The sequence below is a fragment of the Bos javanicus genome, chromosome X (assembly GCF_032452875.1).
Source record: "Bos javanicus breed banteng chromosome X, ARS-OSU_banteng_1.0, whole genome shotgun sequence".
NCBI classification, from domain to species: Eukaryota; Metazoa; Chordata; class Mammalia; order Artiodactyla; family Bovidae; genus Bos; species Bos javanicus.
In genome coordinates this window covers 35,856,127-35,999,077 of record NC_083897.1, presented here as the reverse complement: position 1 = coordinate 35,999,077, position 142,951 = coordinate 35,856,127, and the positions used below count along the sequence as shown (strand labels likewise).

At 49.8% G+C, this 142,951-nt stretch overlaps 3 protein-coding genes across 14 annotated transcripts; 1 reads left to right on the top strand and 2 right to left on the bottom strand.

The window, feature by feature from the left end:
- Positions 1-28,037: 28,037 nt before the first annotated feature.
- On the top strand, positions 28,038-40,196 carry LOC133242731 (protein EOLA1-like). 2 transcript variants are annotated; one of them, XM_061408880.1, is made up of 3 exons: positions 28,038-28,127; positions 31,606-31,886; positions 32,586-40,196. In XM_061408880.1, the coding sequence occupies exons 2-3, from the start codon at positions 31,634-31,636 to the stop codon at positions 32,831-32,833; spliced, it is 501 nt and encodes a 166-aa protein (XP_061264864.1). In that variant the 5' UTR covers positions 28,038-28,127; positions 31,606-31,633; the 3' UTR covers positions 32,834-40,196. The 2 variants fall into 2 exon arrangements, with proteins under 2 accessions (XP_061264864.1, XP_061264865.1); XM_061408881.1 differs by lacking the exon at positions 28,038-28,127 and adding an exon at positions 28,356-28,445.
- A 7,581-nt stretch (positions 40,197-47,777) lies between these two features.
- Positions 47,778-48,849, bottom strand: PNMA5 (PNMA family member 5; the record flags this gene model as incomplete). The annotated part of the gene is given in 1 exon segment (XM_061408745.1): positions 47,778-48,849. A coding segment is annotated over 1 exon segment (1,017 nt), but the record flags the coding sequence as incomplete, so codon positions are not given.
- Positions 48,850-57,907: 9,058 nt separating this feature from the next.
- ZNF185 (zinc finger protein 185 with LIM domain) lies at positions 57,908-116,906 on the bottom strand. 11 transcript variants are annotated; one of them, XM_061408873.1, is made up of 24 exons: positions 116,629-116,888; positions 110,860-111,017; positions 104,626-104,704; positions 104,361-104,484; positions 104,081-104,146; positions 102,302-102,343; positions 102,122-102,199; positions 101,523-101,612; positions 100,603-100,689; positions 99,824-99,907; positions 99,543-99,581; positions 92,977-93,063; positions 89,727-89,831; positions 87,932-88,030; positions 85,471-85,566; positions 84,593-84,682; positions 78,227-78,421; positions 72,937-73,131; positions 70,460-70,570; positions 69,369-69,449; positions 67,292-67,363; positions 66,171-66,273; positions 61,378-61,476; positions 57,908-60,448 (listed from the first exon to the last, which is right to left on the bottom strand). In XM_061408873.1, exons 3-23 carry the CDS (start codon positions 104,666-104,668, stop codon positions 61,378-61,380), a joined length of 1,986 nt encoding a protein of 661 aa, XP_061264857.1. In that variant the 5' UTR covers positions 104,669-104,704; positions 110,860-111,017; positions 116,629-116,888; the 3' UTR covers positions 57,908-60,448. The 11 variants fall into 11 exon arrangements, with proteins under 11 accessions (XP_061264857.1, XP_061264856.1, XP_061264853.1 ...); XM_061408872.1 differs by having other exon boundaries at positions 99,543-99,584; positions 102,302-102,340; XM_061408869.1 differs by having other exon boundaries at positions 99,543-99,584; positions 116,629-116,879.
- Between the last annotated feature and the right edge of the window lie 26,045 nt (positions 116,907-142,951).

The window sequence follows — 142,951 nt, the reverse complement described above, 5'->3', positions numbered from 1 at the left end:
GGAATAAACTTACCTAAGAAGGCCTCAAAAGAACTGTACACAGACAATTATAAGACACAAATGAAAGAAATCAAAGATGACATAAACAGATGGAGAGATATTCCATGTTCCTGGGTAGGAAGAATCAATATTTTGAAAATGACTATACTACCAAATGCAATCTACAGATTTAATGCAATCCCTATCAAATTACCAATGGAATTGTCCACAGAATTAGCACAAAAAATTTCACAATTCATATGGAAACACAAAAGACCCTGAATAGCCAAAGCAGTCTTGAGAAAGAAGAATGGAGCTGGAGGAATCAACCTTCCTGACTTCAGGTTATACTACAAAACTACAGTCATCAAGAGAGTATGATACTGGCACAAAAACAGAAATATAGAACAATGGAACAAGACAGAAAGCCCAGAAATAAACCCATGCACCTATGGGTACCTTATTTTTGACAAAGGAGGCAAGAATATACAATGGGGAAAAGACAGCCTCTTCAATAAATGATGCTGGGAAAACTGGACAGCTACATGTAAACGAATGAAATTAAAACATTTCCTAATACCATACACAAAGATAAACTCAAAATGGATTAAAGATCTAAATGTAAGACCAGACACTATAAAACTCTTAGAGGAAAACATGGGCAGAACACTCGATGACATAAATCAAAGCAAGATCCTCTATGACCCACCTCCTAGAGTAATAGAAATAAAAATGAAAGTAAACAAGTGGGACCTGATTAAACTTCAAAGCTTTTGCACAGAAAAGGAAACTATAATCACAGTGAAAAGACAACCCTCAGAATGGGAGAAAATAATAGCAAATGAAACCACTGACAAAGGATTAATTTCCAAAATATACAAGCAGCTCATGCAACTCAATATCAGAAAAACAAACAACCCAATCAAAAAGTGGGAAAAAGAACTAAACAGACATTTCTCCAAAGAATACATACAGATGGCTAACAAACACATAGAAAGATGCTCAACATCACTCAGTATTAGAGAAATGCAAATCAAAGCTACAATGTGATATCACCTCACACCTGTCAGAATGTCCCTCATCAAAAACTCTACAAACAATAAATCCTGGGAAGGGTGTGGAGAATAGGGAACACTCTTGCACTATTGGTGGGAATGTAAGTTGATACAGCCACTATGGAAGATGCTATAGAGCTTCCTTTAAAAACTAGGAATAAAACCACCACATGATCCAGCAATCCCACTCCTAGACATTTACCCTGAGGAAACCAAAATTGAAAGAGACACATGTATCCCATTGTTCACTGCAGCAGTATTTACAATAGCTAGAACATTAATAGATGTCCATCTACAGATGAATGGATAAAGAAGTTGTGGTATATATAAACAATGGAATATTACTCAGCCATAAAATGGAACACATTTGAGTCCATTCTAATGAGATAGATGTACCTAGAACCTATTATACAGAGTGAAGTGAGTCAGAAAGAGAAAGTTAAATACCGTATTCTAACACATATATACGGAATCCAGAAAAATGGTACTGAAGAGTTTATTTACAGGGCAACAATGGAGAAACAGACATAGAGAATACACTTGTGGGCATGGGGAGAGGAGAGGAGAGGGTGAGAGGTATGGAAAGAGTAACATGGAAACTTATATTACCATATGTAAAATAGATAGCCAAAAGGAATTTGCCATATGTCTCAGGAAACTCAAATAGGGGCTCTGTATCAACCTAGAGGGGTGGGATGGGGAGGGAGATGTGAGGGAGTTTCAAAAGGGAGGGGATATATGTATACCTCTGGCTGATTCATGTTGATATTTGACACAAAAGAGACAAATTCTATAAAGAAAATATCCTGCAATAAAAAAATTAATTTAAAAAATAACCTTGAATAGCTACTCAGTATAGCATCACTACGAACAAAGCTAGTGGAGGTGATGGAATTCCAGTTGAGCTATTTCAAGTCCCGAAAGATGGTGCTGTGAAAGTTCTGCACTCAATATGCCAGCAAATTTGGAAAACTCAGCAGTGGCCACAGGACTGGAAAAGGTCAGTTTTTATTCCAATTCCAAAGAAAGGCAATGCCAAAGAATGCTCAAACTACCACACAATTGTACTCATCTCACACGGTGGTAAAGTAATGCTCAAAATTCTCCAAGCCAGGCTTCAGCAATATATGAACCGTGAACTTCCAGATGTTCAAGCTGGTTTTAGAAAAGGCAGAGGAACCAGAGATTAAATTGCCAACATCTGCTGGATCATCAAAAAGCAAGAGAGTTCCAGAAAAACATCTATTTCTGCTTTATTGACTATGCCAAAGCCTTTGACTGTGTGGATCACAATAAACTGTGGAAAATTCTGAAAGAGATGGGAATACCAGACCACCTGACCTGCCACTTGAAAAACCTATATGCAGGTCAGGAAGGAACAGTTACAACTGGACATGGAACAACAGACTGGTTCCAAATAGGAAAAGGAGTACATCAAGGCTGTAAATTTCACCTTGCTTATTTAACTTATATGCAGAGTACATCATGAGAAACGCTGGGCTGCAAGAAGCAGAAGCTGAAATCAAGATTTCTGGGAGAAATATCAATAACTTCATATATGCATATGACACCATCCTTAAGGCAGAAAGTGAAGAGGAACTAAAAAGCCTCTTGATGAAAGTGAAAGTGGAGAGTGAAAAAGTTGGCTTAAAGCTCAACATTCAGAAAACGAAGATCATGGCATCTGGTCCCACCACTGCATGGGAAATAGATGGGGAAACAGTGGAAACAGTGTCAGACTTTATTTTTCTGGGCTCCAAAATCACTGCAGATGGTGACTGCAGCCATAAAATTAAAAGACGCTTACTCCTTGGAAGAAAAGCTATGACCAACCTAGATAGCATATTGAAAAGCAAAGACATTACTTTGCCAACAAATGTCTGTCTAGTCAAGGCTATGGTTTTCCAGTGGTCATGTATGGATGTGAGAGTTGGACTGTGAAGAAAGCTGAGCACCGAAGAATTGATGCTTTTGAACTGTGGTGTTGGAGAAGACTCTTGAGAGTCCCTTGGACTGCAAGGAGATCCAAACAGTCCATTCTGAAGGAGATCAGCCCTGGGATTTCTTTGGAAGGAATGATGATAAAGCTGAAACTCCAGTACTTTGGCCACATCATGCGAAGAGTTGACTCATTAGAAAAGACTCTGATGCTGGCAGGGATTGGGGGCAGGAGGAGAAGGGGACGACAGAGGATGAGATGGCTGGATGGCATCACTGACTGGATGGATGTGAGTCTGAGTGAACTCTGGGAGATGGTGATGGACAGAGAGGCCTGGTGTGCTGCGATTCATGGGGTCGCAAAGAGTCAGACATGACTGAGCGACTGAACTGAACTGATTCTAAGTAATTGAAGCTGCCTTGCTTGAAATCAATTATATTGTCAGCAGTGAAAAATAATTCATCCTTTCTTGTATCGGAACAATGTGGACAACTTTCTGGAACAGGCCTTATTACTTGAAAATCACACACCTTTGGGTCACATTACATATCTCTGAGCTCAGACTAAGAATGATGCTGATTTTCCCTAACAAGCATATCAACATGTGATGTTCTTCCTCCTTTCTGTCTTAATTATAGTTCATTCTTAGGAATCAAAGTGCCAATATTTATAGAACACCAATCCTGTGCTTAGCACTATGTGAGCTACAAATGTGAATGGGAGCCTTCATTCCCTCCAGGAACACAGAAAGTAGTTGGGAGAGTTAAAATAGTCACATTTGAAACGAGAAAACTCTTCAATAGTCACTAAACCCTACTGTGTTCTGTTGTTGAGATGGAAGATAAGTTGCGGTACATGCCCTCAGGAATCAGCCTACAGTGCAGGAGATGGGGCAGCCATGGGTTCAATCCTTGGGTCAGGAAGATCTCCTAGAGAAGAAATGGCAGCCCACTCCAGTATTTTTGCCTGGGAAATTCCATGGACAGAGGAGCCTGATGGGCTACAGTCCATGGAGTCACAAAAGAGCTGGACACAATTTAGAAACTAAATAACAAAAACAATGTGCCCTCCATAACAGAGGCGTTTTCTTATTGCAGGGTAGGGGAAGAGCTTCTAAGACTTGTTGAACTTCAAAGGAAGAGGAAGCTAATGAAACTTGGCACAACTAAGGAAGACATTGTGGCTAAGGGATGTTTTGAAGGATGAGAAGAATTCATACAGGCAAGCATTTGGAAAAAAGATCATGGAGGTAGAAATGACCAGCTTTGCATGATGCCCAGGGCCATGGGCAGTACACAAGCTGGACACCCATACCCACTGGCCCTGGAAATGGTCCTGACTTGCTCATGGTAAGAGGAAAAAGCAAAGAGCATTGAGTAATGGAGAATGAGAGCATGCTGGGCTGTGTGGGACAGGCTAGATTGTGGAGGGCCTCGAAAGTGCAGTAGAGAAAAATGGAAGGTGCGTGGTAATCCATAGAGAACACAGTATGTTTCTTAGTTGGGGACGGACATGGTGGAAGCATGTTTGGGGATAATTAGCAGAGAAACAGGAGGCAAAGTTGCCTGGAATATGTAGAATTAAGATCAAGGAGGCAGACTTGGAGGTAACCACAGGGACCCCCAGTTGAGGTGATGACACCGGCCTCAGGTGTGAAGAAGCAAAGAAGAGATGAGCATCTGGAAGGAAAACCCTACCAGATAGGAACGGAAGATGAGACAGGATTCAGGCAGGGATTAAACTCGATGGCGGTAGACTCCTGGCTGACTCACATAAATCCTTTAAGCCATCAATACTTCTTAGGATTAATGTGCTAATAGCAAAAGATTCACAAAAGATGTGGCAGAGAAATAGCTTCTGTGACAAAACCTTTCCTCTTGGGGCAAAGACAAGTGATCCTGTCAGGAAACCAGCTGCAGAGGCTACATGCACAGTCAGGTGAGGCATGGCTAATGCATTCAACCACAGACTTGTCCCAGGGCTCCTCATTCCAGAAATGTGGGCCTGGCTGTAAACAGATTCAGGGGGTTAAGGGAGCCTAGAAGGTTGAACGTTACTCAATTTAGAACATCCTTAGCGTTGTTCTGAGTAGTCACTGAGAGGACCTCAACCTCTGACATGCTCAACAGCAGGCTGAAAGTAATGAGAAAGGGCTTAGGGTCAGCGGGCTTAGCAGAAGCTTTACTGCACACCGAGGGCAGCTTGCCTTGTTCCTCAGAAAGCTGTCTCTCTCATAGTCGCTTGGACTCCTATTCAGAAGTAACCCCCAACTGCACCCCCATGGACCATGAAAACTTCACAGCAGGTATTAGAGCAGCCCCATAAGGAAACATGCGGCTCAGGCACAAGACAACTTATTAAAACCGCTCCACCCTGATGCAAACACACCTACCCATCATGGAGATGTGATGCAAGAGTGCAGGCTAAGCAAAACCAATAATGACATGGTGGGAGGAGAGGAGGGAAAAGGTGAGATGCATGGAGAGAGTAACAAAGAAATTTACAATACCACATGTAAAACAGATAGCCAATGGGAATTTGCTGTATGACTCAGGGAACTCAAACAGGGGCTTTGCAGCAGACTGAAGGATGAAATGAGGAAGGAGATGGGAGGGAGGTCTGGGAGTGAGGGGACATGGGTGTACCTATGGCTGATTCTTGTTGATGTATGACAGAAAACCACAAAATTCTATAAAGCAATTATCCTTCATTTTTAAGTTTTTTCCAAAAAGCCAATAAGTACTGAAAAGATTGGGCTTTGGTGTTTATAGAAGAAAAAATGCAGCATAGTTGATTTGATGCCAAGGCATTTCCACAAGGTAGGACTTTAGAATACCCTTTCCTGCAGTGAGAGGCTCCAGGGTTCACCAGTCGATGAACCATTTACCATCTTACCACAGAAAGAATTGGATGCAGTGTTGTTGTTTAGTCACTAAGTCATGTCTGACTCTTTTGCAACCCCATCGACTGTAGCCAACCAGGCTCCTCTATCCATGGAATTCTCCAGGCAAGAATAATGGAGTGGGTTGCTATTACATTTTCCAGGTGATCTTCCTGACCTAGGGACTGAACCCGAGTCTCCTGCATTGGCAGTCAGATTCTTTACCATTGAGCCATAGAGAAAGCCCCAATGCAGTATATCATCTTGTTAAATTAGAAACCACAGCAGCATCTTGAAATATGGACATTTCACATCCACACCGAGGTGGCTAAAAGGCAGGTGGGCCTAGTTTTGTTTCCCCAAGAATCACACCCTAAAATAAGAATTCTATAGCAAGTAGTTTCCTTGGGAGATGTGCTTTGCAGAGGAAGGATGGAGACCTTCCATAGAGATAGGAAGGGAGCCAAGAAAAGGTGCATTTCAAGAAAGATTAGGGGAGCTTAATCCTGCTGGAGAACTCTGCAAGCCTCTGGAGAGTTATCTGAGTTATCATGTTTGAGGATGAGGGAGCTGGGTTATTTATACTCCAGTTCATATGGGTCATGAAGCATCAATTCAGTGACATTTTCAATCTGCCCGAAGCACTGACAAAGTAGGTTTCAGGCATGAGGAAATAACCTCCACAGCACTGACGAGATGCTGGCAGTTTAATGTCTGGCTGGTGTGTGTCACAGTCATGAGGCAGAGGGGACATGGGCAGGATCTGCCACACAGGTCTTCCTCAGAAAATCTCCCAAATATTAGGCCATGAGACAGAGTTTTTAGGCAAACATGCTGTTTCTCCCAAAGTTTATTTTTCTCCCATTTCCTTCAAGCAGATCCCCATTTCCCTTTTTCTATAGTTACATCAGTAGGAAGAGACAAAGGTCCAAAAGAAGAAGCAGGTATTAGATTGCCAGGGCTGCCAGAACAATGTGTCACAGACTGGGTACCATGCACAAGAGAAATTCATTTTCTTTTTTAAAAAATAATTTCATTTTATTTTTTTCTTACTGTTCTGGGTCTTTGTTGCTGCACAGGCTTTTCTGTAGTTGTGGTGAGCAGCGGTTACTCTCTAGCTGTGGTGCACAAGCTTCTCATTGTGGTGGCTTCTCTTGCTGCAGAGTATTGGTTCTAGGGCACACAACTTACAACAGTTTTGCCTCCCAGGTTCTACAGCACAGGCTCAACAGTTGTGGTGCAGAGGGTAGTTGCTTCGTGGCATGTAGGATCTTCTTAGATCAGGGATTGAACCTTTGTCTTCTGCATTAGCAGGCAGGTTTTGTACTACTGAGCTACCAGGAAAGCCCCAGAAATTCATTTTCTGACAGTTCTGAAGCTGGAAGTCCAAGATTAAGGTGTCAGCAGGTCAGGTTTATCCTGAAGCCTCTCTCCTTGGCTTGTAGATGGTGGTCTCCATCCTGAATCTTCAGATGGCACCTTCTCAGTGCATGCCTAACCCTGTGTGACTTTATGTCTCCAAACTTCCTCTTCTTATAAGAACCACATTCAGAATGAATTAGGGCCTACTCATATGACCTCATAACAAACACCCTCTTCCAACAACACAAGAGAAGACTCTATACATGGACATCAACAGATGGTCAACACCGAATCAGACTGATTATATTTTTTGCAGCCAAAGATGGAGAAGCTCTATACAGTCAGCAAAAACAAGACCAGGAGCTAACTGTGGCTCAGACCATGAACTCCTTATTGCCAAATTCAGACTTAATTTGAAGAAAGTAGGGAAAACCATTAGACCATTCAGGTATGACCTAAATCAAATCCCTTATGATTATACAGTGGAAGTGAGAAATAGATTTAAGGGCCTAGATCTGATAGATATAGTGCCTGATGAACTATGGAATGAGGTTCGTGACATTGTACAGGAGACAGGGACCAAGACCGTTCCCATAGAAAAAAAATGCAAAAAAGCAAAATGGCTGTCTGGGGAGGCCTTACAAATAGCTGTGAAAAGAAGAGAAGCAAAAAGCAAAGGAGAAAAGGAAAGATATAAACGTCAAGAAGAGATGGCAAGAATACACAGAAGAACTGTACAAAAGATCTTCACGACCCAGATAATCACGATGGTGTGATCACTGACCTAGAGCCAGACATCGTGGAATGTGAAGTCAATGGGGCCTTAGAAAGCATCACTATGAACAAAGCTAGTGGAGGTGACGGAATTCCAGTTGAGCTATTCCAAATCCTGAAAGATGATGCTGTGAAAGTGCTGCACTCAATATGCCAGCAAATTTGGAAAACTCAGCAGTGGCCACAGGACTGGAAAAGGTCAGTTTTCATTCCAATCCCAAAGAAAGGCAATGCCAAAGAATGCTCAAACTACTGCACAATTGCACTCATCTCACACGCTAGTGAAGTAATGCTCAAAATTCTCCAAGCCAGGCTTCAGCAATATGTGAACCGTGAAATTCCTGAAGTTCAAGCTGGTTTTAGAAAAGGCAGAGGAACCAGAGATCAAATTGCCAACATCCGCTGGATCATAGAAAAAGCAAGAGAGTTCCAGAAAAACATCTATTTCTGCTTTATTGACTATGCCAAAGCCTTTGACTGTGTGGATCACAATAAACTGTGGAAAATTCTGAAAGAGATGGGAATACCAGACCACCTGATCTGCCTCTTGAGAAACTTGTATGCAGGTCAGGAAGGAACAGTTAGAACTGGACATGGAACAACAGACTAGTTACAAATAGGAAAAGGTCTTTGTCAAGGCTGTATATTGTCACCCTGTTTATTTAACTTATATGCAGAGTACATCATGAGAAATGCTGGACTGGAAGAAACACAAGCTGGAATCAAGATTGCCGGGAGAAATATCAATAACCTCAGATATGCAGATGACACCACCCTTATGGCAGAAAGTGAAGAGGAACTCAAAAGCCTCTTGATGAAAGTGAAAGTGGAGAGTGAAAAAGTTGGCTTAAAGCTCAACATTCAGAAAATGAAGATCATGGCATCCAGTCCCACCACTTCATGGGAAATAGATGGGGAAACAGTGGAAACAGTGTCAGACTTTATTTTTCTGGGTTCCAAAATCACTGCAGATGGTGACTGCAGCCATGAAATTAAAAGATGCTTACACCTTGGAAGGAAAGTTATGACCAACCTAGATAGCATGTTCAAAAGCAGAGACATTACTTTGCCAACAAAAGTCCATCTAGTCAAGGCTATGGTTTTTCCTGTGGTCATGTATGGATGTGAGAGTTGGACTGTGAAGAAGGCTGAGCGCTGAAGAATTGATGCTTTTGAACTGTGATGTTGGAGAAGACTCTTGAGAGTCCCTTGGACTGCAAGGAGGTCCAACCAGTCCATTCCAAAGGAGATCAGCCCTGGGATTTCTTTGGAAGGAATGATGCTAAAGCTGAAACTCCAATACTTTGGCCACCTCATGTGAAGAGTTGACTCAATGGAAAAGACTCTGATGCTGGGAGGGATTGAGGGCAAGAGGAGAAGGGGACGACAGAGGATGAGATGGCTGGATGGCATCACTGACTCAATGGATGTGAGTCTCAGTGAACTCCAGGAGTTGGTGATGGACAGGGAGGCCTGGCATGCTGCGGTTTATGGGGTCGCAAAGAGTCGGACACGACTGAGTGACTTATCTGATCTGATCTGATCCCTGATTACCTTTTAAAGACCCTATCTTCAAGCAGAAGCACATTCTGAAATGCTGCAGTTAAGGCCTCAGCATGTGAATTTGGAGAGGTGCAGAAAATTCAGCCTATGACAGAGAGTAATGAGTATATTCATCACTTAGATTTGTAAAATTTCTGTTAAGAAGGAAAGCAGTGTTTTAACCATACTCAAGCAAATCATTACAGGCAAAAAATGAATAGGTGGAACGTTAACCGCTGTTTTAATTTGGAAGAGACATTTCATGAGTTCCTTGGGATCTCAATTCAGGATGTGAGGATCACCTGCAGTAAGATCAGCCTTGACTTTCAGTATATCTTAGCTCTATTGTATTAAATCCTGAAATGCAGAAATGGCAAGGACCTAACAGAAGCAGAAGAGATTAAGAAGAGTTGGCAAGAATACACAGAAGAACTATACAAAAAGGGTCTTCATGACCCAGATAATCACGATGGTGTGATCACTCACCTAAAGTCAGACATCGTGGAATTTGAAGTGAAGTGGGCCTTAGGAAGCATCACTACAAACAAAGCTAGTGGAGGTGACGGAATTCCAGCGGAGTTATTTCAATCTTAAAAAATAATGCTTTGAAAGTGCTGCACTCAATATGCCAGCAGATGTGAGAAACTCAGCAGTGGCTACAAGACTGGAAAAGGTCAGTTTTCATTCCAATCCCAAAGAAGGGCAATGCCAAAGAATGTTCAAACTACTGCACAATTGCACTCATCTCACAGGCTAGCAAAGTAATGCTCAAAATTCTCAGAATCCTTCAAGCTAGGCTTCAACAGTATGTGAACTGAGAACTTCCATATGTTCAAGCTGGATTCAGAAAAGTCCGGAATCAGAGATCAAATGGCCAACACTTGCTGGATCATAGAAAAAGCAAGAGAATTCCAGACAAAAACATTTACTTCTGCTTCACAGACCATGTTATAAAGCCTTTGACTGTGTGGATCACAACAACTGTGGAAAATTCTTAAAGAGATGGGACTACCTGACCACCTTCTTTGCTTCCTGAGAAACCTGGATGCAGGTCAAGAAGCAACAGTTAGAATTCAACATTGAACAAGACTGGTTCAAAATTGGGAAAGGAGTATATCAAGGCTGTATATTGTCACCCTGCTTATTTAACTTCTGTGGAGTGTACATCATGTGAAATACTGGGCTGGATGAAGCAAGAGCTTAAATCAAGATTGCCAGGGGAAATATCAATAACCTCAGATATGCAGATGATACCACCCTTGTGGCAGAATTCGGGGCAAGACCAATCGAGGGAGGGAGCAAAATGAAAGGGAGAGGGCTGGTGCTTGAGGAACCCACAGGCCATGGTAAGCTCTAAGTCTTTGCACTGCAGGCCACAGGGACAGAGCAGAGGGCCCCAGCAGGGAGCCTGTGGGCATTAGGTCTACAAGTGATTCACCAGCAGTGAGGTGCTGCTGTGGGGCCTCACCCCTGGGACTCAGGCGACTTGCTCAGGCCCGGCTGCAGGCAGTGGGGATGGGGAACCCAGGTTGGATGCTTTCCTGCCTCTCATGGTCTCTGCCAGGCACACACACATACGTACACACACAGAGACAAGTGCCACGTGCAGGCCTGGACCCGCCTCTGCCTCTCAGAGCACAAATGGAGACTGAGGCCCAGAGTGATGGTCAGGCACCTTGGGCCACAATCTCCCAGCCCAGGGACCCTCACTGTCCCTCTGAAGAAACCTCAGCATCACCCCCCCTCCAACCCCTGCAGCAACTGGTTCAACAGAAAACAAAGGAGCACAACCCAGCTAAATTCCAGGGCAGCACGAGGGGCCATGCAGGCAACACGGGGCAGGACGTCATTTGCACAAGATCACTCCGTGGCCGAAATTTTCCCCATCCTGCAGCCAAACCTGGATCTGGGTGGGGCTCAACTGCAGCCTCTGCTCCAGCAGCTCCCATCAGGCCACGTCCTCCCAGTTCCAGTGCCTGATGTGGACAGCTAGGGTACAGTGCCAGGTCCGCATATCACTGGCAGCCACAGCATCTCCAGGGTCTTGACACCATTTAAGACGAAACCCGTGTAAGGCTGTGGTAAGGACAGACAGCCTAACTTCATCTCCCAGGGCTCCTTGGGCCTCACGTGGCTGCAGAAACACAGAACCACAAAGATCAGGAGCCTGACACAGAGGCCTCCAAGCTCACAGTCCTGTGCCAGAGCTCAGCACAAAATGCCTGAGCATCTTCCAAGCCTGCTGACACAGAATGATGGGTGGTCACAGAGGCCTGGCTCTTTCCATCCGTCTCCATGCAGTCCACTGACAGGGGGGTGGTGACCCAGAGGACCCGTCCATCACATGGAGTTTGTGGGGAGGTCAGCAAGGAGGGCAGGACAGCAGGAGGCAGGAGGTGAGATGCAAGACAGAGGGCACTGAAACCCGGGGTGCACTGAGGAGGGAGAGTGGGTCCCCTGGCTTCACAGTGCAGTGGCCAGGTTCTGGTCCTCTCCAAGCACACACAGGCATAGTCCTGGGCTTGGCTTCCCCCACCCCTGGCCCCCACTCCACCCCTCAACTCCCGGGCATCTTCCCTGCCCATGCTCTGCAGATCCCCAGTCTTAGCCCTGGGCTGCTGAGGGCAGATCCATGCTAACCAATCTGGCCTCGGCCCTGGGGCTGCCCTAGACCTCACACGGCCCTGCCAGGTGTCTTCTCCACGCCGTTGGGAGCCCCCTTCCTCCCAGCCCTTCCCACACCATGGCCTCCACTGTCAGCAGATGCCCCGCCTCTGCCCAGAGCCTAGAGAAAGAACAAAGGAGAGCAGGAAACTCTAGGATGGGCATGCTCCTGTCTTCACCAGGGTCTGGGACAGCACCATGCCGGGATCCCAGAATTCAAACCTCAAATAACCCGCTAAGTTATTGTCACCTCGTTCAATTGCCAAGGAGGCGCCGAGGCATAGAGAGATAGCCCATGACTGCAGGGAACCTGACCACAACCACCCCATCCTCACTTCTTTCCTTGTACCTAGAGGGGGGTCCCTGTTCACTGGAGGGGGTTGGAGGTGGAGGAGCAGAACCACGGGCCTGAACCTCAGCAGGGTCTCAGCACCTCGCAGGGAGCCTCCGTTTCCACATGGCTGTGAGGACAGGGACACGGTCCCAGAGGTGCCCAGCACAGAGCTTCTCGGGCCTTCCCTTCCCCGAGCACAGTAAAGCCATGGTTCTCACAGGCGCACAAGGCTCCATGTTATCTCACTCCTACCCTGGAGGCCTGCTCTCCTTGCCCGTGGATTCACCTCCAGTAGCCATGACGGCCATCCTTCCATCCTTGGAACATTCCAGTCTGTTCCTACCTCAGAGCCTTTGTAGGGTGTGAGGAGGCACATCACATCCCCTCGGATTCAGGTGCTGGAGACTCAATCCCAAGTAACCTTACAGTCAATGGAAGGGTCTTCACAGAGCTGATGGAGGTCAAGTGAGCTCATTAGGATGGACCCTCCTCTAACAGGATGGCTGTCCCCATACAAAGGACACAGTTAGAGACAGACAGGGACATAGGAGAACTCAGGTGAAGAGGAAGACAGAGCTCTCTCCAAGCCCAGGCATGCCCACCATGGCCAGCAACGCCCTGAAAGTGAGGGGGAAGAGATGGGACAGACTCTCCCCACAGCCCTCACGAGAGGCAACGTCAGCTGACACCTTGACCTCAGCTACCGGGCTCCTGAACCAACACGGTTCATAGGTTGAGTCACCCAGCCTGTGGGGCCCTGACACGACTGCTGGAAAATGAAGACAGAGGGTCAGCCCTGTCTGGACATCTCTCCGCAGGGGCAAGGGGGTGTGGGGGGATGACTTCTCCATTCCCAGCACCTGGGCACTCTCCTCCACGTCTTCACATCTTCATGCGTCTGTTTATACCCTTATATGGTGTCTGTTTACACCTCCCAGTGTCGGGGGTCCCACAAGTTACTGAGGCTTCACTCCTGATGGAAAGGAAAGGAAAGGAAAACTCATTCTGCCAATACAGCCACTCAACGTGACCAGAACTCACTGACTGAAGAACCATGCAGGAGGAGGCCTGGGGCACAGGGCACACACTCGAAGTGCTGACACACACCAGCAAACAGCGTTCTGCAAAGGCTCCCCTGTGTCCACTCCCCCAACCACAGGCAAGGGCGCCATTTTCGCACACACTGGCTGCCCCCAAACACCATCATCCAACTGAACTTCTGTTCACCTGCTGGGTGACAAAGGGTCACCCTCTTCACTGGGTGAACACAGCACTATGTTCACTTCAGCCTCTCACCTCTTGTCTTCATACCGCGCAGAGGCATGGTAAATTTGAGTATTCCTGGAAGCTATTGCAATACAGGATGGCTAGGAATAACTTGAATGTATATAGAATTGGTTGGGAGCCCCTAAAATATGTTTCCCCAAATCCAAACTACCTTATCCTGATTTAATCTCCCCTTAGCCAGATTCCCAATATGCCCATGGTCACTGTATAGCCACCCAATACAAGAGCAAGAGGGATGGAGGCACCAAAATGGACACAGAGATGCCCTGAGCCAACTGTGGCTAAACCACCTTTCAATGATTTTACAAACCAGACGACTGACATATACCATAATGCTAGGGCCGCTTCCAGACCTGGGAATGCCAATGACTCTGAAGCTTAAACTTAAACTTCATTAGCTTTGCTGTTCATCTCTGTCTTATCCAGAGACTTGCAGAAGGGAAACAAAACACTGAGAAAACCCTTGGGACTCAGATAACAAGGCAGAAGGCAGGAAGGTACCTAACCAGAAGCAAGGATAAGGCAATCAGGACAAATTCCATATAACCAGAATGCAAAAGTAAGTGGGAGTGTGGGTCTTCTCTGGTGGTCTAGTGGTTAAGACTCCTCGCTTCCACTGCAGTGGACATGGGTTCAATTTCTGGCCAGGGAACTAAGTTTCCACATGTCTCACAGAAGGGCCAAAAGAAATAAGTAAAAATTGAAAAGACATCTACATTTACTGAGGGCTCAAAAAATAAAAAAATAAAAAGTACCTGGGAGTGAGTGACTAGCATGTGACCTAAGGAATGGAAAGACAGCCTGAGCTGGGACAACACACAAGGACCCAATGTATGGAGCTGTTTTTCTTCCATGGCTGAGGTGTGAAACCTGGCATGACGTTGGATCAACACTGAGTGGTAGGAAGAGGAAGCAGTTCAGGGGAGGCGGGTTTTTTGAACCAGCATCAGAGAAGAACCATGCCAGGCCAGCACAGCATCGAGTCAAGTAAGGCAGAAACCAAAGACAACCCTCTGAGTCTGTCAACACTGAATTCCCGGGTGGTACAGTCATAGAAACTAATGTGTGCTGAGCTTGAAAGGACCTCCTATGTCCCATGTTCCAGGCCCCACCATCTATGGGGACAGGGAGCAGGTCACAAGTGCTAGAGTCAGGACTGGCCCCTTGGGGGTGGACTCCTATCTCGCTACCATCCACACCCCACCCACTCTGCAGTGTGCCACTCAGAGCCCGCCTCCCTCTTCTCACAGGGAGAGGCATCCTAGAACTTCAGATGTTTCTACAGAGAGTGGTCCTGCATCCAATGAGATTACTGACATACTTGCCTTGCTTACCTGCCTCACACGCACTGATGCCTGGGCAGGGCCCATCTCATCACCTGCCGAATCCACAGTGGTACAGCAGAGTTGATGAGTGTTAAGTGACTCGAAGCCAACAGCCAGCACCTAGTAAGTGCCTGCTCTGCAGAGGCAGCTCTGGAGAAAGTACCAAGGTAAACTGGATGGGGTCTTTATCCTCAGAGGGTTTGTGGTGTAGCTGGGGTAAAAGTTCATGGACACACGTGTGTGCATGCACACACACACACACACACAGAAACCACCCAAGGTAAACTTTCACAAAAAGAATACTGTAGAGAGGGTTCTGGAAGGTTGTGGGGAGGAAGGAATGGTCCTGAAGTCAGCCTCGGAGGCTTCAGGAGGACACAGGAAGTGAGCAGGGAGGGATCTTCTGTGAGCAGCAGTGTGGAGTGCTGGGTACCTGGAGAGTCAGGCTGTGGGAGTGGAGGCATAGCCATGACCATTGAGGAGGCAGGGGGAAGTGCTGCTGCAAGAAAGGGAGGAAGGCCTGCAGTGGGGGTCAGAGCCCCAAGAAGCATGGAGGGCAAAGGCTGATCCTGGGCCCAGAACTGTTTTCATTGACCTCATTTGACAGACAGGCAAGATGATGCCAGAGAGTTGCAGGCACTCAAACACGAAGTTGTGGGAGTCAGGGGTCGGTTCCGGGAAACCTGTGTTTTAGGATTTATGGTTATGCTACTAGGGTGGCCTGGGTGGCAGGGGCTTGAGAGGGATTAGAAATCTGCCTGTGTCATGCCACCAAGGGCTCTGGGTTTAAGAGAGCTCAAGAAGCACTGGGCAAGCAGGATATTCTTCCAGAAACTTCTTAAGGATTCTATCTGAGACTCCTCTACTCCTAACTGAAGATTTTAAGCCAGGGGGAACTAAGTGGGAGAGGGGTGGCTGGGAAAAGAGACTCTCATGCTTCATTGAAGGCGTACAAGGAAGGTTCAGGCACAGGCCCTCCACATGTACCTGAGGTGACCCAAACGCTCTGGGGATGTCATTGGAAGGCAAAGCACTCTAGATTGGTACCATAGACACACACTGAGCTCCATGGCCCCCACGCCACCATCCCTGGCATCCCTCCTCAGAGATTCCAGATTCTAGGAGTTGAGCCTTTCTTAAGGCCCCTTGTGTGGTCTGCCTGTCTGGGGCTTGTCAAAAAGTTCCCCATATTCTCCACCCTTGTAGACCCAATGCCAGGCACCAAGGAGGTGCTCACACACCAGACAATGAGGGGATTAATGAAGGAAAGAAGGTGACCGGTGGCCACTGACAGAGCTATTGATGGACCAGTCGCCATACTGTCAGCGTCTGGAGGAGGGGGTGGTTGGGCACACTCCGTCTGGGCTTCCCAGGTGCCTGATGCTAAAGAAGCCCATTGACAAGTCCTGGGAACACACATCCCCTAGACTGTTCTCTTCACTGACTGACCACCAAAAGAACACCTCTGTGTTTAGATCCAGCCTCCCTGGTGTTCAGTCTCACCTTGCTTCCTCAGATGGTGCACATGCCACCTCCACCCTCATGGGAAAGTGGTCATCCTTCTTAATCAAGGGCTCAGGCAAAGCCACTGAGCACACACTGTTCTCCTGCCATATTCCACAAAGGATACCTGACATTTCAACACACTGGCTACTCTAGCAACTGGGCTTTTGTCTCCTTGCTAAAGTGAGTTCTCCACCTTAGCCATGAAGTTACTGAATTGAAACAAAGATTGACAAGCTAAGCGTGATGGTCTGTCAAAGCAGCCGGTCTTCTGGATACACACCAGAGGAGTCCCAACAGAGTGCAGAAGACAGAACACTCTACCAACTCTGAACCTGGAGCACTCAACTAAGCAATGGACAGAAAGAATGAAGGCCACTTACATGAAGGTATCTTTCTAGATGCCACATCATTAAGATTATCAAGAAAGCAGATGCCAGACACACCAACAGCTATCCACAATTCTGAACCTTCACTTAGACATACAGTGTGGAGACAGGCCTCAGCCAGAGTCTGAAAGCAAGTCACATGTTTCTGTCAGAAATTCCCTTAGAAGTGTCCATTAGCTTACCTTGTGGCTCAGATGGTAAAGAATCTGCCTGCAATGCAGAAGACCCAGGTTCTGTCCCTGGGTCAGGAAGATCCCCTGGAGAAAGGAATGGCTACCCACTCCAGTATTCTTGCCTGGGAAATTCCATGGACAGAGAAGCCTGGCAGATTGCACTCCATGGGGTTGCAGAGAGTGGACACGACTCATCAACTAACACTTTTGCTATGATCCAGACTACAACCAAACCAAAGTGCAACTCTTCTTAACAAAGTGCAACAGCTTCTTAACCCAAACTGTGTTCTTCAGAAAATATTTTACAGATATTTCAGACACTCACAGATCAGATCAGATCAGATAAGTCACTCAGTCGTGTCCGACTCTTTGCGACCCCATGAATCGCAGCACGTCAGGCCTCCCTGTCCATCACCAACTCCCGGAGTTCACTCAGACTCACGTCCATCGAGTCAGAGATGCCATCCAGCCATCTCATCCTCTGTCGTCCCCTTCTCCTCCTGCCCTAAATCCCTCCCAGCATCAGAGTCTTTTCCAATGAGTCAACTCTTCGCATGAGCTGGCCAAAGTATTGGAGTTTCAGCTTTAGCATCATTCCTTCCAAAGAAATCCCAGGGCTGATCTCCTTTGGAATGGACTGGCTGGACCTCCTTGCAGTCCAAGGGGCTCTCAAGAGTCTTCTCCAACACCACAGTTCAAAAGCATCAATTCTTCAGCGCTCAGCCTTCTTCACAGTCCAACTCTCACATCCATACATGACCACTGGAAAAACCATAGCCTTGACTAGACGAACTTTTGTTGGCAAAGTAATGGCTCTGTTTTTGAATATGCTGTCTAGGTTGGTCATAACTTTCCTTCCAAGGAGTAAGCATCTTTTAATTTCATGGCTGCAGTCACCATCTGCAGTGATTTTGGAGCCCAGAAAAATAAAGTCTGACACTGTTTCCACTGTTTCCCCATCTATTTCCCATGAAGTGGTGGGACCAGATGCCATGATCTTCGTTTTCTGAATGTTGAGCTTTAAGCCAACTTTTTCACTCTCCTCTTTCACTTTCATCAAGAGGCTTTTGAGTTCCTCTTCACTTTCTGCCATAAGGGTGGTGTCATCTGCATATCTGAGGTTATTGATATTTCTCCTGGCAATCTTGATTCCAGCTTGTGTTTCTTCCAGTCCAGCATTTCTCATGATGTACTCTGCATATAAGTTAAATAAACAGGGTGACAATATACAGACACTCACAGTTGAGAAACAAATACTTTCTGTCTCTTTCCTATCCCAGGTCAATTTTCACATCTGTATAGTTGAGGATTTTGCCCTTAATAGAAACATTCCTGCAACAGATTTTTTTTTTAAGACACAATCAGAATAACAGTAAGAACTCCAAATCAAAGGATGTGAAAGGTCAAAGGCAGTCTGTGATCAGACCCTTGCTTTTCAAAATGCTATCCCTGGACCAGACACTTAGGCATCAATTGGGATCTGATCAGAAGCACAGAATCTCAGGTCCACCTCAGAACATGTGAATCATAAGCCACATTTGACAAGATCACTGAGGGATCTGAATGCACACTGAAATCTGAGATCTAGGTCACTGGTTTTCAAACTGTGTTCTGTGGAACACTTTGGGGGGCCTCTATGAGGAGTGGGCCAGGAAGAGATTAGGAAGAAGGGGGACAGACCCTGAGCCCCAGTGGTAGACATCATGATGTCCAAGGTTGTGCCCTGGAAAAGCCCTGTGACATGAGTGGCATTTTGTGCTACCTGGTTTTCAACAGAGGAGAGACACACCCAGAGATAGCAAGTGCCAAGGCTATGCAATAAAAGAAGAACTGACATCCAAACCCAGGTCCCTGGATCCCAAAGCCCAGGCTCTGGATCATGTCATTCGCATCATGAGCACAAACAGGCAGCCCCTCTGTGTGCCCTATGCACTGGCCCAGCCTATGAGCTACATGGACACACATCCACTCACAAAAGGAGCAATCCACCCTCACAGACCTGTGAGATACAAATAATTGGCTTCTGTGCCAATGCCTGAGCTCGTCCTATAAGCTCAAGGCATGGAACTTGCAAATTCGGTTGCTATATCTTTATGGTAATGACACTTAAGAATTCATTTTAATATCCATTGCAATGTATCTGACATCTCCATGCCTTGGGAAAGTTAGAAAGATTAAGAAGGCAGAAATGGTCAGAGGAGGAACAGGAAAAGATACACTTTATAATATATTGACACATTAGGTTTGGCACCTCATTTTTATATTCATACCCTCCAAGCACTGCCTGGAGCTTTCTGCCATGGAAACTCTTATTACTAACGACCTTTAATTAAAACTGGAGCTTAAAAAAAAAAAAAAGAAAGAAAAGACAATCCAATCAAAAAATGGTCAGAACACCTGAATAGACATTTCTTCAAAGAAGACACAGATGGCCAAAAGGTACATGAAAGATGCTCAACATTCTTAATTATTAGACAAATACAAATCAAAACTCCAATGAAGTATCACCTTACACTGGAAAGAATGGCCACCATCACAAAATCTATGAAGAATAAATTCTGGAGATGATACAGAGAAAAGGGAACCCTTGTACACTGTTGATGGAAAAGTAAATTGGTACACTCAATATGAAGAACAGTATGGAGGGTCCTAAAACAACTACAAACAACTACCATATCACCCAGCAATCCCACTCCTGAATATATACCTGGAAAAGACAAAAACTCTAGTTTGAAAAGATACATGCATCCCAGTGTTCATTGCAGCACTATTTACAATAGCCAATATATGGAAGCAATGTAAATGTCCCTCAACAGATAAATGGATAAAGAAGATGTGGTATACACACACACACAAGAATACTACTCAGCTACGAAATATAATGAAGTAATACCATTTGTGGAACATGGGTGGACCGAGAGATTATCATACTAAATGGAGTATGTCAGAAAGAGAAAGACAGATATTCTATGACATCACTTATCGATGGAATCTAAGAAGATGATACAAATGAAATTAGTTGCAAGGCAGTAACAGACTCTTTGGAGAAGGCAATGGCACCCCACTCTAGTACTCTCGCCTGGAAAATACCATGGGTGGAGGAGCCTGGTAGGCTGCAGTCCATGTGGTCGCTAAGAGTCGGACATGACTGAGCGACTTCACTTTCACTTTTCACTTTCATGCATTGGAGAAGGAAATGGCAACCCACTCCAGTGCTCTTGCTTGGAGAATCTCAGGGATGGGGGAGCCTTGTGGGCTGCCATCTATGGGGTTGCACAGAGTCGGACACGACTGAAGCGATTTAGCAGTAGCAGCAGCAGCAGCAACAGACTCATAAAATAAACTTTTGGTTACCAGAGGGAAAAAGAAGGGGAAGGGATAAATTAGGAGTTTGGAATTAATAGATACACACTACTGTGTATAAAATAGTACTACTGTCATGCTGGAGAAGACTCTTGAGAGTCCCGTGGACAGCAAGGAGACCAAGCCAGTCAATTCTACAGAAATCAAGCCTGAATATTCATTGGAAGGACTGATGCTAAAGCTGAGCTCCAATATTTTGACCACCTGATGTGAAGAGGCAACTTACTGGAAAAGACCCTGATGCTGGGAAAGACTGAAGACAGAAGAGGGTGCTAGAGAATGAGAGGATTGGATGGCATCACCAACACAATGGACGTGAGTTTGAGCAAACTCTGGGGGAGAGTGAAAGACAGGGAAACCTGGTGTGCTGCAGTCCATGGGGTCACAAAGTTGGACACGACTGAGCAACTGAACAACAATGTATAAAATGCATAAATAAGGTCCTACTGTATAGAACAGGGAACTATACTCAATATCTGCAATAATCTATAATGGAAAAGAACCCAGAAGTGTTATGTATATCAGAAACAGACACTACATTGTTAATCCACTATGTGAAAGTGAAGTCACTCAGTCATGTCCAATTCTTTGCGACCCCATGAGCTATGCAGTATACAGTTCATGGAATTCTCCAGGCCAGAATACTGGAGTGGGTAGCCCTTCCCTTCTCCAGGGGAAGATCTCCAGGGGATCTTCCCCACCAAGGAAGTGAACTTGGGTCTCCTGCATTGCAGGCAGATTCTTAACTGAGCTATGACGAAAGCCCTAACTATACATCAATTAAAAACAAAAAAAAAAGTAAAGTTGGAAAGTGGGCCAGCAGATAGCACAACGAGCAAGCAGCACATTACTGTCAAGCCCTATTGTCATTTCAGACACAAAGCTGGCCCCTTTCCTAAAGCCTCCTCCAAGTGCCATTTGGGAACACTAGTTGGGTAATACAACAAACCAAGGTCAGCTTCCCATCTCATCTTGTCTTCACTGCCTGCACTACTTCTTCAAAGGCAGTAAGCGAGGGGCCCACATGGCTAAACTCCCCCCACCCCCGGTGGTTGAAGCTGCCACAGCTCAGGACATTAGGGAGTTGGTCTGGGCAAACCTGCACCACGTCTTCCTTCTCTGAACAATGCATCAGCAGCAGCCACTCTGCTCAGCCTGGGGGACACTAGGTGCCACAGGGGGTAAATCAACCTTCTGCTGGGGGCCAGGAATATCTGGGCCCAACACCCTCACCTCTGTGTGTGTTCATTTGCTAAGTCGTGTCCGACTCTGTGTCCCCATGGACCGCAGCATGCTAGGCTTCCCTGTCCTTCACCATCTCCCAGAGTTTGCTCAAATTCACATTCATTGAGTTGGTGATGATATCTAACCATCTCATCCTGTATTTGAGCAATAACTCTCAGAACATAAAGACCTAATGTCATCTCTCTCAATCTCTTTCTGGAGTCAGGAACAAGATTTGGAAACCTCCACACAAGCCAGGAGGTCAGCCTGCAGAAGACGGTGCCTGTGTCCAGTTCAGAGAGGACAGGTAGCAGCTGCCAGAGCCACTCATCCTGGAAAGAGCCATGCTGGTCATTGCCTGACTCACCTGTATGTCCCTCTTGTCTACCTGCTGCCTGACCCTGTCTGTGGGAGGCACACAAAGTTTTGTCCAATCACTGACTAACCAAATGACTGAATCAATGGATTCTTCTCAGGGAGAGAAGCGATGGCTTGCCTTTTAAACTACAAGTGAGAGCACTGATTAACTGTACGCAGGGTACAGGCCAGATGCCTTAGAGTTGCCTCTGAGTTGGACCCAGTCCAGCATCCCAGCCCCTTTCCCATGACCTTGATCCAGCTACAGACCTGAGCTCAGTTCCCTCCATGGGTCTGACCCTTCTGGGGGCCCTTCCACCATTTCCCAGCCAAGGAGACCCTCTTCATTACAAGACCCAGTCCAGATGGCCCTCCCAACTAAAAAGCCCTCCCTGGTCCCTTGCTGTGAGTCAGTGGTTGCTTGGGAACACTTCACGCTCCCCAATCTCTGCCTCATTGCAGGTTCTGTTCTTTACAGGTCTGTCTAGAAGATGCACTCTAGCCTCCCCACCCCCAGCCCTGAGTGATGCAGGGGTGAGTGGACACCTGATTTCCTGCACGGTGGAGGAGTTTCTTGAAGAATGGGTATCCTTGGATTTGAATGCACTTTGCCTTGTGAGGTCAGGCACCCAGACCTGCCCTCTCCCATCAGGCTGTGCTAGCAGATGTCCGGGTGGCCAGCGCACTGGAAGCAGTTCTCCTCTCCAACCCAGCAGCTGTCTGATGCAAAAGACACCAAGAGCCCCTCCCACCAAGCTGTGTGCAGGGCAGAGTATGCTGCCACCCAAGCAGAGTCACTTGGCGTCCTGTGTGTACACACAGCCACCACTCAGGCACCAATTCCTGGTGTCAATTCTCCCATTTTGTCAACAGCAATCATGAGGCCTCAGGCACTGTGAGGGCCTGACAACTGGGGCCCACTGTGGACACCTCCAATGCCTGTCTGTGCTCTGCACCTCCCAACGGGCTGGCAGGAACTGTCAGATCAGCATCACATGTGAAGGGATGCCCTGCCCGACCCTGCCTGCCCCGTCCCCCGGTGGCCCTGGAGATGTCTGAGGAGAGGTGGCGACATGGGGCCTTGGTACAGGGTTCACATCCCCTGCCCCACTGGTTATGAGGACCCATCCTAGGGGTAGTCTGTGCGCACTCAGCCCTGAGCTCAAGGCCACAGCTCAGCTCCTAGAACTTTTGCTGGGCTGGCAGGGGGAGCGGAATTCCCTGGCAAGTGAGAAGATCCAGGCGTGTGGAACGTGGGAGGAATAGAGTGAAGTAACTTCTTTGCTTTGCTCTCTACAGGCAGATGACCAGCTCAGGGTGAAGAACAGTGAGAGCCAAGGGGGGTGGCAGGGTCTCCCCAGTAGCTGACAAAGCTTTAGGCAGTGGACAAACATCAGCCCAGGATTCGACAGGAGTGGCTGAACCTCAAAGAGACTGAATGTTCCGCCAAGGCAGGCCTGAACCGCTGGCATTGGAGGTCCTCTTGGGAAAACCTGCATCCCTGACACGAGGGCCAGGGAGACCAGGAGGCAGGGTGCAGAAGACTGGGACATCCCAGATTTCTGAACTTCTGAGGCTGCAGCAGCAGCCCACCTCCTACACTCCATTAAGAGCTGGTGGCCCCCCCGCCACCCCCAAGGGAACAAACAGGACCAGAGTCCTCCCCCACATGTGCCCTCCGTCCCAGGAAGCACAGGAGCTGGCCACTCCAATCTGCGGCAGGACCCAGAGCACTACCAGCATGAGAACCAAGGAACCATGGGAATAGCTAGTCACCTACTGCCTGGCCACCAAGCAGAGCGAAGTCACTGTGCAACACAGGCCAGGCTCAACGGGCCTCGTGGTGGAGGAGACGGACGACACCCTCCACCCCCCCGTCACCACTACCCAGGGGCTGCAGCAGAGGTCACGCAGTCACTCTGAGCAGCCAGGACCCAGGGACCATGACAAGGTCTGCCACCACCCAGGAGGCCGGACCCACAGAGCAGGGCAGGTGGTTAGTAAAATGCGGCCTCCCGGAGGTTCAAGAGGTGGGCAACTGACCAAGGTACAGTCCAAAACTACACTGAGGCCAAGGGCAGCTGCCCCAGTAAACAGGTCAAGATCCCTCGTCCAGGTTCAGGCCCTGAGCCAGTTCTCAGGTCGCACTGAGGAACAGGGACAGGGTAGGCCCCTGGTGTATGGATGCTGCTGCACCACAGCAAACAGACACAGGGATGACCCCAGCCCCTTCCAAAGGGACGTCGGGCTCTGTGTCGGTGACCCCACGTGGGGTGGTGGAACCACCAGAGGGGTGGAGGTTGCTAGACAGGGTCAACTTGACACTGACGTGACAGACACGGTTAACTCTGACTCTGCAACCACTTTGGAAGGACCCATTGTGCTGGGGTTTCTGGGCACAGGGGCTCAAGCGGTAAGGGACACAGGGCCAGTCCCAAGGATTTGTCAGTCAGTCTTGAGCTGGGAGAGCCTGGAATGCAGTATCCCCAGAGCCAGGTGCAGGGCTTAGTGAGACGTCTGTCGAGCACTCCTTCAGAACCTGGGGGAACATGTGATGTGAGGAAAAGATGGTAACGCTGAACAGAACTCCATTGACTGAACTCCATTAAGTAAAATAGAAACGCACAGAAAATGGGCAGGGGGGTGGGGTGGGTGGGATACATGCCCCACTCATGAACTGGAAAACCTTCTCACTTCTGGTGGCACCTCACGGGTGTTCTCTGCTCCTAACTCCTCACACCCTCTCTGTGCTTGGCCAAGTTGCCACGGTGGGCACATAAGTACTCAAAGGGTAGCCAGACGGGGCTCCCACCCAGAGCTCAAGAAGTCCTCATGGACTTCTCATGGAAGTCCTCTCACCATGGGTATGGGATGGCAATGCACACTCCAGTCTTACCTTCCTACTCCTTGATCTCACAAACTAAACAGTTGGATCCATTCAGTGCACTGCAGCCTGCTGTCTGGAAGCCTCTTCCAGTGCTGGGCAGTCCAGCATTTGGGTTGTGGCCAACCTGCCCAGACAGAGGACAGTGAAGAGCACATAGACCCCAGAACTCAGGAATGATGGACACGCATAAACCAGCATCTCCCACCCGTGTGTCAAACGTGATATAAAGGCCTGTGATGTGAATGTGAGTGGGGCAGTGCCAGAGGCTCACAGAAGGTCCCCCTGGGCAGTGCCCCAGCCCTTTGGCATACAGCACCCTGAGTACCGGCAGCAGAGTGGCCACCCGTGTCCACAGGTCCCATGTGTGCCGTGTCCTCTCAAAGAACTGCAGCAGAACTGAGATGAAATCAGAAACACATCCAGTTCTCAGGCTGGCCCCTCCATTTGGGTGGTATAGAGAGGGGTGCGGACAACAGGACCTGCCCTGGGAACAGAGAGGAAATAGGTCTGGCTGACCTCCCAGAGCTACATGGCTGCCCCTGGGCTTGTCCCACGTGCAGGAGTCCAAGGCCCAGGACTAAAGCCAGGCAGGGACCAAGGGACTGACACGAATGTGAAGGAGCCCTCTCTCATGGGCAGAGTGCTGGATGCCAGGGCAGCATCACCTTGGGGACTGCTCGGCCCAGGTATGAGGGGGTGGATGGTGGCCCCCAGCAGGAGGGCCTGACAGACAAGCACTGACCTGTGGGGCACTTACGGCTCCAAGAGACCAGGTGAATACTGAGTTCATTGCTAGCCTGAAAACAGAAGAGAACGAATCTACAATACAAACACCAGGGCGGGATGAGTGCCCAGACCCCGAAAAAAGTGCCCACAACTTGGCACAGAAAGGACACATGGCTCAGCAGAGAGATGAGCAACATGCATTTCAGAGAAGAAAACACATCGGCCAAGGAGGACATGAGGAAAACCGAGAATCTAGGTCGAGCCTGTCCCAGGTCAGGGTCAGTGTTGCCTGTAAACGCACAGCAGGAGGAAAGTGGAACCCTCACCAAGCCTCAGAGACCCAGGTGGGGTGGGAGGCAGCACTCCCCGTGGCTCAGTCCTCACATGTGGGCATGTGAGGAGAGCTGGGGCCAGCAGCAGGGAAGGGACAGGTGTGGAGAAACGCCACGGAGCAGGGCCTCACAGCTGCCCCCATCAGCAGCCACACTTCATAGGTGTCCAGTTCACTGGGCAAGGTCTAGTTCAAAACCAGGATTCGGGAGGATCAGCAGGATCCCACCCACCATTCACAGGACCCTCCCTAACAATCTGAAACCACTACCAGGAGGTTCTGGGGTTTCTGGAGGCAGCTGGTAACCACTTTCAGGGCGAGGAGCAGGGCACCAGCATGAGGGAGGTGGATGTGGTGATCACTCAGGTACCTGCAGTGCTGAGGCCTCAAATCCAGGAGGCAGCCTCTGCCCCTCAACTCGTGGCTGGCAGGCTTCTGTGAGGAGAGAGCAGGCTGCACACTGGAAGAGAAAGCACTGTTCCAACTCAACATTCCCATGACAGCAGTTGTGTGGGTGCCCGGCTAATGGGAACCAGGTAGACACCAACCATACCTTCCTGGGACTTGGCGACGCTCAGGGGTCCAGACTCGTGCCCAGCAGCCACAGCCTGGGAAGAAGAGGGGGGCAAAGGTGGGCAGCAGGAAGATGTAGGGCGCCCAAAAACTCCCAGATGAGAGCGGCTGACACTCGGGCAGACAGAGAAAGGAATGTTACAGTCATGCCTGGAAGGAGGACAATTGGTTGTCAGGACAAGAGGAGCCAGTAGTCAGTCAAGGGGCAGAACTGCATGAGAAAGTGTGGGGTCCCAGATGAGCTCTGCACAGAGTGTAGGACCAGCACAGCCACCCAGAGTGCTGGGTGAGGAGGAAGGAGACCTCAGACCACCGGAAGTCCCCCAGGGCACCATGGACGGGTTGAAGCTTAAACAGGAGAGGGCTCAGCTGCACTTTCAACCCGGGACTGACAAGGATAGATGTGTGTGCTCTGTGACACAGAACCGATAGTGTGTGCAACTCCAGCTGGAGGAGGAGAGACAGCAGGGGTCCAGGAGAGTGCGGGGGCGGGGGTGAGGGGGGGGGGTTAGGCTGACAGAACTGGCCCCAGGCCGTGAAGCCTGAACTCAGCTAGTAGCAGTGGGGACAGGAAGAGGATCCTTTACTCTGATCAGGCACCTGGGAGGCTGGGGCACAGCAGGGAGAGCGGCGGTCAGGAGCAGAGTCAGGGGGCTGCCCTGGGTGGGCTGAGCCCTCAGACAAGAGGAAGAGGACAGGAAACTGTTTTGAAAGCGAAGCTTCTTTTCTATGGGACATCTCAGGTCCCAGGGGCAGCAGGAAACTGAGGATTTTCCTTCGCATCTGCAAAAAGACAGACTGTTGCTCAGCACTGGGCCAGCAGCCCCAGGGTCACTTGGAGGGGAGCCAGCCTGGGCTTTCAACCCAGAGTTGGGGAATTCCGCCCATAGGCTGCGCCTCTTCCCGCTTCCCTGGCCCCTGGGGTCCACCCTGAAGCTCGGATGCAGTCGCTGAGGACACTGGGTCGCGGTCACTTTGACTCTCGCCGAATCTCGCGGACTGGACGCTTATGGTACGGACTCAAAAGGGCACAGTCTGGGCTCCGCCATGGAGCTGGACAAGCCCAACCTCCGTGGGCTCCCCAGGCCCACAGCTCCATTACTGTACGCTCCGCTCTCCCGGTGGCTCCACCCCGCTCCGCTCCGCCTCGCCCCGCCCCGCCTCGTTCTCCAGAAGCGCCTCCTTCTCCAGAAGCGCCTCCTCACCCAGGTGAGGAGGAGCTTCAGCCCCAGACTCCTCTCCCTGCTCCTCCCATCTCCCCTCCTCTTTTCCGCCCGACCGCTCACTTCCTGGTCCTCCCTCGGGTCCCGCTCCAGGACGCAAGTCTCGAGGCTCCTCTCGGCCTGACCTTCCAGGCACCTCAGAGCGTGGCGGCTCCTATTCTGTCTCCTAGCAGACAAGGCCAGCGAGGGAAAGCGCCTTTGTTCGTACGTGCGTGTCTACGTAACTGCGTGCTTACGTGAGTACGGAAGCCATACACACCGGAAATCAGGGGCTTCAGTGTTTGTTGGCGCGACGGGACTAAGGCCAACTGGCGCCGTCCCCTGACAGCGGTCCTGGTGGCGGACTACTGTCCTGCCTGGTGGCCGCTGCCCGGCCATCCCAAAAAAGCGCCCGCGACTCGCTCTACTTGCAGGAAGGTGGGACCTGCCTCGTGTGCAGACGGTACCTCCGGGCGGGGGTTTCCAGACTCTGGGACCAGGAGCCCCTGCCAGGGGGCCGAACCGGACCTTCCGGTCCCCTCCACGGCCACAGTCCCCGCCTGCTTTCCTTCCACGTACGTGTCCTGGCGATGCCCCGGGACTCCTGCGAAGATGCCAGCAGACCTGTCCTCCAGCCTCCTGCTCCTCCCCCCGGACTGTGACCTCACACGAGCCCCCCCACCCCGCCCACTGTGAGCTCCCCACACCGGGCCCTGACCTGAATAGCTCAGCTGCTTGTACGCGTTCCCCTCCTGGTGGGGCCCAACCAGGAGTCCATGTAGGGCGGCCGACTGACTGTGCCGGCCTCCGGATCCTTCCAGAGTGGCAGTGTTAGGGGAGGAATCATTTTCTCTTCGTAGTTGCCCCAGTCTCCTGAGCTGTAAATCACCGTCACTGCTGGGGGATGGATTTCTGTGCTGACCCTTGAGGCACTGTGGGGTCTCTGTCCCAGTCACATGACAGGCCAGCTGCTGTGATGAGCAGAACCTACCCTGAGGGAACCTGCATGTGTGTTTCTCATCAGTTGGGCCTTCCTGGATCCCTGTGGTCTGAGGCCCCTGCCAAGGAGAAGAACATAGTGGCTTGTTGTCCAACATTGCTGTCTTCTCACTGGTGATTTTTTCCCTGTTCCTCTGGTCCTTGCGCAGGTGAAGACACACAGACAAGCAGGCGGAAGAGTGTTTTCACCTCTGGCCACCAAGCGGGCACCCTTTGCGTCGAGTGGTGGGAAAGCTTGAGCCCCTTCTTGCTCAGGGATTCCACCCACACAGATGAGATTCAGAGGTGCCCAGGAGGAAGGGGGTGGGTTGGCTGAGACACTGAGTGGCGGAAACTGGGCAAGCCTGGGATCCAATCATATACCCCAGTACAAGACATAGCAATGGCCATGCCCCAGGGGCCAGCCAGGCTCCCTGGTAACCAAGCCAGACCCAGTGAAGAGGGTGACCCTCTGTCACCCAGCACGTCAACAGAAGTTCAGCGGGATGATGATGCTCAGTGCTAGCCAATGGGTGAGGACATGGCACCCTTGCCTGTGGTTGGTGAAGTGGACACAGGGGAGCCTTTGTGAAAGACCATTTGCTAGTGTGTGTCAGCACTTCAGGTGTGTGCCCTGTTCCCTGGGCCACCTCCTGCATGACTCTTCAGTCAGTGTGTGGTCATGTTGAGTGGCTGTATTGGCAGAATGAGTTTTCCCTACCCTTCCGTCAGGAGGGAAGCATCAGTAACTTGTGGGACCCCCAACACTGGGAGGTGTAAACAGACACCATATAAGGGTGAAAACAAACGCATGAAAATAGATGTGCAGACGTGGAGGAGTGTGCCCAAGGTGCTGGGAGTGGAGAAGCCATCCCCCTTGCCTCTGCGGAGAGATTCCAGACAACTGACCCTCTGGCTTAATTTGCTGGCAGTTATGTTAGGGTCACACAGGCCAGCTGGCTCAAATACGAACCGTGTTGGTTCAGGAGGCCAGCAGCCGAGGTCGAGGTGTCAGCGGAGGTTGGCTCTTGTGAGGGCTGTAGAGAGAGTCTGTCCCATCCACCCCCTCACTTCTGGGCATTGCTGGCCATGGTGGGTGTGTCTGGCCTTGAAGATCTCCGCCTTCCTCTTCACCCCAGTTCTCCTGTGTGCCTGTCTGCCTCTAAATGTGCCCTTTGTATGGGGACAGCCATCCTGTTAGAGGAGGGTCCATCCTAATGAGCTCACTTGACCTCCATCAGCTCTGTGAAGACCTTTCCTTTGTCTGTAAGGTCCTGCCAAGGTACTTGGGATTGGGACTCCAGCACCTGAATTTGAGGGGACACAATGTGACACCTCACACCCTACAAAGTCTCTGAGGTAGGAACTGACTGGAGTGTTCCAAGGATGGAAGGATGGCCTTCATGGCTACCGGGGGTGAATCCAGGGGCAAGGAGAGCAGGCCATCAGGCTACGAACCAGATCACATGGTTCCTCATGGGCCTGGGAGAACTGTGGCTCTCCTATGCTAGGGGAAGGAAAGGCCCAGAATGCCCTGGGCTGGGTGCCTCTAGGACCTTGTCCCCATCCTCATACTACTACTACTACCACTACTACTAAGTTGCTTCAGTCGTGTCTGACTCTGTGTGACCCCACAGATGGCAGCCCACCAGGCTCCACCGTCCCTGGGATTCTCCAGGCAAGAACACTGGAGTGGGTTGCCATTGCCTTCTCCAATGCATGAAAGTGAAAAGTGAAAGGGAAGTTGCTCATAGCCATGTGGAAACGGAAGCTCCCTCGGAGGTGCTGAGACTACTGAGGTTCAGGCCCATGGCTCTGATCCTCCACCTCCACTCCCCTACAGTGAACAGGGACCCCCCGCCAGGTACAAGGAAAGAAGTGAGGTTGGAGGTACGTGTAGTCAGGTCCCCTGCAGTCATGGGCTGTGACTCTGTGCCTCGGCTCCTCCTCAGGTGTCGAACAAGGTGACAGTAACATAGCAGGTAATTTGGGGTTTGAATTCTGTGATCCCTGCATGATGCCATCCCAGGCCCTGGCAAGGACAGGAAGCATGCCATTCCCAGTAGTTTCTGCTCTCCGTTCTTTCTCTAGGCTCTGGGCAAGGGCTCGGGCATCTGATGACAGTGGAGGCAGTGATGTGGGAAGGACTGGGAGGAATGTGGCTGCCAAAGGTGTGGGGAAGATACCTGGCAGGGCTGTCTGAGCTCCAGGGCACCCTAGGGCCGAGGCCAGATTGGCTAGCATGGATCTGCCCTCAGCAGCCCTGGGCTAAGATGGAGATCTCCAGAGCATGGGCAGGGATGGGGCCGGGAGCTAAGGGGTGGGGTGGTGGCTGGGGGTAGGGGAAGCTAAGCCCAAGACAGTGCCTGTCCGTGCTTTGAGAAGATTAGAGCCCAGCCACTGGGCTGTGAAACCAGGGGGCTTGCCCTCCCTCCTCGGTGCTCCCAGGGTTTCCAGTCCCTCTGTCTTGGAACTTACCACGTGCCTTTCACCATGTACCTCTCTTCCACTGCCCTGCCCTCCTTCCTGACCGCCCCACAAACTCCATGTGATAGACGGGTCCTCTGGGTCACCACCCCCCTATCTGTGGACCATGTGGAGATGGATGGAAAGAGCCAGCCCTCTCTAACCCCCCAGATTCTGTGTCAGCAGGCTTGGAGGATGCTCGGACACATGGGGCTGAGGTCCAGCCCAGGGCTGTGAGATTGCAGGCCACTGTGTCAGGCTCCTGACCTTGGTGGTTCTGTGTTTCCACAGCCACATGAGGCCCTAGGAGCCCTGGGAGATGAAGTTCGGCTGTCTGTCCTTCAGACAGCCTTATGCAGGTTTCATCTTAAACGGTGTCAAGACCCTGGAGACGCGGTGGCGGCCCGTGCTACGCGGCCACCAGCACTGTACCCTGGCAGTCCACATCGCTCGCCGGGACTGGGAAGATGCAGCTTGGCGGGAGCTGCTGGAGCAGAGGCTGGGAATGAGCCCCGCCCAGATCCAGGCCTTGCTGCGGGATGGGGACAAGTTCGGCCGCGGAGTGATTGCGGGCAAGTGACACCCTGCCCCACGCTGTCTGCATGGCCCCAATGCTGCCCTACATTGTTTTCTGTTGAACCAGCTGGTAAGCGGGGAGGGGGGAGCTGAGGTTTCTTCAGAGGAGCAGCAAGGGTCCCTTGGCTGGGAGACGATGGCCCAAGGTCCCTGACCACCAGTCTGGGCCTCAATGCCCATTTGTGCTCTGAGGCAAAGGCGGGTCCAGGTCTGTGTGTGGCACTTGTCTGTGTGTGTGTGTCCCCACGTGTGTGTCCCCAGCAGAGACCATGAGAGGCAGGAAAGCACCCAGCCTGGGTTCCCCACTGCCACTGCCTGCAGCCAGGCCTGAGCAAGTCCCCTGACTCCCCAGGGGTGAGGCCCCACAGCAATAACTCTGGTGGTGAATCGCTTCAGGACCTGATATCCACAGGTTCCTTGTCAGGGTCCTCCTGCTATGTCCCTGTGGCCTGCAGTGGGCAGACTGAGAGCTGCCTGTGGCCTGGTGGGTTTGTGGAGCACCAGACCTCTCCCTTTCATTTCGCTCCTTCCCTCGCTTGCCCTTGCCCCAAATTCCCTTTGCCAAGGTGAGCCCATCTGAAATGCTCAGCCAGAGGATTCAGTTCACTGGTTCCCTGCCGTGATACGTTTTAGTCTCTAGCAGGCGAGACTTTGAATGACCTTGTTCTCATTCTGTGTCCTGTCTTTGCACACAGGTCTCGTGGACATTGGGGACACTTTGCTGTGCCCAGAAAACCTAGATCCCGAAGAGGTGGAGGAGCTGGAGAATCAAGCCCTGTTGCCTGACCTGCAACAGAAGTACCTGACTGTGCTCACCAACCCCCGCTGGCTGCTGCAGCCCATCCCTGGAAGAGGTGGGAAGGACATCTTCCTGGTGGACATCCCCCAGCACCTGATCCCCTTTGGGCAGGAAGCCTGTCCAATCTGGGCTTTCAAAAGGTGACCAAGAGACCAGCACATGGTGACACTGTCCCGTCACCATTGCACCCTGGACATGCCTGTCTGGTTCAGTCTGAATTGGCCCCACCCTGGGGTGTTCTGCCAACTTGATGTGGGTCAGGGTGCCAGGACACCCCTCATGCGGTGTTGCTCTGGACTCAGCAAGAGTCTGCAGGAATTTGACCTTTACGATAAGATGGCATTGCCACTCGTTTTGGCCCTGCTGTGTCTGGGTGGTTGAGAGAAACGTGTTGTTGGGAAAATGCTTAGTGTTTTTCCTCTCTGTTCTGGTCCAAACTCCCCGATGTTGGAACAGTGACCAGGGGCTGATGGGGGAAGGCTGGGGACTGGGCTGTGCGTCGGCAGGTAGAGAGGCATCCAGCACGCGGAGAGGCCCACAGGCCCAGAAACAGGCCCCCAGATCGGGAGCTAGAGATGCTCAGCTGCTGATCAGAAACTTGTGGAATCGTTGGGGGACCCTTGAGGAGCCCCTTCTGCTTCAGGGTGCAAGAATCAGGGAAAGTGACACCCCCAAGGTCAGGAGCCCGGCTGGGCCATCTGCTGAGTGGCAGGCAAGGCCAAGGGACCAGCCTGTCCTGAGCTCGGCTTGGGGGTCAGACCCTTGGCCGAGCGTGTGAAATGATGCTGCTTCAGTTGAAAAGGAACCATGGGGACCGGACTGAAGCCTGCCTGGGGTGTGGGCTTCCAACCTCATCTGGCTCACCCTGTGCCATGTGTGAATAGCATGGACAGACAGAAAGAACACAGACTCGAAGTTGTCATTCAATTTTTATTTACTGCCATGGAGTTTTGCTCTACTTTATTACAGCCAGAAATCTATTTGATTACAAGAGAGTACTTTTGAGTGTCCCTAAGAAAGGCAATGCCCAAGAATGCTCAAAAGTGAAAGTGAAGTCACTCAGCCGTGTCCGACTCTTTGCGACCCCATGGGCTGTAGCCTACCGGGCTTCTCTGTCCATGGGATTTTCCAGGCAATAGTCCTGGAGTGGATTGCCATTTCCTTCTCCAGGGGATCTTCCCAACCCAGGGACTGAACTCCGGTCTCCCTCGTTGTAGACAGACGCTTTACCATCTGAGCAAACTACTGCACAATTGCACTCATCTCACATGCTAGTAAAGTAATGCTCAAAATTCTCCAAGCCAGGCTTCAGCAATATGTGAACCATGAACTTCCAGATGTTCAAGCTGGTTTTAGAAAAGGCAGAGGAACCAGAGATCAAATTGCCAACATCTGCTGGATCATCGAAAAAGCAAGAGAGCTCCAGAAAAATATCTATTTCTGCTTTATTGACTATGCCAAAGCCTTTGACTGTGTGGATCACAATAAACTGTGGAAAATTCTGAAAGAGATGGGAATACCAGACCACCTGACTGCCTCTTGAGAAATCTATATGCAGGTCAGGAAGCAACAGTTAGAACTGGACATGGAACAACAGACTGGTCCCAAATAGGAAAAGGAGTACATCAAGGCTGTATATTGTCACCCTGCTTATTTAACTTATATGCAGAGCACATCATGAGAAATGCTTGGCTGGAAGAAGCACAAGCTGGAATCAAGATTGCTGGGAGAAATATCAATAACCTCAGATATGCAGATGACACCACCCTTATGGCAGAAAGTGAAGAGGAACTAAAAAGCCTCTTGATGAAAGTGAAAGAGGAGAGTGAAAAAGTTGGCTTAAAGCTCAACATTCAGAAAACTAAGATCATGGCATCTGGTCCCATCACTTCATGGGAAATAGATGGGGAAACAGTGTCAGACTTTATATTTTGGGGCTCCAAAATCACTGCAGATGGTGATTGCAGCCATGAAATTAAAAGACACTTACTGCTTAGAAGGAAAATTATGACCAACCTAGATAGCATATTAAAAAGCAGAGATACTACTTTGCCAACAAAGGTCCGTCTAGTCAAGGCTATGGTTTTTCCAGTGGTCATATATGGATGTGAGAGACTGTAAAGAAAGCTGAGCGCCGAAGAATTGATGCTTTTGAACTGTGGTATTGGAGAAGACTCTTGAGAGTCCCTTGGACTGCAAGGAGATCCAACCAGTCCATCCTAAAGGAGACCAGTCCTGGGTGTTCATTGGAAGGACTGATGCTGAGGTTGAAACTCCAATACTTTGGCCACCTCATGTGAAGAGTTGACTCACTGGAAAAGACCCTGATGCTCGGAGGGATTGGGGGCAGGAGGAGAAGGGGATGACAGAAGATGAGATGGCTGGATGGCATCACCGACTCAATGCACATGAGTTTGGGTGAACTCCGGGAGTTGGTGATGGACAGGGAGGCATGACGTGCTGTGACTCATGGCATCACAAAGAGTCGGACACGACTGAGCAACTGAACTGAACTAAGGGACCTAGCAGTTCAGGGATTGGGCTTGTCCTTGAAGTGCACACAGAGGACACACTTGTAATCTGAGGACTCTCCCTGCTCCTCCTCCGCCTCAGGGGCTTCATTTGGGACCATGACTGAAAGGGCCACCATTGGGATGTAGTAGCAGATCTTGTGCAAAGCCATCACCAAATCATAATCTGGGTACTCTGGGGGGCTCTTGGGCAGTTCCCCTGTTCAATCACTTCCAGAAGTAGCTGGGGACACAGACGTGGCATTGCTGGATGTGCCCTCTCCACTGGGACCACCCTGCTCGCTGTGGAGATGGTTTCTCCCAGCCCACCTGGCTACACTGCCCATAGACCAAAGGCCAGAGAACACAAATGAGCACCAGCTGGGCATTCTGCGAGCAGGTGGCATTCCCTTCTGGACTTTCTTGCCCGCCTCTTGGGTGCACTGGTTGTGGTGGAGTCGAGGAGACTGTCTGGTTGCCACCGCTAGCTTCTTTGTCTTTGTGGTCGCTGTTGCACTGGCAGTAGGCTGAGCAGTTGTTCTGGGGTCACCTTTCCTCCAGATGTTCTGCAGGAGGAGAGGCTTGTCTCTCTGAAAATTGCAGTTGGGATAGATCTGAAAGAAATGAATCACTTTAACCATCAGGTGGGAGAAGAGCCCTTCCTTGCTGCCCTCCTCCCCACCACTATCCCAGCCTTGCCTAACTGTGGAGACGTTTCTTCATTCCTGGCAGGTTGTGAGGCCCTAGCATGTCACTCCCTAGAGCTCCCCCCAGGCCATCTTCACTTGAGGTGTTACTGGCCCTCCCTGACATCAAGTGGCCCCTCAAGGTTTGGGATCACCCCTGTCTAAGAGGGGTGGTGGAACACAACACATCCTGCTTTCTCCTCTTTCCTTAACCACCCTCTCACGAGAAAAATTTTTCCTGGAAAATGAAACCCATCCAGCACTCAGCTCGTCTAGCCTAGTCTTCTCGGAAGGGCTCTACGTTACCATCATCATCTTCTTCCCTGCAGAGCAGCCCAAAGGGTGGATTTTCCTGAACTCATACAGGTTCAGTTCACTGATGAAACTCTTGATGCTGTCTGTCTCGAAGATCTGGTCCATGCCTCTGCGCTGGAGGATCTCCATCCGGAAGAGATCTTCTTCGATGACCACCATGTTTTCCTCATCGTTCCAGCACGCAGAAGTGAAGGCCGCATCCTCCACGATCCTCCAGAGCTTCCTGGGAAAGGACAGCCCGAGGATGTCTTCCTCCTTGGCCATTTTTGGGTTCAGGCCCTGTGGGGGCAGATTGTCTTGGAGGCGTCGATCTTGGCTCTCAGGTTGCTCACCCTGCTTCTCCAAAACCTCCCCTCAATCTACGTTTCAATCTGGGGAGGAATCACGGGAGTCCCCTGCTGCAGGTTCCCCATCAGTTGATAGGGCCAGCTGGGCTGCCTGTGCCTCATGGGAACTCTGACTAGCCATGGAGCCAGTCTAGCTCAGGAGGATTCTGTACCCAAGCAGTGAATGCTCAGGGCAGAAGAGCCTCAGACCAGGGTCAGGATGCCCAATAAATACTGTCTGGAGATTCTAGAATCTGGATTGTGGGACAGGCAGCCAATTAAGGGATCTGCTTCCTTAAACGATAACAGTATTTATTTTTGAGGATGAAAGTGAGGTTCAGGAAGGGGGTCAAATATGGACTTTTGCTTTTTACTCAATTGTATCATTTAATATTATAAATATTAGATAAATGTTTGTCCAAGTAAATAAAAGGATAAATATATGTGACTTACCATTCAAGAGGGCAAACAAGACACAATACCTGTAGAATGATCCTATTTAAATAAACCATATTGTATATGCATATATTTATATGTATGAGTGTTAAAGGAATAGGCAGAGTTCTGAAAGGATGTTCACTGAGAGGTTGAAGTGTTCTTCTTTGTGAAGGGAAGGGGACAGAGGTGAGAGTGTGACACTATTTCTTCTCTATTCTTTCCATTGTTTGAACTGTTGAAAATACAGTTAGGGAGCATGGTAGCTGTTTTTATGTGTCAACTTGGCTAGGCTATACTGCCCAGTTGCTTGGTTAAACATGTCTCTAGATGTTGCTGTTAAGTTATTTTTACATGTGATCAACATTTAAATCAGTGGACTATAAATAGATTATTCTCCATAATCTAAGTTGGCTGCATCCATACAGTTGAAGGCTTTAAGAGAAAAAGGTCCCTCAAAGAGGAAGAAATTCTGTCTCCAAACTGCCTTTGGATTCAAGTTGTAAAACTAACTCTTCCCTGTATCTTCAGCCTACCTGCTTGCACTGAACAATTCAGAGATACAGATATAGATATAGATACAGATACGGATATAGATATGTGTGTCTGTGTGTTTCAAACACATTCATTGGAGCTGAAAAGGCCTGACTGGGAATTCCAGCTTCCTCACTTCTGTGTTCTCAACCAATTAAACTTTATAGATTTCTATTTACTTATTAGTATATACAAGGGAAATAACGGAAATAATTATTTGCATTACTCTGAAAAGTGACATAGTGTTTGCCTGGTTCATTGAGCATTATCACAACTCAGCAAATGCCATTTATTGTGATTAAAAATGTTTCTTCAGTTTTCAGGGTAGTTTTTGGCAGACAAATGTTCCTACAGAGAACAACAGGAAAACCCCATTAAAACATCATGTATTCCCAGCACAAAAAAAAAAAAAAAAAAAAAGATAATTATGTGATGTGACAGATGTGTTAGCTAACCTTAAGGCAGTAACACATTGCAACATATAAATGTGTAAAGTCAATACATTGTATACCTCAAACTTACATGATGTTATATGTCAATTATATCTGAATTTAAAGGAATTTTTAAAAAAGAATAATATAGGATAATGGCATGAAGGGGGACTAGGACTAATTATAAATGAGGAGGGTACCTAAAGCTCATATGCATGGTGGATTTGTTACCAAGTCCAAGCTCATGGGGCTTCAGGTGGTGCTAGTGGAAAAGAACCTGCCTGCCCACGCAGGAGATGTAAGAGACGTGGGTTCAATCACTGCGTCGAGAAGATCCCCTGGAAAAGGGCATGGAAACCCACTCCAGTATTCTTGCCTGGAGAATCCCATGGACAGAGAAGTCTGGCGGGCTACAGGCCATAGCATTGTAAACAGTAGCACGTGACTGAAGCTACTTAGCATGCACACACGCACAACAAGGTCATACTGCTAAGTACATGACAGGCCAAATAAATAGACAAAGTGTTAGAGCAAGGAATAGTGACTTTATTCAGAAAGTCAGCAGATCAAGAAAATGGTTCATTCGTATCCAAAAGAACAATTTTACCCGAGTTAGAATTCAGGCTTCTTTTATAGTAAAAGGGGAGAGTGTGGCTGGTTGTTGCAGACTTCTTGCTGCCAGGAAGACCCTGAAGGAAATGTGATAATCCCTTGTTCTTGCAGGTGTCCAGGTAGGTCAGGTCATGAAATTCCTGTAAACCTTCAATAAGACAAATGCTATTTTCTGTTCTGCAACTTTTTATCTCTGTATGAATGAAAAGTGTTATGGCTTTAAAGGTTAAGCCTGGGAGTCAGAGACTTGAGAAAAAGTCTATTATGTATTTTAGGTGATAGGCAATGTTCTTTTACTGATTGAAGAGATGAAGGTGCAGAGCCAGCATGACTAAGCACAGGCGACAGAGCACAAAGATTAGAGCTAAAGGAAGAGATCCAATACGGAATCAGGCTTGTTCTTCTCTGATACAGATTTATGGGATTTTCTACTGTTCCTTGGACTGTTAATGTACATGATACATTTTTTTCCTTTGTATATATGCAATATTTTACAACAATAACATTAATAAATAGCAAACAATTATTTAAAGTATGACAGAAAATAGTTTAAAGCCATTGGAGAACTAATGAAGTGATCAGGACTTAAGGAGCCAACATGCTGGAGAAAGGAGAACCATGGAAAGATAAACTGACATTTTGCAACTTCTTTTCCTCTGGAGACATTTCCCAATTCTAGGGCACAGTGAAGGAGGCTGAGAATCCAGGCTTCATCCAGGTAGATGGCTATATCTGAGGACCAAAAAAAAAAAAAAAACCAGTGTAGCTTTCAGTGGTCTCACAGGCCCAGAGAGACAAAATTAGAGACTTAAGGAGCCAAGGTTGCAATGAGAAAGAAGAGATGGAGGACTGAGTCTGTCACATTGTAGTCAGAAGCTAATGAGCTAAGCAGAAAGCCTTTCTAAGACAGATAATAGTATTTGTTTCATGGTAAGAAAAAGAAATAAAAGGTATTCATTATTAGAAAAGAAGTCAAACTGCTATTACCTGAAGACAACAGTTTCTATATATAAAAATCTCATGAAGTGAAAGTCATACAGTCGTGTACAAATCCCCATGGACTGAGTCCATGGAATTCTCCAGGCCAGAATACTGGAGTGGGTAGCCTTTCCCTTTTCCAGGGGATCTTCCTGACCCAGGAATCAAACCTTGGTCTCCTGCATTGCATGTGGATTCTTTACCAACTGAGCTATCAGGGAAGCCCCCAAATCCCATAGAATCTACCAAGAAAAACCTAGAAGTAATAAATGACTTTAGCAAGGTTGCAGGGTACATGTGTTAGTCGCTTAGTCATGTCCAATGCTGTGACCCCATGGACTGTAGCCTCCCAGGCTCCTCTGTCCATGGGTTTTTCCAGGCAAGAATACTGGAGTGGATTTCCATTTCCTTCTCCAGGAGGTCTTCCTGACCCAGGGATTGAACCCGGGTCTCCTGCATTTCAGGTAGATTCTTTACCATCTGAGCTATAGAGAAGTCCGGGACTTCTAAGGGATATGAGAAAGCTTTGGGAGGATGGAGATATTTATTATATTGATTGTCATGATGGTTACATGGGTGTATACAGATATCAACATTTATCAAACTGTACACTTTAAGAATGTGCATTTCAATTATACCTGAGTAAGTTCTTTTAAATAAAAAGATTAAGTCAAGAAGGAGATGGCTGACAGAGACAGAAAAAATAAATGCCTGAAGGCTCTGAAGAGGTTGGAAAATGACCACAGTGAGGAGTCTGTAATCAGAGAGTGGGACACTTGAATCACTGATGATCGAGGTGGGAGAGGGCAGTTATAGGAGATGACAACGCCTGGGAAGTGACCAGGGGAAGTGGATGACTGAGGTAGAGGTCATTTTTCTGCCTATTGCATACTCTGTTCTTTTTGCCTGAGCACAGCCTCCCTCACTCTTTGCCTGGCCAAGTCCTACTCATCCTTCATGTCTCAGCATTCCTGTCCCTTCACCAACAGCACCTCAACTGGCATTCCTGTCCCCATCTAAGTTACGTTCTTCTCTAATGAAATCTTGTAGTACTTGCTTTTCTTAAGCACTTAGCACAATGGTTACATATGTATTTCTGCAATTCCTTCAGCAGTTCTAAGCTCCACAATGGCAGGCACAATGAGTAGTTTCAATGTCCCTTGTATCTCGAGCATCTGTGGTGATGCATTGCTGTTGTTGTTCAGTCGCTCAGTCGTGTTTGATTCTTTGCGACCCCATGGACTGCAGCATGCCAGGCTTCCCTGTCCTTCACTATCTCTTGGAGTTTGCTCTAACTCATGTCCATTGAGTCCATGATGCTATCCAACCATCTCATCCTCTGTCTCCCCCTTTTCCTCCTGCCCTCAGTCTCTCCCAGCATCAGGGTCTTTTCTAATGAGTTGGCTCTTCGCATCAGGTGACCAAAGGATTGGCACTTCAGCCTCAGCATCAGCCCTTCCAATGAATATTCAGAGTTGATTTCCTTTAGAATTTAATGGTTGGATCTCCTTGCTCTCCAGGGGACCCTCAAGAGTCTTCTCCAACACCACAGTTCAAAAGCATCAATTCTTTGGTGCTCAGCCTTCTTTGTGGTCCAACTCTCACATCCATACATGACTACTGGAAAAACCATAGCTTTGCCTAGCTGACCTTTGTCAGCAAAGTAATGTCTCTGCTTTTTAATAAGCTGCATCTCTGACATTTGGGGCAATGCATGGTGAAACATACATCTTTCACATTTTCCAACTCCAGCTTGACTTCCTGAAGGACCTGAACTGACACATTTCATTTGAGGGTAGAGTGTACCTCTCCTTCTCCTCTTTCATGGCAAACGCAGGAGAAAAGCCAAAACACTTGGTGTCCCATAGTCAAGCATATGTCTCTACCAGGGCCCAGAAGCACACCAGAAGCTATTTCTAGAAAGACATATAATCTCTGATGCTGATGGCATGGCCTTCCTCCAGAACCCCAGGGACGTAGGTGGCAATTCTCTTACAGGGGCTGGCCTTGAACTTGACACTTCATCTCTGCCCATTACTGATACATCTGACACCATGAGGACTGTCATAAAAGATGGTCCACACAACTGCTTCCACTGCAGCCTGGACCTGCTGCAGGTTCCTCTCCTGCACCCCAGCTCTGAGCCTTCTGCATCATCATGTGGACTGTAGCAATAACCCTGCTGTCTTCTTTGTGGTGGAGGATTCAAGATGCAATTATTTGTCTTGCACTTTGGAGGGGACATCCTGGCATGCCTCTGATTCATTTCAGTCGTTCAGTCCTGTCCGACTCTTGGTGACCCATGAATCACAGCACGCCAGGCCTCCCTGTCCATCACCAACTCCCGGAGTTCACTCAGACTCACGTCCATTGAATCAGTGATGCCATCCAGCCATCTCATCCTCTGTTGTCCCCTTCTCCTCCTGCCCCCAATCCCTCCCAGCATCAGAGTCTTTTCCAATGAGTCAACTCTTCGCATGAGGTGGCCAAAGTACTGGAGTTTCAGCTTTAGCATCATTTCTTCCAAAGAAATCCCAGGGCTGATCTCCTTCAGAATGGACTGGTTGGACCTCCTTGCAGTCCAAGGGACTCTCAAGAGTCTTCTCCAACACCACAGTTCAAAAGCATCAATTCTTCGGCACTCAGCCTTCTTCACAGTCCGACTCTCACATCCATACATGACCACAGGAAAAACCATAGCCTTGACTAGACGAACTTTTGTTGGCAAAGTAATGTCTCTGCTTTTGAATATGCTATCTAGGTTGGTCATAACTTTCCTTGCAAGGCCTCTGATTACTGAACTCCTAAAAACTTCACTGAATTGTCAGCTCCCTGGATTTTCATAGGGTTTACTTCCCATGCTCTTGAGCACATGTCTTACAGACCCCTCTTACTCATCTTCTTCAATCGATATTATCATGTCAGTTTAACTGATCTGAGTGATGTTCTATGGGCTGTCTAGGTGATCCACATCTCTTTGTACTATGTTATGAGATTGCATATGATGTAGGGCAGAAGAGTTAACATAGCAGTGGAGTAAACTTTAAATAGAGATGTCTGTCCATATGATTGTGAACTACTTCTCATCCTCTTCCTCTGATTGGTTGGAATAGAAAGGAATGTACTCATCAAATCAATGGCCAAATAACATGGCCCTAAGGGCTTATTAATCTGCTTGAGCAGTTATACCACATCCAGCACACAGCATCCACAACTGGAATTACTACTTGGTGAAGCCTGGCTTATTAATCTGCTTGAGCAATTATACCACATCCAGCACACAGCATCCACAACTGGAATTACTACTTGGTGAAGTCATTTTACAGAATTCATCCAATTTCTGCAGTCAACAGACTAGCAATGCAAATGTAGATATGATGGGGACCACCACCCCTAAATCTTTAAAAGTGGTTCTAATCTCTGTCATGTCTTCAGTGATATTGTTTGTAATTGACTCTCTTGGTTGTGTGTGTGTGCTGGGGCCGGGGGGGACGGGGTGTGAGTGGTGTGCAGTTCCATAGACTTGCACATAACTTCCACCAATGTAAAGACAATGAAAGACCACCTAAAATTTGGTTTGGATGTGGAGACCAATGAAACCCTCCCCCCACACACACCCCACCCACATCAAGAAGTGAAGAAATGGTTCATTACTTTCAGAATCAAGGGTTCTGAAGAGAGCAGGACAAGCCTCTCAACCAGTTGTGAACTGACTTTTGAGATCAAGGAACAGAGAGTGGCCTGGGATTTTACCATGGAGGACAGGTGGGGCCAAAGTGAGAGTTCTCACATGTGGTTACCAGCATACATGGTTCTGATCTCCCTGTGGTGCTAAAGGAAGGAGCACCCAGGCTTTCTTCCCAGTTTACCCAGATATCACACATAAGGGGGAGAGGAAGGGCTAGCTGAAAAAGGAAAGGCCAAATTCTACCAATGATAAGGGATGGGAGTGTTACTCTTCCCTGCACTGCTGGGGCTCTGGGAAATGGAGGCCCTTAGGGCTGGAAATATGGAAATATAAACCTCAAAATGGCCTGTGCTGTGCCTGGCCTTAATTCAGGGAGAGCTTTTGCTAGAAGAAATAAAAATCAATAAGGCAGAAAAGCAGAACCTGACTGTAGAAAGGAAGACAACAGGAGGCATAACCATGTTAGATGTCTAAATAGAAGAGGTGGTGCACTTGCATAAGCATCTGGGAGGCAGGAGGTTAGATAACAAATAGGACAGTTGAAAAGGCACCTCTCACTCATGGCTGAACCGACTGCCTGAGCACCATGTCCACCAGGCTCACCAAGGCCTTAGCAGTAGTAACTACCCACAAACTGGAAGCAGTATATATTTTGATGACAGTAACAGAGGTCGCAGACTTAAGCATAGTTCTACAACTCGGTAACCAGGGTAATCCTCTCAGTTCTCTTCTACTCACTTTCTACCACTGAAAAAGGAAAGGCGCCAGCCACTGCTCTGCAGATTGAACCACCCAAACGGTCCATCTCCCTCTTCCACCTCTTGATAACGACGTCCCCTCCCCACGGAGACCCAGCGCCATGAGTTGGCAGGTCCACTCAGGGTCCCTCAGGGTTGAAGGGTCGACTGCCCTCCCCGCGTGTCCATGGGTCCTGGCCGCGGCCAGCTCTGAAGACCAGCGTCTGGCGTCCAGAGACCACCAGGGCAACTCGCCAAACAGCCCCTTTGGATCTTTGCGGGCACCCTTCCTCTCTCCCGCCTCTGCCTGCACTGTGGTGATAGTGCACTCGGGTTCAGAGGGCCTCCGTCAGCTCTAGGCAGGTAGGACCACCCATAGCTTCCAGGCCATCGGGGGATGCGCAGCGAGAGCCCAGGGCGCCGGGATGGCCATCTCCAAGATGGGCGGCCAGGCAGAACTGTGATCCTCGCTCGCCATCTGGCGGCCGTCGTGGGAACCGCCGCCGAGGCTTCTCCGCCCAGGGCAGCCAGCCATTCGAAGCGTGGATGGTCGCATTTCCGGGTAAGCACCGCGACGCAAAGTCGCGCGGCTGCAGGAAATGGCGGCGCGCGCAGGCGCACAGGCGCCGGACGTAAACGCGCAACCTCACGGGGCACAAACACGCAGGCGCACGCAGGATGGCCTCACGCTCGAGAAAATGTCTCCCGAATCAGTAGTGCCTTCCACCCTGGCGACTGCACTGCTCACCGAGGGCTCTGGGGGAGCCACAGACCCCGAGTCAGCCTCTGGGCAGGAAGGGGCCATCGCTGGGCCCCTGTCTGCAGCCTCCTACTCACAGCCCTGCACCCTGCCTCCTGCCTGCTCCCAAAACACAGGACTAGTGTGGGGGAGTGGAACAGGGAGAGGGGTGCCCATGCCTCTCAGCATGCCACCCTGCCCTGGACTCAAGGTGGAGGACAGCGCTGCCAGCCTTTCCCCGCCTCTGAGGAAAGGGGGCTGTGGAACTCCTGCTGGCCCACCCTCCTTGCCTCGGGCATCACACCACCACTCCCCGACCCCCGTCCCTGGGTGCACAGAGCAGGGCTGGCCGCCATTGGCCAGCAGGAGTAGGCCTATCTCAGGAAGGTGGGCAAACACCCTTGCCCTGGAATCCTGCACCACACTCCTGACAGTGGCCTCTGATCTCACACCAGGACCTTTCTGTGGCTGGCTGGTCCTTGGGATGGCACATGTGACCTCTCTGAACCATCTGGGTGCCTGGAGCCCCCACAGAGCTGCCAGAGATCCTAGAGCCTGGCGTCCTACCTGCTGACCCTGCCCTCCCCCACATCTAACCCACTTATTCCTGGAGGCTCCCGGAGGTTCCTGAGGACTCAACCAGCCACAGTCCCTGCCCACAAATCCCTGTCGCCAAGCTCCGTCCAGCCCAGGGGGCCACACAGACCATCTCGGACCCTGCCGGGACCACACTGCAGTGCTGACTCGGGGTACCAGGCCACTGTACCCCCACCTCAGGCAGCGCCTCCCCTCCACTGTCCAGAGCAGCTGTCAGAGCAGCTGAAACTTTGAGGAAACTTTATTGAAGAGCAGCACTGACTGAAACCATTGAAGACAGGGGATGACAACACAGAGAACTACTAACGGCCACAGATCATGGTCCTGGCCCCTCTTATCCTCCCAGGGTCCCTAACAAGGTGCCTGTACTGCCCCACGCAGCCGTCCTCCCTCCCCCCACACTCTCCCTTCCTGAGGGCCTCACAGGTGGTGTCTTGCCAGGAAGGTGGGCGCTGGCAATGCCCAATCCCCTGAGGGCAGCTCCTCCCACTTGGGCCCACATGCTCTATGGTGGGCACAAGTCAGTCAAATAGCAGGGCATGCTGCACCAAGCCGAGGACACAGAATCCCGAGGAAGCACAGGGTGGCCCAGCAGAGCACAGGTCCTGGGGGCCTCCTGAAGCCCCACTGCGGCACCAATGCAGATCTTCCTTCCAGAAGTCCTGGGGTGGACGCTGGCCAAGCCCTCGTCCATCCCCTACTACCCACCAGTTCCTGAGACTGGGCTAGGGTGTCTCTGCACCACAGTTGGGGGAACTGCTCAGAGAAGAACACACGCACATCTCCAGGAGAGCAAGCAAAACTGGGCCTGAATATGCACTGGGAAAGCACACGCTGAGCTGAGGACTCGGGACCACAGCGGGTAGGGCCTTGGCTGGTGCTGAAGCTCAGGGCACGTGGCAGGGCCCAGGGGTGGCTGACTGGGTAGGTGGGGACAACCAGCCCAGGTTCATGGGCACTGCAGGGCTCTGTGGGGGGTGGGAGGGGGAAATGGACGACGGCTTGCGGGTGTGTGTTGTTGGGGAGGGGAGAGGGGACTGGGGCAGGGAGGGGTTCCTTGAGACCTGGGTCACTAGGGGGCCTACAGGGACACATCTGGACTTCCCAGGACAGGGAGCAGCCTGCCCCAGGGGATGCTGAATAGGGGTCCCCTCTGGTGGGGTGGGAGGGAGGCCCAGGCACCATGACATGGCCCTTAACATCTCTCAGGCCAGTATGGGCAGCAGCTATTTGCAGGCACCCCTCACCTAGGCAGGTACTGCCCACTCAGGGCTGTTCCCAGTTGCAGGCTTTGGGGCTGACCTTGGCATTGGCAGCTGGTGAGTGGTACTTCTCCAGGCCAGTCCCAGGTCTCCAGTGACCAAGCACAAACCTAAGCAGAACAAAAGAACTCTCCCTCCTGCTAATGAATTCTCCTCCTCCTCTTCCTCCATCCCCCTCCTCTTCCTGAACCCCCCTCCTCCTCTTCCTCCTCCTCCCCCTTTTCCTCCTCCTTCTCCTTTTCCTCCTTTAGAACAAAAGTTTACATGCACACTCACTCACACCAAAGCCAGCTGTGGGGTACTGGCCCACCAGGTACCCAGGGCCCTATCATCTCCTCACAGTCTTTACTGTCCTTGTCCCTACAGTCCTTCCAGGCTGCAGGGGCCAGGGTAGGGGAAGACTGCTTGTAGGCTGGTGCTGGGTGCCATGGGCCTCTGGGTCCTCTGCCCTCAATTGTGGAAAGGCTCCAGGGTTCTGCCTTCTGGGGGACACCCTAGGGCAGATGATCCTGAAGACAGGCTGGATCCTGTGATCTCCCCGCCAGAGCATCTCCCGTCTGCCCCACAGCTCTTCCTTGCCAGTGCTGGCACCTTGTGGCAGAGATGGCCTCCAGAGAGGCTCCTCTAGGTCCCACGTGGCCTGGGGGACTATCAGCATCATTAGCTCAGAGCCCACTGGGTGGGCATTTGCAGGTGGCCAAAAGCCAGGGCCAATGCCAGAGACCCTGACTACACCTTCAGCCTCTGCTATGTTGGGGTCTCTGTCTGAGGTGCGGGCACCCCTTTTGCTGCATGTTATGGCCCCATACTTGGACCTCCCACACCTCCCTGAATTGATTTTGGCTTGGTTGGTGGAGCACCTTCTAGCTGGTAGAGGCTGAGGGGGCTGGGCCTGGCTTCCCTGCCCCTCTGCCACATTCAAGGCTCCCACTGTTTGTGTGGACTGCCTCTTCCCCCGTTACACTTTTTCTGTTGCCTGCTAGCAGAGGGTGTGCCTGAATATGTTGAGCCTATGCTTCCTAAGCCTTGGGGTGGTTCAACGGCTCCAGCCCCTCTCTCGTTCCCCGACTCTTCTGCTGCCAGCTGAGGCCTGGGCTTTGCCGGAGGCTGGTTCTCAGCCCTAGGAAATAATGCCTGGCTGTGGCCTTCCTCCCCAGTGTCACAGCTGGAAGACAGCCACCTGCACTTCAGAAATGGGACGATCCTTTCCCGGATGGTCTGAGTGCTGCTCTCAGCAAATGACCCTGCCTGCACCATGACCTGAGGGATCAGGACATTGTCTTCTGATGCCTTTCAGACCCTTTCTGCTTGACTCAGGTTCTCCTCAGTCACTGCCATGGTGGCCTCATACTCCTCTTCATCTCGAATGAGCTTCATTAACTGCAGGAAAGTGGGCACACACTCTCACTGATCCAGTAGCTCTAGCTTGCCCCGGAGGGCAGTGGTCATGGAGGCTCGGGCTAGGATGTGTTTCAGGTGAATCGTGTCTGTGCTTCTCACTGACAGGGGGCTGTGCTGCCCGGCTTTCTGAATCAGGGTCTCTAACCATACCAAAAAAACAGAGATGTTCTCTCTAGACTTCTGGAAGGTCTCAGCTAACTGTGAGGTTCTATGGTCCTGTTTATCCCCAAAGATCTGCTTCAGGGCCTCCAGGCACTCCTCCACTGTCACAGAGTCACTGCTGGCCCTCAGCACCCACATGATGGACTGGGCAGGGCTACATAAGCTCTCCAGCAAACCCTGCCTCTTTATCTCAGACACCTGCCATAGCTGCATCATCTTAGTCACCTGCTCTAGCCAGGTTTCAAAGCTCTCTTCACCTGGGCCTGGGAGAGTGTTTCCTGAAAACATCTTGAGTTTTTGGTACCACAGGCTTTCTTTCAGAAGCTGCAAGACTGGTTGCCTGACTTGAGCGAAGCCCTCCAGCTCTGCACCCTCAGAATGAGTGCTGTACCCCAGGGTTTTGGCCACATCTACCATTCTTCAGCCCTCATCTTTTAGGAAGTACTTCAGTCTGTTGATAAATTCCTCATCTGGGCTATGGGGTTTCACCACTTCCCAGGTACCTCCCTTTCCTAGGATCCAGCTGGGCACTGTAGCATAGTTGATGGTGTCAGTCAATTCAAGGAAAACTGCCTTAGCGTGGTCTTCCCTTCTGAACATTGTGCCCAGCACCCTGTAGGTGCAGAGGGACTCTAAGCCCCTCCTCAGGGTCTCTTTAATTTCTGCCTCACTACACTCCATGGGGATCCCCATGATTAGCAAGTCCTTCCTAGGGTCCAGGTCCATTCCTCTGCACCAATCCTCCAACAGTCACAGCCATTGCTCCCAGTTTCTATGGACTGGTCTAATACTAAGGGCAGTAATCAGCTCACAAAGTGTGACAAGGAGTCAAGAAATTTTGGGTCAATGCCAACTATGAAGGCAGAATCATCTCTGTTTTCCACAGCCTATAAATGCAAATGGAATGAGAACATCATTAATGCCCACCCTCCCAACCCCCACCAAACCCCCTCCACTACCCCCTCTCTTTTCTGGTCACAGGGATTCAGCCCCTGTTTCCCACGGCTTCCCCAATCATTTGATGGAGGGGTTTCTTTAGGCCCAGCTTCCCCCAGCTCATCCTGTCCCTGCTGACCTCCGCTTGCTGTGGGCTCCTCCTCAAAGTCCTAGGACTCTGCTGTGTGTCCTGGAGGTGCCTGTGGTGAAAAGGCCAGAGATAGAGGTAGGAGGCGGGGCCTGACAAAGCCTGTGGGTGTGGGTGTGTGTGTGTGTGTGTGGGTGTGTGTGTGTGTGCGCCCACGCCCATGCCCTGGCTCAGGGCTGTGCAATCCCGGGGCACCTGGTACCCACTTCTCTGGGGCAAAGGTTAGAGGACGAAGAGGTACAGTTCCCTTCTTTCTCAGAAAATGCCTGACAGATGAGAAAGATGACTGGAGCTCTGCACAAGGCAATGAACTGATGGGTGAAGAGATTGTGTGACAAGCTGTCATATTGCCATGGATACTGAGGACAGCATGGGCTGTGGGTTTGCATCACTGAGGGGTGTCATGTGGTAGATAAGGTTAAGGAGCAACAGGTGATGTCATTGGCCTCTAACCAAAGAAGTATCCTTTGTTGTGGGGGAGGGAAGATGGGGGGTGGGCAGCAAGGATCAAGAGCTGAAAACAGGGACCTATGGTTTCTAGATGTTTGGAAGCTAGAATCAGAGGCAGAAAAGGGACCCAAAAAGGGTCTCCAGTGCCACACTGCAGGAACAGACGACTCTGACCCTAGGTGTGACCCTATCCTGCAGACCCTGTAAAACTTGGCAGGCAACCCCACCCCTCCTGCTTTTTGCCAGGGTTACAGAGGCCTCTTCCGCCTCACAGCTGTTCACCACGCTGGTTAGGGATCCAGTGGCAGTGCAGATGCTAGAATTCTACCCATGGGCAGCACCAGACCTGCCCTCCAGCACTGTGCACAGGCAGTTCCTGGTGCTGGGGCGGTGGACACTGCTTCACTGGATCTGTTCCAGGCAAGGCCGAGGTTCTGCCTCACAAGACCCTGCTCAGGCTGTGCCAATTCTGAGTCTACAGAAGTGCTCACAAGCACTCTGGTACAGGGGTACAAGAAACTGCTCAACTGGTATTCAGCACTAGTGCAGTTAAGATTATTACTGCAGTGTACGTGCTTAGTTGTGTCCGACTCTTGCGACCCCATGGACCATAGCCCATCAGGCTCCTCTGCCTATGGGAGTTTTCAAGCAAGGATACTGGAGTGGGTTGCCATTTCCTCCTCCAGGGAGTCTTCCCAACCAATGGATTGAACCCGCGTCTGCTTGCATCTCTGGCAGATTCTTTACCGGCTAAGCCATTGGGAAGCCCTCAATTATTATTACTCCGCCCTCAATTCCAGCCCTCTTTTAAACCTTAATCTGCCTGAAATGCAGGAGACCTGGGTTCGATCCCTGGGTTGGGAAGATCCTCTGGAGAAGAGAACGGCTACCCACTCCAGAATTCTGGCCTGGAGAATTCCATGGACTGTATAGTCCATGGGGTCGCAAAGAGTCAGACACAACTGAGCGACTTGCAGTCCCTCTGCTGCTGCTACTGATGCTAAATCACTTCAGTTGTGTTCGACTCTGTGCGACCCCATAGACGGCAGCCCACCAGGCTCCCCCATCCCTGGGATTTTCCAGGCGAACACTGGAGGGGGTTGCCATTTCCTTCTCAAATACACAAAGTGAAAAGTGAAAGTGAAGTCACTCAGTCGTGTCTGACTCTTAGCAACCCCATGGACTACAGCCTACCAGGTTCCTCCATCCATGGGACTCTCCAGGCCAGAGTACTACAGTCCCTCACTGGCTCCTAAACCTTGCCCCCGCTGTCAAGTCCCACCTCCACCAAAGCGCAACTGGCCTTAAGGCCCACCCCTGATGCCAAGCCTCCCTGCACGTTTGACCCAGGTAGCCACCAAGCCCCACCCTGTCCAAGTCCCACCTCCAATGAAGTCCTACCCCCAACTGAGCTCAGCCCCTGATGCCAATCCCCACCCCATGGAAGTTCAATCTTTGCCCCCACAAAGCCCCACCCCTTCTTGTGACCCAACCCCCATTCAAGTCCCATCCCTAAGGAAGCCTTGCCACTACGTAAGCCTGATCCCTGCCCCCACTCAAGCCATGTCCCCACCTCTTCCCAAGCACAATGCCTGTCCTAAGCTCCGACCTCACTCAAATCCAACTACTGTCCCAAAGCCTCTGCCTTCATTTCACTGTGGTCCCCACCCTCACCTAGGCCCACCTTCCTAAATCCCTCCACCCCTTTACACACTCTCTACCTGAAACACCCCTCATTCCAGAGCAGGAATACGTCTGATCAGTGGAAGTTGGTAGAGGCCAGGAGAGAAAGCGCTGAAGCCACTTCCCCTCCAGGGTAAGGCCCAGAGCTACCAGTCCTGACCACAATGGCTGTAAGCAGGGTTAGGCATGCAAGAGGTTTCCTTGCAATTCCGAAGCTGGTCACAATGTCTGGAAATGGCATGGTACTGGTGCATGCCAGGCCTGATAAACGGCATGGTCCTGGTGCATCAGGCCTGATATAGTGGGATCCCACTTCCAGGGGATCTTGATAAAAATGCAAGTTCTGATTCAGGAGGACTGGAGTGGGACTGAGATTCTGTGTTTCTCCTTTCTAGAAAGCTGGGTGGTTACTGATCAAGATACTTGCAGAATCCCCTCTAAGTGTAGGTATTTCCTATGTCTGAGAAGGGGAACACAGACCTAAATATGCCTGACTTCACTAGGAAGTACTATTGAAAAGCCTGTTAAATCAATATCCTTCCCATGCCAAGAAAAAGTGGTTACCTGCTGGTGTCAGAAAGTCACAGACCCCCAAGTGGAACATTTTACCTGAGGGATCTCATAACACAAGTCCACTGTGGCTCTGTGAAGCCCCCACTCAGCCACATGGCATTACAGGTATGATAGGTGTCACAAAAGGTGATACCATGGGAAGAGGTGTTCTGATTGCCATCCTAGAAAACAGTGGAGGTTAAGAAACATGTCTGAAAACATATTACATTATATTGGTTTCAAGTTTATAACATAAAGGTATTTGTATATGTTGCAAAATTATCACTATGATAAGTCTAGTTAACATTTATCAATGCACATAGTTTTTTTTTCTTTCAATGAGAATTTTTAAAAATCTACCCTCTCAGCAACTTTGAAAAATACACAGTACATTACAGTTTTATTGACTATAGTCTCCATGTTGTACATTACATCCCTAGGACTTATTTATCTTACATTTATGTTTATGTGTGTGTATGTGTATATAATATGTCCTACCCTGATGGTATTACCAAATTAGATTATGAAAGCCCTTCAAGAAGCTCCGTTATGATTGGTTTAGAGATAAAGTGCTTTTTATGAATTGAACACTCTTAAAGTTCTCAGAAATTAATGAAAGTGAATTTACTCTCACACAACTTTATTTTAGCAGTAATTATGTTTTATATATATTATGTCAGCCTTAAAGATAGTTTACAAGATCTTTTGCTAACTTAAAACTTGACACTTAAACTAAAATAACTATACAAGATGTGCTTCATTAAGTACACTAAAGCCTTTGACTGTATGCTGCTGCTGCTAAGTCGCTTCCATCGTGTCCGACTCTATATGACCCCCATAGACGGCTGCCCACCAGGCTCCTCCGTCCATGGGATTTTCCAGGCAAGAGTACTGGAGTGGGGTGTATGGATCACAACAAATTGTGGAAAATTCTTCAGGTGATGGGAATGGCAAACTACCTTACCTGCCTCCTGAGAAACCTGTATGCAGGTCAAGAAGCAATAGTTAGAACCGGACATGGAATAACGGACTGGTTCCAAATTAGAAAAGAAATATGTCATGGCTGTATACTGTCACCCTGATTATTTAACTTATATGCAGAATACATCATGCAAAATGCCAGGATGGATGAATCACAAGTTGGAATCAAGATTACCAGGAAAAATATCAATAACCTTAGGTATGCAGATGACACCGCTCAAATAGCAGAAAGTGAATAGAGCTTAAAGGGCCTCTTGTTGAAGGTGAAAGAGGAGAGTGAAAAAGCTGGCTTAAAATTCAGCATTCAAAAAACTAAGATCATGGCATCCAGTACCATCACTTCATGGCAAATAGAAGGGGAAAAAATAGAAACCATGATTTTATTTTCTTGGGCTCCAAAATCATTGTGGATGGTGAGTGCAGCCATGAAATTAAAAGATGTTTGTTCTTTGGAAGGAAAGCTATGATAAACCTAGACAGCATATTAAAAAGCAGAGATATTGCTTTGCTGACAGAGGTCCATATAGTCAAATTTATGGTTTTTCTGATCTTCCCTGTAGCTCAAACCGTAAAGAATCTGCCTGCAACACAGGAAACCTGGGCTCGATTCCTGGATTGGAAAGATCCTCTGGAGAAGGGAATGACAATCCACGCCAGTATTCTTGCCTGGAGAATCCCATAGACAGAGGATCCCGGCAGGCTACAGCCTGTGGGATCACAAAGAGACAGACACAACTGAGTGACTAACACTATTACTACTATGGTTTTTCCTGTAGTCATGTACGGATGTGAGAGCTGGACCATAAAGAAGGCTGAGCACCAAATAATTGATTCTTTCAAACTGTGGTGTGGAGAAGCCTCTTGAGAGTCCTTTGCACTGCAAGATAAAACCAGTCAATCCTAAAGGAAATCAACCCTGAATATTCATTGGAAGGACTGATGCTGAAGCTTCAATACTTTGGCCACCTGATGCAAAGGGCCAACTGATTGGAAAGGACCGTTATGCTGGGAAAGATTGAGGGCAGTAGAAGAAGGGGGCAACAGAGGATAAGATGGTTGGATGGCATCACCAACTCAATAGACATGAGTTTGAGCAAACTCTGGGGGATAGTGAAGGACAGGGCAGTCTGGCATGCTGCAGTTCATGGGGTTACAAAGAGTCAGACACAACCTAGGACTGAACAACAACAAACAGTGTAGTGTTATCAATCATAATTCTAGTTATCTTTTTAAATGTTGCACACCACAGAAACAACCAAATTTCCTTGTCAGTTGCATTATTTTTGTGTTGAACTCTCATCAGATCTTTAACTATGGCATTTTAAATCTTTTCTCTTGCACTTATGCTTCCCCAAAAGCGCTTGCAATCACCTACAGGCCACAATGCTTTATCTTCAATAAAAAGGGACTGTCTCGGACCCTCAGGTAAAGGACTTTGCCAAATGTTCTGAGGCACAAGTTTCTGATGTCATTACTTAAATAACTTTGAAATCCTATTACTGCAGTGAGCCAGAGTTTCCAGAACTCTAGGGTATAAGCTGATAGATTATGAGACTGCTAACCCGAGACTGAGCAGAATGAGAATTAATTACATAGGACTTAATGAACTGATTAAGGAAGATTATGGGTTTTGTTTGGAACATTGCTGTTGCTTTCATGCTCTATATTCTGGATACAAGAAATGCTTTCTCATTTATCTTAAGCTATCTGTAACTCTTAATAATATAGTAGGCACCCAGAGGAGCAGGTCAGCAGACAGGAGTTCCTGGGCAGTGGGGGATGGGATGAGGAGGGAACACAGGGAGCACTCATGAGTGAAGCTGTGTTCAGAGGATGTTCAGAGAAAAAAGAATCCTGCAGATGTCATTAGATAATAGGCCTGGCACACAAGGTGCTTCTTGGGCTACAGCACTGTGCAGAAGGTGTTCAGTGTGTACAGTGAGGAAGGCCTGGTGTGGGGATTTTTCATGGGACAGATGGCATGGTGCAGAAGCCACTCACAGGCAGGGTATACAGTGCAGAGGAAGGCTGGGTGGAGACAGCATTAACAGGGTAGCCCATCAGAAAAGCAGTGCCACTCTTTCCTAAGCAGGAAGGGTTGAGAACAGGAAATCAGTGGCTTTCACAACCAGTAGAAGGTTGGAGCAGTGAAGGGGAGGGAGACTGCTGCTGATACACTAGGAAAAAGCCCCCAGTGATTTCAGCTGCAGGCAGGACTGTCATGGATGATTCTCAGGAGGTTTCCCAGAAGTCACTGGGAAAGAAACCAGGTATAACCTCTTTCTGAGACTCCTTAGTGCCCAGTCCTGCTGCTGGAGAATAAGGGCTTCTTCTTCTCTCAAAGTACTCTAGTAGCTGGATAATCAAACCTGGAGGTGCTTTGATGAGGGATTATAGAACACGTAGTTCCAAGGACTATCCCATATATTGAGTAGAAAATGTACAAAGGGGCAGAGATGTGGCCTAGCTGCTAACAGCCAATCCAGCACAGTCCAACTCTTTGACCACTCATCATCCATAATACTCTTCTCTCCATGATTTTCTTCCAAATGATAACAGTAGCAATACCATGCTTCTGCTTAGCATGATGCAACCATTCCTCATACAGGTGAATGCACTTCTGTCTTCTCCAGGAAGGCGGGATGGCAAAAGTCCCATTAGATACACTCTCATTCTCTGGGGGATGTCTGTTCCTTCTCTAGTTCTGCCATAATTACACTTTGATATACTGTACTATATAGGTTAAATTATATTTAAGTATCACCCACACAATTCAAACACAGCATTTGGAAATGGGAGGAATAAAAAATAATGGGCATGAGATTCAACAATATAATAACAAAGCAAGACAAAGTATGTGTAGCTTCTATAGTTGTTATTTGGGCAACTGGCCATGAGGTCATACTCAGTATTTATAACTTCCTTTTTCCACTAGCACTTCAGTTCCCTATGACCTCATCTAGATGATTGTGGTTGTTTATGTGGTGGTAATATACAAATCTTTATTCCTAACCAATCTGATCCCTTACTGGTCCTGCCTGCATGAGTCATTATAGTCATCCATTACATTATATTATTGGATATGGGAACACTACGAGACACTTTCATATTTTTCTCCTAGGTTCCAAATATTGTCCTTCTTGCCTCCATGGTGTAGTAGTAACTCCATTCCCCCTCAATAATCAGGAGCAGTCAGCCAGCGGGTAAAATAACACCTGTCTTTTTGATTCATTGCCAAGAGGGGCCCCAAATGACCGGGTGGCAATCTCAATTTTGAATTCAATATAACCACTGTTGGGTCCCCGGTGGAAGATTTCCTCCACTGGGAAATTCATGGGGAAAAAATATTGTGCAGAAAAACAGGACAAGAGGAATGTGTTGTGTGGAAATTCACAGGTGGACTACCTTCATAAGTAGAGTCCCCCAGAGGACCCCATGTGGGATGTATCAGTTGGGGAAGGAAGAATAGCAAAGGCTGAGTATGGGGATAAAGTGGCTTGCTAGGAACCTGCTCTGCTGAGTCATTTTTCAAAATAACACTACCCTATTTGGGCGGAGTTGGGGGTGATTGTGTCACTTACTATCACCAATAGAGTCCTAGAAATATCTGGTTAGGAGCTATTGTTATAGTTCTTTTCCTTTGAATTGGTAAAGCATCTTCTTCATTTCCCAGTGGTACTCATGTAGCAAAGATGGTGGCTAGGGTTGCGGTGAGAATGTAGCTACAAGGATACTAGTTCAATATCTACTGAATACTGGATCCCAATGTCCCTACTCAGTAGTGGAGGGATTTCTCTGTCATGTCTTCTATCTTTGAGCTGATTTCCTAATCAACCCTTTTTGGCCCCAGGTGGGATCAAGACATAGATGGCATGTAAATTATATTTTCGGGTACAAAACTTGGAAGCATGGACCACCTGATATGCAGAATAGCTGTTCAACAGGATTCTGACAGCCTTGGCCACTGGCCCTAATGAACAAGACGAAAAGTCTTTCCTGTTGGTACACATCTGGAGGAATGGGTTGGGATGTGTGGTTGAGGGGGCACCTTTGAGGAGGGTGTTTGAGAGATGTCTATTCAGAATTACTGCCAGAGTTGATGGGAACAGAGGTGTTTAAATGGGAAGAGTTGACAGAGGAAGAATCCAATAAGCATATTTATGTATTTTAGGGGCTAGCATACAAGAGAGGGACTATAGATATCAGTGGATGATAGTTAAAGGAAACAGGTTATAACTCAACTGAGGAATGCATTTCCAGAGACAGAATGGGCTTGTAAGGGACTGTGCTCCTGGTGATTGCAAGTACTCAATAAGGATGAAGCAGCCACCTATCAGCAATGAAAGGATGGGCCCAAAAGAATAAAACATTACTCATTAAGATCTGACAGGTCTAAAAAAAAAAAAAATCTGACAGGTCTATTGAATAGGAAGGAACTCCAAAAGGGAGGGGGGATATATGTATATGTATAGCTGATTCACTTTGCTGTACAGCACAAACTAACACAACACTGTAAAGCAACTGCTGCTGCTGCTGCTGCTAAGTCGCTTCAGTCATGTCTGACTCTGTGTGACCCCATAGACGGCAGCCCACCAGGCTCCCCCATCCCTGGGATTCTCCAGGCAAGAACACTGGAGTGGGTTGCCATTTCCTTCTCCAATGCATGAAAGTGAAAAGTGAAAGTGAAGTCGCTCAGTCGTGTCCGACTCCTAGCGGCCCCATGGACTGCAGCCTACCAGGCTCCTCTGTCCATGGGATTTTCCAGGCAAGAGTACTGGAGTGGGGTGCCATCGCCTTCTCCTACATTCCAATAAAATTAAATTTTTTAAAAAGAGATCTGACAGGTCTAGAATTGCACACCTCCAGTGCATGTATAGTTTCTAGATAATGCTGGGGTTTTTTTTTTTTTTTTTTTGCTCTTTATATTTGATACTTCTTAAAAGTATTTATTTGATTTTGTAAAGAGAATGGCTTCAAGTAATAGGAGAAAATTAATCACACAGCCCAATGCACCAAGTTATTACACTTAAAAAAGGAAACCTTAACATTTACACATGAAGTATCTCACCATTTATTATGTTTGTGTACATTACCGTGAGTCAAGCAAGTATGATTAAAAATTCTAGGCAACTAAAAACAAGGCAAGTGTAATACAACCACTTTTTTCCATGTCTGCAGAATTTTGAGCCATTTTAACCATGAAAGAGATTTTTTCAGATTGAAATCAGTATCTTGCACATTGGTTCTAAAACTCCCTTAAAGGCATAGTGTATCTTGAAGGTGGGGAAGCCAGCCTATCTTGGACCTCTTTCCCTTTCACTAATTCATTCAGCACCTATGTGTCAATCCCCACCATGTGCCAAGTCCCTGGCTGAGAGCTAGTCTTGAGGAAAACCAGCTCATATTTTGTGTCAGTACATGGCATGCTGTGCCAATGTTCCCCTCCAGAGCAAATCTGATGCACATCAAGGCAAATAAATTGAATGCTCTTCTCTGATCATTTTGCAAGAACAAGTCCACCATCCAATGTGCACAGGGCTCATAAACTGGACAGAAATAGAGAGACATTTTCTAATTAAATCATGAGAAGGGGTGGTCCCAAAATGGTGGAAGAATAGGACAGGGAGACCACTTTCTCCCCCACAGGCTCATCAAAAAAAAAAAAAAAAAAGATTATTTGAATGTGGAGAAACATCCACAAAACAACTTCTGAACACCAGCGGAGGACACCAGACAACCCAATCTCTTTGAAATAAAGAGAAAAGGCCATTAAAAAAAGGCCAATCATTAAAAATGATTTAATCAGAAAAACTGTCAGTTTGTCCTTTTCCGGAACTTCCACAGTGAAAGTGAAAGTCGCTTAGTCTCATTCTACTCTTTGTGACCCCATGGACTACACAGTCCATGGAATTCTCTAGGCCAGAATACTGGAGTGGGTAGCCTTTCCCTTGTCCAGGGGATCTTCCTAACCCAGGGATCAAACTCAGGGCCTCCCGCATTGCAGGCAGATTCTTTACCAGCTGAGCCATAGGGGAAGCCCAAGAATATTGGTGTGTGACCTATCCCTTCTCCAGTGGATCTTCCTGACCCAGGAATCAAACGGTTCTCCTGCATTGCAGGCATATTTTTTACCAACTGAGCCACCAGGGAAGCCCAATTTACACAGTAATCCTGGTCCCAAAGGTGGAGGAGCCCAGTTGCATGGGCCTACATCTGTCCAGCAGGCCAACAGGAGTCCCTGTTCCAAGTTCCTGGGGTCTTGGTAGTTGCTGTTAGCTTGGGACAGAGTCTGGACTGGAAAATGGGATGTCACTGAGGGCCTTGTGCTCAGATCAGTGAGCCCACTGGAGCTTCCCCTGGGTCGACAAGCTCTGCTTTGGGAAGATCTGTGAGTCAAATCTCTTCCCAGCTAAGATTATTGCAGTTCAGAAGTGTTTTCATGGAAAAGGTGGGTGAGTGGGGCCAGCTTGGCTCTTCTTGTATTTTACCCAGGATGCCCAGAGGAGGAGTACAATTTCCCACCTGCCTCTCTTTGTAAAAGTGTGCCTCAGGGAAGGTCTGAGGGGGGCAGGTTCCCCAGGAGGACTAGGTAACCTCCACACAGGCTCAGGACTATGGCTACAGTTACTGGAGAGACACAGCAATGGTTCTGACCACTTATCTTAGCCTCAATATCCTCATTTGCAAACTGGGGAGAAGAATACCCTCTTCACAAGATTAGAACGGGGATTAATGCCATCGCTCTGTTATAATGCCTGCTATGTAGTAAGGCCTCAAGAACGCTAGCTGATTTCCCCCCTTCATAATCTTGCTGGAGTCTATACACTCTAAGACCTACTTTAGGGGATCTTTGTGTAAAGTTTAGGCGTTGGAAACTGAGATCAAAGGTATTAATCAGCTATCAAAATTCAGACACAGATGTCCATTTGGTCAGTAGGCTCTTCAGAATTACATCATAGAGAATTTAAACCTAATGTGTAAACTTTCTAATACATGCCCACATACTTACGGGGAAGAACTCAGCTATACTGAAAGGTAGGTAGGAGGAGGTAACTAAAATCTGCTATGTAACTCAATTCGAAGCAACGAACTAGTTGCAAAAGGATATGGAAAGTTCAAAAACTATATATGGCAAATAGACAAGCTAAACATTAGCCTATGTCGATCCCTAGCATTCAGTGTATGCAATTTACCCACCAGGGATCGTCGACATTCTTTAACCTGGCCTCTAAGAAGCTTCAGGGGGGTCTCCTTCTGCTTTAAAGTCCCAAAGGCACACTTAGGCCACCTAAACTCATCAGGAAGCTGACCGGTCTTAGGGAAGTCAAAACAGAATTATGGTTCAACACTCTTTGCTTGAACCTGAAGTAAGATCATGGATGGGAAGTACTTTTTCAGCTATAAAAAAGGTACACACAAAGGGATTATCATAAGATCATCAAGATACGCTACTGGATGTAAGAAAGTTCAACTTAAGAAGGGCAAAAACATGAACAAATCAAAAGCATGAGGAAGGAAGTGAGGGAAGAAGAGCCAGCAACTTGGGGCAACTGGGGATAGTCAAACTTGTCCAGGAGTCATCACTTTCTTCTCAGCCTGCAGGAAGTAAAAGAAAATAGAAGTATCCATGAGATTGGAAACACACACCCAATCCAATGAGCAGTCAGAGGATCTTGGGGAGGGTGACTGCTCCAGGCATGGGAAGTAATAGTCCAGATCAATGTGTCTTCTGGAGAAAAGGCAGAACAGGCTCATAGGTGGTGGAGGGCCTGGTTGCTACCCATTCCCATTGCCTTCAAGAGAGATACTCTGTCCTGTGCTTCTAGTTGAATAGGTGCTAAGGAGGAGGGGCTGCCAGGATCACCAGTCCCCATGAAGCTCAGACATTGGGGTCAATTCCACTGGTTTTTAGCAGGCAAACCTGTGTTCAAGCAGAGTTGACAATGTGGACCAGAAGATTCCCAAGCACCAGGACAGCACCATCACTTCCCACACATGCTCACTTATCCTGGCCTTTACCTGCTGCTGGTCCCCAGCTAAATATCCTGTTTTATTGAATATCTTGGCTGTTGAGTCCTGATCTGATGCTATCTGAGCAATGGTGGAGGCAGCCCAGGGGACTGTATCAGAGAAGCTGAATCTGAAGTCCTGGGTTGAGGTCCTGGTTGTACCATCTACAAGCTAAGTGCTTCTCCATGTCCTTTTCCTTTAGGTCTTTACTTCCTTGTCCCTAGATGGGCCAATAACCTAGCAGGGAAGCTAGGGGGCTTAGGTGAGGTGCTGCATGGAAGGTGCTCCTTGAGAGGAAGAGACAGTGGCTTCTGCAGCTTGGAAATGTCCATGGGAAAGGTCTTAATCTGTACCACCTAAGACTTCAAAGTGTCACAGGGCATAGGGACACAAGGACTCAGGCACCCTGAACATAAAGGCTAGGAGAAATAGCAGTACCTCAGGTCAAGACTCAGGGAGACACTAGGGCACATTTCTTCCCCCTAGTAAATTTCCTGCTGCTTGGCAACACCCACCTAGAACAGCTTCTCATAGCATTTCTCACAGTGGATGGTATCACGGTGAATGAAAATCTGATCCAGAAGCTCACCCATTGGTTTACTGCAAATCCCACACTGAAAGAGAAAACAAGCTAGAGGTCAACATACAAGTGCAACAATCTAAATGAGTGGAGTGGGAAGGCACCAAGCTGATGTCACATCCTGGACTTTGAAGCAGACAATTTAAAAATGGCATAAACAGAGACAAATCCCAAACAAAAACAAAAGCAACAGTAAAACAGTAAAACAAAAACAAAAACTAACAGGCAGAATGATCACACGGTCGTTAGGAGCCCAGGTTTCAGAATTGGGCCTGAGTTTGAGCCCTAAATCGACTGCTCCTTAGCTGGCTGAGCTTGGGTGAGTTACTGAGGCTCTCTTTCCTCATCTATTGGACAGCTTCAATTGTGATGTTGAAAGTGAAAGGAAGGTGATATGAAGGTGCAGTGAGAGGGAAGGTGATTTCAGCAGTCCAGCCCCTCTGGCCTGCCTCTCCAGCCAACTTCTAAAGGATGAAATGGCTATCCATCTGCTGCAGCCCCTCCTGTTCTGAGAGGTTAGAGCAGAGGGGCCTGCAGACAGTCTCAAATAAGAGGAGACCAAAAATGACCCCATATATCTGGGGCTCCAGCTATCTCCAGGCACACCCTGGACAAGCCTTCTGCTTCCAGCTGAATGTAGTGGAGATCAGCTGCTAGGATCCCTAAGTCCCTCTGCTTATTCGCACCTAGCACCTCTCTGACATCTTTCTTCTTCTACTTTTCAGTTCCTGTCTCCTGGCCACTTTTTCACTGTAAATTAATGAGCCCTCTGTCATTTTAGTTACTGTAGGCCAGAGCTTGAACCTCAACTTAGCCAACTAGTGGTGGTGATGCATTTAGAGGATAACCTCTGCAAACAGAAAAAAAAAAAAAAATCAACAACCCCAGCTTGCAACGTGCCTCACGCTGTGGAGAACAAGGAGTCTAAAAGGCTGTTATGATGCTGTGGACATTAAGTGTCCTCTCTTTATTCCTAAACGTAGCAATACAAACTAGTGTTTTAAAATGTTATGCCAATCTAACAGAGGTAAGATAAACCTCTGATAAAGGACAGTGACAGATGAATTTATACAGATGAACCTGAGCAGTGGAATGGCATTTCCTGGGAGGCCATAGAGTACAGCTCGGACAACATTCACTCTGATTTTGGAGCCAGGATTTTGACCCTCAGTTCTGAGCAGCTCTGTGATCTTGTGAAAGTGATATCCTTTCCACCTCTGTGCTCGTGGTCCCCAGGAGTGGGTCTCAGGCACCCTGCCCACATTCTAAGAATTTTCCAAGAATACCAGGTCTCACTGTTTTGCCACAATTCTAAGTTTCCCTGCCCTGTGTGCGACCCAGTCAGGCAAGTTTAAAATTCCTGCTACTGTGGGCCTCCTCCTCCCATGCCTTTCAGCCTCCTGCTGGCCTCTTCATTCGTATTCCCTCTGCACACATGATGGATACCTGTTCAGCCACCTGGAAAATACCCCTGGACACGTCTTCATCTCTGACTCCAGACCCACCTCCCTCACAAAGCCTTCCCTGGATGCCCACCCACTCCAACTGTACCTTTCCTCTAACACTGGGCTCTGTGGCACCAAATGTGCCAAGAGTTGCTTAAGTAATTCTGCTGTGTTTAACAGGGGTGCTCTGTGATTAAGGTATATAAATAAAAGTTGAAAAAATACTCTGGGATTTTTTATTTAACATTCTTTCCCTCTGTTAGTCAAGTTCTAATTATATAATATGATATTATTAACTACAGACACTGTGCCGTGTAGATCTCTAGAACTAACCCATCTTGCGAACCTGACAGTCTATCCTTTGACCATCACCTCCCTGTTTCACCTCCTCCCCAAGCTCCTAGCAACCACTGTTCTACTCTCTTCTAAGGATTTTGCTATTTTAGATTCCTCGTATAAGTGGTACTAAGAAGTGTTTGCCCTTCTCTGTCTGGCTTACTTTGCTTAGCACAATGTCCTACAGTTTCATCCATGTTGCTGCAAATGACAGGACTTCCTTCTGTCTGTAAAGGCTGGATCATATCCCATCTTAATGTATATACCACATTTTCTTATCCATCAGTCACTGCATATTTAGATTGCTTCCATGTTTTGACTATTGTCGAAAATGCTGCAGTGAACAGACAGTTCAGAGACTGCTTTGAGATCCTGATTTCAATTCCTTTGTGTATATACATAGACGTGGGATTGCTGGATCATAGCATAGCCCTATTTCTAATATTATGCTTGACTTGGTGTTAGGATAATGCTGGATTCATAAAATGAGTTTGGAAGTGTTCTTTCTTCTATTTTTGGAAGAGTTTTAAAGGATTGGTATTATTTTTTTCTTTAAATATTTGTTAGAATTGCCTGTGAAGACCTGGCCCTGAGTTTTTCTTTCTTGAGAGGTGCTTGGTTACTGATTTAATCAATTTATTATTGGTCTCTCCAAGCTTTCAATTTCTTCTTGGTTCCATCTTAGTATGTTTCTAGGAATGCATCCATTTCTTCCCAGTTATCCAATTTATTGGTATTTAATTGTTGATAACTGTTTCTAATAACCTTTCACTTAAGTCCAGGAATCATGAAAACAGACTGGTCTTTGCCAAACCACATGTCACAGTCTCTGTCTGCACCTCTACTCTTGAGTCAACTCTGCATCTGCGCAGACAGAAGAGCTTCCAACACCTAGCATTTTGTTCCTTTCCTCCAATGTTCTGGGCCCCTTTCTACCTCAGCCGCTGCTCTGGCCAGACTCTCTGTGGACCAGCAGCCTCAGTATTGTCTGGACTTCTTAGACAAACCAATTCTCAGGTCCCACCCAGATGTACTGAGTTAGAAACCTTGCTGGGGCCCAGCACTCTGTCTTAAGAAGCCCTTCAGGGGATAGTGAAGTATGAGTCACATGCTCCAGTGTGAGAACTGCTGCTCTAGAACTCATCACAACCAATAAGTCATTCACCCATCTCCTTGACTTCCATGTCCTCCAACTCACTCAGATAGTCTCTGCCATTGGCTTACTGTTATTGTTCCCTTGAGCACAGACTAAACCATGCCAACTCACCTGGCATAGCCTCTGCCCCAGTAAATGCTAGTGTCCCTGTTTCACCTCTGTGACTGATTGTGGCTAGGGAACAACACACTACATGCTAACTGGTCTCCAAAGGATTGCACAAGTCCTCCCCTCAAGCAGGCTCTGCAGAGCCCATCCACCCTCCTTGTCTCTGAGACAATTTTCAAATCCTCCCCTTTTTTCTCAAGTGTCCAGCACTCCTCCCCACCCCTCAAAGGTGATCCTTTCATCATTCACTGAGAAAAACAGAGGCAACTAGTGAAGAAGTTCCTCATTCTTCCACCCACCAACCTGGGAACCTCTCCATAATAATGACCCACAGATTCAGCCTTTTCTGTCCCTGCCATGTGTTAACTGGTGCCCATCTTTCTCTCCTCCAGATGTACATCAGGATCACCATCAGCATCCATGTCTCCTGCATCATCAGTGTCTGCTTGTGACTCTTACCACTCCCATCAGCATAAACCCGTGCCTGGCACCTCTGCCCCACTGTCCACTTGCACTGCTCTCTTATAAAGCCAACCCATCAGGAGAGTGTTTCAGAGTGACTCTGTCCATTCCCACATGAACCCACTCCAGTCAGGCTTCTATCCCCATCACTCCACCAAAACTGTTTCAACTGAGGTCATCAACGATCACCATGCTGCAAAATTCAAGGGCAGTCCTCAGGCTTCATCCCATTCAATCTTTCAGCACCACTGACACTGTGACCACTGGACTTTCTGTAGAAACTGTGTCACTTGGGGCATTATATTCTGTGTGACTTCTCATCCTCCTCTGTAGACCCCCTCCTCTTCCCAACCTCTAAACGCTAGAAAGACACAAGGGCTCAGTGTCAGCCCCCATCCCCACCTACACACACCCTAGATGATTTCATCAGCCCTGGCCTTTCCCTGGAACACAAACACACATATCCATATGACCACAGGTGCTCCCTATATAGCTCTCCCTGAAATTTCACTCATCTACACCTCCCCTTTGCTCAAACCTGCTCCCCTCCAGTATTTCCCTTCTCAGTAAAAGCCAGCACTATCCTTTCAGGTAACAGCTGGGCCCCAAACTTTGGAGTATCCTTTGACTCCTCTCATTTTTTCACACCCCACAAACTGCCAGCTCTATTTTCAAACAGTATCCCCAATCCAGCCACCATCTTGACATCTGCCATGCCAACTCCCTAATCAAGTGACTGTTTTGTTTTCTCTAGCTTCAGTCAGACATTGTGTTTCTACCACCCAAACCCTCTAGTAGGTTCCAGCTTCATTTAGAATGAAATCTAAAGTCTCTCTGTGTCCTCCAACACCTACATGATCCAGTTCTTCGGCATCCTTGTGACTTTATCTCCTACCACTAATCTCTTACTCATGCTATTCAGGCCATGTGAGCTAAAATACTCCATGCTCCTGCCCCCAAGGCCTTTGCACTTGCTGGTCCTCTGTTGGGAATAGTCTTTCCCCATAAGACTGATTTTGTTTCCCTCACAGTATTCAGCACATAGAATTGCCAACATTCATTAAATCCTTTAGACTTGAGAGCTCACTCAGCTCCCACTTCTGCAAAGCCCCAGAGATGGAGCATGAGCATTCAGAATCAAGCCTTCTCCATACTCTCTGAACCCAAAAGGAATCCCCAGCTCTGGATGATGTTCTCGGCAACACCACCCCTCTTCCTTACCTTAAAGCAATAGTCATGGCAGCAGATGCCGAGGTGTTCTAAGGTGATCTTTGGACAGTCTCGGATCTCCCGGTTGCAGTAAGTACAGATCCCGCCACTTGTTCTGGAAAATGAAAAAGAAGAATCCACAGTCAGGCTGGTATGCAAACTACTGATGTGATGCAGCCAGACTCTGTGCTTTGATGCAGGCAGCCTGACATCTTTACCTGTGGTGTGCAGCTGGCCATGTCTAGCCTTGGGCCACGCTGGACCTCAGCCCATTGTAGACCCTCACACTGTTTCCAGAAACCAGTCACATATCTTCACCCTACTCTCTATCATACACGTGGACACTGCAATGTGATTCTTATTCCAGGCAGCTTGCTTCTCCCTGTCCCCCTACCAAACATATCTGCATGGTGGGCTGTTCCCCTCTAGAACGGGAAGACCCATGTCTTCTCCTACAGGAGACACGTCCTTGTATGCCCTACCCGGCTCCCTGTCTTGACGACCCTTCTGTTCATGCCTGGGACCACTGGGTCCTGCCTGGAATATCACAGGGACAGCAAGGACCCAAGGACTATCATGATGTCGGTGTGGCTGTGGAGCCTGCTGGGACCTAATACTGGAGTCCTAGATACCGACTTGTAGATTGAGTATCTCCCCAGTTCCAGGATTTCTGCCTTTGTTCCTGGAGTCACCCCTGCTTTTCCCCCTCAGACAGAACTTGCTGAACGTCCCTGCCTGTCCTGCTGCTGGCCCAGGGCTCAGTTTCTTGACACTGTTGCTAAAGACTCCTGCCCTCGTCACAGCTCTGTTCCTCGCTCGTATTTTACCACCACCAGTTCCAGCTCACAGTTAGAAGGCAGAGCAGTCAGGCCCTGGGGTTCGTCCTAGCTCTGTCACTGATTCACTGTGTTTGCCTTCTGGTCTTAGCTGGATTCAGAGGCTTTGGTTGCCACAAGTGTGACACCTAGATGAGGGACGCATGCCCTGTGCTGTGTGGTGTGACACATCATATCTGGAAATGGATCAGAAGTAGCAAAGCAGTAGACAAAAGCAAATGGACTTAATGGCTACATCTCCCTCAGCTGCTTCTCATCTGTAGACCTGTGTGCTCCCTGGTAACACAGCAGACTTACCTCTCAGAGTATGGAGTACCATCATATGGGAGTTTCTCCTCCATGTTGCATGAGTCCTCATTGCTGCCAATGCTGCAGGGAGTGTTATGGGAGAGAGGAGGGCAAAAAATGGGAGGCAGATCACTACTGCAGTCATTAGTGGAGAATGCTTTTCTGATTAACCCTGTGGCCACAAGCTGAGACGTGACTGCCTGACTTGCCATCGTCTGTTATGCTAAATGGTAGGGGAAGCTTTAAACTTGGTGCCACCAAGGCATAATTCTTGCAGAGAAGATCCCTTGCCTTGGGGACAAAGAAGACCTGCCATGATGAGGAAGATGACAAGTGTGTGGCTAGGATTCTGGAGGCTGTGCATACCAGAACTGTCACTTTCACTGACCAGGCGGAAAGGACCATGGCTTTTCTCCTCACATATATACCTGGGTTATAATGTGACAGTCACCAGAAGCCCACTTACAGCAGAAATCAGATACTAAGAATAGGAACAAAAAAGGAAGGAAACATTCCAATATAATACCTGTGCTTGAGTTACAGAGTGTGATTCAGGGTGGCTTTTTTTTTTTTCTTTTTATGTCTTTATTTTTCAATAATATGACTTCTTACATAAAAACTAATGATTAAAAACTATTTCCAAGGAAGGAAGACTAGCTACAAGCTCTAGGACATGCTTTGGTGAAGCTTCCATTCTCATAGGAGCTGTGCGATGACCTCCTGAGGTAAGTGACCTGGCTAAGGTCAAGCTTGCAGTAAAAGGAGTGAACTAGAATTTCATCCCAGGTTTTGATTTCTTTTGAGCACTAAGCTTATTTCTAAACCTCCTGGAATGTAAAGCAAAAGGGGGAAATACATTGAACTACACAATTCTAAGTGTCCAATTAAACAAAGTACTGGTGAGACTGGAAGAAGAAATACCAGATGGACAGTGTTCACAGAGGCAAAGATAGCTCTCTTGAGGGTGCTGGAGGTTTATAACAGCAAACAGTATTTCTCATATTGAAACCTCCCTGAAAAGTCTATAGAGACAGAAAATAGTGGTGGCCAAGGGCTGTGGCTGGTGGTGTGTGTGTCAGGTGGGAGGAGGGGGAGAGTTGCTAATGGGTCTGCAGTTCCCTTTTTGGGTGATAAAAATTTCTGTAATTGGATAGCTTTGATGATCTCACAACATTGTGGATGTACCAAAAATGACTGGGCTGTACACTTTAAAGAGTGAATTTTATGATATATGAATTATATTTCAAAAAAGCTACTGGGGAAAAATCATTCTAAGGAGTTACAAATGAAGAAACTGTGACTCATAAAAGTTGACCATCTTGCCCAAAATGACCTAACAAATGAGGGTTGAGTGTGTACTTGAACTTGATCCCTATGCCCATGCTCATCATTCCATAGAAGCAGTGAAAGCTGGCCTGGAATCTCCAGAGGCCAAATCCTGAAATAAAGCCAGGATGTTCCTTTCTGTTACTAAAATCCTAACCCCAGAAGTGAGGGGATGTGTCATTTTCAAAAATTCCCAGGAGGACACTGTCTCAGTGTGGGTTAGTTTTTAGCTCAGGTGGCACAGAGGTAGACTTCAATACAACATCAGGAAGCAAGCAAAGAGAAGATGAGTGAAAAGTTATGCATGTATCTGTGTGAATACACACAGTCAAATGTGTGTTCAAATGAAGCAAACGGGCATGCTGGAAGGAGCATGGGATCTGAAGAGAGGAGCTCTGAGCTCTGGAAGGATAGAATTAACTAGACGGTTCTTAAGGGCCTCAACAGCTCTATCAAGAGTGATACTCTCAGGATTTCACAAAAAGAATGCTTGTAGTCTACTGAGAAAGATAGGTAGAAATGGATGAGGCTGCAAGTGGAGCATAGGATGAAGTAATGATAAAAGAGGAGCACAAGACATCAAGTTAGGTAGAACAGCTGGAAAGGTATATCATGTCCATGGGCAATTAAATCATCCACCTATATGATAAATGAAGGTACTCGGGCCATGTACTTAGTGAGGTACTGGGGATGCAGGAATGAGAACAACACAGGGCCTGGCAGGAGAAGGCCATGATATGAAAGATCTGGGACTTCTTACCTGCCATAGAATGAAGACAGTGGCTTCCTGGAAGATACCTCACCAGCATTCACATACTCCTTCACAAAGAGAATCCCTTTGCTGTAGAAAAAGCATAACAGAACAGAAATAGGTATACTGGAAGATTTCAGGGGACTGGGCCTGATCTAAAGTAGGGATCCAGGGCAGGGAGAACCCCCATTTAGTGGACTTGGGCTGAAATCAAAGCTCATGGGTATAGCCGGCTGTGTGCAGATTTGAGAATGCTAGAAAGAGGCTCCCTACAGCCAGTGGTGGTACACTACCCTCCTGAGACTTCAATCCAGTAGATTTTCTATCCTCCTCTCTCACCACATTTTGTTTCCCTTTTGTCTGGGACTGAGGTTGCCTATAAGCCTCAATCCTAGATTTTCAAATCTCTACCTGCAATCTAATCTCGCCCTTCTCTCCCTTCTCACCCATGGAGTTCCGGAGGTCAAGAAGTTGCCTCACCCTGGACAAGCCACTGGCATCATTGGAAACAAGGTCTATTTCATGATAGACTCATAATGACCCCAAATTTGGCCCCATTTCCATGCTCTGCACTCCAGCCTGCTGGCCTGATGGCAGTAGAGGCTCCTCTGATCTCTCCTACACACACACACACACACACACACACACACACACCACTACCTCACTCAGCCTCCTTGCTATGACTCCCTTCCTGAACTCTAACATGGCATGGGGGCCAGGAGCAGAGGTGAGGCAGTAGGTATGTGCCTCTTCTCACAACAGATATCACGAGAGAAAGAGATGACATAGGCCCTGGCCTCAGAGGTATTTCTTTGGCCTTTTCAAGCATGTTCCCCAAGAAACACTAGCAAGGTCAAAAGGATAGCAGAGCCCTAGAAAGTGACACATCAGCTTATCACTGGGAGACTCCATGCAGGCCTCCACATAGGAGTTTATACTAGGGGAACCTGGGCTACACTCTGTGGCCCCTTGACCAGCAGGCTGCTGGGAATTGCAGTAGGCACTAGAACTAGTGTCAAGGAAGTAGCATGAGACAAAAGCTGAGTCCTTTAGCTCCAGGGAATAGCCCAGAGAACATCTCCCAGATGGTCTCTTCTTACCTGGTTGAGTTGGGCTCCAGTTCACTTGGGGAGGCTGGCATGTGAATAGGATGCTGCTCAGGAGGGGCAGGGCTGGGAACAGAGACCATACAGCTCGAGGGGTTTCTCATCCTGAAACAAGTGGAGGGAGGGGCAAGTACATCAACAATGAGAACTGATGTGTTGCAGAGTCACACAGGGTTATCAGGGGTTAATGCCAAAACTGCCATGTCAAGGAGTTTAAAAGAATGCCAAGGTTTTTTAAACAAACTTTGAAGATCACTGAGCTTCTGTTCTTTGAGGCTCCTGAAATCAATGGGTAGAAGCACTCATTTTGTAAGTCAGAGGCAAGACCCCAGCCTTCAAGCATGTGCCCATAACTACTCCTACAGCCAAGGGCCTTGGCCTGTGATTCACTTGGTTATAGCATAGCTATAGGGCTAGCACAGACTTGACAAACAGCCCCTTCCTGGAATGAGCTCCCTGCCCCCTTCCTCCAGTGAAGTCTCTGGAGAATACAAAGCTGAGGAAGAGAGGGACAAATTAATTTAGGCATCACCAAGGAAGAGATGTGGATGGACCTTATTCTGGAAGTCACCTGCCATAAGAAGAGGAAGAAAACTTATGGGTATAATGGTTTTACTGAATCTCAACCCCTTGGTATAACACACAACCCTTGGCCTGGAATTGGACCTCCTAGCCAGCTCACAAGGTGTTTTTCTGGCCAGGCCATTACTTGCTTTTATTCTGCCCGTTCCTGGATCAGCAGTCCCATACCAAAAGCTGCTGCAGCTGCCTGCCTATTACAGTTCAGGGAATTCTTTTAGGTTCCATCCCTGAGCCTTCCCCATTTGTGCCATCACCTCATGTCAACTCCCTGTCTTAACACTCTCAGCCCAGCTTTATGGGAACATACTACCCTGGGTTAATTCTGGCTTCTCTCCAACATGGTGCCACTCAGATCATGTCTGAGTTTGTGGCTTCATCCACCTGCCCTAGCCTCTGGGATACCACCCCTTTGCCAGAGAATCCAGTGCACAGGACTTCAACTAGTTTAAGAGTGGGGATTGTAGGGAACAATCATGATCTAGCACCTGCCCAGATCCCAAGCCCCATCTTTAGGGATTATGTCATGTGCACCTGACCTCTCTGGTACATTTGCACACAACACAACCTTCTCCTCTGGGAAGCCCTTCCAGGGTACCTGCCTTCTCACCCCAGGCTGGATGAGGTTCCCTGCCTCAATGTGCCCAGTCACCCTGTGCTGGTTCTATATCACTCTAGGACACAGGAATGCACCATGGAGACTGGAGGAGGTGGACTAGCTGGGAGGGGAAGCCCCATGGGAACCTGGAAAGACAGGTGGGGGGATAAAGTACAAAATCAGACAGTGGAAAGAAGACTGAGTACAAGAGGAAGTACAGCATCCATTTCTGACTGAGCAGCTAGCAAGTGTCTGGCATCCACTTATCCACACCCAACACAATAGTTCAGGTGACAAAAGAGCTGCAGCAGCAAGGAGACCTGAAGGATAAGACGAGCCAGTTTATCAAAAATGGAGAGGCTGCAGATATGACACAGTGATTAGCAACACAGACCCTGGGCTGACTGTGTTTTAATCCCTATTAGGCCACTGCCTGGTTGGACGACTACTGGCCAGCTATTCAACCTACTTCTGCCTCAGTTTCTTATCTGTAGAACAGATAATAATAGCACTTCTCCCATATGGTTGGTGTGAGAATTAAGTGAGTACACATAAAGCATCAGAAGGACGCCTGCACATTCTCAGCTCGAAGCAAATGCTAATGGCTATTACTGTGTTGTTACTGCTGTAGTAGTCGGTCATTGGTTCACTGTGTGTTTCATGAGGGTGGGGATAGAGGGCTGGCCATTTTGTTTGCTATCTACAGCTGGCTCACATGGAGTATATAGGCTTTTCTGTCCATGGAATACCCCAGGCAAGAGTACTGGAGTGGGTTGCCATTCCCTTCTCCAGGGGATCTTCCCGACCCAGGGATTGCACCTAAGTTGCCTACACTGCAAGCAGACTTTTTACCGTCTGAGCTACCAGGGAAGTTCATTTGTATATCATTTCCCAAACTTGTGGCCACTCTGGGGAAAGATCTCTGGGGAGCTAAGGATCCTGGTGGCTATGGCAGTGGAAGAATTTATTCACATTATAACACACTTTCCTCAGAAATCTTCCACCCCCATGAGTGGCAAAGGCACTCTGTACCCCTCTGTCAACTCAGGTCTTCATGCTCCAAACGGCTGTCAGGCTTGGTGTAACAGATTTGATGCTGTGGCTTCAAACTCAAGCCCACAGAGACCTACCCCTGGTATGCTCATTGCTGGTCAGCTTCACAAGGACTCCTAGCCAATCACACCTGCAGAAGGTAACGGGCATGACTAGTGTTAGGATTTGCTTTGGGGTGTGTCCTCTGACAAAACTCCAGTTCAGGCAGGCTAGCAGGAGCCCGGCACAGAGTAGCCCTTACCTGTTGGCTGGGCTGTCCACTTCCAGGCGCTGCTCAGGATTTCCGGGGCTGCTCTGCTCTGAGGTGCTGGGGTCTGTGCACTGCTGGGCGGGTACAGCTGGGTCTCCTTGATCATCTTGCAGGACTCCAGGCCTCCCCTGCCATGCCTCTCCCACCTTGGTAACCACATTCTTCTCCTCAAAAACAACCAAGGTGCTGAGGAAGAATGAGTCCTTGGTCATCCACTGCACACCCATATCCCCTCCTGTGACCATAGCAGGCTCCTCTCCTGGGGGTGGGGGGTTGGGGGGCACATAAGAGCCTGGCATGGCCCCCACCTCAGGGAGCATTCATGTTCTCCTCAGGAGGATCCCAGCACCACTGCTCCCCTCCCATCGCAAACACAGTCCCCAAGAACACCTGATGACTTCAGGTCAGTTCAGTCGCTCATTTGTGTCCGACTCTTTGTGACCCCATAGACTGCAGCACACCAAGCTTCCGTGTCCATCACCAACTCCTGGAGCTTACTCAAACTCATGTCCATGAAGTCAGTGATGCCATTCAACCATCTCATCCTCTGTCATCCCCTTCTCCTCCTGCCTTCAATCTTTCCAAGCATCAGGGTCTTTTCCAATGAGTCAGTTTATCTCATCAGGTGGCCAAAGTACTGGAGTTTCAGTTTCAGCATCAGTCCTTCCAATGAACATTCAGGGCTGATTTCCTTTAGGATGAACTGGTTTGATCTCCTTGCAATCCAACGGACTCTCAAGAGTCTTCTCCAGCACCACAGTTCAAAGCATCAACTCTTTAGCGCTCAACTTTCTGTATAGTCCAACTCTCATATCCATACATGACTACTGGAAATGACTACTGATGACCTCAATGATGTTTTAAAAGACAAAGACCTCTCTTGGCTGGAAACAGTGGCATTTCTGTCCCCTTCGTCCTGTTACCATCGCTCCTTTCTCCAAATTTCCCCAGTCCCAGTTCACCTGTCCTGCTTAAATAGTCTCAAGCCATCCTGTCTTCTCCCCAGGCTGAGGTGTTCAGAATGCCTGTACACAAAAATCCAGCAGGGCACCAGCTCTCTGGCAAGAGGCTTCTGCCCTCAGCTGCTTTGGCTGGCTGTGTGTGTTAGTAGCTCAGTCATATCTGACTCTTTGCGACACCATGAACTGTAGCCCACCAGGCTTCTCTGTCTATGGAATTCTCCAGGCAAGAATACTGGAGTGGATTGCCATTCCTTTCTCCAGAGGATCTTCCTGACCCATGGATGGAACTGTGGTCTCCTGCATCACAGGCAGATTCTTTACTGTTTGAGCTACAGGGACGTCCTGTTTTGGCTGGCTGGGGGGCGGGGGGCGGGGGTAGGAGGGCAAAGGAGTGGGAAGAGAATCATTGGGGCTCGCTACATTCTCAAACAGACTGATGACCCTGCAATGCGGGGGGAAGGGCCATGAAAACCAAAAGGCTTCTGAGCATGCCCAACAGGTGAGGCTCAACCCATTGGTGATCCTTGCTTGCCATCTGCTGGCTAACATGGGAAAAGCCCAGAATAAGCCCTGCCAAAGCTGAGCACGCCTAGGACAGCCATTTTATTTATTTATAGTCGTATTTCATGACGGACATCGCGGTCAGAGCTCTCAGCTGCAGAAAATGGCGGCTGTTGCAGGCGCACACCTGCCAAACTCCACTGAGCATGAGCCCGAGGCACATGCACAGGCTCAGGCACAGACGTACCATTGTTGCCCGTTTGTTGATCGCAGTTAGGATCTCCTTGTCTTTTTTATTGCCAAGCCGTCACAGTTATTTCTAACGAAGTAATAGCATTTTTATTTTCCCCCCACACATGAAAATTATGGGGTGAGGGTCTGCTTGCAGGTCACAAATTGCTCTCAGGATGTAACTCCGACTGCCCTTCTCATCCCTAGTCTGACCAAGTAGCTGCCACTACACTTCCCATCACTAAGTCTGTGGATGGAAGTGGGATAAAAGCAGAAGCATGGGCTAATAACTTAGACGGCCCGTTTAAGGCAAACAAAAAGGTCTTTCTTAACTTCAAATACCCGACCCCACTCTGACTCCACAGCTTCTCTCCCCCCTGCAACAGCCAAGCTTCTTGAAAGAGCTGGGTGCACTAGCTCTTCTCACTTCTTCATTCCCATCTCCCTGTCAACTCTCCACAGAACCTACTATTGCTTCCCAATATCCCAAACTATCTATGATTAAGGACTTCTCTTCCCCTAAGTGTCTAGGACAAATATATTGCCTTCTAGGTCCTGCCTTCACTGGCAGTGAGCTCTCCATGGTCACAAAGCATAAAAACAACATGCTGAAAAACCTAATTGGAAATGTTCTAGATATTTTGTCCAGGTAGATAACTTTTAAGGTACCCCAACTGACTAGTTTCTCCTTGGTTCCTCACCCAAAATTTAGTCTACAGTCTCCATAAGATTATATATTAGGGCAAAAAAATTTAAAGCCTCCTGTACAAATATTAGCAGGAAGCTTTAGCCTTCGTGTTGAGCAGGTGACCTCAACTTGTCCCATCTGCCAGAAACAGAATTCTGATAAAAATATAAAGTGTGGCAAAAAGGAGAACCAGCTCTTATACAAACCAATGAGTCTTTACTTTGTGTTTATACCTGACACATGGTTGAAATTTTAGAATTAAAGCCATAAGATCTCCATTTATGTCTATCTGAACATTTATGTACACGTGTATGTTATATATGTGTAATATCTTTTTACTTTTGAATAGAATTACCAAGTAAACTTACAAGATCACTTATCCTTTATTCCAGTTCACTTAGGGATAAATACTTATATAAATTAAATATTTCTAAAACTCAATAAAATTTTTCTAGTACTTGGAATGTACAGAAGAAAAAGTATTCTTTTATAAGAATTTTTTATAAACATGAATTTTTAAAAAATTCAAATTCAAAGAATTTAGGTAAATCCTTGGCAAACAAAGCTAATCTAATATTGTTAATTTAATAAAAACAGCTGTCTTGTGAGTTGTATATTTGTATTTTATACTGTACAATATACAATATATTTTATATTATATAAATTACATGAGAAGCATCAATCCAATAATAATAATGCAGAGCATTTCCTAAATTTAATGGGTAAAATGTTAATTACATAAATATTTCAGAAATCATATAAAATTCTTAGAGATTTATCAGTGCCCTCACTGTCCATGATATGCTTTTATTTTTCGGAGTCCCAGTGCTGCCCTGAATTGCCTGATGTTAGAAAACAACAGCACAATGTTATCAGTCATAATTTCAATTATTTTTAAAATGTTAATTTGGTTGCAATTTTACTTTTTAAAATTTAAATTCAGGTATTCTAAGCCAGTGGGTTTCTACTGGAAATTTTTATCACTTACGTATAGAATTTTTTTAATATACACATGTTCAAGACCTTTTCCTTCAATGGCAATTTGATTTCACTCATCTCCCAAATATCATGATTTTAAATATGTTCTTACTACCATGTCTGTTCCTTCACTCGCTTGAAGCTTTCGCTTTTAAAAGGGCCATTGCAACTACTGCTGCTAAACTTTTGTTGGAACAAGTACTCCCTCATGAGGAATTCTGATTCTTTCAAGTAACTGAGGAATAAATTTCACCAGTTAAGTCATCCAAGAAATCCAAGGTCTTCCTTTATACCTCAAGTTACACTGTCTTTGTTATACTCAGGCATCAGGAATGACAGAGCTATAAAATTATTCAGTTCAGTTCAGTTCAGTTGCTCAGTACTGTCCGACTCTGTGACCCCATGGATTGCAGCACACCAGGCTTCCCTGTCTATCACCAACTCCCAGAGCTTGCTCAAACTCATGTTCATCGAGTCAGTGATGCCATCCAACCATCTCATCCTCTCCCATCCCCTTCTCCTCCTGCCTTCAATCCTTCCCAGCATCGGGGTCTTTTCCAATGAGTCAGTTCGTCTCATCATGTGGCCCAAGTATTGGAGCCTCAATTCAGCATCAGTCCTTCCAATGAATATTCAGGACTGATTTCCTTTAGGATGGACTGGTTTGATCTCCTTGCTATCCAAAGGACTCTCAAGAGGCTTCTTCAGCACTCAGCCTTCTTTATGGTCCAGCTCTTACATCCATATATGACTATTGGAAAAATCATAACCATGACTAGATGGGCCTTTATCAGCAAAGCAATGTCTCTGCTTTTTAAGACACTGTCTATGTTTATCATAGCTTTTCTTCCAAGGAGCAAGTGTCTTTTAATTTCATGGCTGCAGTCACTATCCACAGTGATTTCGGAGCTCAAGAAAATAAAGTCTGCCACTATTTTCATTTTTTACTGATCTATTTGCCATGAAGTCATGGGATTGGATGCCGTGATCTTAGTATTTTCAATGTTGAGCTTTAATTTTTTATTTTATCTGTCTCTGCAATAGGAGCCACAGCTACTGTTCCCTGTTTCCTGGGTTGGTGAAACACTCCTGTGTTCCCTTCTAGCATTTCGCTCTTGCTTGGATCTGCAGAAGTGATAAGTGCTTTCATTTGCTCTCCATGAAGTTTCCAAGCAATACAAACCTGTAGTGTTTCAACCATCTGTCAGCACATCCATAAGCTTTATAGGGCATGAATGTAATGTTCAGCCAGGCAGATGCCATCAGGAAAGCCTTGACTTGAACACCTCACACCCACACCACAAGGTCATCTCTAGTGACAATTACACTTGCCCTGTCACTCATGCATACCACATACCAACACATCACCAATCATAATCCCGCCCCCACCTTTACTGCTAGTATCAGGGCACCTCTCTAAATATGCTTGCACTCTCCTGTTTTCTCCCTGTCACTGTGACCTTCTCTCTCTGCTCCACCTTGATGTACTCTTTCACAGTCACCCCTTACCCTCATCCTTTCTAATTCTCTGACAGAGCCTTTTTACACGCATATATCATCCTCATCTTACCTGGGACCACCCTCACCCTGACCTGTGGTGCTCCTATACTCTGGGAGACCTCCTTCCTCCTCCACACATAAGAAATTAGCCAGAGTTTCTTACCTCTGGGAACAGATGACTGCTCCCATCACAGGCTCCATCTCAGTTCCTTCTGCCAAAGGAAGCCACTTGACACTGCTCCATGCCTGGGACTCACCATTCTAACTGCATTCACCAGGCAGGAGCCTGAGTATCTAGGTGTGCAATGTGCCAGGCACTGGCATGGATGTGGGGCAAAAGTGGGTCCTACCTTGGTCATGGCCCATGACAAAACTCCAGTTCAGGCAGGCTAGCAGGAGCCTGGCACAGAGTAGCTCTTACCTGTTGGCTGGGCTATCCACTTCCAGGCGCTGCTCAGGATTTCTGGGGCTGCTCTGCTCTGAGGTGCTGGGGTCTGTGCACTTCTGGGTGGGTACAGCTGGGTCTCCTTGATCATCTTGCAGGACTCGGGGCCTCCCCTGCCATGCCTCTCCCACCTTGGTAACCACATTCTTCTCCTCAAAAACAACCAAGGTGCTGAGGAAGAATGAGTCCTTGATCATCCACTGCACATCCATATCCCCTCCTATGACCACAGCAGGCTCCTCTCCCAGAGAGGGTGGGGAAGGAGCCTGGCATGGCCCCCACGTCAGGGAGTGCTCATGTCCTCTTCAGGAGGACCCCAGCACCGCTGCTCCCCTCCAACTGACAAAGGCTGTCCCTGTATAAGATGAAGCCTGAGCCCAGATGCTTTTGCCACCCTCTGAATCCAGCAAGGAGGTAGTGGCCTCCCAGCTGTCCTCAGTATCAAGTTCTTTGGGAGATCTTCCATCCTTCCTGGCCTGACATCACCGTATACTTGCACTTCCCTCCCATCACCATCATCCTGGCATGCTTCCAAGGGCCTTGTACTCATCATTGGTGCCTCCTCCACATCCTGTGTGATGGTGCTGGTGCCTGATGGCCTCAGGCACCAAAGATGTCATACGCCCACTAGGCCAGTGGCCAAGACTGAGTCAGGTTATTGAGAACATGAGCCTAGCCTTCCAGAAAATTACTATCTAGTTCACCATCACCTTGATCCTGGTCCATCCTGAACTCAACCCTGCCAATCAGCAGCCTCCCTCCAATTGCTGATGACTATATTGGGAGGCTATATTAGGGCAAGAAGATCATACCACCAGCTACCTCCAGCCTTGGGGCTCTTTATTCATGGAAGTTAACTGCATAGTAGACAGACTCACTGCCTTCAAGCTGGAATAACAAGAGGAACGGAACTCATAACTTTTGGAAAGTATGCTCTTCTCCAATAGTGCCACTCCCTTAGCCAGCAGAATACCCTGACACACTCATCCCATTATGACTTATAGGCTTGAGTCAATGACAAACCAAAAAGGCCTAAAGAGCATGTTTCCTGACTCTGGAAGCCCTGAGCTAGCTTTCAGTTGAGTTTAGTTCAGTCTCTCAGTTGTGTCTGACTCTTTGTGACCCATGGACTGCAGCACACCAGGCTTCCCTGTCTATCACCAACTCCCAGAGCTTGCTCAAACTCATGTCCATCAAGTTGATGATGCCATCCAACCGTTTCATCCTCTGCCATCCCCTTCTCTTCCTGCCTTCAATCTTTCCCAGCATCAGGGTCTTTTCAAATGAGTCAGTTCTTCACATCAGGTGGCCAAAGTATTGGAGCCTCAGCTTCAGCATCAGTCCTTCCAGTGAATATTCAGGACTGATTTCCTTCAGGATTGACTGGTTTGATCTCCTTGCAGTGCAAGGGACTCTCAAGAGTCTTCTCCAACACCACAGTTCAAAAGCATGAATTCTTCAGCACTCAGCTTTCTTTATAGTCCAACTCACATCCATACACGACTACTGGAAAAACCATAGCTTTGACTATAAGGACCTTTGTCAGCAAAGTAATGTCTCTGCTTTTTAATATGCTGTCTAGGTTGGTCTTAGCTTTTCTTCCAAGGAGCAAGCATATTTTCATTTCATGGCTGCAGTCACCATCTGCAGTGATTTTGGAGACCAAAAAACAGTGTCTCGCTGTTTCCATTGTTTCCCCATCTATTTGCCATGAAGTGGTGGGACCAGATACCATGATCTTAGTTTTTTGAATGTTGAGTTTTAAGCCAGCTTTTTCACTCTCCTCTTTCATTTTCATCAAGAGGCTCTTTAGTTCTCAGTATTCTTGCCTTGAGAACCCCATGAGCTAACTTTACTTAATCAGAGTCCTGTACCAACCCATAGCTCCAGTAGAATTATGATGATAGAAGTTATCCTCACCAAGTTTGTGAATAAAGCCAAGATTCTCAGCAAAGAGCAATTTGAATGTCCACTGTGGCACAGGGACAAGTAGATGAAGGGACAAGTAGATGAATAAAGCTGCTTTGCCCTAGGCCTCAGAGCAGAGTCACTACAATTATAGAAGGTATAACCCACCTGACCCATGAAAAATAAATTTTAGTAAAACAGTCACAAGAAGTCTTGCTGAGCAATATAACAACCCAGAAGTCCTCCTGGCCCCTAATAAATTGCCTAGAAGTCAAGTGTTTAGAGATAGTAAAGGTATTATAATACTTCTGGCTGTAATTAGATCAAAAATCTGGAAGCCTAGTCCAGCTACTGCCAACCGTGGACACAGTCATATTCTTTACATAGAAAACAACAGCTCCTTCCACTCTTGGTACCTCCATTAGACTCTTCCAATGATTGACAGCAGTTGTCCACAGTGAATACACGTGCTTAAAGTTCACATGTTCCTAATGCAGAGAGAACATAAATCTGAAAAGCCCAGACTTGCAACACAGAGGAAAACAGCATATGCTTTAGATGTAAAGTCTAATGACAAAAATTTACTGGGGAACGGGTGAGCGACTCTGTGTCTTATTAAATGAAATCAGGCCAATAAACCTGGAAAAGAGGAGCAGAGGCCAGCATTCCCCATGTCCTTAAATAGTTCTGGTGGAAAGAGGTATTCCTCTGGGGCTGGTTATTTAGCTTTAACTTTTAATAAAACGAGACTCCAACATGTATGTAGTACTTTGTGCCAGGAAATGACCTGCACACAAAACCATTTAACCCTCACAACAGCCCTGCCTGGTATGATGTATTTTTGCCACTATTCTACAGGTAAGGCAACTGAAGCACAGAGATGAGTAAGATACCCAAAGCCACACAGCAAGTAAGGGACAGAGCTTACATTAGAGCCCAGGCACAGGAGTACATGCTCACTACACTATACCACCTCTTCCTGTACCTGTCATATACTGTGATGAACAAAAACCAAAGTCAGATTAGCGCAGTTCTTCAACTTTAGGACAAAGGCACTGCTGTGCAGATTGGACCACCCAACCTGTTCACCTCTCTCCTTGACTTCTTGATAATGACGTCCTCTCCCCACGGAGCCCCAGCACCCTGAGCTGGCAGGTCGACCCAGGGTCCCTCGGGGTTGAAGGGTCGAGCCGCCCTCCCCTCGTGTCCATGGGTCCTGGCCGCGGCCAGCTCTGAAGACCAGCGTCTGGCGTCCAGAGACCTCCAGGGCAGCTCGCCAAACAGCCCCTTTGGATCTTTGCGGCCACCCAGCTCCCTTCCTCTCTCCTGCCTCCGCCTGCACTGTGGTGATGGTGCAATCGGGTTCAGGGGGCCTGGGTCAACTCCATGCGGGCGGGACCGCCCAGATCCTCCAGGCCATAGGGGGATGGGCAGTGAGCCCAAAGCGCCAAGACGGGCGGCCAGGCAGAATTGTGATCCTCGAGCGCCATCTGGCGGCGTTTGCGAGAACCGCCGCCAAGGTTTCTCTCGCCCAGGGTAGCCATTTCGAAGCGTGGACTGTCGCATTTCCCGATATGCACCGCGACGCGAGCATACGGCCGCAGGACATGGCGGCGCGCGCAGGCGCACAGGAGCTGGACGTATACGCTCACCTCCCCCCTACCCCCCGCGGGGCACGCACGCACAGGCGCACACAGGAAGGCCTCGTGCTGGCCTAGAGCCAAAGGTGTGCAGGTGTGCGCATGTGCAGGCGTATACGTTCTGCGCCCACTGCTCAGATACCTGCAGCGAAGGTGGGGAGTGTGTGCGCCGTTTTTTTTTTTTCCAGACCGTATCTTCTGACTTTCCGTAGAGTTCGCTTTAGGACAGCGTTTGTCAACCTCACCATTATTGAAATTTTGGACTGGATAACTGTGATGGGAGCTGTCCTGTGCACTGTCGGCCATTGGGCAGCAACCCTGGTCTCCACCTACTACTTGCCAGTAACACCCTTTCCCATTTGTGGCAATCAACAGTGTCTCCAAACATCGCTAAGTGACGGGGGTTGGAGGTGGGGGAGATGCCCCATGTTCAGAACCACTATCCTAGAACAATAAAGTCTAAATCTCTGCATGGTTTCTGGATACTTAAAAAAACAAAAACTTCCCAGGTGGTTATCAAGTGCAGCTAGATTTGTGAAACACTGATCAATTTTGATTTTGCAAACTTTTAAGCAGAGTAAAGTAGTTGCAAACCTGGGCTCTAGAGTTAGTCACTCAGTCATGTCTGACTCTTTGCGACCCCATGGACTATAGCCGGCCAGGCTCTTCTGTCCACGAATTTCTCCAGGCAAGAATACTGGAATGGGTTGCCATTCCCTCCTCCAGGGTATCTTCCAGACCCAAGAATTGAACCTGGGTCTCCTGCATTGCAGGCAGATTCTTTACACTGAGCCACAAGGGAAGCCCAGAGTTAGCCCTATCTGAGCTCTATTGTTAGCTCTGCTCTTCACAGGAGTCGTCTGTTTCCTCCACTGTCAAATTGCATAGCAAGAAGCAAGATCCTTCCCTAGGTTTGAGGAATATTACATAAGATAATGGATAATTCAAGCTGATGTCTAAACCCCACCCCAGACATGTGCCACTATGGCCCAGGAGAGCTCACCAATATGCTACAAAATAACCACACTTTACCAGCTCTAGCACATGTGCCTTAGGCAGACAGTCCATACAAAGCCCACAGGGGCTTTTTCAATTCCCGCACATGTGCCCTTGATGTGCAGGTGTGTCCTCAAGTAACATTAGGCATCCAGGAGTCCATTGAGAGTTCATAAATATTCTATACATACATACATACATCTATACATACATACATATATCTATCTATGCATACATACATGATTATAACAGACTGAATTATGGGAAAGAATGTGTGATAGAGCCTGTTGTTATGCAACTTCCAACTGTCAATCAAAACTGTCAGTCCATGCTGGCCTAGGTGAATATGTAAAAGCCCTCTGTCTTGAAAAAGCCCTGTACTTCATCATTCTGTTGCCAGTGCCTCTCTTGGGTTGGCCTATGTCTCAGTTGAGGTGTACTTTCTGTTTTTTCCTTAATAAACTTTCTTTTGCCATGGGTAAGACCTCAGATTCTTCTTTGGTTCCTTACCAAGAACCGAGGCCCACAGGAGGGTCCTCTTTAACCCTCCTCAAATCTGGTAACAGGTGTCAGTTTTTGTTTTCACTCTGTTAACTTTCAGTGCAATTCAAAACATAAAAAAGTCACATAATAGGGCCTCATACCTTAGAGATCTGTTGCCAACCCAACCCCCAGCATTGTGGTTTATATAGGGGTGACAAATGTAAAAAAAAAAAAAAAAGGTAGCTGTAATGAGGTGTGACATTGCAGGAATTCACTCACTTTTTAAACACCTAAATCAGACAACGTCCCTCTCTGGCTTAAAAATTGAAATAAGATTCAGTCTCCCTCTCATGGCTTATCAGGGCCCAGTTCCATCTGTGATCCCCCTCACCAGGTTGGCTCCAGCTACTTGATGCTTTGGAACCTGCTAAGTGTGTTCCCACAGCAGAGTTTTTTAGTTTATGTTTCCCCATCTCCAGTTCTTTTCTCCTTGCTCTTCCTAGAGTTGTTGGTTCCTTCTCCTCCTTAGAGGAGCTCTCCTGAGTCATTGCCCCACTCCACTCATCTAAGTAGTACCCTCCTCGCCACCATTACTCTCTTATCTTAGCAAACTGGTTATTTCTTTCAGAGCACTGTTCTTCCCAGGAGTCACAGAGATGTGACTTCTAGTCCTTTGTTCTTCATTATAATTAGGTGCAAAGCTCACGATTGTGGGGAGGACTGTATGAGAAACTAAGTACAGGTCTGTGCACACAGGAGTTTCCCCAAAGTGAAGTGGCTGTTGTGATTATTAATGATATCTGGTACTAAAGGCCAGTCATCCCATGCCTACTGTAGTGACAAGCCTGTTCCACACTCAGCTACATGCAGTGACAAGTAAATACCAGGTTGTTTGGAGTCTTATGTATATACTGTTCCCTTTGCTTGGAGGATTCCTATTCACCTTTCAAAATTCAGCTCAAAATCACCTGTTGCACAAGGCTGTGTTTGGCCCCACTTACCCTATTCCAGTATGGGCTGGGTTTTGTCTGTATGTCCCAACCTCCAGGACAGGGCAGGTGCCATCCAAGTGAGTGCTGACCAAAAGAGTGGGTGACTTCCTGATAATGGAGGACTTCCTGGCTAGATGCAACAAGGTGTACTGGGAGGCTCTGTGGCCTCGGAGGCACAGGCCAGAGGTTTGTAGCTGGAGCTTCAGCCCTCGCCACATCCCTTTGGCTAGTAGGCATCACTGATCTCACCTTCCCAGCCAAGGGCTAATGCACACCTGAGCTGTGTCTCTCCACCACAGAAGCACTGTTGGCTGATGCCTTACCCCTTTGGATTTGTCTCCATATCCTCAAGGTCTGCCAGGCTGTTGCTCTTCCTGTTGGCCAGGACAGCAGAGGCCGAAATAGCATCAGAGCTGAGGGAGGAAGCACACAGGCCTGCTGAAGCCTCAGACCAAAGAAGACTGGGGGCCCGGGTCTTCCCTATCCTGGCTGCATTCTCCTGGGAAAGGGGGACCTACGTGTGCCAATAAAGGCTGCTGTGAGTTAGAGCATCCTGTGAGCCTTGGCTGTGGCCTTAACACTCCAGTTCAAGACTAAGCACTGGTCATGACCAGCTTGGAATCCCTAGGGAAGTGTCCTGCTAGTTTTGGGTTCCAGCATCTTTGCATGACTTACATTTCCTGGGGCTCTGTGGAAATCCAGAAAGACCTTTACTTACTAAATGTTCCACAAATCCATAGCAAAATGGCTTCTCTCCACTGGTGGACTGGTAGATCAAATAGGGCAGAGAAGAGTGCAGCCTGGGAATGTACAACCTCTTCCCATTGCACCTTTGCACCTCCCCAGCCACCTCCAAAAGCTCCTTGGGACTGAGCCCTCTACTGGTTGTCCCTGGGATCCTTCCCCTTGAGTACTCCAGAGCAGGGTCGCTTTCTAAGCTCCACCTTCCAATGTGTTCTTCTCTGCCACCTCAGCTTGAGTCCCTGTGGCTATGCGCTAAGTTGTCTGGGTCACCTGACTTATCACCTGTACCTCCTCTCCCACTGCCCCCAGTGGGTGGGCTATGTCAGGGCCCCTTCTAGGCTTCCTGTCCTGTGGTGATTGCCTGATGTGAAGATGTCATAGAGCTGAGAAGTGCGAGGGGGAACCTAAGGTGCCAACGGCAAAGAGGTTGATCATTGGGCAGTTGGCCCACCCTTACCTGGTGGTTGCTGGTGCAGGCTTGAGAGGTTGTGAGTTGGCACTGGGCACCTCCTGATCATCCAGGAGAGGGGTGAAGCCAGCAGGTGAGCACGGCCTGTGGAAGGAGGCCAAGCCTGGTCTTGGTTCAGGACTTTGTGTCTTTATGTCTACTTCCCCCAAGAGAGTGGCTTCTGAAATTGGGTGATAACTGTGTCTGCCTCATATGTTTTCTGAGAACAGCGTGTGCACAAGTATGCTAAGTCGCCCAGTCCTGTTTGACTCTTTGTGACCCCATGAGCTGCAGCACACGAAGCCTCCCTCAGTTCAGTTCAGGTCACTCACTCAGTCGTGTCTGACCCTCTGTGACCCCATGGACTGCAGCACACCAGGCTTCCCTGTCCATCACCAACTCCCGGAGCTTGCTCAAACTCATGTCCATCAAGTAGGTGATGCCATCCAACCATCTCATCCTCTGTCATCCCCTTCTCCTGCCTTCACTCTTTTCCAGCATCACCCTGTCCCTCACCATCTACTGAAGTTTGCCCAATTTCATGCCCATTGCATTGGTGATGCCATCCAGCCATCTCATCTTCTGATGCCCTCTTCTCCTTCTGCACTCAATGTTTCTCCTTCTGCCCTCAATCTTTCCCAGCATCAGGCTCTTTTTTAATGAGTTGGCTGTTCACATCAGGTGACCAAAATACTGGAGCTTCAGCTTCAGCATCAGTCTGGGCCCTAACATGTGCTAAAATGCTCCCGTGATTATTACTGGGCCCTGTGGCTATCTGCAGAAGCTGCAACCGTTTGCAGTATGTCTGTGCCCGTCAATTTGATAACAGATTCAGTGGGTGCTGTCTTATGCAGCCTTCCCAGGTGTAGGCTGAGTTCTCTGTCTCTGCATGAATCACAGCACTCCACAAAGTTAGGGCTCATGGAGCACCTGGTCACCTGTACTAGCCTGCACACTCCACCCAATCACCCACCATAATCACTGAATTAATTTATTAAGTAAACTCAGGAAAATGAACGGAAAGGGAGAGTGCTTTTTTGTTCATGACAAACAACTTTTTCTCTGGAAAGATCATAGAAGCAAGTCTCTTAACAGTCATTGTCAAAATAACTATAAAAGAGACAGTGTAAAACACTGCATTAAAAGTCATAAAAATCTATAAGATTCTTCAAATAATTCTGCAAGTTAATATGAGCTTCAGCTTCATTTTAAGGAAACTGAAAACAGAAATCAAAGACTTCAATTTGTCACGGGGCATGCACAAGAAGGATGATCTGGATAAATATCCGAAGATGAAGTAATCAAGAACCAAGTCCAGTAATGTTAGACCAGAGAATGGAGTCAACCTGCAGGACCGTGCTGGCCAGCACTGTGACACTGGCTGCAGGTGTGGGGCTCTTGCACAGCCCTCCCCACTAGGGGAAGCTCAGAGAACCAAGGCCCTGGCCCCATGGGCTTTCCTGGCACCAGAGGCACCAGCCTGCCATCCTCTTCCCAGGTGGGCTTGAGCTCCTGATTTGGAAGTGGGGGTCAGGGTTCAGGCATCAGTTGCAAACTAGTAACCATAGGGAGGGCAGCAGCTCCTGGTGGGCTCGGACAAGTAGGGGCAACTGAGGGGACCAGTTGGGAAAGCAGAGGAGTCCCTCCTTGGACAGACTGCTGTGGGGCAGGGGTGCTGGCTGGCAAATGCTTTAGAGGCTCTCTGCAGGCATCACTTTCGCCATTCCTCTCTGGCCATCTTCTCTGAACCATGAGGGCTGTAGTACAGCTTGGAGCTGAACTATCTCTGCCAACATCTTCACACCTGGACCTTTCCCCCCAGGAAGAGTTATGCTTGGTTTGAAACCACTTGGGGACAGGTGCGACCTTGCCACTCCACAAATCACCTGAGAAAATGGGCCCTGACTCCATCCAAGTCCAAGAAGTCAGAGCCCAGGTGGATACACTCATCTCCCACTTTTTCTCTCTGGGCCACTGCTCTTCCATTCACTGAACCTGAGAGTAGAGCTGGCCAGAGAAGAAAGGTGGGGGTAGGGAGGAGGCTTTGGGGCTTCTGGAAGGGAAGGGAAAAAGCAGAGATGAAGGACTTCCTTCTAGCTTGCCCTTAGAGCTCAGCCAAGAAGCAAGAAGGCAGTGATTCACCCATCATTCTCTCCTTGCCACAGATCAACCTAGCTCCCCATGTCTACCTTGTGCCTCCTTGGGAGGAACTTGAGAGCCAGTGGAAGAGAGTAGGAGAAGAAGCAAGATTCAAGGAGAGGTAAATCTCGAGAGTGGAAAGTCCAGGGACAAAGGATGTGGTGGCGGTGGGAATGCTGGAGATGGGAGAAGCAGTGGGCAGGACTATGGAAAATGAGCAGTGCCCTGCCCCCAGCAACCCAAGCAGCTGTGGACACTTGACCCTGGACTGTCACCAGGAACATGAAAGAATCAGCAACTTGGGGCCACTGGCTTCCCCAGGGTAGCTCACCCTCCTCTCCCAGAGCTGACGTCTGCTCCAACCAAGTCTTCATCTGGGGAGCCCATGGCTTCCGATCCCATGTTGCCATCACTTGACTGTGCAATTGATCTGGATGGGAAAATAAACATTTGCTGATTTAATGGGTTTTGATTTCATGTAAATTTGATTTAATGTAATTTAATGATTTAATGTAAATTTGATTTGATGTAATTTAATTCAGTTCAGTTCAGTTCAGTCGCTCAGTCATGTCCGACTCATTGTGACCCCATGAACCACAGCACGCCAGGCCTCCCTGTCCATCACCAACTCCCGGAGTCCACCCAAACCCATGTCCATTGAATCGGTGATGCCATGCAACCATCTCATCCTCTGTCATCCCCTTCTCCTCCTGCCCTCAATCTTGCCTAGCATCAGGGTGTTTTCCAATGAGTCAGCTCTTCGCATCAGGTGGACAAAGTATTGGACTTTCAGTTTCAACATCAGTACTTCCCATGAACACCCAGGACTGATCTCCTTTAGGATGGACTGGTTGGATCTCCTTACAGTTCAAGAGACTCTAAAGTGTCTGCTCCAACACCACAGTTCAAAAGCATCAATTCTTTGGTGGTCAGCTTTCTTTATAGTCCAACTCTCACATCCATGCATGACCACTGGAAAAATGGGCTTTAATTTTACTTAAATTAACATAAAGTAATTTAATTTAATGTGCTTGCCTTGTGGCTCAGCTGGTCAAGAATCTACCTGCAATGCAGTAGACCTGGGTTCAATCCCTGGGTTGGGAAGATTCCCTGGAGAAGGGAAAGGATACCCACTCCAGTATTCTGGCCTGCAGAATTCCATGGACTACATAGTCCATGGGGTTGCAAAGAGTCAGACACGACTGAGCGACCTTCACTTTCAGGCATCCTGAGAGCAGTCCTCAAGGACCAGAAGCCCAGGCCTTCAGTTGCCATGCTGTACTGTTTCAACGGAAGCCAGGATGATACCAGCACTATTTTAGCTTTCATCCCAAACCTGATGGGCTGGGAACAAGAGTGGAGCCAAGAAACAGAGCAAGGGGGCACAATGGGAGGTGGGCAGGGGGATGACCACCAGAACAAAGGGCAAAACGGTTGGGGCCACTAATAAACCACAGAGCCCAGGGCTGAGGTTCCACAATAAGAAGACAATGGCAGGTGGACAAGCCTGTAGGCTCTTCTCCATTACTAGCTACAAGCTTCTCACTGAGGACATGCCCAACTCTCAGTCCCTGCCCACTACACCCAGGCTTCCCTGGTCGGGCTTCAGGGAGAGGTGAGTTGGATGGTTACATGATGCTGGGCAAAACCAGCCCCTCTGGACTCATCATTCCATGATATCATTCTGCCTCCCATCCCTGCACCCCGTCCACATCTCCCTTTGTCCACAGGCCATCCTGGAAGTCCCTGTGGGATGCTCTGCAAGGGCCCACGCATCCTTTGATCACTGACTTCCCTAAACCTCCAGCTCAGTGGCCTTGCTTGCCATGGCTGTCCACAGGGTTGCTTTCCATAGAGTAAAGGCACAATGAGGTTGGACTGAGGGCTGGGATTGTGGTGGCCTGGCCTACAGTTTTGTCCAAGTGGCTCCCTGAGGGATCTTGGTGGAGGCCTACCCTTCTCCAGGCCTTATGCATTTCTTCATTCATTCTTTCACCAGATATTCATTGTGGACCTGCACCCCAGACACTGGGGACACAGTGAGAAATGGAACAGCCCTGGTCCCAACTCCATCCACTGACCTTGGAGGGGGGGCCACATGGCCTCTGGTCCCTGCACTGAATTACCTTTCAGAGTCTGCATCAGGGCTCCTGAAGGCTCCTTCATTAGTCAAGTTTCTTTTGGGCTCTCTGGGGTGAGGGACCTCTTTGTCTTTGGAACCTGAGGAAGACCTATAGTGGAAAGAAACAGAAGTTAAGCACCCACACTTAAGTGGGGGCAGGTACCTCATCCCCAAATTCTAACTTTCTCCAAAGAGCTTAAATCCTGATGTTGCAGGATTGGATAATTATAAAAATCTACTAACAACTAATATTGATTGACAGTCAGACCCCATTCTCATGACTCTGCGTGCATTACTCACATCAACCCCACAACATGGTCACTGTTCTTATCCATGCCCACTTTCCAGATGAGCAAACTGAGGCACAGAGGACTTGGAGTGACTTGCCCCAAGTTCCACAAGTAACAAGAAGAAGAGCTGAGATTTGAACCCAAGCAGTCTGGCTTCTTCAGAGTTTTGGGCTATAATCTTCTATGGGGTAAAATTGATCCTACCCTCTTGATTCAAACTTCCTGTATTCTCTCTGAGGTCATCAGGGAGTCTTATGGTGCCAACCCCAACAGAAACACTCCCGTCATTGTGACCATTCAGGACCACTGACCCAGTGGGTAACTTCCACCTTTTCTCCCCCATCCATCCATCATGACTCTGTGTCACTGCTGCCTACTTGCCTTGCCACACCTTCCTTATCTCTTCCACCTATTTCTCCTCTTCTGCCCATTAAATGTTGGTGTTTCTGGCATTCCTCACCATCTGCATGCTTTGCCACTGACCTTGGTCACCTCCTCTGCTCCCATGGTGTCAACTGTCATTCTGAAGCCAATGACATCTGCCTTTTCCCACTTCTCCATATACCCACTACTTCCTGGACTGGCCCTCAGGAAGCTCACCCTCAACATAGCCAGAACTGACCACCCTCCCCGGCTGCCTCCAGAGGAATGATCAGGCAGCCACCACCTCCACAATATGGTCTGTGCTCAGTTTGCTGGCTCCTCTCTCCTCGAGCCCCTTGACATTGTACCCCATGTAAACATCAAACTTAAACCCCATTATTTCCACTCTCATCCCTCTGCATAGAACATGGAAATCTCTTGGACCCTGACCTCTCTCCCAGCGCTCAACCACAAACTCTGAAAGGCCTCCTGGTAAGGTCATCATAAATAGTAATTTGTAAAGTACTAAGTATAGCATCCCACACTGCCCTCTACCCCTAGCCCCACTACTGTAGTGAGTTATGGAGCAATAAGTGTGGGGTGGGAGTCAGGCAGGTTAGGTGGGAATTGTGGATCTGCCTGCTCTCGACCATGGGACTTGGCAGTTACTGAACTATTCAGGGTCTCAGTTTTCTCATCTGTAAAATGGACACAGTGATTGCATCTACATCCTACATGGGGACATGGGCTTGGCTGTTTAGGGCAGGGCAGGGCTTAGTGAATTCGAGTAAGAGTTTTCCCTTTCTTCCTTTTCTCCAACTTGATTTTCTGTTGGAAAGTGGGAGGGGGCACTCCAGGGGATCTCAATGGGCTGTTATAGCTTTGTCACTTTCAGACAAAATGCCAGAGGCCTTATGGGGCACACAGTGCAGACCTTCCTCAGAGACAGCCTGGCTTCCTTCTGTGTCTCTCAGGGTCACTTTGCCCTTGTTTCCCAGGTACTGGTCACCTTAAGGAAACCAGTGAAGCAGCTTCCAGTGTTGCCATATTAAAGACATTGTCACACTGGGTAATTCTCAATTATTCCAGCAATAAATGCTACTGCGGTCCTGTTCTGGGACAGGCTCTGGGCTCTCCAGGAACTTGGGGTTCTTGGGGCAGAGCCATCTGTGTGTGGACAATCGTGACTCTGTGTAGAAGACTCTCTGTGTGAGCTCAGCATGGAAAGCCCTTCACAGAAAGACACACAGGTGAAGGAGGTGCAGCAGATGGGAGACATCCTGGCTGAGACTGAACAGTGCAAATGGGAAGGGCATCCCCGGCAGAGCCTACAACCTGCACAGCCAGGTGGGGCTGGGGAAGGCTGGAAGGCAAGGTCCAGGGAGGAGGGTATATAAGGGGAGCCACGAGGGGGTGGATGGGCCCCATCAGGCAAGGTAGAGTTCAGGCTGCAGAGCCTAAAAGGAAGGGGGTGTTGCAGGGGTTTTCCCCAGGCCTGGTAGAGGACTACTGCTGCCCTTTAGAAATGGCACCCAGGTAGAAATATGAAGATTCTGGGATGGGATGAGTGATAGAGGAGGCCTGGCCCCAGGGAAGGGAGTAGGGACAGAAATATCTCTAAAACAGAATGGACAGGACTCAGTGCCTGACTGGGCCTGGGGTGTAGAGAGGGGGGACCAAAGAAGAGAGTCAAGGGACCCACAGATCCATCAGGAGTCATTTTGGATGTCAGTTCCTCCAGGAAGCCTTCCTTAAGCACCCCCACCACCATGCGGGTGAGAGGCCCTTGCTTGGAGCTCCCACTGCCCCAAGGACTAGCCTGGGTGTCCAGTCTGGCCTCCCTCCCCAGACCTTGGCCTCATGAGATGGGGTCCCAATCTGTCTGCTTCATTGCAGCCTCCCAGGTGCTGGCATGGAGGCAGGTGAGTAGCTAAATAAGCAGGAGTCAAAGTGCCGCAGAGAAGCACAGAAGTCTCCCTCCCTTCACGGGTCTCCCCTCCCTGCTCAGATTTCCAATTGCTCCCACCTCAGCTTTGCTGGACACATCCCCCCACCCCCCAGCCCTGCCTGCATGTTACCTGACTGTCTGCCCCCTATCTCCAAGTAAGCCTGAGTCCACTGTGCTCCCTGCTGGTTGTGCACCTCCCTGACCTGCCCCCACTCCTGAACTGTTGAGGCTGATCCAGTGACCTCAGCCCCAGTCACACACAACTGCCTTAGTGGCCTGGTGGGGGGAGCAGGGCTCCACAAAGCCCAGATGCCTACCCAGTACAGCTGGCTGCTCCCATCCTCAGGGCCCAGCAGGGTGAGCCATCACTTCCAGGGGCTCCTGGCACATGGCTAGGCCGGCATCTCTGGCCTGACCTCACATATGTCTGTGTCTGCCTCCCCCCAACCAGGCAGACAGTCAGTGACTCTAGACAGGGCGTCCCCAGGGCTGCGTCTGTTCTCCCATGGAACCAAGTGCTTGCTCCCAGGAGTTCTGGAGGGAAATGGGATGGGGCAAAGAATCCAGGTTGCTTATTTCTCCCACCAACCAGCCCGCAGACCTCATCACTTGCAGCCTGGCCCTGCTGCTCCCATCTCTAGAATCATGTGTACCTTATTCCTTCCAGGTGTGGGGCCACCAGGTGGAGTCCTGCCCCGGGTGTTGTGATCTGCAGGCGGACAGTCTCCTCACCTCTTGCACTGCAGCCAAAAGAGAGAGGTAGAGAGTTGCTGGTAAGAAAGGCCTCCCCTTCTCCATCTGTGCTGGGGGTCCCAGGGTGTCCTCTCTCAGGAGCGTCCTGGCTAGTGCAGTGGGACACCCAGACCTTGGCCCTCCCTTTGTTTCTCTTGTCTCCTCTTTGGACTTGAGTCTTCTTGGTGCCGCAGCTGAGCTTGGGCCACTGACCTCCACGTCCCAGAGGAAGGGGACCAAAGGACCTCTTAGCAGTCTCGTATTCTTGATCCCAGCCTCCTTCAGACACAGTGAGGGGCCTTCTGGGTACAGAGGTGAGCCCTGTCAGTGGATGCACTGCAGCATCCAAAGTGGCAGTTTGTGAGTTCATGGGCTGATGGGAACACATGGTGAGCAAGATGCTCAGGAAACCTACACACCAAATCTGGAGTGACAGCCAGTGAAAGGGGAGACTCAGGGCTTGAAGGTCAGAGAGCAGGTGCACATGAGCTAGAGCCCAGGCAGGATCAGACATTCTCAGCCCTCAGAAGGTCCCTTTTAGTGCTCCCTTGCTCAGAGCCTGGTTGAGAGTGACTGCACACAGCCCTCCAATTCCACTGGATTTTGTGTCCCCACTGCAGGGCCTGACACCCAAGAGGATCTGGCTGTGCTGATGGTTAGGGCTGGAGAGAATCTAGAACGTTCTGGCTTTGTGGGGTTCCTCTTCACTCCAATCAGGACACCTATCAGGTCCACATTACAGCCACTCACTCCTTCCTTTGGTTGTTCCTGGCCACTGGAGTACAGGTAGGAGTGAGTCCCAGGCCTGCCCTAGTGAAGCCCCCGGCCCAGCAGGACACAGGATGAGGGCCAAGTGGCATGGGCACTGACACAAGTCACCTGTAAGGCCATGCCCAAATCAAGCCCCAAATGCACCTGGAAAGTTCCATGGAGGAGTAGCTCAGCCCAAACTCACTGGAGGGAGACAGAGGAAGGAGTGAGGAGGTAGAGGCCGGCAGGGCTCTTAAAGACAGAGACCAGATCGACTGTGGCAAAGAAAGTCCACAAGATGTGCTTGAGGCAGAGGTGGGGCCTTGACATGATCAGGCACGTCAGAAAGGACACTCGGGGGTCCCAGGAGGAGGAGGGGTGCGTGCGGGGCAGGATGGAGACAGGGAGCCCCTGGAGGGAAGGTCAGTGAGCTGCTAATCTCTGTACCTTCTGGACACTGAGATGACGAGAGGAAATGGAAGGGCTGTGGTGGACAGGGCTTCTCTACACACGAAAGCCCAGAGGGGGCCTGGTGCACATGGGTAGCTCTGATCTCAGTCCATCTCCATTCGTGATGACCATGAAGACAGCCTGTTGCTCCTTTGTACCACGGAGCAGGGACACGTTCCACTGTCCCTGGGGATGTCACAGGCAAGTAAAGCATACCTTCTCCCTGGCATTTCTAGTTCTGTCAGACAGGAAACAGGAACCAAGCGCTGTCCCAGCTGGCACCTTTTCCTCAACGCTTGCCTCATGAGCGATTTTGACTTAAAGGCTCAGCCCCCATGGGTCCTGCATTGTGTCCATCCTAAAAGATGTGCTAAAGCCCCTGGTATCTGTGAATGTGACCTTATTTGGAAATAGTGTCTTTGCAGAGGTAAATATTTACGATGAGATTGTATTGGAGTAGAGCGGGTGCCTTATAGAAAGGGGACAAATACACAGAGGGAAGACAGCCATGTGATGGCAGAAGCAAATGTCGGACTGATGCATCTACACGCTAAGAGGTGCCAAGGACTGAAGCTGAGAGAAAGGCCTGGAACAGACTCTACTCCAGAGCCTTCAGAGGAGCAACTTGCCCTGCTGACACCTTCCTTGATTTAGGACTTCTGGCCTCTAGAACTCTGAAAGCACGCATTTCTGTTGTTTAATCCACCCAGTTTCTGGAACCCTTTCACGGAAGCCCCAGCAAATTCACACGGGGGCCTTCCAGCCTCTCCTCCTCTGCAGCCAGCAGCCTCGCCCCTCTCCAGACCCTCAACCACCCACACCTTTAGTTCAATCTGAAGGGGTCGGCCAGGTTGAGAGCTGCTGGAGGCCAGAAGCTCTTATCCAGTGAGGCTGAAGCTGCAGGTGGGAATGCAAGTGGCCTGTGCCAAAGGACTCATCCAGCTAAAAGAGGGGGAGAAGTCAGGGAGGAAGGACAGAGGAACTCCTCCTCTGCCTCCCATGGTGGCATTTCCCTCTGACACCAGTAGAGGGCAATATTGGCCTTTTCATTTGATGATGGACTTCCTGGTGGCTCAGACAGTAAAGCGTCTGCCTGCAATGCAGGAGAGCCGGTTTGATCCCTGGGTCAGGAAGATCCCCTGGAGACAGAAATGGCAACCCACTCCCGTACTCTTGCCTGGAGAATTCCATGGAAAGAGGAGTCTGGCGGGCTACAGTCCATGGGGTTGCAAACAGTCGGACATGACTGAGCGACTTCACTTTCTTTCACTTTCTTTCTGCAGCTCAAGAAGCACCCAACCGTACCAGCACCAAGGCACTGCACAAAGGACTTCACATGCATTATCCCATTTAGTCTTTTGGACAGCCTCTGGAGGTAGGTATCACTGCTCCCTATTGCTCCCTATTTTACATATGAGGACCCTGAAGCACAGAGAGACTTAATCAAGGCTACACAGCCCATAGAGGGCAATGCAAGGGTTTTGCCTTGTACCAGAAGCTGTGCTCTTACTGACGGCTCCTTAGTTCCTCTGCCAGGCAGCATGCTGGGGCCCAGCCTCATCTGATCAGGTGAAGCAGAGAGGCAAGAAAGCTTGAGCAGTGCTGTGATGGGGGCAGCAGCCAGGCCTGGGGCTCTCACACAGGCTAGTGTCTCTGAGAGGGGGTATCCGAGAAAGTGCACTTTGGAAGGTGAGCAGGAGTTATCTTTCACATCAAGAATGGGGAAATGAGATGAACCCAAGAAACTAGGCCACATGGTGCATGGAGGCAGGGCCACTGCCACAGGTGGGCTGTTGAGGTGGAGAGGGAAAAGGATGGAGGAGATAATGGAGATGGGAGCTCAGATTTGGACACTTGGTACTGAGGGGCCTTTGGGGCACCCAGGCAGGTCAGGGGTCCAGAGCGGGATGGTGCATCCTGCTGTGGCACTCTTTCTGTTCCCCTGTAGGGTTTGGCGCCTAAGACGGGGGTTCCCCTCCTAGTTGGCCACAAACCAGCTATTTTGGTTCAATCCCTGTTCCCCAGTGGTCTGGGCTCCTTCAGGGATACAACCAGGCCTGGAATTCTAGATAACTAGCAGGCAGGAGCCAGGCATGGGGGGCTGATGGTGACCCCCTGAGTCACTGCAGGGCCTCATGGGGGTAGCATCAGACAGGAAGGCTGCCTGGGACCAGCCAGCAGTTCATGGGGAAGCTACCTTGTGGTTTGCAAACACTAATGGAAGAGCCTTCCTGACCAACCACTATCACATACTTATGGTGGGGGACTTGGTTATGGCGGCCCGACCAAGACAGACAGCCACTTTGCTGTGACAGCCAGGTGGTGGGTAGTAAACATCCAAAGGAGTTCTCTGGAATAAATGTTAAAATGCCTGTCAACTGATAGCACAACCTAGTTCTCCTTCTCTGTGCTTTAAGAAAGCATGTGAAACCAATGTTAATTGCTTTTTTTTTTTTTTTTCAAAACAGAAATTAAGGAGATCCCTGGGTTGGGGATCCTGGAGAAGAGAATGGTTATCCACTCCAGTATTCTGGCCTGGAGAATTCCATGGACTGTATAGTCCATGGGGTCACAAGAGTCAGACACGACTGAGAGATTGTCTCTTTCACTTTTCAGAAATGTGCTTTGTTTTTTGGTAAATTGTGTCCCCTCCAAAATTTATATATTTACATCCTAATCCCCAGTACCTCAGAATGTGAGCTTATTTGGAATAAGGATGTTTCAGATATAATTAAGATGAAGTCACACTGGAGTAGGGTGGCTCCTAGTCTAATATGACTAATGTCCTTATAAAAAGAGGCGGTCAGGACACAGACACACTGAGGAAGACCTTGTGAAGAAATTCAGGGAGAAGACAGCCATTTATACACCAAATAGAGAGGTCTTAGTAGAAATCAACCCTACTGACATCTTGATTACAAACTTCCAGCCTCCAGAACTGGGAGACAATACATTTGGCTATTTGTGTCAACCAGTTTGTGACCCTTTGTTCCAGCAATGCTCGCATACTAAGCCCCTGTATTCCATTAGTCACCATGTCCCATCAATGCTACCTCGTGAAGAGCTCTTAAATTTTCCTGTTGCTCTGGCTGTGACCTGTGGCTGGCCTTGAACTCCTGCAGTTTTCTCTCTCCTCCACCAGTCTGGGCTGTAGCAGGTTATCATATCTCTCTCCTGGCACAGAAGAGGTGGCCCCAAGGACCAAGGTCACATACAAATGGTTGAGGGGCTTGAGTCAAGGAGGGGCGTGTGGACATGCAGGGGCATTACAAGACCCATAACAGCCCCAGGGGCAGTGGCGTTCTCACAGGACTTAGCATGATTCAGCTCAGAGTACAAAGAGGTATTGATTGCCTTTTGCCTGCAGACAAAAGAGAGCACCATTATCTGCCCAACACTCTAGGGCTCAGAAATCAGGGCAAATCAGAGCCCTGCCTGGAGTGAGATCACCCGCACTCAGACTGTCCCTGCCCTGTCACCTCAATGCCAGAGCTTCCCATCTCATGGGCTCATGGGCCAGACCCAATTCCTGGCACCCACCTGGGCTCAGCATGAGCTCCACCCAAATGGCCTGTGACACCTTGGTTCTGCCCCTGTCTGCACTGGCAAAGAAGGAGGGGGAGGACAGCGTTGGCAGGGTGAACTTGACCAACTTACAGGAAAGCCTTAGACGAGTACCCTGGCTGCAGACCACCTCACATCCCACAGTTGGCCACTACAGTGCTCAGTGGTGCAAGGGTTAAGTTGACACAGATAAGCACCAGACAGACAAGACTGAAGCACTCTCTCCCAGAAGACCAGGCTGTTTTGCTCCTTTAAACCTCAGGACATCTAGCCAGACAGGCCCTTACTGATTTCAGTGTCCCATCCTGTCACTGGGCACATGGGGACACTGACCCTGAGGCCCTGTAGGGAGGTGACCTGGCAGTCACCAGCCATGGGCAGAGGTGAGCAATTGATTACCTGCTTGAGCCAGCAAGGAATCTCGACAGAGCAGGGGGGTCCTGGCTTTTCTCAGAAGACCCATCCTCAACCACCCTTTGGGAAAGAGAGAAACAGATGCACTTGGGGCCTGAATGACATGCTTTCTTTCAGTCATGTTGGTGGCTGAGTGACTGCAGTTTGGGATAAGGACAGGACACGGGGTTGAGTAGTGTCCTGCCAAAATTCATGTCTGCCTGGAGCCTGGCAACGTGATCTTATTTGGAAATAGTCTTTGCAATCAATTTGTCATCAAGTTACAGTGAGGTCATACTGGGATAGAGTGAGCCCTAAATGCAACAACTGGTGTCCTTGTAAAAGGGAAACTTGGACACAGACACACAGAGAAAAGAAGGTGTTGTGAGAGTGGAGGCAGAGGTAGGAGTGATGTGTCTACAAGGCAAGGACTGCCAGTGACACCAGAAGCTGGAAGAAAGGCCTGGGACAGCTCTATGAGGTTCCTGAGGCTGCCATGACAAAGTACTCGCTAATCTTGGTGGGAACTTGTCTCTAAGATCACGCTGGCTGTATTCTGGTCAGCATTTTTGGTCTTCCCACCTCTGAGTCTCTGCACAGCTGGGCCCTCTGCCTGGAACACTTGGCATGCCAAGTTCCCCTTGTTTTTCAGTCCTCAGCTTGTCATATATGTCTTCCCTCTCTATCCAACAGACTAGCCCTAAATTCAGTTTTCCAGAAGTTTTTTTTCCCTGTCCTCCCCAAGTACTCTCCTCTCCCAGAAGATATCCTGTCCCCTCACTCAGCGGCAGGACTGATGTCCTGATCGTGGCCCACTGGCTCTTGTACAGCCTTTAGGACCCATCTCCAATGTCATGGTCACTCCCAAGGGCCTGGTCAGGCAGGGGTTCTCAATTACCCCTCCTGCCAAGGCATTGTCCAGCCAACCCATGGTAGGATGGGAAGGAGTGCAAAGGAACAACTGCTTTCTTCCCTGGTACCTACTCTTGCTGCAAAACCCCAGAGGCCAGTGTGCAAAACCCCAGTGTTTCCAAGAAACACTACAGCTCCATCTTGGGTCAGGGACCTGGTCCTATTGGCCACTGGCAAATGGAAGTTTCTTGTCACCAGCCGTGTTCTCTGAACCAGGCTCCTGCTTACGCAGCGTTGCTTGCCAGGGTCTTCTGTGACACCATGGCCAACCATGGGCTTCCTTGGCTTCAAAACAGAAGCCACCAACTCTGCACAACTCCCTCTGCACAGGGACAGCAACTGCATCCCCCCGGCACCCACTCTCTGCACACTCCACCCCTATGAGTGCAGGAGATTCCCTCCCTTTGCCCACACTTACCTCTTGGCAATGAACGGGGCTAGTGTCTCCTGGGCAGGGCTGCTGAAGGAGACAGAAAGGTGACATGTTCACAGAAGCCACAGACACATGACATCATCCCCAGCACCCTACCTGCCCTGATGGCAGCAGCCAGACCTCTCAGGTTTCCAGAAAGTACACATGGGGTCCCTGTAAACCCACTGTCACAGGCAGAGGAAGAGCAGAACCCTGAGGGGAAAGGACCTGGCCCAGAGTATGGAGCAGGTGGGTAGCCCTGCTGGGTCCCCTGCTGAGCTGCTCACCCAGGGTTCTTCTTGGCCGCTGACAGGACATAGGAGTGCTCCCGGGGAGCTGTCTTCCTCACCACACTGCTGGCAGCCTCGGACCTGGGGTGGCACAGAGAGGGGGCAGCTAATGGATGAGGCAGGGCAGCTACTCAGGAAGCAAAAGAAAGCTTTAGTGACCTGCCTGAGAGCCCACACTTAGCTGGCTGCACAGTGGGAAATCAATGCCCGGCACCCTGGCCCTGGAGCTCTTAGCTCTTCCCTCTGCTACTGTTGACTCTGCCCTTAGCACTGCCCGTCTGTTGGGCCTCCAGCATGGGGGCCTTCGGTGCATTTCCAATGTCAAGGACAGGCCAGCAGATGTTGGCACTGGGGGGCAACAGGCTGAGGTTGAGGCCTAGCTGTGCCCAAGCACCCAGGCCTCACTTTGGGACAAAGGGCATGGGCCCCTCTAGAGCCTGGCCCTGTCCCCAGCCATATGCAGGTGGCTTGTCCCTGGGCACCAGGCACTGCCTACTTTGGTCCAATTTGCTCAGGACCCTTTTGAACAAACTGATAGAGAAATTGCTCGTTACCTCGGTTCTGCCCTCATAGAAAGTTCCTTAGAGGGGGCCCCCGGGCAGGCTCAGCACTGAGTGGGTGGTTCAGGGACTCCAGGAATGCTCCCTGTTGCTGGCGGCCACCCTCCGCCAACAGACAAGACAGATGCTCCATATGTCATGCATGACCCCTGTCTCCCCAGGCGGTGGAGACTTGGGCCCTGCCCTGTCCGTGGGACACCCATCAGGCACCATTACCTCCGTTTCTGCTCATCAGAAGAGAAGCGCACCTCCTCCTCTTCAGCAGCTCTTGATGCTGAGCTGCGCCTGATGTTGTAGGGGGCCCTGGTGTGGGGGATTGAAGATGCTGCCAGTCATGGCCCCTCCTCCCTCGACCACCCTCACACCATTCTCTGTCATGCCCTCTGCAGCTTGGCCTCCTAACTTATAAAAACAACAACATGTGTTAGCCTGGCTGCCCCTGGACTCTGTTCAAGCCACTCCTTCCTCTTGGAAAGCTAGGCTTGCTATCCCTCCCTGTTCCCACCCTTACTGTCCCCCAAGACCCAGTTCAAGCCTCATTCCCTTCTGCAGAGAGATTCCCTAGTTGCTCCATGTCAATGGGTGATGACAGGGGACAAGCAAGATGTTGGGCCCCTGGGAATGCAGGCACAATCCACATCTGTCCAGACCCCGCCCTGCTGGGTCCACAGGAGGGGGTCTTGTGTGGGGCCACATTGGGAGCTCCAAGGGGGACCCCAAAGATTGACATACAAGAAGCAACCCACATTTAGTTACAAAGTGCCCATAGCTGACAGGCTGCCAGGGCCAGCAGCATGCTTGGACTCATCAGGTGCTAGGCCAGCCCGGCCCAGTCCAGGAAATAGTCAGGGCCATGACCCAAGACACTTTCTCTAGACCCACCAGCTCCTTCCGCAAGCTTCCTACAGCCCCTGCTTTGCCTGAGATCAGAAGTATAAGGTGTACAATGTCCAACTTTCTGGGGCTCGCCACCCTCTGGTGGGGTCCAGGCCCCAGTGGCAACTGGCAAGGAGGTCAGAGTGGCAGGACAGCAGTCTGCATTGTGCTCAGAGGCAAGCAGGCAGCTGCCCTCAGCGGGCCCCATGTTTGGGCCCTGGGAAAAAGGAACCAAGTTGGGTCTGCGATTGCCTACTCACAGCTTCTTGTAATCCTCCGTGGTCATCTTGTAGCCAGAGGAGAAGGGGCGGGGAGGGCCAGTGGGAGCTGCTTTCCCCAGACTGGCCATGCTAGAGAGACAAGGAGTTTTCAGGTGTGTGCCTGCAGGCCCCCTCTTGCTTCCACATTTGCCTACATGGCCCAGCAGGCACATGGCAGGCGGACAAGTAAGTGCTGGTGCCCTTTCTTCTTTGCTCTAAGCCCTGCCAGATACCCAGGACATGTGCACCACCCTGAGCAGGGCCACCCTCTTGCCATAGACAGGCCCAGCCCCCTTGGTCCTGCTTTTCTGACACCAGGTTCAGCCTGTTGTCAGCCTGTTGAGAAGACGGCGGCCCAAAGCACACAACTCAGCATAGCTGATCAGCAAGTCTGGGCTCTGCACAGCCTCTTCCCTGTGACTCTGTCCTGGTGACCCTGTACCACGACTGGCACAAGGACAAGGGCACTGGTTGCGTGGTCCAGGGCCATTCCTTACACAGGAAGAGACCTGACACCTGACACCTACCACCCACTCAGTGACAGGCAGTGGACTCCCATACCTCCCACTGGACAACTGGCCAGCACTCTGTGGACACACCTTTTTGGAGCTCCATTGGCCTTGGGGAAGTGCTGGTGAGGCTGGGACGAGCTGTCCACAGGCTTGGTGAACACTCCGCTGAAAGAGAGTCCGGGAGAAGCAGCCTGGTGAGCCCCCTGGGAGAAGCCAGGGCCATGTGGGTAGGCATGGGGAGGCGGGCGGGCTCCTGCAGTCACCTACCGGATGATATAGCCTGTGGGAGCCCTCGTGCTCAGGGGCCTGCTGAGGGAAAAGAAGGTAGGATGTGAACTGAAGTCTCATAGGTGGGCCCAGGCTGCCTGATGACAGTAAAGGGGGTGGGCTGGTGGGTATCCCAGTGTGGTCAGAACAAGGGCAGCAAGAGGCCCTGGTTGCTTCTCAAGGCAGCCAGCCATATCTGCATCCCTAGCCAGGGTGCCTGTCCTGGTCTGCCTGTCTCCCTCATGCTTCCCAGGAAAGGCTAATTCTTCTGGGCCCTGGCTCACAGCGGTGCCCAGGAAGGTATGTTCCATGGCTGGGCATGAACACAGAGGTATTCCATCCAAAGTCAGGTTTCTCCCTGTTCTGCCAGGCCCCAGTGCTCCCCTGAGCAGGTGTTCTTCTGAGATGGATGACAACATTCCCTACCTCTACCCTCAGAGCTGACCCAGCTCAGGCTGGAGGCTCTATGGTCAGAGCCTGGGGGCTGAAGCCATGTCAGGTAGAAACCCTAACCTGATCTGATGCCCCACTCTGCCCAGTACTCTCCAGGAAGACTCATGAGGGCCCAAGGGGTGGAGCCCAGGCAGGAGCCAGAGAAGGCCTGCTATCCTTTATCTCCCATTCTGCTCCAGCCTCCCTCCTCCAGCTGGTGGGATGCCTTCACTCCCTGCCTGGGGAGCAGGGAGTACTCAGAGGAGTCCAGTGAGGGATGTGGGCAGGGAAGATTAGGCTGGAGTAGCGTGGGATGGTCTTAAGACCACCCCTTTAAAGGGACCCACATGGGCAGGTGGCAGGGGCACTGCCCTCCATCCCCACAACTCACTTGGGCTGGGAGCAGAGCAAAAAATGTCCCTTATCCCATGTGTTTTCCAAACATACTTCCAAACCAAAGCCCAAGCTGAGAACTGCACCCCCAAAGTAAACATACCCCACAATGAGTAGATTATCTTTGAACTATGCTCAGGCCCTTGCCAACTGCCAACTGCTATCACAATCAGCAAGTCTATCTTTTAAGCTCATCTCTCTACTTGGGTCAGGCCCCTTTACCCTGCTAGGATGTCAGTTCCCTGAGGAAAGGGTTGTGTCCTCTGTGCCCAGTACAGGACCTGGTAGGTGACAGGTGCTGAGTCATTGAGAGATTCTGGGCAAGGCCACTGTGACCAGAGGCAGCCCGTTGGGCTAGCACTGAACTTGGACCCCACCCTTCCAGCTGTGGCCACTGTCCTCAACTGCCAACTGCTGTCTCTTTGGAACAAGGATCAAGACTGAATTTAGTGCCCCCACCCCCCGCCAACCTCAACCTAATTCCCTATCCCCTAATGCTAAACCCCTACTTCTTAGGAGTAGTTCCCCCTGATCTGGGCAGGATGTGCTGACACTTCAGAACCACCCTGGACACCTCTATGCAAAAGTCCTTGAAATAGAGAGGAGAGCCAGCTGTCAAAACATGTCATCTTGAACTTGGAGTCTGCCCTGGCACTCTGATTACCTATGCAACAGAGTCATGTGTGACTCTTTAAGGCCCCAGAGGATCTCAGAGACATTGTCTGCACCCCTTTGGGGGTGTTCAGTGACAATTTTGGTCTCAGTTCACAGCTGAAGTCATGGAGGTGTAGCTGGAGAGGCAGCTGGCCCCAGGGGACCTGCATCCAGTCATCCCTGTGCTCTTTTTCCCAGGAAGTGGAAAATCCGTCCCTCCAGTGGAGTTCAAAGGCCTCCCTGCCCCCCAAAGACTGCAGTGCGGGCCCACCCACCTGCCATCTGGGCAGCACCTCTCACCTGGCCTTCGGGACCTCCCCAGCTGATGAAAGCGAGGTGGCATGAGTCCAGCCGGAGGGCAGCTCACTGAGCAAAGAGGGAACACAAAAGGGGACTGCCACATGTACCTCAGGAACTTGGCCCACCATTCCCATTGCACCTTCTCCTTCCCCGGCCCGTGTCCACATTGCACACTCTGGCACCGGGCCTTTCCCACCCTGGGACTGGTTTAATGTAACCCATGGAGTGCCATCCAAGACCCAGCCTGTCGCTGCTGGCCCTCCCAGCCTCCCAGACTTACAGGGTGCGGCCCTCCGATTCATCCTGTTTGGTGATCCAGCTCTTGTCCCCCTTAAGCGTGGTGCGAACCTTCATCTGCTTGAGGACAGTATTGCGCTCCTCCTCGCCTGCTGGGAGAGGCTTCCCTGGTGGTGGCAAGGCCAGGCAGCCTCAGCAGGGGCGCTCCACCTCAGGGCCCCAAGGCCTGCTTGCAGCCCTCCCCATACACTGCTCTCACTCTGCTACTTTGTGTCCAAGTCCAGGCCCAGGGGGCACCCAGACCTCACCTTTGCTGCTTCCTCCAAGAGCTGAGATGCTCATGGTGTTCATTGTGAACGTCTCTTCTCAGTAGATTCAACAGGGCTCCTGGGGGCAAAGGCAAGCACACGGTTTGTTACTTCTCGTATTTATAATGGCTCATCACCATAAGGTCCTTGGCACACTGAGACCTTCCAGACTGTCCTCTGGGCATGGGGAAGCCAGAGCTGGTGAAGTCTGGCCAAAAGGCCCCTCTGGGCAGCACATCCTACATCTGCCCAGGGCCACTCACCTTGGGGAACGCATGGCCTGTCTGTTGGGGAGATGGCTGAGACAGGCAGGCCACCAACTCTTAGAGAACTCTGATGGCCAGACTCCTGCCTGGTGAGTGTTGGCAGCAGTGGTCAACACTAGTGGATCCAGAAGGAGGAATGGGGAAGGATAGAGGCTGGGGGACAGTCTCTTTGGGGTTGGGCTGTCTCTCTCACTCCTTAGTGGCCATCTGACAGACCTTGAATGGGTCATCTAACCTCTCCCTCTGACTTGCCTCATTGTCCTCATTTATAAAATGGAAATTAAAAAAAAAAAAAAAAAGTCCACCTTTCAGGACTGCTGTGAGAACAGAAGACACCAATATTCTTGCAACTGCCCAGCACAACCTAGCACGGTGATCATAGTGACTCTCAGCCTGTCCTTAGTCAGCATGGCCTGGAGGTGTCAGCCCTGTGTAGCTCAAGGGTAGGCTCTGTGTCCAATGGGCAAGCCCTTGGGCACCAGGTGAGGTGTCCTGTGCTCTGATTTCTCTTCCTAACTTTGTCTTCTAGCCTCATTTTTGCCTCTCTGCCCCTGAGGCAAGTGCTGCCCTTCCGTGGCCTGTGAGGGCCTCCCAGGTCCAGGAGGGGCTGGAGAAGGGAAGCCAGCTCTCCAGGATGGAACTGACAGAAGATGGCTTGAGTCAAAGCACTGACCCACCACAGCCTGTCCCTTGGGCCTCAGGAGAGGGGCAGGAGGCTTCGGTGAGTGGTCATGACAGTAAGCAGGGCTCCTGGCTCTGCCCACACAGTCCTAGGCACAAGGGTCTCCCTATTAGAGGCCCGCCATCTTCTGGGCCCCTGTAGGGCCAGGGCCTGAGCAGTTGGGCCATGCTGCTAGCTGGCAAGTCCAGGACATGTTTTCACGGAGGTCAGGGGCACATTAAAATGGGCAGGGCAGGGCAGGGCGCCAAGAGCAAACCAAATTTGCCATGTCAGCAAGGGCTGGATTTCCCATAAACTGTACTGACGGAGCAGCCAAGGAGGCCTGAGCCTGCCGCATGCCAGGAACGGCACCTCATCACTGCGAGTGGGAGCCCTGCATGCCTAGCCCTGCACTAAGGTTGCCACGTCACAGCTCACTCCAGAGGAGATCCTAGGACCACAATGCCCACTGGCCCATCCCAGCAGCCCCTGGAGCAGCCCATTGAGCCGCCTGAGATCTTGGTCTCAGGCTGGTGACTGACTGACAGGCCTTGCGGGGGGTGGGCCCTTACCTCTTCTGGGCCTCAGCTCAGGACCTCCCACTACTTGGTTGGAAACTCACCAGTTTCCCCTTGACAAGCCTCTTGGTCACGCTGCCTAGAAGTTTTCTGTCAAATCAGAACCAAACAAGCCACTTACTTCCCAAATCAGGGCAGGTGCAGGCACATGCCCAATGATACAGGCAGAGGGGCCACCAGGGACTCCCAGGCCAAAGTGGCAGGGGCACTCACAAGAGCCCACGACAAGGGAGTAGAGTTTGGTAGGTCCTGCTCCAGACTCCATCTTCACAGTTTCTTGTCCTACCTCATCAAGCAAAGACCAGGATGGATGTTTCGTCTCAGAAGTCAAAAGTCTTTTTTGATGGGACTATAAATTTGAGTCAGGAAGAAAAATCTTCTCATGGGACTGAAGATGGCAGCTCTTTATGACACGGAGACTTTTAGGTGATGAGTCCCAGCCAGATGGACACACACCTGAAGTCTGAATCCGTGTCCCAGTTAGTTAGCTTCTCCCTCCACTTTACCACTCCCCTCACACCTACAGTTCACAGGCCACAGTCACTACCAGCTGCCATCTGTGCTTTCTTCTGGCAGCACTCACTGCCCCCTGATTCTTCTTGGCCCACATCAGCCCTCGCTTCTCACTCAGCTTCTGCTGGCTCCCTACCATCTCTAAGACTGGGGGAAAACTCCCCTGACCCAGTCACTCTTCTCACTTCAATGTCAACACTGTGCTCCAAGTGGACCACACGCCTCAGCATCCCTGGGAGCTGACCTTGCCAGGTCAGTCCCCTCCTGCCACCCCCTGCCCCCTGCCCCCATTTATGCCACTGGACTAGAGGTTGGCAGGGGTCATGCTCCTGACTTACACAATATCACCACCAGTCTTCTGACCCAGTTCTCCTCTCAGACCTACCATCCCTTCCCTTAGTCTGACCCATCTCAGAACTCAACCCATACTGCAGACAGGGGCAGCTTTGCAGGATTGGGTGTGGACCACTCAAGAGGGCTCTTTCCTGGAAGGCTCTCAAACAGGGTTGGCCGGCGGATCAGTCAGGGCATCATTTTGGAGGACAAGTCTCACTGTGTACTGAAAGCCTCAGAGAGGGCAAGGCCATTGATCCAGCCATTCCCTTCATAGCAACCTCTCTTAAGGAGACAAGCACATAAGTAGAACTCAGTATACAAGAGGGTGTCATCTCAGTGTTGAACATGATGGCAAAAATTTGGTGATAATACAAATTCCCAATAGTTGTCTTTAAACATATGATCTACCGTTCAAGCAAATAGTAGGCAGCCATTACAAATGATATTGATATATGCTATATTTAACAAACTTTCATGTATATTGGTTTCTATATATTATTAGGTGAAAGGCAGCTTTTAAAACAATATCTGTAGGATGTGTTCATTTCCTTAAACTATATTTATATAAAAATGCACAGGAAAAGAGACATCTAAAGAATGTATACAAAACCATTTTACTCCTCTGTATATGATCATCTTCCACACCCCATCCTGCAAAGCTGTCCCTGTCTGCATTATGGGTTGAGTTCTCAGATAGGTCAGACATGCACATGGCAGGAGACACACTCCTAGAAGCTCAAAACCACAAGGACACAGTAGGACAGAAGGAGCACACTTTGCAGACACAGGCTCTGACACCGGGGCAACCCGCCTGCAGTAAGTATGCCATCCTCCTGCTTCACTATGAGCAAACTCAGCTGGGGGAGGTTGGGCAAGTGGCTCCAGGCCACACTTCCAACACTTTCAGAGGGTGGTGGACCCAGCTAGAACCTAAGCACCCAGCTGTGGCTGCACAGTAGCCCTGCTGACCCCAGGTACGACATCACAGAGCCTGGGGTCCAGGTGGCCAGGCACCAGTATGGTTCTGGCTACACAGAGGAGACCTAGAACTTGGATCAGCCATGCACATGGTGTCTGCCTGGCCTCTCAGCCTCATGACTGACTCCAAGCCCCAGACCCCAGCATCCTCTCCAAAGTGGGCAGCCAACGCCCTGCAGCCCCAGCCTCTACCCTTTCCATGTCCAACACACCAAGGTCTCTCATGGCCAGGGCTTGCACTTGAATTCAAGAAGACATGGGAAGAAACTGTTCTAACTGCAGACCCATGCACCTCCCGACTTACCCCATGCAGAAGGTAGAGAACAAGACAAGATGGATGCCACATCACCCAAAGCCTCTACCTCCAGCCACCTTCAAAAGGCAGAATTCCCGCCTGATCAGGCCTTCAAGTCTTCTTCCTTTTCTGGGCACATGGGCTTCTTCCAAACTCTTCTAGGCTCTCCTGGCCCATGAGTCCCACTCTCTGAGCCTCATCTGTGAAGTGGTGCTGAGCCACCAAACCTGTGGCAGGACACCCCCAAGCCAGATGATGTGCCCCTCCCTGTAATTTGGTGCCAGCTCTATCCCATGCCATGGCTTGGTATCTGGATGCTAATGGGTGTCCTCACTGTGCACCTTTTCAGGACGACAGCCTGAATCTACCTTGATAGGGAGATGGCTTCTCATTTCTTAGGAAGTGTCACATCACCCTGCCCAAGTGCCTATCTTGGGCCACCAAAGGAATGGGTGGCTTCCCTACCACCTTTCATCCTCTCTCTCAGTTCCACTAGGCAGGACCCTTTCCCTTGCTAAATCCAACCAAGGCCCTACATCCGGACTTGTCCCAGGGCAGCTCTGGACTAAGTGCAAGTCCTCCTGAGCAAGTCAGGCCACCCTCCATGCCCTTTACTCCCTTCTTCCTCCCTCTTCCATTTGCCTGCACTTGTCTCTTGGGGCAGGCTGGGGCAGTGTCCCTGGCATGGCTGGCTGAGAGAGTCAGGACAGGCTCTCTCTGACGCGGGTAGCTGCCCCCCACCTTCCTCCCAGCTGCTGCAGCCTCGCAAGGTCGCCTGGCAATCTCCCAGGAAAAGAGCTTCTGGCCTTGACTGGATAGAGAAAAGTGAAGAGCCAATGAGGGGGGTATGCGGAGCCTGTGGTCCCAGGCACAGTGAGCCCAGAGGCATCTGAGGCCATCAGCGAGTGCAGTCAGAGCTGAGGCAGAGGAGCTGGTGAAGGCAGACTAGTGGCAGGGAGGGACCTTGGAGAGCTGGCAGACAAGGACACCAGTGCTTGGCTGATGTATGAGGAGACAGAGATGGAGAGAGAAACAGCAGGAGGAAGGGTCACCCCGTCACCCCACAGGCACACGCTCTGCCTCCAAGATGAGAAAACTAACTGGGGGAAAGTTTTCTGGAATTACCAACCTGCCTGACTCCCCATGTCATGTCTACCCACTCTCCCAAGCAGGCGTCTGTGTCTCCACCCTTGACAAAAGGCCTTGAGCTTCAGCCCAGGCAGCGCCTCTCACAGGAGTCCTCATGTCCCCCTGGGGTCCCTCTGTGCTGTTGCTGCCCCCACACTCTTCCTTGGTGCTCCCTGGCCCATCTAGGATGGGCTGCCTTCTTCCAGACAATGGGAAGAACACCATGGTGGGGGCAAGGCGGTGGGGCTCACATGAAGGTCGACAGCAGGCTGAGTGACTGTCCTTCTCCCACCCTGGGCGGCAGGTGCTGGGTACCAGGCAGGGACCTCCCAGGTGAACTGGGAGGGAAGAGGAACAAAACACCTTCAGCCTTGCCTTCCAGGAGCTGCAGCCAGAGGGCACAGGAGTTGGGGCTTCTCTGCATGTGTATGTGCTGGACTCTGGCCACCATGAGCAAGCATGAGTGGGTGCACGACTGGCAGGGGAGCGAGGGGCAGGCCTTCCTCCCAGAGAGGAGTTGGGACACTCTGCAGCCAGGGAGCTGACAGGAGGTCCAGCTGTGTTTCCGCATGTGTATGGACCTTTTGCAGGGCCCCATCTCTGGCTGGCAAGGATCAGACACAATGCAGTCTCTTGGCACCAGAGTCCTTGGCTCAGCTCCGGGCAGACACGTTAGGCATGGCTCAGAAATCAAGAGTGAGGAAGCAGTGGGACAGGGCAATAGGGCATAGCTGACCGTGACCCATGCAGCCAAGCCCAGTGACTGAAAACAGATGTGACAGGGACATCTGGAAGAAGTCACTGAGGCCTTGGGCCACCCAGTGCAGGGGATGGTTGCTGGGCCAACTTGAGGCAGTGTTTTAGTAAAGCTCTGTCTGTGGGCATTTTTATGGGGCTCTGGCTCCCCCACCATTGGATAAAGGTGTCGTGACTAAACCATGGAGAAACAAAACCTGCAAGGAGGACCCCAGCTGTCACACCTGTTTCCTCTGGCCCTCTTATGACAAACTGCTTGAGGATCCAGTCAGCTCCCCTGACCAGAGTCCTTCCATGCCTACCTCCTGGCTGAATTCAACCTGGGGGCCGCCACCCTCAGTGAGAAGGGGAGATAGGGAGGTGGGGAGGACACCTGTGCATGATCCTTGAGGCTGTGCAACAGCTCAACACACCAGAAGACTGGCCCTGCCGATGGGGGATATGGGCCCAGGGGTGGGGCTGGTACTCATGTACTCCATGAATAAGAGCCTCCAGGGGTCCCAGCATTGGGGAACAGGCTCAAAGAAAAGTCCCTGTGCCTTATAGCCACCTCCCATAAGAGACAGCTGGGTCCTCTTTGGCTGTGTTTAAAGCAAATGCCTCCGAGCTTTAAGATGAGGATTCACCTTTGTGTATGAATGCCTGTGAGAGACCCCTCTCAAGGTCCTTCAGGGTAATGATGTGTCCCAGGGGACAGGTGACAACAAGGTAGTCAAAGCCCACCTGCTGGAGAGCCCTGCCTCTAGCCAAGGGGCTTCCTTAGCGAGCTTCCCTCTGCAGGCGGCCCAGCAGCCCTGAGCCTGAAGGGAGGAGCAGCAGAAACAGAAGCTGACAGGACGCTGACTTCACAGCAGAGGCACACCTGCTCTCTTCCAACTCACCTGCAAAGGAAGGAGCAAGAGACACAGAGTCCAAGTCCCATGGTGTCAGAAAAAATCACTAGACCCATCTCTTACCCTGTCTGGCTGAGGATGAAGCCCGGGTCTCAAAGCACTCCCAGACCCCTGCGCCTGTCCATGAGGGGACGGCACCGGTTTCAGTGAAGCTCATAACCAGGGCCATAGCCTCCCATTCTTCCTTGGCAGCATCCCTAGAGGTCAAAGGCCCAGCACCCTAGCGAGGACCTGCACCCAGACAAACAATGCTGAGGCCCCAGGCAGGATGTGGAAGGGAGCAGGAAGGGGGCTGGGGATCCCTGTTTGGTTATCCTCATCCGGTCCTTTTCTCAACGCACAAGCTTGGCTGAGTATCGAAGTTTGGACCCCGGTCAACTTAAGCCGCCACTGGGTCAGCTGACCTGATTCTCCAAGCCAAAAGGGGTGGAATGATCAAACATCCCATTTGTGAGACAGTCTCCCGAGACCAGCTCTCAGGAACGAGGACATCCTGATTCCCGGTCCCGGGAGCTGGCAAGAGGACAGTCAGCAGAAAGGTTGTTTTCCTCCAAGGGTTCCTGGGATCCAGAGATTCTCAGCAGCAGTTCAGGGGGAAGGGGCCCCTCAGAGGCCTTCCAGATTGATGGCTGAGCAGCTGGGTCATGTCCAAGCCCCTCAGTCGGCTAAGCAGCACACAGCTCCCAGGAGCCCTGGCCAGCCTCTTTGCCCTGTGCGAGCAGCAGAGCAGAGTGCCTTGCCGGCCCATGATGCTCCCATCCTAGGCCTCATGCCTGGAAGCCAAGGAGTGGCAGGAAGGAAGCACATCACGTGGAAAAGAGCTGGAGAAGACTTGGGTTGCAGAGGGGGAAAATGTAATATGGAAAAAAAATGCATGGACTGGGGGGAATATTTGTAAATGTGCTTTACAGGTAAATGACTTCTGCATGAAAGTCTGGAATTTTACCTCCCCTCATTCCACCCCTCAACACACCAGAATATAGACTTCTTGGCGTCAGCACCAGAAGGGCCCGGGGAGGCAGATGTCTGAGGCTGGCCAGCTCCCTCCAGGAGGTGGGGAGTTCAAGCCCCAGTAGGACACAACCACCTGGCCACCCATCACTTTTGTGCCCCTTTTCTAGCTCTCAGGGACTTCCCTGGTGGCTCAGATGGTAAAACGTCTGCCTGCAATGCGGGAGACCTGGGTTCGATTCCTGGGTCAGGAAGATCCCCTGGAGAAGGAAATGGCAATCCACTCCAGCACTCTTACCTGGAAAATCCCATGGACGGAGGAGCCTGATAGGCTATGGTCCATGGGGTGGCAAAGAGTCGGACATGACTGAGCGACTTCACTTTCACTTTCACTTTCTAGCTCTCAGCAGGCTGGATATAAGCAACTGCTCTGGGCAACTGGGCTATTGAAGAGGTGGCTTGGCATCAAGGACCAGCAAGGGCTTCTGGGCAGGACCCTCTGAGATGTCTCTGTGGAGGCCAGGGGGCTGGGCAGAACCAACATGCCGGGGACCCTTTGCCAGAGCCACTGACAAGAGCTACCTCAGTGTGGCCACCTCCCCTGCTGAGCCTCCCAGCACACACTCCAGGTGTCTCTGCAGCCTGGAACCAAGGTGGTCTTCAGTTCATTCCAGTGGGGCCCAAGGACAGTCAAGGGAGTTGAAAGGGACCCAGGGGTCATCAGAGCCCACTTCCACCCCAACAAACTCTTTCCACCCCAGGAACACCCCTGCACCCTTACTCCTGCCACCCATTCAGCCTCTGCTAGAGCAGGTACAGTGACAGGGAAGTCCTCTCCAGTTGCCCCTGGTCATGGAGATCACGAGTGAGGCTGTCATCTGACTTCCCAGCCCCCTCCTTCCTCACTCTTGTCCACTGCAGATCCTGACTTCCCAAATTTTCATTTACGGCCACATTTTCATTTATCCCATAAGGCTTATTCAGAAAGTTGAAGCCTGACCCAGTGCCGGGCAGACAGACAGGGGCCTAGAACAGCACTGCGTTTCCCTAGAAGGTGCCTTTGGCTCGGGTCTTTCTGAAAAAAATGAAAGAATGAGTAGGAGCTCGCTGGGCAGAAGTAATGAGGCAAGTCCTGGTTTTGCATTTTGTTTTAGTTCAATCTTAAACCAGGCCCTGCCTGATATGAGCATTTGTACCCGGGATACCTGTTCTGGTGGTAGGAATCCTCAGGCCTGCTCAGTGGGAAACTGACCGAGTCATCAGAAAGTCGTGTGCTGAGCCAACAATCCCAGGGACCAGATCAAGGGGCCACACAGAGCACCCGCGGTGCACCCACGATGCAGCCAGGGACTGCCAGGGACAACAAGCAGCAGTGGTGGGGGGCCTACACACCATTGCTCCCAGAGGCCAGGCCTCCTCTCAGACCCAGGCTGTGGCCACAGAGCCACCTTGGCTGCCACCACCTCTTGCAGTGGGTTGTGAGCACCCTCCCCACAGGAAAAGTGGCCTCTAGGTCCCTCTGGCATCTAGGTCTCCCAGGACGTGTGCTTAAGTTGTAGGTTCCGGCTCCCCTAATTCCTTATAGAGTTTGAGAATGACACCCCCTGGGCCACTGGTCCTTTCATTGTCCAGCCGGTCCCACCTCCTGGCCCTGCTGTGGCCCCTGGAAGGTGACAGTCACACAACTGCTCCCACATCAGCGTCCCCCTTCCTGAAGAAAATGACCAGAAATGTTCACAGTGGGGGATCCAGATAGGGGGTGGTCTTGGTACCATTCTTACCACTTTTCTGTGAGCTTTTGATTACTCCAAGATAAAAGTTAAAAACTCGAGTGAAAATCGTCAAAGAAAGCAAATCAGATGCTAGTTAGTAGGCATCCAGAAATGACCAAGAATGAAGTGTACTGTGGCAAATCACTTAACTGTGGGTGCACACAATATGTGCATCGTTGGCACAGACTAGCAGGGATTTTAAAATGGTTTCTCCTCGGGTGGAGAAGCCATATCCCTTCCAACCTGGCCTCAACCTCACTCCTGGTGACCATGGCTCCTGGAGGAGGATATGGTGACCCTGGCTCCACTGACAGCTCTGAAAGCACAGTGCTCCTGGCTTCAGCCTCCCTTCTGGACAGGTGACACGGGGCCTCCAGAGCTTTCATGATGTGCTCAGGTTTGCACAACTATACTGTGTCCAAGCTGGGGTCTTAACCCTGTCTGGTCTCCCAGCCGCTTTCCTACCACTCGACTGTAAAGGTGCCTGCGTGTCCCATCACACACCCTATGACCACCAGTCAACCTCTTTTGAGGGTCACTTTCAGGCACGCAGGTCTCTGGGTGGCTGCCCTTGTCCTGGCATAGGTCAGCTCTCTGCAAGTGCAGCAGGAAGGAATGAAGAATCCCTGATGGATCCCAAACTTCAGGACCCAAAGACCTGGGGCACCATATGGGTTGCTGCTCAGGACTCTGGAACCATGGAAAGCAGCTCTCCTCTCCCTCAACCACACTCCTGTCTGATGCCAGGGGCAGGGGCTGGCAGTTGGGGCAGCCTCATTCAGCAAGCAGAAAGCAAGCGGGTATTATGCATGAGCTGGCACCTTATGGGCTGTGGCCTGAAGCAAGATCCAGTCCAAAGGGATCAGTCAGCCATGGAGGCTGAGTGGAGAAGGGAGACAGCAGGCTTCCAGCTTCCAGAGAGCATTGGGCCAGATTTGAAATTTTTCTTGGCATCAACTGAGGGCAGTTCGGGGACCAGGTGCCGATGCCTACCATGGGCAGGTCCCAGGCCCACTGCTGGGGGCCTAGACTCTCTGTCCCACTGAATCCTAGGCCACAGGGGTGCTAAGCAGAAGCACAAAGCAGGCTGGAGGCCGAGGTGAAGCACTGGCTGCTCCTGGGATCAGTGCCCTCAGGTTGGGGCACTCAGTCTGGAATTTGGCTCAAGTTGAGAAGGAAGGGAGGTGGACAATTTCAAAGAATGCGCAGGCCTTGACTGGGCAGTTCCTGAGCTCCTTCTGCTGCTTCCAAGTCCTCCTCCTCCAGGAAGTATTTTCTGATCCTCCCAGCCAGGCCTGCTCCCCTATCCCAGGCTCCCACAGCCCCTGGTGGTAATGCTACTCAGGGCGGCAGCCCTCAGTGTGGTCGTGGTCCACCTCTGTCACTGAGTTGTATGTGTCCAGAGGGTACAAACGAACAGATCTGAGCACTTGCTATGTGCCTGGCCCTGTGCTTGGCGCCTCACATCAGCTCCCCCGGTTGAATACAGAGGCCCCAGCAAGGTCCTGGCTTCTGAAGGCACAAGGGCTAGGTCTGGGAACTGATGGACAGTGAGGGTAGGGTAGGTGAGATGGTTCTGCTCCTTCCTATCCTGGGGTGGTCCGGGGTGATGAGGTGAACAGCACAAGTGCCAGGGCCAACCTGCAGGCTGGCTCCTGGTCTATGCATCTATGTCCTGGCCCCTTCCTTTGAAGTAGTAAGCAGGGCCTCTGAACTAGTCTCTGAGCTGCCCCTGATTTTTCAGATGCGGCAGTGGAGACCCTGGGAAGGTAGGGCACTATTCCACCCCCACCTTCCACCACAGCTCTAAGTGAGCTGGTAATGACGAGTGGGAATGCAGAGCTCCTCCCAACTGTCCAGGCCTGTTGGCCCATGGGGCCCTGTTTTCTGTTCCCAGCCAGGTACCACGATCAGAAGTCCACAAGGCCATGAGGCCCAGGTGGGACTGGGTCCAGGTGCCAGGGGTCTGGACCACCTCTGGGTGGGTTGTGAGGGGCTCTCTCTCAGGGTTTGCTGAGTGGTCCTGAGATGTGGCTATGTGGCCTTCCACAGTGTGAAGACCAAGTGCAAATGGCTCAGCGTGAGCACAATTCCTATTGCAAAGCCCTGGCACACTTACCACTGACCTCATGTGAGCCCCCAGCAGCCCTGGGTGGGAGGCAACCAGGCATCTTACCCTCTTGGACACCCCCTGCTCAGAAGTAGCAGAGTAGGCAGAGGAGTTGAGTTTTTAGTCTCTTTCCAAGGCAGAGGTATCACTGTGCCTTTCCAAAGAGGACAAGGCTTTTGGCTCCCTTGCCCCCGAAACAATCCAGCCACAGAGCCTGCTCATGGCAGATCCTGTTGATAACACCCAGCGGCGCTTGATTCGGCGCCTTAGGTCTGAGCAGCTACCTTCCCAGTGGCCCTTCAGGAGACTGCCTGGTGCCCAGCACACACTCATCACAAGTAACCGGTGAGCCTCCTGGTCTGGGCATCAGGGTGAGCCAGACTCTGGGTCTTGGTTTTCTCATCTACAAAATGGACACAGGGAGAACTAGCTGATCTCAGATTCCCTTATTCCCCCGGCCTGCAATCAACTCGCAGAGCACCCTGGCCCCAGGCCATTTACTAACAATCACACCCTCTCTAGCAGAAAGAGGGTGGGCCAGGCCAGCCTTAGGTGCCTGTCTTCTTAGTCTCTTCACTCACAGCGAAATCAGAAAACTAAGTATCGTCCCTCAGCCGGCAGAATCCCTTAGAGAGAGTGAAGATTATGGATGGGGAAACTGAGGCCCCAAGTCGTCGCTGTCACCCGGCTGGGCTCTGCCCGAGTTTCCCTCCACCACGGACTCTGCCGGCCGCGTCGACGGCGGACGGCGACTCGACAGCCCTACCTGGCACAGGTGCCTGGCTCGCGGGACGGGCGTAGGGTCCGGCGGGCTCGGGGCGCGGGCTCCCTCCGGTGGGCAGCGCCGGCCTGGCCGGGCTGGGGAGAGGACGCGGGGCGCGGGACGCGGTGGGGAGCAAGCGGGCCGGCGAGGAGGCGCGGACTGGGCTCCGCCCTCAGGAGAACAAACAGGTTTTCTCCTGCGCCCAGAGCCTCGCCCCTCGCCCCTCCTCTCGGCCGGCCCCCTTCCTCTGCCCTCTCCTGGGGTAGGTAGATGCGCCTGGCACATTCCGGACATTCCCCCGCCAGGGTCCTCGGCCCACAGGCAACTTCTCGCCCCCCCCCCACCACCCCCCAACCCGGGGCCGCTGGAGAAATCAAGGCCGGGGCTCCCCGCACCGAGCCCAGAGCTAGCTCCCGAAGGCTCGGCCGCGGTGGAAAACTTCCAGGCAAATTCCTCCGCACTCGCGGCCCCCGAGTTGGGAGGCCGCCGCCACGTGATGGGGCCGGGCTGCCCAGTTGCGCCCCAGCCCGCTCCCGGCCCGATCTGGCCCCGGATCGGGGCGATGACTTGCGCAGATGCTGCGGGTTCATTCTGTGGAGAGCTACTGTTCCTAGATCCATTTTACAGATGGAGATACCAGACAGGGGTGGGGAGGGGGACTGGGGGCTGTCGGCTCAGATCATGCAGGAAGTCCCGGAGGCTGGAAAGGAGAGGAAAGGCAGAGAGCCTACTACCCGGCGGCGCCTGAGTTCTCACGCTGGGAAACCCTCCTGGGAAACTTGGGGTTCCAAAGGCACTGCAGCGAACACCCTGTCCGCCTAGCCAGGGCATCCCCGCAGACTCCGTGGGGGGACACAGCCAGATCCAGAGGTCCAGTGCGGTTTCATGAGTGTCATTCATTCATTCCTGCTTTTTGTGTACTTGTGTCATTGTTATGCTTGCTGAGTACTGGTGACAGTGAAGGCACTGGGCTAGGGGCTAGGATGGACTGAGTGTCAGAAGAAGCCCCTACCCTTACCTGTGGGGCTTCTCTCTCCAAGAGACCACACAGAATTGGCAAGGAGATGGTCTATGAGGATGAGAGCATCCAAACCATGGAGCAACGGGTTCTCCTTCAACAAACAGTGCTGAATCTAGGTCCCAAGGGTCCTCCAATCCATCTGCTTCTCTCCACGCCCACTGCCGCCACCCTAGTCCAAGCCTCTTCATTGTTTTCCCTGCCTCTGGTCTTGCCTTCCTCCCCATCCAGTCTCCACACAGAAGTCAGTCGAGGACTTTGCACATGGCTCCAAAGCTGCCTGTAGCTCTTTGATGGCTTCCCATTGCTCTCAAGATAAAAGGCAACCTCTTTAAGGGGCTCAATGATTTGGCTGCAGACCCAGCCACTCTCTTCCCTTGGTTCAATGTGTTCCAGCCACACTCACCTCCTTCCGATTTTTGAATACATCCTGTCTCCTTGACACTTTTACTCCTGGTGCTCAGACTCCCTAGAATGTCTTTTGTCCCCTTGTCTGCTTAGTGAGCTCTTAGTCATTGTTCAAAACTTTCCTCAAGTGTTTGTAAATTCTCTCCTGACTGCACGGGTCACCCAGGCAAGTAGATCACTTCCTTGTCCTTGCTTCCCCAGTTCCCTCTGACTGCATCAATCAAGCATAATGGCTGTCACCTTTTATTGTTCTAGATGGTGAGCTTGGGGAGGGCAGGGCCCTGTCTGAGTCATCACTGGGACATGGAAACCAACATGGGGGGTTGGGGAGGATTGGGAGGTGATCAACACTCAGGAAGCTGTCCTTGCTCTTCTCGGGCTTTATCAGGCAGAGAGGAAGTGGCCCTATATCTGAGTGAATATATGTGTGGGGTGTGGGAGTAGGGATTATATCTAAAGTATAAAGTCACTTCAGCTCATCTGCATCTCTTGCCAACAAATGTTTCTCTGCTTCCAGTCTGGGGACCAGCATCTAATACCTCCCTGCCCCTGATCTCAGGTTGCTGGTCACCATGGATTTGACTTGGCATCCTAGCTCCTAAAGATGATACTCACTATATGTCCTTGGATATGTCTCACCCCCTCTCTGGGTCCCCTTACCCTTCCAGAGCCCCTTACTTAAAGAGGCAGAAGGTAGAGGTCAGAGGGATGCAGTAGATATAAGGATGAGAAAGAGGGTGCCCCCCCCCCCTCTCGAAGGTCACCAGCAGGAAATGGAAAGCTCACTCCAGAGAGCACAAGCGAGAGTGGTGTCCAAAGCCAACAATGGCCAGTGAGCAAGGGCTGCCTGGGGCTGGGTTGCCCCAGGGCCTCACAGCTCTTCCTACATACCAGGTGATTCAGCCCCCACTGGGTCAGTCCCACCATGACAGCACCAGCCAGAGGGATTGGCCTTTCCTTAACTCCTCCCTCCTTGCCAGGCTGCCAGGCCCTGCAGCTGATCTTGCCTGCAAACGAGTTTGACTCGAAAGGTGACTGCCTTGCCCTACCTTGCCCTGCCCTGCCCACCTGCTCACTGCGCCAATGGAGCCCCCCCTACCCCCACCAGGGCCACCCCCAGCCATCTCAGCCAGGCTTCGAGGCCCTTGCCAACTTCATCAGCCTCCTCTTTGACTCCTTGCTCTCGGTCATGTGGACCCAGACACACTGAGTGCTCTTGTCCCACCAGGGCCCTGCACAAGATGTCTCCTTGCTGGTAAACTGCCATCCATTCTTAGCCAGAACACTGGGTCCTTCGTGAACTTCCCCTTGGATTAGAGCTGGAGGGCCAAGACTCTGGTGGCTCCTGGTTGCCCCCAGACTGGGCTCTACCCCTGCCTGGCTTGAGCTTGGCCCTGTCCCTTTCTACTCTCAGCTCCTCTTGTGCCTTGACCACCATCTCTAGCTCCAAGGCTGACCAGCCCTCCAGGCTCTGGCAGAGTCCTCCTGGAGTCCCCCAGCTCAAGTAGTCTCCCCACAGCAAGACCTTGCTCTGAGGATAAAAGTGCTGCCTCTAACACTGATGGGCTGGAGGGTGCAGCCAGTCTGGGCTGCCTGGAAGAGGCAGCAGTGGGCAAGTGGTGACCCCCTATGCTGAGGGGAGCCAGGAACCAGGAGCAGGCAATGGAGGCGAGTTCTTTGGGAAGCAAGCAGATGACAGGTGGACAGGCGGCAGTCTGGAAGGAAGTGGCCAGCAGGGCTCATCGGCTCCAGGAGCCCATTCAGGTCTCCAGGGCTGGGAACAGAACCCAGGCAAGCCAGTCTAGCCCAAGATTTCCCAGGTAAGGGAGGGGGACGACGGGTAGGGCCTGACAGTTTTCAGGCTGAAGTTGAACCTGAAAACAACCAAAACCAGCCCAGGCAGAGTGTCCTCACACCAGAAGGTACTGGAGACCCATGCCAGATCCAAACCCTGCCATGGTGCAGATGGGGAAACAGGTCCAGAGAGGGATGGACCATAGCCCACAGGGGCCACACAGCCATTCTGAGACAGAAATAGGACTAAAACTTGGGCTCCGGTTGCTGTGGATGGAACCCCCATCCAGTTGGGGTTCTCAGGTTCACATGTGAGTAGGGCTGGGCTCCTGTTTGCACCCTAATCCCCCCCTGCCCTCCCTCTTTCTAGGGCCTGCCTTGACACCTCATCCTCCTAAGCTCTTCAACCAGTTTCCACTTGTTGGGTGACTCCACTGGTTCCAAGCAGGGTGGGTCCCCTCATGACAGGGGTCCCCAGGCGTGGTTGTAGCCACAGTGGCCCCTATGGAGCCCCAAACCTTCAGGCCCGGCCTCTGAGTCTATAACCAGCTCTCCATGTGGCTGGGAGCAAGACCCTGCCTTCTGGGTATTGCCTGTGAGGCCCCTGCACTGCCCTTGACCTGCACTGCAGGCTTAGGGGCTGGGCCCCTCCTGTGTGTGACATACACACTTATTCTTAATCATCAAATGCCCCATTTAGGACCTCCTTTCCCCACCACACTGCCACCTGCACCCAGATCTGGTGGGGAAGGCAGACCAGTTCAGGTTCATGGTGCAGAATCCACGCCCAAGCAGTTCCTGCCCTGTAGACAGTGCCTCACCTCTGGGAGCAGAGAGGTTGTACAGGCAGGCCTCCTCGGCCGCGTGCACATCTCCCACCCCTGCAGGCTGAACTCCCCCGCTACCTTTTGAAACTAGTACTTCGAAGAAGCCCAGGAAACACTCCGCAATCCGTCTTGGCCTCTGTGACCTGATGCCCGGAACACAGACTGCCTTTTGTCTCTGGCTGTGAAGCAGCCCCAGGCCAGGCCTCCAGAGCACGAGTGCACAAGCTGAGCCAAGGCCTCACTGGCAGATAATCCCCACATGCCCTGAAGAATGGCTTTTTGCTGCTTTAAAAATCATCCACAGATCGGAAAAATAATGTTCTAATTGGAAAACCTTCCCGCCATGGTTTTCCGGAGTTTTAGTACAGTTGGCCGGCAAGGAGGCTCCTGGGAGGAGGAGGAAGGGAAGTCATGAGGAGGAGACAGTGGGCAGGCTGCCCAGTGCCCCCTCGTCCCCAGAGCTCAGCTGCTCTCAGCAAGGGGCCATGCCTGGGAGATCTGGGGGCTGTCTGGTCCTCCTGGGCTGGGGCCCAAGCCCTGCTTCCCCCCAGAGACCCCACTGCTGCCCCAGAAGCAGCCCAGGTCCCTGGACTATCTGGCAGGCCTGGTGCCCACTGAGCGTGGTGATCACAGGCCAAGAAGAGGAAAGGTGTGAAAGCTACCACCTGATCAAGAAACAGGAAGGTTCCCTCCACCTGGGTGGGGCCCTGGGCTGGGAGACCTAGCGGGGCATGCAGGATGCACAGGAAAAGTGACTCCTGAGCAGCTGGATCCATCCAGCAAGGAAGGATGCTCTTGCTCAGGGGCCCTGCTAAGCCTGGCTTGGCTAAACCACTAGTGGGAGGAGCTGAGGCCACAGCAACCTGAAGGTTTGTCAAGCTCCAAGAATTGCTGATTTGTTCCTTCACTAGGGGCCGTGCCCACCTGGGAAGGGGAAATGCAGGAGAGCCAAGTTACTATGACTCACCTTAGTTTTTCCAGAAACCTCCCTGGGTGCCTAGCTGCCTTGATTTCCTCAAGGGGAGCAGCCTTCGAGAGATTGGGGGTGGAGAGGGATAGTTCAGCGGCCTCCTCGTCCATCTGGGCAGACCACCCTCTCCTTGTGGAGGAAAGGGAATCACAGCAGCCTGAACTTGGAGACTATGAACTTGCCACATCGCTTTAGGCTCCCTGGCATTGTACCCTCCTTCATGCCCCTTTCTTACCCCCTTGTGACCTTTAGGACTGCTGCTCCCACATCAGCATACCTCTAGAGCTCCACTGGCTACTTATTCGACCCCATGGACTGCAGCCTACCAGGCTCCTCCATCCATGGGGTTTTCCAGGCAAGAGTACTGGAATGGGGTGCCATTGCCTTCTCCATACTTATGATTATTTCAATTTAAATGTATTGCAGTGAGATAAAATTGAGCTTTAGTTCCTCAGTCACAAGAATCATATTTAGCCCCATGTGGCCATGGGCTCCTGTAACAGACAGCAGAGATAGACAAGAATTCATCCCTGCAGCAAGTTCTGTCGTATATCAGCAGCCTAGCTGCATCACTTCTCCTTAAAAGGAAGCTCTCAACTTCCCTCTTAACTGAGCCTGAGGTCCCTCCACTAAGTGAGGTCCCCCCACAACCTCAGCCAAGGGAGGCATTCCCTTCTCCCACACGCTACTTACTTCGAGAAGACTAGTCTGTCTTTGGATGAACACCTCTCCTCCTTTGAGGCTCAAGCGAATATTCAGACAAGTGTTTGCACAGGACACATTGTTCTTTTCCACCCAGATCTCACTGCATGTGAGAAGGTGACTGGGAGAATTGGAAGGGTGTGCAATGGTGTGGAGCAGTGAGTGTGGGACTTCAGCATCCCTGCCAGTGGACCATCCATCCTCCTCAGGCCTCACAGTTCTTCAACCCCAACATCACTGAAGAATCTGTCAGTGATGCCCTACAGGGGCAACCTACATCTTGTTATCACCTCTGAAGCCTGTATTGCAAGGCTTCCACTTTCTGACCCCTGTCTCCTCTCTTTCCAGTGGGCTTGTTCACATTAGTTCTACTTCCTGATGAGACGTATAGTCAGTTCTCTTTCCAGCTCATGGGGATCTCCTGTCTGTCTGTCTGCGTTCTTCCCATCTGTTAGCTCTTTCCTCCCTTCCTGGCCCTCTCTGTCCAGCATAGAGTCAATGGCCCATCAGTTTAACACCTCTTTTGTTAACATCTGAATTTCCCTTGTTCCACAGACCCTCTGTCACCTTCACTTGACACTCAGATCTGGACAAGTTTAAACATCTGCTTTCTTCCTGTCCACCCCAAGGTGATGACGGTGCTGGCAAAGGTCATATAACTGCAGAATGGTGCCAATATCCATTTCTGGATCGTAATCCTTCTCACCTCTGTGAGGGCTTCCATCTTTGTAACTGTCCCTTTCTTTTCTGCATCATAAGAAGGTCCAGTTTATTTGGAGCATATCCATCAATGTTAAAAAAAAAAAAAAAAAGAAGGAAAGTCGTCTCACTTGACCCTGCTCTCAGCTCCACTTAGTCTCTTTTCTCTGCTCCTCTACTGAGCAAAACTCCACGAAAGAGTCATCTACATGGGCTGTCTCTGCTTCTCATTCCCTCATAAACCCAATCCCGTCAGGATTTCAACCCTACTGCTTCCTTAAAATCGTTCTTGTCAAGGTTACCAGTGATTCTTCATGTTGCCAAACCCAGTGCTCACATCTCTGCCTTCACTTAACCTCTTAACCACAGTTGATCATTCCTTCATGCCAGAACAACATTCATCCTTTGGTTTCCCTGACTCTCCACTTCCCCAAGTGTATTGAAGGTTAGGAGCACAAACTCTGGAACTGGACTGTGTGGGTACAAATCCTGGCTGTGCCAATTAATAGCTGTGTGACCTTGGGCAAGTCACTTGCCACCTCTAGGTTTTCACCTGTATGAAGGAGGTGAGAATACCAGCATCTACCTCTTGGGGCCGTTGTGAAGGTTACATTGGTAACAGAGAGTGCTGAGAATAGAGCTTGTTACATTGAGAGACACTCAATGAAACCACCACATGGGTGCTGATGGGGTTTGAGACACGCTACCAGCAAACATGACATGTTGAATATTTTAAGATGAGGGAGTTTGAGAAAATGGCAGAAACAAGAAGGTCTCTCTGACCTTCCCTACACTCCCACCTTTCTCCTGGAAGCAGTTCATAAGACTCTCAGGTGAGAGGTGCCCTCCTGATACCTGGACAAAAGGAGCATCCTTATCTCTAAGACAGGGATAAGGCCAAGAAGAATCCAAACAAAGAGGCTTTGCTAAGTTCCCCTGAACTTACTGCACTTTGCTCAAAACTCTTCACCCTATCTTGGCTTTGCATGACTTTCCGTTCTTCATCAAACCTAGAAAAAAAACACCCAGAATTAACCACTTCTTCAGGTCTTCATTTTTTTATGAAGGCTCTCAACCTTATATTAAATAAATGGGTACTCTTTCTCTTGTCAGTCTAATTTTCCGATCTAGCCAGGGATTCCTACAGTGTCCAAGGGTTGACTGAAACTAAACACATCAAAAAAAAAAAAACTCCACACCCCTCAAACTTCTCTTCTCTTAGGTCTTCCCCATCAGTGGCACCTCCCAGCTGTGCATGCCCAAAGGCCCAGGCACCTGGCCCTCATCTCCTACATCCAATCAATCAGCAAGTCCTGATTATGGCTCTACTTCCAAAATATACCCAGAGCCTGATCACTTCTTCCTGCTTCCATTGCCACCAGCCTCCTAGTCCAAGCCATCACCCTTGATCCCCCCGCCCCCATCACGGTCTTCTGGCTTCCACTCTTGCCCCATTACATCTATTGTCCCCCTGTATTGTCAGTCTGGTGACTTCACTCACCCAGCTGTCCAAGCTGGAAATCGGGGTACCCTCTGAGACTTCTCTTTCCCTGTCACCCTCCAGGTCTGATGCCTGTTGTGGTTCCAACCTCTTCTCCCAACTTCCAAGCTCCAGGTTCCCATCACACTGGACTTCTTACTGATCTTCACAGAAACCCTGTTCTCTGTCTCCAAGCCTTGGTGTTGACTGAGGTCCCCCTGCCCTGGTTAACTCCTACTCTGCACACACCTCTAGCAGGAAGTTGTCCCTAACCATGTCTCTTCCTGGGCTGCCCTTCAGTCCCAGCACTCATTACTCTACAGAATCACTGTCTTCTGTCTCCTCCTTTCCTCTTGGATGTAGGAAACATGTCTTATGCTTGCCTGCTCACTTAAGCACTGGTAGGGTTCCTGAGTGGTCACAAACGAAATATTTGCCAAATGAATGAAAGAAGGAATAAAAGTTCATGTCAAATGTGATATATTATCAAGCAATACACTGACTTTTCAAATCAGGGATTAAAACTGTATCACTCAGTAGATGACATTGGAACTACTAGTCCTGTGGAAAAACAAGCTGGATTTCCTACCTCAAAATCTGCACTGAAGTAAACTCCAGATGGCTCAGAAATGTCATGTAAAAAAAAAAATGAAACCATAAAAGTACTAGAAGGAATCCTGGGATGGGGACAGCCTTTCTAAGTATGTCATGAAAACCAGGAACCATAAAAGAAAAGAGAGAAATTAAAAACTTCTGTATGCCAAAACCCATCATAACTGTCATTAGACAAATGACAAACAAGGAAGACTTATTTGAACTGCATGTGACAGCAAAAGACTTAGTCTTCAAAAAATAAAAACGGGCTCCTTTCAAAGCCAGCAATAGGAAACAGGCCAGCAAAGAAGGGAACAGACAATTCACAAAACAAGGTTTGCGGGAGCCCCATTAACATGCGAAGGAAATGCAAATACAGTCTCAGAGAAGTTAAAGTTACATTGGATCTGCAAAACCCAGGGTTATCCGAGGTGTGGTAAAATGGTCATCCTTAGCCTCAAGGGTCCTAGAGGTGGGAGGATGAATTGTAACTTTTGTAGAAATATGTAACAAGAACTATGAGGACTCCCTTTGACCTAGCAATACCAACATTTAAAAATTCTTTTTGGGAATTCCCTGGCAGTCCAGTGGTTAGGACTCTGTGCTTCCACTGCAGGGGACATGGGTTCGATCCCTGGTCAGGGAACTAAGACCCTGAAAACCATGTGGTGTGGCCAAAACAAACCAAAAATTGAATCACCATGCTGTATGCCTCAAACTAACATGACATTGTAAATCAACTCTGCTTCAATAAGCTTACTTTTCAAAAATTAAAAACATCTTTTTATCATCTGGTATCAATAAAGTGGTATATATGTATATTATATAAAATGTGATGGATATAAACATCTGCCAACCAGCCAGCACCATTATCTATGACTTTTGTCCTGATACTCAGGATGACCTGTCCTGGCTTGGGCTCTTGACCCCATATCCTATCACCTACTCTGGCCTGCTAATGTTTTTTCTACCTTTTACTTGGGTCATCAATTATTTCCACTTGGTTGGATCATTTTGATCAAAATGCAAGCTACTCTTCATTTATTTCCCTCCTCCATTTCTCAGTAGCAACCATGAAGAGAAGAACCTACACTTCCTCTTACTCCTCTTCTTCCCTTCTATCTCATGGACAGCACTTAACAGAAATGGCTCTTTTTAAAACCAGTGCTCTCCATCTTGCTATGTCCAGTGGTCAGCTTTCATTCTAATTTTACTGGATATGTTAGCATCATTGGATACAGGAGTCACTCCTTCTGGAAACGCTTTACTCTTGATTGACCCTTTCTCATTGTCTCCACTCTTTCCAACCTCCTCACTTTGGAAGTTACCAGGACTCAGTCCTTGAAACTCTTCTCAATGATATTCTTTATTATGGTGATTTCTATTCATCTTGCCATCTTGTGTCTTTAAACACCATCAGAAGGCTGATAACTCCCAAACTTACATCTCCAACTCAGGACTTTCCCCTTAATTTCAGATTCCTATATCCCAAGGCCTATTCAATGCACATTGATTAGGCATTGTATTTGGTGACCCAAATCAAACTCCTTATCAGCCCTTCCAAACCTGTTCCTCCCACAGCTGTCCCCACCAAAGCTGGGGCTACCGAGATCTGGCCACTTCTCCTCATCTCTACTATTTGGTGAGCTTCTGATTGTTGTGCCATTAAGAACAAGGCTGCTCTGGAATTCTTGTACACATCTCCTGACCACATGGACAAGAGATTCTTGAGGTGAGTGGTTCTCAAACTTCCGTGGGCTTCAGAATCCCCTGGAGGGCTTGTTAAAATGAAGAGAGCTGGACCTCACCCCCAGAGATCCCAGTTTGATTAGGAATGTATTGGCATTTCTAACAAGATCCCAGGTGACACTCATTATATAAGTTATATAAGTGAAAGTGTTAGTCGCTCAGTCATGTCTGACTCTGTGCAATCCCATAGATGGCAGCCCACCAGGCTCCCCCGTCCCTGGGATTCTCTAGGCAAGAACACTGGAATGGGTTGCCATTTCCTTCTCCAATGCATGAAAGTGAAAAGTGAAAGTGAAGTCGCTCAGTTGTGTCTGACCCTCAGCGACCCCATGGACTGCAGCCTTCCAGGCTCCTCCATCCATGGGATTTTCCAGGCAAGAGTACTGGAGTGGGGTGCCATTGCCTTCTCCAAATGCTCATGCTACTGGTGGGGAAATCACACTTGGATATTCAGAGCTCTAGGGTGTATTATACCCAAGAGTAGAAATGCTGGGTCCTAGGATATGGGCATGTTTGACCTCACAATAGAACAGTGTTTTTCCTTTGGGTCAGCAGTGGGCAAGAGCACCCAGTACTCCACATTCTGGCCAAGACTTGATGTGGTCAGAGGCCTTACAGTTGTCAATGCAATGGACACAGAGGTGTTACCATTGCCAATACAATGGTTTTGAGTTACTGGCATTTATCTTCAGGTGGCAATTACGTGCAGTTGGGAGAGAGAACATGAGTACAAGCACACTCATTGCAATGTTATTTTTGATATTAAAAAGCTGGTAACAATGTAGGTTTCCATCATATGTACATTCAAAGTTTATAACAGGATAATATGAAGCTGATTGAGATGATGATTATAGGTCTGTAGATATGAACATGGAAGATGTCTATATTGTTGAACAAGAGGGAGAAAGCAGTTTCCATGAGATACATGAGAGCGTGTATAGTGTGAGTTCATTTCTATAAAAGTGTCTGAATGCATTGAGAAACACTTTGGAAACACTTGGTATGTCTAGGAGATGGATTTTGAGTTACCTTGAATTTCTTTTTTTCTGTGTGTATTTTCTGCAATGCTTGATTTATTTTAAAATGTGCATCTGCTTTTTGTTTAAAAAAGTGATTTTCAACAACTACATCATTATGTTTCTGTTTGTATATGCTATAAAGTATCTAGAAGGTTTCACATGAAAGATCAGAACGGCTGCCTCTAGGCAGTGGGTTTGTGTGGGCTGAGTGGGAACGTACTTTAAGTTTTCTTTTTATTCCATTCTGTACTCTTTGAATTTTTATGGCAGTGCATTACTTTCATAATTAAAAAAAAAAAACACTAATAAAAACAAAAAAGAAAAGAGATCTATTCTTACCACACAAGCAAACCCTGCCAGCCCCTGCCTCTACCAGCCCAGCCCAGCCCACCTAGCCATGCTGAGGTCCCAGTGACTTCACAAAGAGCCCACTCAAGTTGTGCCAGGCTGCCTCTGGCCTGAGAGCTTTCAAGCTGTGGGGCCAGGGCCAGTTGGTGGGCTGCCCAGGAGAGAGTTCCTCCTTCTAGGTGCTGCCTTAAGGCCAGCCATGTATCACTTCCAGAAAGTGGGGACTTTCTGGAAGTCCCCAGAAAGTGGGGACTCCCCCACTGTCTGTGTTGGAAGGACAGGACAGCCCCTCAGAGGGCCCACAGAGAAACCATTAACACAGCCAAGGAAGTGAGTGACTGTAGAGGCATGGGGACAAGCTCCAATAGTGAACAGCCTGTGTCTCTAATGAAGTGCTTTTCAGTCTATAAAGGTCAGACCGAGGAAGAAATAAAGTCTACAAGATGAGAATGGCGTAGAAACATTGAACATGGGAGCATCTACAACACACGTGGATGGCAGAATCAGGGGTCACCTGGAATGAAGAATGAATTAATTTGATCTAAAACAAAAAAGATCCTCTGGAGAAAGGAATGGCTACCCACTCCAGTATTCTTGCCTGGGAAATCCCATGGACAGAGGAGCCTGGCGGGCTACAGTTCATGGTGTTGCAAAGAGTTGGACACGACTGAGCGATTAACACTTTCAAAACAAAAAAAGACTTCACACAGCAGGAACTGGATGAACAATGGATGCTTTTTCCTCACGGTAGCTCCTCTGAGCTGTTGGCCACTGCCTTGGCAACACACGTGGCTCAGGTTCTTCCTGGACCACATCACATGGCAGTCACATGGTTTGCCTCTGCCTCCCCCATGGCCCATGAGCTCTAGAAAGGAGAAACTGGCTCCCATTCATAACCCTCCTCTTCACAACAGGCATGGGCCATTATTAAGTGCTCAGTAAGTGTTGGGTCAACAGAATGGGATCACCTCCAGTATAGCAACAAAATGCAGATGCCACTTTGCAAACGCTCATTTTCAAAATTCAAAGCAGAGTCACAGCTGAATGTGTCCCGGCATCACGTTCCCACCACCAGGGAGTGGCTTGGCAGAGGCAGCACTTTCTTGAACATATACTATCTCTGTAATAGAACAGCCATACAGCACACAAACCATGTGGGAGTTCACTGTGCCCCTCCCCTCCCCTCCCCCACCTGGAACGGCCTTAGCAGTCCTTGCATGATGACTGCTTTTGGACACTCTTAACACTTGTGTGAAAGAAAGAAAGTGAAGTCGCTCAGCGGCGTCCAACTCTTTGCGACCCTATGGACTGTAGCCCACCAGGCTCCTATGTCCATGGGGATTCCCCAGGCAAGAATATTGGAGTGGGTTGCCATTTCCTTCTCCAGGGGATCTTCCCGACTCAGGGATCGAACCCAACAGGTGTGTGAGAATAGTACTTGTTCACAAGTAGAAGCCCAGTAAATACTTGGTGTGTTTAGAAAACAGGTTAGATTGTGCTTTTAAAGGATGGGAGAGGGCAGGGAGGCTCAAGAGGAGGGGATATATATATATATATAATTATGACTGATTTGTGTTGTTGTGTAGCAGAAACCAACACAACATTGTAAAACAATTTTTCTCCAATTAAAAGTAAATTAAAAAAATAAAAAGTTACATCTTAAAAGTCTCTGTATGAGTTCATCCCAGAAGGTGCTCCCTGAGCCTCTTCCCCCGCCCTCTCCCTGTGATACAGGACAGGCTTCAGGGGAGGTCAAAGCTGCCTAAGAGGCTTAACAAGTCACTGGGTCCTGAGGCGAGAACTAGAGCTGGAGGGAGGAAGATCCACTGGGATGGTGTGGGAGCCAGTGGGGAGGGGGCAGAGCGTTGCCGGGGCGGGGGGCAGGAGGGGGGAAGTGAAAGAGATGGTCCTGGGAAGATGACTGGAGGGAAGCCTGACCTCAAGTAAGGAGGAGGCAGAGGCAGCAGGTGATATCACGTCTCCCTGGGGTGGTAGAGAGCTCCTTTGGGTCACAGGTCTGGGCCCCTGGAGGCACCCACAAGGGACTTGGGCTGCTCTGTGGGTATTTGGGAAAAAAGCGACAGAGGGAGAAAGGGAAGGAAGTAGGAAATCTCCTGTCAATAAAATGGCACCATCATCAAGGTTCTTTGAAGTTTGTTCCCTAGAGGTAAAAGTTGGACTCACAGTTTTTCCAAGATGAATGTCTTTATTCTTCTATGATATTCCCCTAGGGGAATAGGTGGGGGAGGAAGACGGGGGAGCCTGTGTTCCAGAATAATAGAAGGAACAGATAAGAATCTCAAATGCCAGGAATCAACCATAATGTGGGGATGCAGTGGAGAGGGGGCTGGGAGAGGGGCTCCTGGTCCAGGAACTGGGGGAGGAGAGGCAGAGATCAGGGAAATGGCGTGGGCAGGCTGCCCTCCCTATGAAATCAAGACTCCATATAAAGCTAAGTAAACGTGGAGTCACGTTTGTCCATCTTCTATTAGCTCATCTTGTGGCCACTTTGATGCAGGTTTGTTGCAGCAGCCAAAACATTCCTATGTGGCTGGGATAGACTTCATCTGATCTTCCCCTGGCCTCACTCCCAGCTTCATCAAGGGAGGCCCCTAACCAGCCCTGTCCTCCCAGTGTTCAGAGGAGTTGAACTGTTGGGTTCATCCACAAAGAGAGGGGCAGGTGTTTACTGACATTAGAAGAAGAAATGGGCTGAGCCCAGAGGGAGCTTGGGTTGGGAATGAGAGAGACACAGAGAGGCTGCCCACTTGCTTCAGTTACTTGCACACATCGTTTATTCAAGAATTAGAGAAGCCTCATGAAACAACTGAGGAAGGAAGTGGGGGTAGGAATCACTCTTCAGGAGTGCCCTTCTGAGGGTCAGGGAATGAAACTTGTTTGGGAGGTAGTGAGACTGAGGGCCTGTGTGGCAGCCAAGTGGAGGAAACAAACTGACATGGGATAGTACGGGGCTGGGGCTCAGAGGGACTGTGCAGGGTGGAGTCCAAGCATGTGGGGGCAGAGGTAGCTCACAATGGCCACTGGAGGCCACAGAGAACATTGCATCCTCTGGCAGCATAGGAAGGGTTGGGTGTAGACTAACGGAGGCCAGTGAGGAGCCCTGCTCAGCTTAACCAAAAGGGAGGTCCCATGAGTAAAGAGCCTGTGAAGAAAGGGTCAGAGATCAGGCATCAGCAGTCACATTTGTCAAGGCTCATCTAGTGGCCAGGAGCAGAATAAGCAAGATAGCCAGAGCAGAGGGGAACAGGATGCCTGCGGCTCTCTCCTGCTTGCTCCCAGGGCTGTCTGCACACGACTGATTTGTTCCCACTAAGAGCTTGAGCTCTTCTACCCCCGGCAGACAATGAAATGTGAGGCATTAAGGGCCCTCACAGTCTAGGGGCATCCGCCAGCTATGGGAGCCAGGTACCCTCCACTGTCATGTACAAAAGGTACATACAGGCCTTGTCATTATCACCAGCCACTGCCACAGCCCCTCCCCACCCCTACTCCTCTCCCCTCTTGGGGAAAGAAATAGCAGGGGCTTGCCTGCCTATCCATGACAGGGGACTGACAGTGGACATGCTCCCGAAGAACCCTTAAAAGAGCTCACAACACCTCCCCCCTCCATGAAAGAGCCAGTGTCCCTTAATTTTCCTGAAGACAATACAGTGGCAGGAGGGTCTAAGAGCAGCCATAGTCTCAGGGAGGCTGCACTGGGTGGGAGGCAGGGAGGGGAGAGTCAAATCCAGTTTGAGATTGACATTTCAATAACCAGAAAGGAGACACTTTTGAAACCTGCCCTCTGAGGACAATACTATGATTATCCCCATTTTACAGATGAGGAGACTGAGGTCCAAGTTTGCACAGCTAGTGAGTGTGGGAGCGGGATTTGAGCCTGGGTTGTCTCCAGGGCCTGAACTCCTAACTTGCACATCTACCACCTCACTGGGTTCAGACTGGGGAAAAGAAATTCCCTTGGGGGTCTTACCTCCCTTCTTTCTGTCAGTTTCTAAGGGGGCTTTCTTCCTTTGGCCAAAATTAAATTATCTGAATCATGAAGCTTGTAAATATATGAAGCTAATGCAACCTGCTACTTATGCCAGAGTTTAAACATCAGTGCAAAATGCCACATTTGAAAGAAAGCATGTGTTTGACTCTTAGCAGGATATTTCTGGAAAGATCAGGGAGTGACTTGAATTTGGGCACCAGCCTCCAGCCAAGTTCTCCATGGGTGTCTGTGTTTGGTGAGGGGGCAGCTCCTTGTGGGTCTGAGCAGGGCAGAGCTTCTGCCCTGGCCCCTAGGTTGCCTGAAAAATGCCCACCCTCATTCCCCACTGACTGCTGCCAGCACACATTAGGTGTCTCGCCTGAAGGTCAGAGGAGCTGTGACCCTTTCCGCCCCCTTTAGGCTATGGCCCAGGACACTTAGGTCATTTGGCCAAGGCCACACAGGTGACGAGTGGCTGACTCTGGACAGCAATCTGAGGCAGCTAGAACCCTTCAGGAAAGTGTCTGCTGGATCCAAAGACGTTACCCCAGGAGATACAGCTGCCTGGCTCTGGAAGCAATCAAAGGCACAGTACACACGTGTGGACGCAACTTGATATTTGACAGATTCTACTTCTCCTCTCAGTGAAAGTGAAAGTCGCTCAGTCGTGTCTGACTCTTTGCGACCACAAGGACTACAGAGTCCATGGGATTCTCCAGGTCAAAACACTGTAGTGGATAGCCTTTCACTTCTCCAGGGGATCTTCCCAATCCAGGGATTGAACCCAGGTCTCCTGCATTGCAAGTGGATTCTTTACCAGCTGAGCCACAAGGGAAGCCCAAGGGCACTGGAGTGGGTAGCCTATCCCTTCTCCAGCGGATCTTCCCCACCCAGGAATGGAACCAGGGTCTCCTGCATTGCAGGCGGATTTTTTACTAACTGAGCTATGAGGGCTCAAAGTTTGTCTTGAGAGGAGCCTATCTAGAGCTGCAGGGAACCATATGCAGAGCTCCTAATTTTTAGCTTAGAGATGAGATCTGACAATTCACATTTTTAACAAATAACTCCAGAGACTCGGGTGTGCTCCAAAGACTGAGAACAGCGGCTCCCAAGGCAGGTGTGCAGGTGGCCTGGGGAAATCTCAGGAAGTGATCCAGGCCAGCTCGTCAGGCTTAGGTCCTGGGGCATGAAGGTCACTGAAGGATGTGCATTGATTTCGAATTCATTTCATTAGAAAGTTTGACTGTTGGTGTGCTGTTTACTCCTCAAATTGAATTTCATCATTTACAGACATATGAGTTGTCCCTGTAAGATGCCAGCATGCTTGGTCAGGATATAGGATTCTTTGACTATGGTCACTTGGCTAATATTTTGCTGACTGTGTATGGGTGTGTCTGTGTGTTTATTGTAAGCAGAATTAGTTTATTTTCCTTTTCCATTCTATTATTAGGGAGTCGTCCTTCTTTTCCTAGTGTCTGGAAAGTATTGTTTTTGTCAGACTGGAATCATTTCTTTGGATGGTTGATAGAGTTCACTACTGAAATCATCTTTGCCTGCAAGTTTTGTGTTGGGGAGGGGCTAGTGTATCAGTCAGGGTTCGACCAGAATCAGTAGGAGATGTATAAAGAGATGTAGTGTCAGGAATTGAGGGCTGGCTAGGAAGCCTAGAATCTGTAGCACAGGCTGTGAGGAAGGACAGGCTAGAACTTTCTGGCAGGAGCTGAAGCTCTGCTCTTAGGGGTTTTCAATGGATTGAATCAGGCCCACCCAGATTATCCAGGATAATCTCCTTTAAAGTCTATTGATTATGGGCTTTAATCACATTTATAAAATACATTCACAGCAACAACTAGAAGGGTGACTGAGTAACAGGGTACTATAGCCTAGTCAAGTTGGCACATAAAATCAGCCATCATGGGGTGGGGGAACTTTTAAATGCTCATCCCATTGTTAAACAGTTATAAGACTATTTGGACTTTTCTAAGTTGCATTATTTCTATGAATTGTATTTTATTTCAAAGTTTCTGTTTTTGCTCATAACTTCTTATTATCATTTAAAGTTCATAGCATTTATAATTAGTCTCTATTCCATTCCTGTACCTTTCTTCTTTCTTGATTAATCTCACCGAAGTTTTGCTACTTTTCAAACAATAAAATATTGGTTTTGTTCACCCTCTGTATTCTTTTTCATTAATTTCTGTATCTTCATTCATTCATTTTTTGGCGGGGGCAGTTATTTTCCTCTTCTTTTTCTAATTTCTTGAGAGGGATACTTAGCTCATTAATGTTAGCCTTTTCTTTTATAACCACACACATTTGTGGCTAATATTTTCCCCTAAGCACAACCTTGACTGTATCCCACAAATTTTGATATATAGTATTTTCTCTATCAAAACATTCAATATATTTTGAACTTTCTATTATGATATTTTGACCTATAGTTATATAGAAGCATGTTGCTTCATTTCCAAACAGGATGTGGGTGAAAATGTCAAGATAGGAATTTGGGAGTAACATTATTCAACTCATAGCCCTTGATAGTGGTTGGGATATACTTTTATATCCTCTTTCCCTGGCCCCTACTCCCAGCTTCGATAAGGGTCAGAGAAATATACATATTCAACTTTAGTAGACAAGGTCAAATAGTCTTCTAAAGTTCTTGTACCCATCAAGCCTCCCTCCAGCCATGCATGAGAGTTCTAGTTGCCGTCACATCCTTGACAACATTTGGCATTCTGTTTTATAAAAATTCTAGATCAGTTCAGTTCAGTCACTCAGTTATGTCCAACTCTTTGCGACCCCATGGACTGCAGCACACCAGATTGGATCTTCAGCTTCAGCATCAGTCCTTCCTATGAATATTCAGGACTGATTTCCTTTAGGATTGATTGGTTGGATCTCCTAGATCTCATAGTTTTAATTTGTGTTTCCTGAGAACTAATGAGACTGACCACCACACGAAACAACGGTGTGTCCTGATGAACAGAAGTTCTTCATTTGCATGTAGTTTTATCTTTAAAATTTTACAGAGTGTGAATGCAGTATTTGGTGAGAGGATCTTTACAGAAATAATTAAGGAAAAATGAGGTAGTTACAGAGGGTCCTAGTCCAATATGTCTTCTTAAAAGAAGAGGAGATGAGGACCAGACACACACAGAAGGAAGATCATGTGAGGACACAAGGAGAAGAGTGAGAGAAGCCAGACATGTAAGAGCACATACTGTGTGGTTTCATTTATGTCAAACATAAAAATGGGAAAACCTAATGTCTGCTACTAGATAGCAAGAGAGGGGTTCCCCTCAGGGAAGTAGTGACTAGGAGGGGACCTGGCAGACAGGCTTCTGGGGTGCTGGCCAGATTCTGTTTCTTGACCTGGGTGCTTTTGCGCAGATAATGTTCTCTATGTGAGCTGACATCAAGCTGCATATTTACGTATGATCTACACATTCATTTTAGGGTCTATTTCACTTCTATACAAAGTAAGAAAAACACAAGGGCACCAAACTTGGAGTTTTGGGTTTTCTTATTTTTTTTTTAAATAATCTGAAGGATTGGAAGATAATTAAGCAGGAATGGCCTTCCTTTCTTTGTTATTGGACAGCATCAGCTTTTTATTTTTTTTACACTGATGGTGTCACAGGGCACCCATTGGGATACACACGTGAGGGACTGGCAAGAGCAGACCCACCTGGTGCACAGAGCCCCTGGTTGTTGGGTGGGGAATGAAAGGGAGTCTGCATAGAGTCAAGGAGACCTGGTTAATCCATGGTAGAGTCCAAATTAGGACTCCAACCCTATCCTGGACTCCATGTATCATAGTATGCCCACCGTCTAGTCCTCGGGGCCCCCAGTGCAGTGGGGACAGTGCCAGCCCTACCACTCCTTGTGTCCAGTGGGCCTTGGTCTGAGTTTCTCCCCACTGTGACTTGGGATAGGCTCCTGACTCGCAGCCTCACAAGCAGCTACTTGCCCAGCTCAAGTACTGCTTGCCGCTGAGGTTGTGAATATAAAGGTCAGGGGAATTCTCTTTGGGCTCTAGAAGTCAGGAGGTGCATAGGCCCTGAGGGTCACAGAGGCCCACAGGGCCATCCTGTGGGATACTTGAAGGTACATGTGAGTGTCTGCAGAATGTAAGACAATTTCAGGGCTGTGTGGTTCTCTCTCTCTCTCCCTCACAGACACAGACACAGACACACACACACACACACACACACACACACACACACACACACACGCTTAATCACAGAAACCATTAAGGTCATCTGTGCTTGATTGGCTAAGCGTGCTCACGGCTGGCCATTTTCTGAAGCCCGTGGAGCTGAGTGGGGAATGGGGCCTCCCAGACTGCTGCTCTGGGGATGGTTGTGAAAGGCACAACATGTTACCACAAGATGAAGCTCATAGCTCAGCAGTCACCAGACTTCGCTTGTGGCTAGATCTGGGCACACAATGGAGATGATGTCACTAGAGCTTCACGTTATTTCATCCAATTATCCGAGAGTTAATTAGTATGTCCGGAGTGCTTTGAAGCTGAAGAGCACTGTTTATTCACGACTGGGGTGGAAGCAGTGAGCTGAGAGGCAGCACCAGGAGCATGGACACTGGAATGGGAAGATGGGCCAGGTTTCTGCCCCTGACTGGCTGTGAGGCTACTAGGATACAGGTGTCAAAGTGTTTGTATGAGTGTTCTGAAGCTGCCACAATAAAGTGTCACCATGGTGGGAGTAAGAGGGGAGCTTAAAACAACAGACATTTATCTTCTCAAAGTTCTGGAGGCTAGAAATCTGACATTAAGGTATGTGCTGGGCCATGCTCCTTCAGAAACCTCTTGGAGAGAATCCTTCCCACGTCTTCCAGCTTCTGGTGGCCCCAGGCTTTCCTTGACTTGTGGCTGCATCCCTCCCACCCTCTGCCTCCATATCCACATGGCAGTCTGTGTCTCTCCTCTCCTCATTAGGGCCTCATCTTATTGCATTAGGGTCCCCCTGAATGCCCTCATCTCAACCTGCTCTACCGAGACCCTATTGCCATGTCAGGTCATGTTCAGAGGTACTGGAGGTTAGGGAGGAACACAGTGGCCCTTGAGTGCTCCATTCTTGTGACTTTCCCTCCCTTGCTACTTCCCTCAGCACAGGCTTCTACAAGGAGCTGGACAGAAGACTCTACGAGGGGATTATCATTGTAATAGGTATTCTTTCATGAATAGGCTTCTCTTCTTAGACCAATCTCAGCCATCCCTGAGTGTTGGCCCCTTATCTGAGCAATGAAGGGGCTGACCTAGGTGCCCTCACTCAGTTACAGACCCTGGAGGAGAAAGCTTGGCCAACTGGATGCTGGAGTTTGGCTCTGGCCCCAGAAGACTGCTACACGGAGCCTGGCTCTTCCCAGGCAGTCCTAGGCCAACTAGGATTCATGGAACATGGTCCTGGAGAATTCCCTCAGCCCTGGATCATGCCTGTTTTCTCATTACTGTGTTGCTCAGTTTTCATGCCAGTGGCCTCCTACAGCAGAGGCCTCCTCTGCCTGATACCCCAGGAAGTTTCTGCCTCCCCTTCAGTTCCATTTAGCTCAGCTCTATGGAGCACTCATGCTGAGGTGGGGAGAGGTAGGCTCCATGGGGCTGGCACGGCAGGGGTCACAGGGAGCTTCTGAGCAGGCCCTGACTTGGAGGACTCTTTAGTCTAGGGGGACACAGAGAGAAGAGCCAGGAATCTTGGGCTAGAGCCATTGGTGGAGGAAGCAGGCACAGGGCGAGCTTCAATTGGCCAGGCTGCTGGCCCAAAGAGACGTGTAGGAGTTTGCCAGCAAAGGGGACAGGAGGCATTCCAGGGAGAGTCCCTCTAATGATACCTGGCTGTAGATGTCAGAAGTTCTCTTGGGACCCCCACACTGAAAACAACCACTCAACATCCAGCGGTCTGAGCCAGAACTGGATTTGGAAAAGGGAGTAATCTGACAGTTGTGTTAACAGGACAGGGACCTCTGGAGCCCTTGAGCTGCAGTGGCACAGTGTGCCATCTCCCATCTCAGAGCCATAGGACCTTGGGGCTCGTCCCTGCCTCTCTTGCAGGGCCAAGTCTCTACAGGCTTGGTCTCGGTACCACCGGGGCTCATATTGGGAGCCCCTTCAGTTCACTGTGGCTAGATGGCCTTTGGCTGCATGGCCTTAGCTCAGCCTCTGAGCTTCTCTCTCCTGAATACTAATCCCAGCCCCCAAAAGGGCACAGAGAACATGTCCAAATCCCAGCCCCTCCCCTACTGGGACATGAGGCACAGCCCCAGGATCAGAGGCCTAGTCCTGGGCCTGGAGGCAGTGCTGAACAAAGACTTGTTCACCTGGGACATTGGATTCTCAGGCCTTTCTGAACCCACCCTACAGATCCACCCACATTTCCCAGCACCTTCTAAGCCCGTGCCATCATACTAGTGACCTCTGTACAGGTTTGACAACCATCACTTGGTGCAAAACCAGCCCAGTGAATGATCTGAATAGTATTTGGCATACAGGGCTCCAGGGATCTAGCAGTCTACTCAAAGCCCTTGGCCCATCAGAGGCAGGTTAGAGCATTAGGTAGGCAGCCCTTTGGCACTTTACCCAGGGCCTCGCCTCTCCAAGCTCTGTGGGAGCTGCCCCACCCTGGATTCATGGCTGCTGAGCCTGCCAGGACTTGTCTGCCCTTTGGCCCCCTCTTCCAGATGGAGGCCTGCCACATACCAGGGCCTGCCTCAGTGGCCTGCTCAGCACCCTCTGTGTGCATCTACCCACAGGGCTTCAACTCCCCCTGGCCACTGCTTAAGTGAGTTGTCTCACTGTCTTGTCCTTGCATTCAGATAGAACTTCACGCTTGACTGGTTTTGGCAAACCTTAGAGGACCAGGACACTCCTGCCCCAGTGACCATCAGGCCACAGTAATCCTTTTCAGAATCCCATGTACCTCATTAGCTACTGTGATAGGTTGATTGATGGCTCCCAAAGATGTCTACATGTTGGGGAGAAAGAGATCGGCAATGGAAGCAGAGACCTCCACTTTGAAGATGGAGGAACCAGCTACAAGTCAAGGCTTACAGGCAGCCACTGGAAGCTGAAACAGGCAAGAGAATAGATTTTCCCCCTAGAGCCTCCAAAAGCAACCATCCTGTTGGCACTTCGACTTTGCTTCAGTGTAACTGATGTGGAACTTCTGACTTCTAGTCCCTAAGAGAATAAGTTTGCATTGTTTCAAGCCACAATATGTAAATGAATGAACGTAGCTGTGTACCAAGAAAACTGTATTGACCAAAGCAGACAACAAGCAAGACTTGACCCTGACTTCACAGTGTGCAGACCTCTGCTCTTGAGGAAAGGAGCATTTGAGTTGTTACTTTGTCTGTGGGACTCTGAGTAAGGGCTGTCTTGGTCAATTGTGTATCCCTTTGGACTTAGCAGGGAGTCTGTTAATAGTTTCTGAATTGATGGTCCCCAACCCCTGCCACCCCACCCCCACCCCATGGAGAAGAAAGCCAATGGCTTTTGCATCTCCTAGTACCTGCTAGACAAGGTATCTTGCAAGAGTTGGGAGATATGCTGCAGTATAAGACAAAAGGAGGGACACTCTTCTCTCCTTTTCTCCCCTACTTAGGTCCCGCTAGAAAGTTCTCTGGGCTGAAGGAGCTAATGTGAAAACAACTCCTGGGGCTGAGTGAGAGTCAGGCCCAACAAAGGGAAGTCTAATTTGGAGTCTTCTGAGACCATCAACTAGGCAATGCTTGTGAAAAGAGGTGGATGCTGGTGATGGAAGGTTGTAGTGTCTCCATTCCTAAACATCTATTTGTGTTCATTGGGCCCTTCACTTTGGAAAGCCTGAGATGAGAACCTCTGTCCCTTGATCTACGGTGTAACGTTGGGTGCGCTGGCCTGGGGAACTAGGAGCAATGCTCAGTGCACTTGCCTGAGGCTCCCCCAGGTGGTCAATGTGGCTATTACCTAGCCTTTCTCCTCTCAATGCCCATGGGTCTAGTGACAATTACTGATCACATTCTCAGCTATGCTTCCCTCATAGCTCAGTTGGTAAAGAATCTGCCTGCAGTCAGGAGACCCCGGTTTGATTCCTGGGTCGGGAAGATTCCCTGGAGAAGAGACAGGCTACCCACTCCAGTATTCTGGCCTGGAGTATTCCATGGACTATACAAACAGTCGGACTCGACTGAGTGACTTTCACTTTTCTCAGGAGTAAGCACCACCCAGGACTTCAGGGACAGAGAAATGCATCAAAAGCCCCTGGCCCCTGGCTCAGAAGAGAATGGGCAGCTAAGCCCATGAGTGCTGTATGATTGAGGAAGGGCTTAGATGGCATGTAGGGCAGGCTCTGTGGGAAGCCAGAAGAGAGACATCTTCATGGGGGAGAAAACGATGTTGGAGGTGAGGGTTGAAAGCAGAGGCTGCAGGCCCAGTTCTGCAGGGGAGAGTGGTGCTCAGGAGCACAAGGAGCTGCAAGCCTAACTTGCTGGAGTTGGTGGAGGGATGGAAGGTGAGGGAGGTCACAGAGAGAGGCATTTCGGTTCAGTAGAAGGGAGAGCTTCTAACACCAGGCTGTCTCACCCAGCAAGCAGAGAGGAGGCCGAGAGCTCCTGTCAGTGGGTAGAAATGCACACCATAGTTTGGAGGGTTGTGGTCAAAGGCCTGAACCATTGCTGCACTGTCTGCTGAGCCAGCCTCTGCCTTGGTTCCAGTCCTTCCCTGGTTTGGAGTCAGGGACCCCACAGACGGAGGAGCTGGCCATAGGCAGCCCCCATCCCAGGCACACACTCTGGCCTCTGCCCCCTTGGCTTGTCCCCTTTGGACCCTCCGTCCAAATCAGGCTTCTCTGCAGCTGCTGGCCCCCATCCCCACTGGCTTGAATTCTGTGTTGGGCCACAGTCATGCTTGAAAAGCTGATGACGGCTATGTGCCTCACCTGCCAAAAGACACACACTCACAGATGCCCCAAAGCCTGCTTCCAATTTATGGGGTTCACAAGACATCCCGAATCCACACAAGAATGCCAGGCCTGGAACCTCTGCTCCAACTAGGCCCACTGGCTGCCCTGTTCTCCATTCCTTGGGCTGCTTCCTTTGCTTGCAGCTGTTATTCTAGGATGCCAGGCCAGGCAGGTGGTGACCTGTCTCCTGAGCTCCGCTCTCCACTGTGGGGACAACTGGTTGGCTCTGCCTGCAAGGAGCTCCTGGCCTGGGTGGGGAGACCAGAGGAAAGACAATTTCCAGTCAGGAGAATCAGGGTAGCATGCATGACAGGGGCAGAGAAGGTTGGCTGGAGCATGGCAGGTGTCAACCAGGGGGAAAAGCTGGCAAGATGGGCTGGGCACAGGCTGTTATGGATAGGCCGCAGAATGGATTCAGGAGAAAACTGCTGCTGCTGCTAAGTCACTTCAGTCGTGTCCGACTCTGTACAACCCCGTAGACAGCAGCCCACCAGGCTCTCCCGTCCCTGGGATTCTCCAGGCAAGAATACTGGAGTGGGTTGCCATTTCCTCCTCCAATGCATGAAAGTGGAAAGTGAAAGTGAAATCGCTCAGTCGTGCCCGACTCTTAGCGACGCCATGGACTGCAGCCCACCAGGCTCCTCCATCCGTGGGATTTTCCAGGCAAGAGTACTGGAGTGGGGTGCCATTGCCTTCTCTGAAGGAGAAAACTGGGCCCCACTAAAGTGTTTTTGGCAGAAGAGAGGCAGAGTGTAGATCTGTTTTAGGGGAGGACACCTGGATGGGTGTAGAGTCTGGACCAAAGCAGGCAGACAGATCAGCTCAGCCGTCCCAGTATCTGACCCAGGTGTGGATGGGCCAGGGGCAGAACTAGGTCAGCCCAGCTGGGGAGGACAGAAGGCCTGAAATGAGAGAGCTCCCCAATGGACATGCAGCACTGTGTCTGTAGCTGTTCCCAAGGTTGGAAACAAGGGCCTTCCCTCAGGCCTGATTCTGCAGACAGAGGTGCCAAGGGGGAGAGGCACAGACTGGGTCAGTTACCCAGGGGTCATTTTAGGGATGTGTGCTCCAAGGCTATGATGGCAGGAAAGAAAACAGGATGGTGAGGTGGGCATGTTCAGCCTTACAGGGGCTGAGGTGAGGTTCTAGCTGGACTCACTGACCTGCTGGAAGACCACTTCAGTGGTTCAGAACCAAAGGCAGGGCTTGTGAAACAGAATCAGTTTTTTGGTGGACCCCCACTTTCTGACAAGTCCCCAGGGGTGTGCAGAGCCCATGGTTCCCTGGTGGTCACACTTTCCCCAAACAGGTGGGGGCCCAGAGCATTTTGGTCCTCGGTGCTCCTCAATGAGGTCCACCACCTTCAGTCTTCCCGGCCTGAGACCTTCCTTCCAGTGGCTCCAAAAGTGGAGTCTTCCATTCTGTGCGCTGGCCTTCCCCTCCCTCTCACCCAGCAGAGGAATCCTACAGCAAGCTGACTCCTTTTCAGGGCCTTCCACCAAGACTCCATTTCTAGTTCCATGGATGGCTGCATCACTGCTTGAAGTGTTACTTCCTATCTGGGCTCCCAGGCTCTTTTTAGGGTGGTTAGAATGTTGGTGGCTTTTTGCCCCATTGCTTGAACTGTCAATGATTTCCCAGGCTGATAAGATAAAGTTCACCCAACCTCTTTAGCTTGACCAAACTTCTACTAGGGCTTCCCTGATGGCTCAGTTGGTAAAGATCTGCCTACAATGCAGGGGACCCCATTTTGATTCCTGAGTCAGGAAG

What these genes read in the sequence shown, in the direction of transcription:
- LOC133242731 (XM_061408880.1), top strand. Translation starts at nt 31,634, where the DNA reads ATGAAGTTCGGCTGTCTGTCCTTCAGACAGCCTTATGCAGGTTTCATC. An exon ending in CGGCCGCGGAGTGATTGCGG is followed by an intron (nt 31,887 to 32,585) that starts GCAAGTGACACC and finishes CTTTGCACACAG; the next exon opens with GTCTCGTGGACATTGGGGAC.
- ZNF185 (XM_061408869.1), bottom strand. Translation starts at nt 104,668, where the DNA reads ATGAACACCATGAGCATCTCAGCTCTTGGAGGAAGCAGCAAAG. An exon ending in CCACACCTGGAAGGAATAAG is followed by an intron (nt 89,832 to 92,976) that starts GTACACATGATT and finishes TTTCCACTATAG; the next exon opens with GTCTTCCTCAGGTTCCAAAG. An exon ending in CCTGATGCAGACTCTGAAAG is followed by an intron (nt 88,031 to 89,726) that starts GTAATTCAGTGC and finishes TTTCCCATCCAG; the next exon opens with ATCAATTGCACAGTCAAGTG.